Raw genomic sequence first — 144,179 nt, forward strand, 5'->3', positions numbered from 1 at the left:
AAATATTTTGTTGTTAAGCATGCTGTCATATTTTTTTGTATGCTATAGTAATTGTCATATTTCATATAGCTTGTTTATTTATGTAGGTGGGTGTTTTCGACATGGCTTGATGCTATTGGAGGGTCCCCTCCTACGACTATACTGACCGACCAAGATCCGGCAATGCGCAGAGCATTGAAAGCTGTGATGCCACAAACCCGACACAGATGGTGTCTCTGGCACATTACAGAAAAATTTAGTGTCAAGCTAGGGAAGTGTAAGGGGTACTTATATTTTAAGGAGGAATTGAAAAATATAATCTACGATAGTTTATCTATGGAGGAATTTGAATTGAGGTGGAAGGAATTTATTTAGAAGCATAAATTAGCCAGTAGCATGTGGCTTGCGGTTTTGTATGCTGAGGGGGAAATGTGGATTCCAGCTGCAATGAAGCATATGTTCTGGGCAGGAATGAAGACCACAGAGAGGTCAGAAAGCATTCATAATTTTTTATGAGTTTTTTGACCAAAACACTGGGCTTTGTGACTTTGCCGAGAAGTATGTGGCTGCTATGGAGCAGCATTGCAGTCAGAGAGGCTGGCAGATGGTAACTCTGATATGTTCCTACGTGGTCTAGTGACCGATTTCAAGTTTGAGGAAATATTTCGAAATGTATACACTGATGGAAAGTTTATGGGGGTGTAAAGAGAATGTAAGAGGATCATGTACTGCAATGGTAGCACCATGCATGAGATATCTCCAGGCTATTTTGAACATTTAATAAAAGATAGAGTATATGTGTGGCCTTAGTTTGAGAAGAAGGAGAAACCGATCAACAAGTGGTGGACTTACCGTGTGTTATACTACAGTGAAGACTAGTGAGTAGAATGTGAGTGCAAGTTGTTTCAATGCTCTGGGATTCTTTGCAGACATTGCCTAAACGCTCTTGAAACTCAGCAAGTGGCTGATGTGCCTAGTAGGTAAATATTGGATAGATGGCGCAAAGACATTTACCGGAAGCACACGAGGGTTAAAGGTGCCTTCCATGATCCAACAAAAACTCAAGAAGTTGTTCAATATGACAAAATGATGTTGGCATTTGAGCCTTTGTCATGCCTTGCTAGTGACATGGATGAAACTATGCAGATGGTTATTGAGGGGTTGAAAGAGTTGGAGATGAAGGTGAAGGAAAAAACCACACCAGCCATTTCGTTAAGTAGTGTTAGCGAGACTGGGAACAGGACTACTCCTCCTAGTGTCAACAAGAAGAAATGTGTTGGTCCATCAAGACAAACCCCATCTTCAGTTGCTAGAAGTGTAGTTTATGGAGCTGTTGGGCTGGAAAGTGATGAATGCAATCCACCTCTTATTGAACCTGCTCAAAACAAAATCCTGTGACTATCAAAGATCCTCAGAGCAAGAGGAATCTAGGTTGTGTGCGGTCCTGTCGGATCATGACGACAGTTGAGGAAGATAGAAGGCAGAAGGAAGAGCGGAGGAAAAAATATGCAGCTAAGAAGGCTCGAGATGAGCACGAAAGAAAGAAGGCTGCAGCAAAAGAAAACACAGATGAATATGTTGAAACTCCCCAGTCTCCACATACTTTTACAAATTCCATCCAGGTATTAGTGTGTTTTATACCTTTGTTATTATAAACACTACAGTAGGTCAAGTCAATAACATAATATGTTATTCTATGCAGGTTAGTGAAGACACGGTAGGCAATGATTTCATGGTAAACCTCGGTTACTACTAGTATTTTACACCGCTATACATTCAATTAATGTCAAGTTTAATTTTACTCTTACAGTACATATTTAGTTCTTAATTTATTAGTTCCGTAACATCTAATAATTGTATCATCTAATAATTCCTAGGTAGGAATAATGGTTACATTAGACATAATCATAGGCAATTATAGTTTTCCTTACTTGGTTTAGATTGGATCACTTATTTGTGTTACATATATTTGTTTCTGCAATAAAATAATTTCTTTATTTTCACATTTTACAGTCAAATTACTATTTTAGGATATGCCTCCCCCGTCCTACGCCCCGCCAATTCAGTTTGTTGGTGAAGATGTTGACAAGGAAGGATATGAAGATGATGTTAATGCAGATTCTATTTTGGCTCCAATTTTTGAAGATGATTTTATAAAAAGACATGATCTTGAATGGAGTTGATTAGATGCACTACATTTGGTAGCACTCTCGGTTTTTTGTCCATTTTGAAAGTTTAATCTCATGTCAACATAATGTGTAAGTATTACGATGTGGCTTTTTGAAGGCTTAATCATTACTTTATCATAATGCACAAGTAATACGTTGTTCAACTATGTTATCATAGTAAATGAATTGTGAAACCCATGTTGTTTTTGGTCATAGTGAACATATGTATTGTCATATTTTTCCAAATCATATTATTCTAAATTAATTTCAATTTGGCTTTTTTTACATTGAATAAATGTATTGTCATATTTTTCCATATTCTAATCGATTTTTCCAATTGTGCAACCCCCTTTTTTTTCTTTTCTTGTTCTTTTTTTTAAAAAAAGAAATGTTTACAATAAATAAAATTCTTAATAGCTGCGTTGTCATTTGTTTCTCTTCATCATTCATAGTCCTTTGAACATGTGGTGATGGTTGTACTATTATCTCTGATATTTTATCTTTGATTCTATCTCTGATCTTTTATATATCTGATCTTTTATCTTTGATTTTTTACTGTAAGGGAAGGTCTGTAAATTGTCATTTCAGTCAAATTCTTGTCATTTATTGTCCGGCATGCGTATTCGAAATTTGAATTCATTTCAACAATGGAAATTTTGCTATAAATTGCCGACGTACTCATTGACAATTCATATTCAAAATAAAAATATGTTACACCGTTATTCTATAAACAATCCTAAGTATCCTCATGGTTGCCGTGGTATAGATTCTCCAATGGAGATCTTGTACTTTGGACCAAATACTTCAAATACCACTGAAATAGACTTCAACAGTTACAAGTACGGGTTCATTAAGGTAAATGAAGAAGGGGTCATCCAGTTTACGGATGTGGATGATGCAGATGTGAGAGCACTGATTAGGAACCCGGACGCTGCGTGGCCCATGTCAATGTCCCGCCTGCAAATGATTTCGGAAACAGGTATCACAACACATGCTCATCTCCCAAATTATAATGACATATGTGGAGTTATTTACCCTTCGGAAGTAAGAAATATTTTGGATACTTTCAACTACGCGGCTATGAACACGACCTCTAAAATTGTTCCATTGCCCCTAACTTATGTAGCTGATCCAGTCCCCTTTTTAAATGTTGATTGTCCAATTTATCGTCTATGTTCAAAGCCTGTTCTAGTTAAAATTGGTTGTGTGAGTGATGCCCTATCAGTTTTCCACGTACATGGTAATATAAGTAGTCTTCAATTTGGTGTCATCCAAGATTACCTAAACAAGGATTTGCCTAATTCTCGTTACTATGTTGTTACACTTACCCCCTAAAACAATAACTTAATTATTTTACCATATGGAACTCCAATTGTGATATGGAATGTTAGAGATGTTGCACCACCGTCTTTTATAAGTAATTATAATGTCGTCACTCGTAAATATAAACCCGTTGTTTTAATTTTGGTTGAGACTCGTAGTCAATACACCAAATGGATACACATTCATAAGAAAATACTATGTTCTCAACTGGTTGAGCATGGCCACCATGGAGTGGGCCTCAGTGGTGGTGTCATTACTCTCTGGGATAAGAAATCAGTTACCTGTAAAACCATGTTCGTGGCGATGCAAGGCGGCATTGTTTAAGGAACAGGGACAATTGAGGTATGTCCTTACACATATGTATACAATCTTCTACACGTAAACTAATAGAAAAGGAAATTATATGTTATTGATTTTACTAGTATATATTATTGTAGGCCCTTGACAAAATTGAGCCCAACGTTAGACCATCAACTGCTACACCAACTTCCGCTAGGCCATCTCTCGGTGGGCCTTTATTTAGCCCGTGATTGAAGACTGTATTGTTATTCATTTGATGGTTTTTACTCAAGCCTCCACTTTATGGTCTTTTTCAATTGAGCCTTTTTCCTTTTATTGGCCTCTTCAATTTCTGGCCTATATGGAGCCTTTTTCGTTTTATTGGCCTCTTTAATTTCTGGACTTGTACTGGGTCACTAATGTAATATTGCCTCATATGTACAATGCTGGTTCACTATGCCATAGTTTATGGACCAATTTTATTATTTTCCATATTGTCGTATTAACTTTTTCGTATTGTCATAAATTTTTTAATAAAAATTTATAGACTAAACTCAGATCTTTTAAATATATAAGTATGTGTTTTGCATGCATTAATTGTAGTAGATGCAAAGTTACTGCCACACACAAGATGTTAGTTGGTATTAATAGCCTGATATTATAATAAAAAAATACCAATATGCATCATATTACAATGGCTTACACACTGAAATGATGTGAAACCTTACTTCAACATCTTCACATTACATAATCATCCATCATAACACTTAGTTACAACTTCATTCATATATCATATTATTAATAACATGACCCATTTTATAACATAATTACCATCCATAAAAACACTTATTTTTCTTATTAATCTTTTGTCATGTGTTATTTGGTATGGTTTATCATTCATTTTCATCTACATAAAAAGACAATTACCCAATTATTATGTACAATAGACTACTTTAAATGACAATATAGTTGTTGCAGGTCAATAAACTTAAAAAACAAACATTTACCCAATCACTATGTACAATAATCTAATAAAAATGACACTATAAAGCATATGACATTATATAATTAGATATTACAATCTAACTAGTACTAATGATACTTTCAACATAAAAAAAAGGCAACTTATCATAAAGCAGAACTGTGTCCTTTCATTACAAAAAGTTTATAATGGTTGATGTGCATTTACCACCATGGTGGGCCGTCAGAGTCCTCATCAGATTCCACCATCTCCTCTGAATCAGAAGATCCTTGGTATTGGAAAAGGTACCGCTCTCCATGGTTGATACAAGCATCTGCTAAATTTTCGTTGTAATTCTCTGGGAAGAGACTCTCTGTGTCTGCCACGGCGGGAAGGTGTTCAAGAATTCCAGCTACTACCTCGTCTTGTACTTCATTTAATCCACAAATCATTGACACAAAGCTCTTCAATTCGTTCTCATGTTCGTTAAACACCTCGTTAAAATCTTTGTTTGAGAACTTTACCCATTCCATTGTTGCTGTGGTTTTCTCTTGGTCAATTTGAGTTGAAAACTCACAGCGCAGAGTCACCATTGCCCACGCATTCTCTCCATGCGTGGCTTGAAATTCGGCTATAATTGCATCCCATTCCTCCAAAGGCATGTCTAACTTAAGGAACTTCTCGTAATACCTGTATGTCCTCTTAAGCAATTGGCATTTAAAGATATTGTTTCTTAACTCAGCCAAATTAAATGAAAATGCAACGGTGTATAAATCTAGCATATAGTAAAGCATAGCAACGGCTTCACGCCTAAAATAAAGAGGATACACAATCTTGAATGGCTTGAGATAAGGGTACTCCGGGTGGAATTGTATGTCGTATACGACGTTCCCACTCCGTTCAATCGCAGCAAGCTGATGACTGAACATCATCCTCCGATTTTGGTCCTTCAGGGTTATTTTGGCCAACCTCAAACGGAGATCATTGGGTCCCTTTTTGATGCACTCTTGTAATTCCTCAATGTTAATGTCAATTTTTGGGGGGCGTTGTGAGGGTGGGCTCACGAAATCGTAAGAACAATACTTTAGAGGGTTGTCCATGACAAAGTTGCTTTAGGATTCAATAATTCTGGTTAGGAGGAAGATGGAAAAGTAGAATTATCAATGAACGACGTTGTACTCTGTTTTATAGTGAACGAAGGCAAATACTTTGTTTGGGAGGGGAACAGTTAGTGTGACTCTGTTTTGGGAAGGGCAGAGAATTTCAAAAGTCTCAAGGTGTAAACTATTGAGAACTGTGCAATTAATCTGAACCACAATTTGGTTGAAGTGACTAAAATCTGACGAAATATTATTTACTTACATGCACGCATAATAAGTGCAAAGTTATCTCTACGGCCTAATGTAATGATGATTTTAATTGACACGATACTCAGTACTCCGTTTTTCAATACACCCTCAGTTTTTAAATACACGATAATCCCTATTTTTTACACGGACAAATGTTTGCGATTCATACGTAAGTGAATTCTAGTCTTGTGGGTACTTGTTGGAATCGTCTAAGTGAATAGATTATTAATTTTCAATTCTTGGAATTTATACGTACTGATAATTAATAATATTATTGATCAAAGATTAGCATTGGCTTTCGTGTATATGATAAATGAAGCAAGTATTTAAAAAACAGAGGGAGTATATTTTAACAACATATTTTATCATTTACAGATTTCAATTGTCAATTCCGATTCTATTTTAAACCCGTAACGGGTGAAAATAATTCCTAAGACTTTAACTGAATAATAAGCACAAGGTAAGTCAACCAAAAATATATTATTATTATTATTATTATTATTATAGACATTTTTAATGTTATTATTAACAAAATATAAAATGTAATCTTGGATTCATTTTTATTAAAATAAACATTCAAATATAGCGATTAATTAAAAAATAATTAATTAGTAATACCCACTTAATTAATTAAGAATACATGTTTGGCGAAAATTAAATAGTAAAGAGGATTACAGCATAGGGTATTCCATTGATCAATTGTTGACCATTGAAATTGGAATGGGTGCAAGGAATTTTCACCACGCATGGGAACACTAAACTGATGGATTTCCAAGCGTTAACAGTATTCATTTTCCATAATGTAACTGATTACCTTCTTCTTAATGTAAGTGTATTTGAAGCATTGTATTTTCCCCATTTTATTCACATTAAATATACAATTACAATAGACAATTATACAAACACGTACTACAAAAAATTTGGCTTTACTTTAGCTTCAAATGATGAATAACATACTTACCATACGTATTGTTTTATGAATACTACTTATTGTCATAATCAGAACCATATGGTCACTTACCCTCCATACGTATTGTCATATTTAGTACTGCTTATTGTCATAATTCGAACCATATGTCACATATTGAAATGCTATGTTACATATTGAAATGCTTAACATTATGGTAGTTGGTATTTAAAGCATAATCAACCAAATATTATAACACAGTTTAATTACTTTAATCAACAACCACCACTCAGCACCTTCACATAATGAATTACATACTTACCATACGAAAACAAGTTAGTGAAACCCAAGTTATCCATTGTACCATAATTACCATACTTGTTACATGTACATTCATTAGCGCTAATACAAATTACCATAATATATATATATATATATATATATATATATATATATATATATATATATATATATATATATATATATATATATATATATATATATATATATATAAACTAGTATTAACTACCACCATAATTGTTATTATAATATTCTTATAATTACCGTAATTTATATATGTAATGTTGTCATTTATCACCGTAATCTTTCGGTAATTTCTTATAATTACTATAATATATATATTTAAAATTTTCATATATTACTGTAATCTATCGGTAATAAGCTGGGTTAAACCTGATGTTACCATTCCTTCGGTAGCCTTATGGCTCGACATGTGCGATAACCAGAGCACCGTCGGAGAGATTTTCTTCTTCCAAAGTCTTTGCATCATTTAAGTCCTGACTATCTAGCCATAGACGGACTCTTTGCTCGTCAACCCTCATCATATTTGCCCAGAACTTGTACAACTCAATTACCTTGGAGTCTTTCTTCGCTCGATATTCGATGCTCTCTCGGCGTGTTTTCAGGTTTGTAATAGTTATACTCTTATAATTTCTCCTTGCCTCGGCTAAAGGACTAACTGGCAATGGATATCCATCCTACCAACACAGATTCGATTACTCTATAAATAATAAAATTAGTTACAAAAAATTGGTATGCCAAATAGTGTAAGAAATATACCTTATCATAGACGAGCACAACGTCATTGTTCCAAATTCCCATTTCATGCAGTGTGTCTCCCGAGGCTATCAGTTCCCCTCGGATGAACATTCTTATGTCTTTTGCGAGGACACCCGTCTTCCTTGACCACTCCCGAAACACTTTATTAAAAGAGTTATCCACACTCATGTGGACTTCATTTTCGAGATCGTCCACTTCGCCTCCTTTAATTATGAATGTTACCCTCGTTGATAAAGGCTTACCCACAATTACAACACAGTCTTTGGTTTCATCGGTGAGGTCCAAGGACTCTTCTGACTCCGCTTCAGACTCATCAGATGAGGCCATGGGTAAGGTGTTAAGTTGATGAGCTTGGTTTTGGGTGATGGTTTGATTTTCGGGTTTGGGTTTGGAATGGAGTAGGAGTGATGGTAAATGTATACTCCTTTAAATATAGTTTTATTAATAAAAAAGGTATTGAAAGTACAACTCCTCCTATTATTTATTACACTCCAACCGACCACACAAATGTACTCTAAAAGAATAAAGATATCAAATGAAAAACACAACAAACAATTTAATTTAACGTGATACCGTGCTACCGTTCAAAAACCAAAATAAAAATTTTACGGTTTACCTACACAAGGACGTTGTAGACCGTAAAACTTAATAACATGAAGTGACTTGTTGTGTTGCATTAGTGGAGTGACATTATGGAAGCCAACTACAATTACAGAGACTAGTAGAGCTAGTAGGGCACTATTTGGGGGTTATACATCTTGTTATGCTGACAACTGTAATTATTATCTCCATCTTTATGTTAATGTAAGTGTATCTGAAGCATTGGATTTTTCATATTAAAATAGACAATTACAATACACATTTGCACAAACACGTACTACTACACGAAACAATATTTCTATGGACATGTATATTTTAGTATGTTTTGGTTTATTATTAGTATTTTTTGACACCTTATTTGATTTGGAACATTTCATAATTTTTTGGATTATAAACAGACAATAACACCAAATTATGTACAATAGACTATTTGTCATGACTATATACGTTTATAAACATGACAGACAAGATTTACAAAAATAATTGTAGTTTATTTACCTTATAGCTTAATTTAACCTTTGCTTATGTGATATAATACCGGTTAATTGAATTACTAAGACCAAATATATTACAGACTTATAGAATTGCGTACTACAAATGACAATATTCGTTGACTAAATTACAACAAAAGCATAGCAAAGTTACTTAAAATAACACAGTATAAAATTAAAAAGTAGGATAACAATTAAAAGCTACAGAAATGACAATATTAAAGTTAATAATTACAATTTAACTTTAAAATGGATAATAGATAAGTTCATTAAACTAATAGTTAAGACTGTAATTATACAATAAACTAGTGGTAAACATAAAAAAAGAACAACACTTATAAAGCCGAACTCCACCAAAAAATTTATAATTCATATGCATTTGGTTTAAGAACTCCACCACTTACCACCACCCAGGACCGGGGTCCTCATCAGAGTCCACCATATCCTCGGAATCAGAAGATCCTCTGTAACGGAACAGGTACCTCTCGCCATGGTTGATGCAAGCATCTGCTAAGTTTTCGTTGTAATTGCTTGGGAAAGTACTCTGTTTCACCAGGGGGTTTTAAAGAATTCCTTCTACTACCTCGTCCTGTACTTCATTTAATCCACAAATCATTGACACAAAGCTCTTGTACTCGTTGTCATCTTCACTAAACAACTCATTGAACTCTTTGTTTCAGAACTTTACCCATTCCATTGTTGCTGTGGTTTTCTCTTGGTCAATTTGAGTTGAGAACTCACGGCGCAGAGTCACCATTTCCCACGCATTCTCTCCATGTGTGGCTTGAAATTCAGCTAAAACCTCATCCCATTTTTCTGGCGGCATGACTAACCTCAGGAGCTCCTCATAATACCTGTACTGCCTCCCAAACAATTGACATTTAAAGATATTGTTTCTTAACTCAGCTAAATTAAATGTAAGAGCAATGGTGTATAAGTCTAGCATATAATAAAGCATAGCAAAGGCTTCACGCCTAAAATAAAGAGGATAGTAATTTTGAAAGGCTTCAGAAAAGGGTACTCCGGGTGGAATCGTATGTCATATAAGACATTCCCACTCCGTTCAATCGCAGCGAGCTAATGACTAAACATCATCCTCCAATTACGGTCCTTCAGGGTTATTTCGGCCAACCTCAAACGGAGATCATCGGGTCCCTTTTTGATGCACTCTTGTAATTCCTCAATGTTAATGTTAACATCAATCTTTGGGATCCGGTGTGAAGGGGGGCACACAAAATCGTAAGAACAATTATCTAGTGGATTGTCCATTACAAAGTTACTGTTTAGGTTTGAATATGGTCGCTTGAAGAAGAAGAAGAGGGAAATGATCAGTTGCAATTGACCGACGTTCTCTCTGCTGTAAATATATACTGAACTTTGGGGGGGGGGGGGAATTGGCGCTGGAAAATTGGATTTTCAAATTTGTAAAGTTTGAAAATTTTCAAGTTCTTTTGGGAGGGGAACAAGTAATGTAACTAGTTTGGGGGGAAATTAGGTGGTGGTAATTGGGTTTTTTATGGGAGGGAAATTTTGAAACAATTCAACTTCCCCCATAAACTGTTCTGTATTGGAAGTCGTGAAACAAACCTCCACCACAATTTGGTTGAAGTGACTCAATTTTTGTCTTTACAGGTTATTACTGAAATTAATCTCCTCTGTATTTTTGTACAAACAAGTTAATACTTAATTTTTGTACTTAATTTCAGTACTTACAAGTTATTATTGAAATTAATTCACGTGCATTTACATATCTATTATCGCATCTACTAACGAGCCTACTCTGATTCAATTTTTTCCCCTTAAAATGGTGAAAATATCCCCCAAAAACTTAACCAAATTAAGTGCTAGTTTACTCGCGATTATTTTCAATTCAATTTTGGTCATAATTACCAGATCCTACAATTTAGTTACGTTTACTATTGAGTTTAAGATCAAAACTCAACACCTAGTTGATTCAATATTGTTTCCACTATTGAGGTTAACATCAAAAGTCAAATCCTATTTGATCAGTTGTATTCGATATTGAGCCTATGGTCAAAAGTCGACTCCTAGGTGTTTTATTGTTGGTCCACTATCGAGCCTAAAGGACAAAAGTCAACTCCTAGGTGTTTTATTGTGTCCACTATCGAGGCTTACATCAAAAGTCTAGGTGATCAATTATGTCCATTATCGAGGCTAATAACAAGAGTCAACTCCTAGATGATCAATTGTGTCCCCTATTGAGCCTATGGTCAAAAATCAAGTCCTAGGTGATCATCAAAAGTCAACTCCATTTTCATCAAATTTGTCCACTATTGAGCCTATGATCAAAAGTCAACTCCTAAGTGTTTTATTATGTCCACTATCAAGGCTTACATCAAAAGTCAACTCCTAGTCAGTCAACTCCTGGGTGATCAATTGTGTCCACTATCGAGGCTAACAACAAAACTCAACTCCTAGGTGATCGATTGTGTCCCCAATTGTGCCTATGGTCAAAAGTCAACTCCTAGGTGATCGATTGTGTCCTCAATTGAGCCTATGGTCAAAAGTCAACTCCTGGTGATCAATTGTGTCTATTATCGAGGCTAACAACAAAAGTCAACTCCTAGGCGATCGATTGTGTCCCCTATTGAGCCCAAGGTCAAAAGTCAACTCCAAGGTGTTCATTAAAAGTCAACTCCATTTTGATCAATTGTGTCCACTATTGAGCCTATGATCAAAAGTCAACTCTTGGGTGATCAATTGTGTCCACCATCGAGGCTAACAACAAAAGTCAACTCCTAGGTGATCAATTGTGTCCACTATCAAGGCTAACAACAAAAGTAAACTCCTAGCTAATTAGTTGTATTCAATGTTGAGCCTAAGGTCAAAAGTCAACTCATAGGTGATCATCAAAAGTCAACTCATTTGTGATCAACTGTGTCCCCTATTGAGCTTATGATCAAAATTCAACATTCTTGGTGATCAATTGTGTCCACTACCGAGGCTAACAACAAAAGACAACTCCTAGTTGATCAATTGTGTCCACTATCGAGGCTAACATCAAAAGTCAACTCCTAGTTGATCAGTTATATTCTATGTTGAGCCTAAGGTCAAAAGTCAACTTATAGGTGATCAATTGTGTCCACTATCGAGGTTAACATCAAAAGTTAACTCCTAGCTAATTAGTTGTATTCAATATTGAGCCTAACGACAAAGGTAACCTCCTATTTGAACAATTGTATTCAATATTGAGTCTAACATCAAAAGTCAACTCCCATTTGATCAATTGTGTCCACTATTTAGGTTAGCATCGAAAGTCAACTGAGTTGATATGAAGTAAGGGCCTGTTATCATTGATTGAATTCAGCTGAACTGAACTGAACTGCACTCAGCTGAACTGAACTGAAGTCAGCTAAACTAAACTGAACTGAAATGAATATTTTAAAAGAGAAGGAAATTCGGAGCTGAACTGAACTGAACTGAACTTAATTTCAACGTAAGAGAACAGGCCCTAAAATGTCATGTAAGAATACGTGAACAGAAATATGTTTTATCTTGTCTGATTTTATAATTTGATTCCATGATACTTAAATTTAATCAGTATATTAATTGAAGTGAATTAGTTATAGCTTAATTCGGTAAATTAAGCAATAACCAAGTTTAATGGTTAAAATTAAGACATAACCATTTTTAAAAAAGTATATGAATATAGATTCTTATTTTCAGAACTAAATACTAAACTTAGACATGATTAGCTTCACTAATCGAGGTCTGCCTTTCTCCACGTGACCAATGTCCTTTTGAGACGTATATGGCCATCGCGTGTGTCATGTGTATTCTTATGAATAGGATATACAAATATAGTCATGCTTACTAGTTATATTGTCAATTTTTAAAATATAATTATAATTGTAGTTAATAATACAACGATAAAGGTATTTAACACGACATGACTTTGATGTGATGCAACAATGAATATAAAATATATAATATTGGACGGGAACTATAAAAGGGAACATACCCCAAGTAAACTACTTCTTGCTTGGGCTTGATATGAACAACAATTTTTGGGATGATGTCCCCTAAGGTACCATGTTCAAAATTTATTTGTTTTCTTTTGTTTTTATTTTTTTTTTAAATGATGCGGTTTTTTTGTTTACCATACAGATTTGTAACATTAGTTGTACGGAGTCTTACCATGTTTTCCTATTCAACAAGTTCAAGATGCTCAAAAAACTCGATTGGTAAATAACCACAACTTTGATAAGTTCGATGTACCAATATCCTAAGTCGTGATTTTTTGATGTGTTGATTTATTCTATTTTAGGTTATTCCATCTAAGTATCGAGCGACCGTAAGTGACATAAACGGATATGGGCGTGTGTATCGTGGGCTAGATACAACTAGATATTGGACGGTTGTTGTACGTGATGTAGAGGAGGATCACAACTTTGAAATGATAATTGAAGATGGTTGGTCAACATTTATAAACGACAATGGTATCCTCGTTGGAGATTATTTGGAACTGTACTACAGGGGTTTAGGGAAATTTTACGTTCGTTTTTACCGCCTAGGTATTGAAATTACAACAAGGCTTTCTAACCTAGGTCATAGTGAAAGTAACAAACCTGGTTCAAGTTCCTCTACTAGGAAGGAAAAAGAAACATCAAAGCAACAAATAACGGCAATTGAAGGAAAAATGGAAGTCATGCAATCCCAAATCCAATGTAACGCTGTTGGGATAATTGTTTCAGACAATGATGTAAAATTCGGTGTACTGGTCAGTATGATTCAAAAGTCAATTTATTTAATTTGACAATATAAACAATGACTATTACAATATAATCATTACTGGGTATTTATATCACTACAAGAAAACTGGTTTTTGGTAACGGCAAAATTCGTTGCTAAATAAAGATTGTCGTTGCAAAACATATCTTTGGCAACGACAATTGTCGTTGCAAGGTCGTTGCGGGTGTTAGCGTCACAAAAAATCGGAACGATGACTTTTTATCGTTGCTAAATAGAGTTTTTCACAACGACCATTGTCGTTGCTATAGCTTTGTCGTTGCCATAAAATGTGTTATTACTCACATGGAATATATTTTTTGCAACATCTATTGTCGTTGTCAAAGCTTGGTTTGCAACAATATTTGTTGTTGCAAAAGAGAATTAGATTTAGCTACGTAAAAAGTCGTTGCAAAAGAAATTTAGATTTTTCAAAAAAAAAAAATTTGTTAAATATATACAAAGTATATGTAAACTTTAATATTTTAATTAACAATTATTGTAACATTACATTCAATTTCATTCCAAAGAAAGTATTTATGTTGTTCAATGCTTAGACTAGCATTAATTGAAACATTTAACAGCATCATCATTAGGCCCATCACCAACAACATTCACAATAGCAACAATGGATCCACTAGATTGAAAACAAGAGGGGTATGTATCTTCCTTATAACTTGTCAATAGTAAACACAAGAAAACCTGTTAAAAACCACAAAGAGACAAACACTTTTGAATCTTAGAGATAACAGATTATTTTTCTAGATTTAAGTAAAATAATTAAGCTACCGAAATAATTTCAAATACTTTAACATCAGCATACCTACCTTCTGCACAATTACTATTTGAGCTCTAAGGAATCTTCCCAATATCAAGTCATCTACTACCTGGAATGCACATCGGAAACTTCTGTCAGTTTGAAGAGCACATTATTTGTTATTGGAGAAAAAAGTCACAAATAGCAAATAATAGACAAAATTCAATCTCGGTTCTTGAGTAGCCCTAAGATTGCACTGTTTTGTAATCTTGATGAATAAAAATGTACAACCGATCAGATAGACAGAGCACTCTGATCCTAGGCTTACATAATAATTTAACTAGAAAAGAGATAAAAAAAATTTAAATAAGTAATATGTTATAATACTTTCGATCAAAAGAACTCAATATACTACGATTACAAAATGAGAGAAAAGATGGAATAGCATAAGTTCATTGTTCACATGTGTTATACATAAAAGCTCAATAAGCAATAAAAAAGATGGAGTAGCATAAGAGTGAAACAATAAATAAAGCAAAATTTGAAAAGAAAATTTTCAGAACTCTGATCCAAGGCTTACTTAATATTAGAGAATCCAATTGACATGGTATATCCACATCCATTAATGAAGTTATTGCTGGGAAATTAAAATTAATTTTTCAATGTGACAAACAACACATTCAAAAAATAAAACACAAAATAAATGTTCCATACCTCTGTCATTTATGCCAGAGCAATCAATGAGATCTAGCTATTATACAAAATCAGAGGGAGAGCCGAGTAATAAAAATCATACAAAGAGCCGAGCATTCTTTTCAATCACATATGCAACCTCATTCATCAGGGGTGGCTAACTCATGATGAATTTTGTTTGGCATTGTACCGAACATTACTTTGATAGAGCGTCAGTTTCAACCTCAATTTTTTCATATTCCATGTTCTTAGCTATAGTATGTGTTCGCTAACTTTCATCAACTCAGCAGCAAGTGGGGAAAAGGGGTAATATTTGCTAGAGAAGCTAAACATCCACTTACTGTCAAACTCCATCAGTAGTCACTTTCCCAAATCTAACCAGCCTAAGGAACTTTCAGAGTCAAGCCAATATTTTGCCTTTACCCTGAAGAATGTGATTAGTACATAGATAATTAATGATGAAGCAACTAAAACAGAGCGAGAATAAAGCATTTTGAGCTCGAAAATGGCTGTGTTTTCTTGATTTCCTTAAATGCCAAAGAGCAATGGTGAAGACCACCTGGCAATATGCACTTAAACAAAGTACAGCAAAGTAACATCAATAACAGTCAGAACAAACCAAATAGATTGGATACAACATGATCAATATATCATTTCTTAGCTATCAAACAACATTATATAATAAAAGGTTACAATTACAAGTAACACAAAAGAAAAATAATCATTTGACACACACATAGCACTAGCTTACCTAATAAAGTTAAGAATCTCAAGGTTTGATTAGCTAAATCTTCCGCTGATGGCACAAGTTTGTCTAGACATACAATAGTAAAACAATTACATGAAGAATAAAAAAAGATAAAAAAAAACAACCATATATAAAAATAGGCCTCATTATTAGAGTGATAAAGATTAAGATGAAACCCAGAATAAAACCATAATTTTATTTTAGTTTTGCAGCAGGTTATGCCCTGAGGCATGACAGAAAGTTATAAGTAAAACAAGCCTAGAGCTAAGGACTTACTACCAAGTGCAGCAAAACAAAAAGTAAGAAAACTCAATGTAAGTTTATGCCAATAGTATTGCTTTTGATCACACTAACTATTATACGATTAATTAATGCATAAATTAGTACCCATATTATATTGTCATAAAGTGTTAAGTTTAACAAAACTAAATTATCATTACAAAATCATCAAGTTATGGGAACAATGGGCACTTAGCCAAAAGAGTACCTTGAGCTTTATACTTTAACAGAAATTGGTCTACACTCAAAAGTTAATATAGATAGAGAAATTGTATGAAAACATACATAGAGAAATACAACTTTCACGCTTTGTTTGGATAGCAAAGAAGGAAGAAAAACAAGGGAAAATGGAGGAAGGGAAGGGAAAAGAAAGGGAGGGGGAGGTAAGCTCCATTTTCCTTCAAAATCTCTCCAATTTTGGAGAGGTAAACTCCATTTTCCTTCAAAATCTCTCCAATTTTGGAGAGATTATTCTATTAAAGAGAGAGGGAAAATGGATCCCTCCCTCTCCTTCCCCTTCCTTTTCCCACTCTTTTACCCAAACAAAAGAATTTGTCCCCCTTCATTTCTCTTCTCTTCTTTTCCTTCCATTTCTTCTTATTCAAACAAAATGTCATAACCATTCATCTTAATAACTACCATTATAAGCAATAAGATGGCAATCACAAAATATAGAATAACAAACAAGGTGAGATTGTAATAACTCAATACCCTTCGTATGATCATAATAAATATGAAGTTTATCTTAGAAAATTAATGTATTTGATTAAATTTAGCTTGTGAATAACACATGGAAATTGCAAAAGAAAAAAGTTTTGATACCAAATAAATTACCAATAAACCAACAAACGTGAAGATTTTTTCTATTAAGGATTCAACTATATAAATTGGCTGACAAAGCAATAATAGTACCTCATTTCACCGACTAATTCACTAAAATTTCATGGAGCTCTTGATAGACAATACAATTCACACATTGACACAGCAATGGAACCAAGATGTGGAAAAAAAATCTAGGAAGTGAAATCATAGACTTTTTTGAATTTTTTAGAGAGGACATGCCAAAACTAATTCTATCAATTTTATAGACTGCAGGCAGAAACTATATGGAAGAGTATCCCTCCTGCAAGCCATTTTATTAGAAAATTATTTAGCTAAATAGTTTGGTGAAACCAAATAACACATACAAGATGGCATTAACAAAAGGTTTAAAACACATAAAATACATGATAGATAAATTTCCTTAACAGATAATATTATTTCCAATACATTTGTAAATTCAAAATTCACAACATTTAAGTAACAAGCTACTTCAATAATCAATCCAACATAGAACCCTAAATTGGATAAAACTAACAGACTAACATTATTTTTTAAAACTAATTGACATTTGATGATTTGCAAAGGAGATCTTACTTCAGAAGCTGCTTCCATGGCGGAGAGAAGCTTAGAAATTGTTGAGGTTGATCGGTTAAGAAAGCCAAATCACCCCCCATTCACAAACCCTTAAATCCAAACAAAGGCCCCAAAACAGTATAATTATAATGAAATAAGAGAGCACGAAAGATGAAATTATAAATTAGGGAAGAAAACTCAAAGTTTTCCATTACATAAATAAAAAACCACAATAAATTGTTCCCACTTAACAATATCAATTTCCAGCAGTAGATTATGAAATTGATATTTGATAATCCATCTTAAAAGAACCATGAATTGATTAAACAAAACAATTTAATCGACAAACCCTAAAATGTGAAATTGATATTCGATTATTAAAATTAAAAACAATAGCGTACCTCAAGATTGCTTCAATGGACGAGAGAGAGCTTGGAAGCAGCTTTAATGGAGGATTCTAAGTACCCACTTCAATTGAGGAGAGAGAGGGGAAGCAAAAATAAAAGTGAAAAACATCAGAGGTAGGGTGAAGGGAAAAGAATGGGAAAAGGTACAATTAGAACAACGAGAGAACGAAATAGCAGGGTAACTTATTATTGGATGTTTGACTCAATAGTCATGTTTTGCAACGACAAATGTTGTTGTAATATAGATGTATATTTTTTGAAACGACAAGTGTCGTGGTGAAAATTATCTAATAACATGCGCAACAATTATTGTCATTGTAATAAATATAAAGATTTTTCACAACAAAAATTGTTGTTGCAAAAAACTGTTTTAAAATTTTCGGAGACCCGCGCTATGAATTTGGTGGAGGGAAATTTAATAGTATATTTAACAACGATATTGTCGTTGCAAAAATATTTTTTTGCAACAAAAAAAATTCGTTGCTAAATATTTGTTGCTATAAATGAGTTTTCTTGTAGTGGATATGTACTGTGTTACAAGAAATTCCTGTCGACTTTGCTTGGGATGTGTTCGTGGGCATGGGTGAGTATGCGCATACAAGTTCAGCTTGTGGTGGACAACAACAAGTGGAATGTAGAACTAGATATTGTTTACGCCGACGATGGAGGGGACTTACAGATAATTTTCGCCTCAATACGGAACGGCGTCAATAAAATGATGAAACAACAAAAGATCAAAGCCGGACACGGTATCGTGCTAATGTATGACGTTGAAACTCCTTACGTGTTTCAGTTAGCTGTTGTTAAGAAATAGGTTCAAATATGACACAACTTCTAAGGTTGTGCTTATCTGCTGATAGTTGTATTATGTTGTTGTATGAATGTTTTAGTATGCTGTATGGTTGTTTTACCAAGAAAATTTCCAATATGTTGTATTTTGCTATTGTCAAAATTCTTATATTATTGTCAAAAATTTTATATTACTGTCATTCATGTTTTTTTGACGAGCAAAGCTAATGACTCTTTTTTAATGAGTTCATTTTAAAGTTTATTTTAATGAGTAATGCGTAATGAAAATGAAATATTGTATTTTTAATAACAAAACCATTAAGTAGTGCAAAATATGATAAGTATTAACTATGGTACAACGCTAAGAGTAAGAACCTTTTGATAGGTATGTATGATACCAATTAATATTTATAATATCTGTTAATATTTTTATCCCAAATAATTATTTTTGAAAAAGGTATTGTAAAAGTAATAGTGTAGTATAGATGAAATAGCTATTTTCAACTTATTCATTATTAAGCTTACAAGTAAAATGATGACAATTTGACCAATCTATTGTATGTGGACTTGTCTATAATATGGGTTAATATTGTAATTGTGATTGAATTTGACAAATCTGTATTGGTTTTCTGCAATTGCTATTTTTAGATAAGAATATAATTTCAAGCATGCTCTTCTCAGAATCTTAAACATTTTACCATACCCTATGGCGCATGGTCTTGTCATTTCACCATTCCAATTTTCAGAAGTTAGTCTGTAATTGTTAGTCAACAAATTTAAATGGTAATTCCTAGCCTAGTCTACATACATAGGTTTGGTTGGGCCTGTACTATTTTTTTAAAATATCGCTATGCCTGCTCTTGTCATTTCACCTTTCTATTGTTGTCGGTATAACTTTCAAAATTGTATTTTATAATTCTAGCTTCGTGATATTTCTAGGTTTGGCATCTTTTGTTTGTTTTCACTATATATCAACATGACCCATTACACCTCTTTATATACATAACTCATTACACCTCTTTATAAACTTCTATTTGATATACACACTACATAAACTTGGTACTCACAAACAAGCCCAAACCCAAAAAAAACGTTATGGCAAACTGTTATCCTTGTAGTAGTCCTGTTTACCCTTGGATGCCATGGGGTTAATGCTCCAGGAGAGATTGTATTGTTTGAACCAAGCACAAACACAAAATCTAAGATGGACTTCAATAACTTTAAGTACGGTGTGGTCGATGTGGAATTCATAGACGATGATGACATTCGTGCTCTACTAAGGAATCCAGAAGCTGCGTGGCCTAAGAACCTAGAAAAGTTGCAAATGATTGACCATGAAGGTAACATTTACCCAGCTCATCTTCTAAATTATTATGATATGTGAAATCTAGTTAATTTCCCTAGTATTTTTAACTCCAAACTTGGAACATATGACTATAATGAGTTGAACACAGCTTCTAAGATTGTTCCCACATTCATAGTAGACCCAGTTCCCTCCATTTCCACCAAATACCCAATTTATCGATTGTATTCGAAACCCGTTTTTATGAGAATTGGATTTGTGACTAATTCAATGGTTGTCTTTCATGTTCATGGTGAAATGACAAGTGTTGAGTTTCTGGTTACGTCTTCTTATTTCATGAATGGGTATCCTGTTCAAGATATATGGTATCCGTTTAAGTGTTAGCGATGAACCCCACGTTCCACGACTACCTGTAGGAACTCCCATAGTAGTGTGGAATATTAGGGATGTTGCGCGCCCTTCGTTTAAGAGAAACCTTAAAATGATCACTAAGAAACACAAACTGGCTGTTTTATCCTGACTGAGACGCGTAGAAGCGAAGCCAACTGCATGACACTATACAACGACGGAATAGCTGCTAATATGCATGAGACCGGGAAAGAAGGCCTGGGTTTGTTTGGTGGAGTGAGCGTCCTGTGGGAAAGGGGGAGTGTTGACTGTGAGACTGGGTGGACTCTTGGCTGGACGGACAGCAAGATCCAAGGATTTGGTTCAATTAAGGTAAACACATTCATTGGTTACTTTATATTGTTATAATTCTTTGTTACTTTATATTGTTATAATTCTTTGTTACATTAACCCAATAATTACTACACAGGCAGCTGCGGCGGGCACATCTGAAGGGTCTGGATCTTAGTCTTGCGCCGGGGTAAAGGCTTCGTTTTGGTTTACTATATCATAGCTATTGGAAGGAAGGTTATCATTATGTAATATGGTATTGTCATATGTTGATGGAAGAACTTTGTTATAGTTTGTTAACGACAATTTTTATTTAGCATGAACTAATTTGAATTAACTTTAAGATTCCAAGTATGGTTATGGTAGTATTATTGGTTAAGAACAATTTGTCGGCATGTATTTGAACTATTTTCAGTGGATTGTGTTTTATTATTTTAGTATAAATATTATGTATATCTGTTTAAATATTTATATATAAAGTTTTTTAAAAATGAGATATTTATTTAAAGACAATGACAACATAGTAATGACAATATTAACTATGTGAATGATAAAATCAAATGTAAGTCATAAACAGGGATAAAATAAATTTAGTATGTTGCTATTATCGTCATTCACGGGTGCTATATTAAAATTTGTAGATGTTATTTTTTTTTTTTTAATTTTTAAAGATCAATAATAGGTATTAGAAGGACAATAAGATATTACACACACAAGAATAAGAAGACATTACATTTACTGTAGGACTAGTAATACGACTAACAAAAAGGCAAACTTATTGTAATAGTTGCTTGATTTACCAAATACAATTATCATGATATGTGAAAATATTTTCATCGCTGATGATGATCAAAGTAATACTAATAGTGCGCGTGTAATACAGTGATTCTAATAGTAATAAATGGACTCAAATACGTAAGATCTTTACCTGTTGAAGAATAACCAAAACAGAGCTTTACTCCAGAGTTCCATTTATAGTTATCAAAAGAAGCGAACTAGAGCACCATAAAAGGTTTTTCAACTCCATTTGCGTTAAATACAGTAATTCGTAGAGAACTATCACCTGGGCACACGATAAGCATTCTATCTCCATTCTCTAAATGTTGTACGAACTCTTCCCACCCAAAATCAATGTATATATCCCAACCACCTTCTTCAGATTCCGGTTCTTCAGATTCGGGTTCTTGGTGGACCAGTGTCGCGAGCCACGGCTCGTCAACATTCCCACGGTAGATCTCAATTCCGAAGAACCCATCGTCAAGAACGTCCTTAAAGTACTTCGGGAGACGCTGCAAATAACATTAAACAACTTTACTTCTAAAATTACAAAAGACTTTGTAACCGTAACTAAGTTGAATTTGAAAAGGAAAGGAACAAGTACATACCATTCTTTCACTGTGAAAACCTTGATTGAATTGCACAATAATACTTGGTACCATGTTAGCCATGGTTATTTTGATTGAAAGCTCGATTATATTAGAATCAACTACGACGATTTATGTTTCCTATACTGTCATTTTAATGCTATTAGGTGAAGAGGTTGTTTGTATTAACTCGGGCTATTTATGATGCTATTTATGAAAAGAGGGTATTGGTATTTATTAATGCGATTATGAGAAGGGTCGTCTAGGGAAACGGGCTTAAGCATATCCAAAAAATACGTGGGTTCAAATACTACTGAAACGGTCCAAATAACCTAATAATAATGTTCTAATATATTGTCATATTAAATTATAATACCGTAAGATATATTGTAATAGTCTAACAACTAATATGGGCCTAGCACAATTACATAACCCATTGTAGGAGTACAATTATGTTCAGTTTATTTCTTTATACGTAATTCTATGCGTCATTTGAATTGGTAATTGTATGCTCCTTTTGCTTAGATTATGGTTGCTCTATTGTATTGAGTTTTTGCATGTGTATCCTAATATTAAAAATCATTACACCTAATTCGCATTAAATAATTACCTTTAAATAACTTTCTTTCCCTACTTACCTTCCCCAAAGGAATCTTCCCAATATACATGTACTTCCTGTAATTAATTTTTCTTATTACCCGTGAACTCTCCATCCAAAAGGTTACCAATTTTATTATGTAATTTATATTTCTAATTTTACCACGCAATTGTTAGACGACAACATGATGTCATTATTCGATGTCCTTCATTCCCTTGCGTACTTTAGGTGTAAAGCTTTTTCCTTGTGCAAGGTTAATTTGTATTTGTTTAAGTGACAAAGTTATAAGCCAACGTAAAATTATATGTTTTAAAACATAGTATTATTATATTTAAAAAAAACATTTTATTAATATTAATATTAATATTAATATTCATTAAACTTAAAATAACATAAAACATGTACTTAGATAATTAATAAAAAAAGTATTACATAAACATAAAAATAGAAACAATTATAGAGAATAAAATAAACAAACACTCCTATGGGGCATTTGCAGGAGGGACCTTTTCCACGTTATCAGCAAAAAAAATACGAACATGGAACAACTCTCCTCCGGTGTAGTAGAGTTTCAAAATCTCCCCGGCCACAATGGCATTGTCCGTAACGAACGTATGCCATCCTTCAGAAAAGAACACAGTCACAGGCTCGGTTGCAAGAACGTTAGCCCCAAGGAGAGTGACATGCCATGCACGCCCCGTCTTCCCCCGTGTAACTCTGACTACGTTTGTATAACGACGCAGCAAATCTCTCCAGTCAGCAGGAAGGGGCTGCACAATTAGAATCGATCCTTGAACAATAGTACATGCAAGTAAATTAATTAGATAATAACATTCATTGAAGTACATCTTACCATGTGGTTCGTCATCGAGTCTTTGTATCTTATAGTGGTGCATATCATACCTTCATAGCCAGCCTCCATTTGTTTGGTTGATTGGTTGATTGATAAAGGAAGAAGGAGAACGCAAATTATAGAAATGAGATTGTCTTGATGTAAATGGTAATGCAAGGAACAGATAATCTATTCTTAAATAGTAAAGTGGATAAAAATAGGGAATTCCAATTACAACGGATGACCATACATATTACAATGGGTGAAAGGAAGTTTCGTCATACATGGGAAATGTGAACATGGGAACACTAAACATTAGATTGCCAAGCGTTGACAGTTTTCATTTACCAGGATGACAGTAAATGGTAATCCCTTTGACCGTTGCAAAATGCAATATATATTCACACTGAAATTATTTTTATTATTGTGGCTGTTATTATTATTAGTACTATTGTTACAGTCATTATAAATATGAAACTTTTTTTAAGGAAAACCTAAATATTGCTTAACATTTGTATTATTATCACTTTTAGACTATATATATATGTATATAAGGAATTTGCATGGATGACCAATTGGATTGATGTTTTTCAAATTCCAAAATGTCATTAAATACGTTTTTAAATAGATAAGCAAACCATTCAAATTATGCTCGTTATTCGTATGAATATTAGAATGAATTTTGTAGAAATAGTTTTTCTTAGTATAATTACTATTATTATTCTTATTATTATTAATATTATTTTATTATTATTGTTATTATTCTTAAAATTATTATTATTATCATTATTATTATTATTATTATTATCATTATTATTATTATTATTATTATTATTATTGTTGTTGTTGTTGTTTCTTCTATTATATTGTCCATCCATTATGTTGACTTTATATGTTCATTGTATAAGGGCCAACTTTCTCTGTATTAGGGCCACCTTTTAAAACCCCAACATTGTTTAAGGGCATGCATTCATTGTATAAGGGCCAAGCTTTGTTTCTATTGACTTGGGCCAACTTTCTTTGTATTAGGGCCAACTTTCTTTGTATTAGGGCCACCCATTATGGGCCAACATTCTTTATGGGCCAGCTTTGATTGTGTAAGGGCCAAGCTTTCTCTCTGTTGACTTGGGCCAACTTTCTTTGTATTAGGGCCACTAGTTAAGGTTGAACCTTTTTTTGGGCATGCTTTTATTGTATAAGAGCCAATTTTTCTTTCTTTATATTAGGGCCACCTTTTATGGGCCAACGTATAAGGGCCAAGCTTTCTTTCTGTTGACTTGGGCCAACTTTCTATGTATTACTACCACCTATTAAATATTGTTTTAGGCATGCTTTTGTTGTATAAGGGCCAATTTTTCGTTCTTTGTCTTAGGGCCACTTTTTAATTTATATCATTCATATAGCTAATATTGTCATTCGTATAGCTAATATTGTCGTTCGTGTATTGTTATTGTCTATAAATAAGTATTTATTTTTCAAACAAATGTATACATTATCAGTCTAAATTTATGAATAAATATTCAAATTTGAAACAACTTTGAGGTGAAGAACAACGTTGATATCAGTCTAAATTTATGAGGTCAACCCTGCTAAATTTATGTAGTTAAATTACTTACAAATTTGCCTTAAATTTGAAGTTTAGAAGTTAATAGCATACAAAATCAAAAAACAACCAGGTTCGCTCCTAAATATACTTGGTGTCCTGCAAAAAATAATACACCAAACTACAAATGCTTAGCAAATAAACCCCCCAATGAAAGTCATGTGGCAGGATGTTGAAGAGCTTCAGAACATCTTCTCTCGACTCGTTGAACTCTGACAAGAGGTCTTCACATACAACCCAGGACCTCTCAAACGTCATATCGGGAAGCTGGAAGACAAGGGATGCGATTAGAAGATACAATAACAATATTACAAATTGAAAATTAATTAAAAAAGCAAACGAAACTGAAACTCACTTCTGCCATCTCTAATTAAAACTTGTTAGTGTTGCGCTTAATTGCAATTAACATATGGATTCCACAGCTATTTTTGGGGTAATAAAAGAACATGTATATTATGATTATTAAGATAGAAGTTGTACATCTGTAATCAATTGCAAAATAACATGTAATAGAAGCTTACAAGTCTCCCTGACTTTTCATATTGAGGGATGTCCTTGCCCAACTAACAATAGTTCCTATTTGCCAATCTTTGTCCATATTCTGAAATGCTAGATCCATTGTTGCTGCCTGAAATAGTAAATTATTGGCTAACTTAATTCCAAAAATATTAAATGTAGAAAAGAAGCCACAAGTTTACTTTGCATTCAATTCCCACTAGGTGTTCTATTTCAATTTTCCAGCGGTGAGCCGCGGTCGTAGTAAAAATGGAATCAATGACAAGGACCTCCTGTCTGTTAATTGAGAACGCAGCGCACCACCAGTGGTGCTGTCGAAGAACTAGGACAAAAATCTATGACCCAAAAGGACTTGTCAGACACACAGAGAGGTAGACTTTTGAAATGAGTAGATCCAAATTAAAAGTTGCAAACTCATACCACATTGATTCTGGTTAGACCAGTTGGGTACATGTAGTGAGTGTAACTTTTTACACTCTTAATGACATCAAGGTTCACCGATTCTTTGGCCTTTTTGGTATGGGCCTGCAAAATCATCATCTAAACATAACAATATGTCAGCATTGGCCATACAAAACCAACTTCTAACAATCAACAATAACAATGGAAAACTAACTTCTAACAATTAAAAGAATCAATAGTAGGTAAAAAAGGAATAAGGTAGTAACTGCAAATGCAGGATCAGTCATAAATCGCTTGCTACGACCAGGGAACTGCCTCTTCCACACCCTATCATACACGCGTGCCGCAACCCTGACATACTATACAAGGAACACTTGTCACTACTTCTAACGAAGAGTACATTTTCAGTTACTAAAAAATCATTTAAACTGAAAACAATTGAATTTAGGATCATACCTGATCACTAACCTCCCCAAAATTATGTATCAAGGCGCCACATAGCGTAAGTTTGACATAGTCACCATCGTAGCTAAAGAACGTCGACTCATTACTACATCGAAATCACAGAAATATAAAATTATACGCAATGATAGTCCACGTTAAAGATATTCAAGGCCGTACATACTCATCATTTCTAATCTCTCGTGTGATGTAGGACATGTGTGAATCCAAATACTCACGCAAAGGTAACCTGAAATGACGAATATCCTTTGGCCGCCATTGATTGATATACGAAACAGGTAGGGTTAGAGGCTCTGATATCTTCCGTTGTTTCCTACTCAATTGGTGCATGTTCTTCTGCATATCTGTTGCTTGTGCCACTGGAGTGCTAGGTTCATCTTCAGAATCATAGGTGCACTGGGTTCGAACTGCTCAGGGCTCTCCACACTACCACCCCCCTTTGATGTCTCATCTGTAGTTGCCTCAGCTGCAGCTGTGGCTGCAACTTCACTAGCCTTTGCCTCTGAGACATTGGCTAAGTTCTCTGCCTCTTCACATTTTTTTGTTGGTTCTGCACCTGCTGTAGTTGATTGTCCTGCAATTGCTGTTGGTTTATCCTTGTCATCGTTTTCAAGCTCATGCTCACTAGCCTTTGCCTCTGACATATTTGCTAACTTCTCACCAGCTAAATCTATTTTTGGGGCTAAAGTTGATTGTTCTGCAATTGCTGTTGATTTATCCTTGTCATCTTTGTCAACATCAAGGTTACCTTCCCCCTTTGGAACATCATCACTCTTTGGAACATCATCAAATGCTGAAGCACCTTCCCTCTTTGGAACATTAGATGTTGAAGCACCTAGAACATCAATAGCTGCATGAGTTCCAACAAGGTAATTGCTGTCGCTAAACTGCGAGCCCGTAATACTTAAAGGACTCAAAGTTTCATCCTCTAGAACCAAAGAGTCAACAATCACTTGAATGACTGACTAATGTAGGTCTAATTTATGATCCGTTGTGGACTCAATGTTCATGACCTGACCTGGTTGGTTAGTTGATGGCTGCTCTATTGATGGTTGCTCAGTTGATGGTTGCTCAGTTGATTCCGTCTCAGGCTGATCAGGTTCCTTCTCAAGCACCTTCTCAGATTCCTTCCCAAGCACCTTTTCTGGTTCCTTCTCAAGCACCTTCTCAGGTTCCTTGTCAAGCAACTTCTCAGGTTCCTTCTCTATCTCCTTCTGAAGCTGCATCTCTATCTCCTTCTCAAGCTCCATCTTATCCTGATTTTCAGGACCTATCTCCTTCTGAAGCTCCATCTCTATCTTCTTCTCAAGCTCCATCTTATCCTGATTTTCAGGACCTATCTCCTTTGGGAATTCCATCTCTATCTCCTTTTCAAGCTCAGACTCATTCTCGTTCACTTCCTTCCTGTTGCTGCTCTCCTCCTCTTTAGTCAGCTCATTTTCTTGTGCTGAAATAAAATAAAATTATAATGACAATGTAAATTTTAAAATTGACAATAGATTGTTGCAATACTATAATAATAACAATAATATATTATTAATCACCGTCACACTTATTGTTGTCCTTATTCTTCTTCCTCTTGTTGTTCTTCTTGTTCTTCTTTTTCTTGTTCAATTTGACTGTCACCTCACTCTGTTTCTCTTTCTTGCTCTCCTCATCCTCGACTTTTTCTAATTTTTCGTAAAATTAAACCGGCAATTAATGAGACACAAGAAATCAGCAATTAAAAAAGCTTTTTAAGGTCACAAGAACATGACATTACCTTTTGACTTTTTCTTACTCTCCTCATCGACCTCGTTTTCTTCAGCTTTCTTATTCTTCTTCTTCTTTCTACTCACCTTATCTTGTTCAGGCTTTTTGTTATCCTTCCTTTTATTCTTCCCTTCCTCTTCCTCTTCAGGGTCTTCAGGGGCACACCTCATTCAGTACTTCTATACAGCCAAAAATGTGAAGAATAATATAAATAACTATGAACCGTTTTATAACGAATAAATTATGTATTTACCTCCTAACTTCTTTTTCTTCCTTTGAAAGGCATACTCTTCTTTAACTAGAGTTCTCCTGTTTTTAACATTTATCGTAAGCCATGCCAAATCCTCATCATTAATATCAGCTATTCCTTCATCAAGCTCCTCTCTTTTCCTTTTAGCTGGAAAACAGTCCTTTGCCTTCAACGGGTGACCAATATCACCGCCATACGCCACGTCCAGACACTATCCAAAGAAAAAAAAAGAGAAAAAAACAAGTATAAGAATGTATAAACAAAAATAACAAGCTACTTAACAAAATGATAAACTCCAATTACCCCTTTTTTTCCAAAGTCACCCGTTGGGAACCGATCTTCTTTACAAGCTTTGCTCATCTCCTTCGTAGTCCAAACTTTTAACCTCGGAAACTCATTCCACTCAAGTGGAATTCTGTTCAGTCTATCAAGATACAACAACTGCATTTTACATAAACAGAACATCATCATCAGGTTTCTGACTTCTCCGTGAAATTAACACTTGTTTACATTCGAGGAGTCAACTTACCGACAAAAATAAAGTACACCCACCGCTTCCATGGGCAAACCCGTTGTTGTAAAACCTTTTAGCAAAGCTTCCTATTGCATGTAATAACTCATCCAGAATGAGAGAGCACCAGTTATACAGTTTAGCACTGCTTGCAACTGCAGCTGCATGCAGATGTTTCTTCTTCAGCCGATGACAAGTTGTTGAACAGAGTGTATTCAACATCAGCAACACAAAAAGCTGTCGAAACTCGTCCTCATCATCACATGGACCCTTCAAAGCTTCAATCAGAGTCTTCCTTGTTATCCCTTCTGTACCAGAGTTGTAAATGGTGCGGTACTTTATCCACAAACTGTCCTCGATCAACTACCTTTTTTGGTACCGGTCTCCGTCTGTGAGGTAGGCCCAGAACCCAGTGCACCTAAACAGTAGAAAAAGGGAAAACCATCACATCTACGGTGCGTAGGCACTTCTTATCAACATCTACCCGAGTACACAGCTAGTAAGCCGACTGTCGAGGTGAGTGCCGAGATGAAGGTTCCTCTTCTAAATTAGGATTAAAAGGTGCATCATTACCACCTCTTCTCTCATCTCTCACACCCCTTCTCCCAGCACCACCCCGGCCTCTACCAACACTCCCAACAACACCACCTCTCAAAACAATACCACCTCTCCAACCTCCTTTCACAACACCACCACCTCTCACAACACTACCACCTCTCTCACCTCTCCAACCTCTCCCACCTGAAAGAAGAAACAACAAGAAGTAACATGCTCGTACCATTTCAAAATTCACAACCATTTCACAACAATTAGAATTTTTTTAATCATAATTTATTTGGACTAAAAAAACCAATAACTAAAGCTGCCATTACTTTGATCTCAGTCATTGCTGAAAGCCTAACACAATGATAACACAATGATAATCACTACAGCCTAAGTTATTAACTACAGGGAGGACCAAACATAACCTCATTGACTACTTCAAGGCATGCATAAACATCACAAACAACAATATCGGGGCCATAATCTCGATGATGAACCAAAAAATGCCTAAAACCTATTTCCTATTAGAATTCTTGTCATTTATATTATTAATACAGTCATATTACAACCAATATTAAAATCTATATTGCATGCTATTAGAATTCTTGTCATTTATATTTTTATAAAAGTCGTATTAAAATCTATATTACTTCTTACTAATGTAGGACCTAATATAGGAGTAAAAACCCTAATTCACAAAGTTTCACAAACCTAATCACAAATTATCAGAAAACCCTAAATTCTGCTAAGTTTTCATTGTAATTTCAACTTAAAAAAACAACTCAATTGTTGTAAAAAGCCAAAATTTAGTACAAACTTAGGTCACACAACTGCAAATTTATCAACAAGAAGACCTAAGAACATACAACAACCTAAATTTCAAAATTAAAAATTTCAAAATTTCGAAATTTATAAAACGTATTAGCTTGGAATTTGATAAGTAAGTAAGCCACATGCAATTGTAACAGTAATTACATATTGAATAAGAGACTCACCTTGACACCTCATTTTCGTCGATCAATTGCGCACAAAATTCTCTGAAATTATCTTTCCTCAAACAACTTTTGATCGATAATCACTTCCCCCAACAATCTATAGGGTCTTCTTGTAATCCCCCATATTTTCAAAATAAATTATTATATTTCTTTACTATTTAAATAAATATTTTACTTTGCTTTCATTAATTAAATTATTATATGCAAAATTTATTTTAACTTTATTAGATTTTTAAGCACCAATATAATTGAAATTCTTATTATAAATGGTGTTGGTAGCCCAAATATGAATAAAGAGAGCCTAAACTTTTATTCAAGCCCAAATACAATTCCCACTCCCACTTGATTTTGAAGATCAAGCCCACAAAATATATAAAACCCCAAAACCCTTATTTCCCCTCACTTTTCTTTCCTCCTCTTCACGTACTCACAAAAAAAAAAAAAAAAAAAAAAAAAAAAAAAACATAAAACATCAATCTTTGAAGCTGCTGCCCCGAAGCCACCCCCCTCACCGGCCGCGCCTGCACGTCCGGCCACCCTGCTGACCGCCGCAACACCACCGCCCAGCCGCCCTGCTGCTGTCGTTTGCCCCTCTTCTTCCTCTCTTCCTTTATTTCTTTTTATTGTTTTATTATCTTATTAAATTGTTTAAAGTTTCAAGCTTTAAGTAAAATTTTTGTTCTAAATTATATTATTATGGTTTGATAGTATGTTTAGATTATAAATTTATGGGTTTTATATATCTAAATTATTAAATAAAATTTCAGATTATGTATTTTGTATATTTTAGGGTTTAAAGCATTGATTTTTTATGTTTTAGGGCTTGATAACGTGTTAATCAAACTATCTAACCATACTATGTTTAAATTACATTAAAGTATAATTATTTTAATCATATATAAAATTTCAAATTTATTAAAGTTTCATTTTTTATGAACAAGTAGTGTTAATTTCATGTTTTTATGCTTCTAAACCTATAAAATAATTATTGTGAGTATTTTGTGATTGAAAAAGCTTTGAACTTTATATTCTAACTTTAAAAATAATTTTCAGGTTTCATACCTTTTTATTTTGAAGCCTCTAATTGCATTGAATTGATATATTCTTGGGTTTTTAACACACTAACTTGCTATATAATGACTATTTCAAGTAATTATGCTTATGGGGTTATTTTATATTCTTAAAACAAATTTCCAGATTTATTTACCCACCTTAAAGTTGCTGTAATTTGATATAAAACACTATATTTTCATAATTTTAACACATAAACTTGTAGTTGGGATGTTGTACTACTAATTTTGACTAATGGGAACAATTTAAAGGCTTTATTTTAATGGTTTGAGAGGTTTTAAAATGCTTTAGTATTGCTGTAATTTTAATTGCTTTGGTATTGATTTATTTCTAATTGTTTGGTTTAGGAGAGGACTTTGTAGAAAGCGACTTCTAGTTTCTAAAGTGGCCAATCGAATTGTTTACTCAAGGTACGTACAAGTTACAAAACCTTGCTTTTAGGTGCATGTTTAAGGACGGATCGAGAACTTAGTATCATGTCTAGGGATGACTGGGTTAAATTGTTTGGTTATACATTGTGAATTTCATTTGATGTGCACTATTCCTTATTGTAATTATTGGTTATGCTCTAATTATGCAAGGTGCGCTTAGAGGCAAAGGTATGTGATTGTGAAATGAGTTATTTATTACTCATTCATGATTAATGAAATAGGATGAGTAAAGGAAAGATTCAAGTCTTAAAAGACAAGGTTAAGAGTTTGAGGTGCCTTAAGCACTCAAGGTGTTTATACACCGAGGTAGTAAAGAAATAAGTAATAAATGTTGTTTTGTCACTAATAAATCAAGAATTGAAATCGGAAACTTGCCTTGCTTGATTTAATTGTGTTTGGAATGTTTGTATTGTTATGCATATGAGTCATCACCAAGTTTAAACCTATAAATCACGTAAAGTGCAAGATGGATGAGCAATAAAACTCTGGATTTGTCCACATCTGGAGTAATGACAATCAGGGGTTGGGGTACATGGGGTATTAGCCGTGTACTTTTCTCGAGGCCGTCTGATCTACGAGTCTCTTATTTCAAATATTTTTCTTAAAACTAGGAGTTAGGTGAGATCTCATACTAACTACGGTCACGGAGTCGCGCCCGTGGTCGTTGGATGTTTATTGATGTTTCCGAAAGGAGGCATGGGGTTTTTCTCTATTGATGTTCCAAATGGGACATGGGTTGGACAACCTTGTATATTGCTAAATCCAATGAGTAAATTGAAATGAGTTAGCTACTATTAACTAGAGAAGTCTTAATAAATTGGATGGTTGAGTCATGTGTTGAGTTTATTATTTGATGATGCATATGTTTGATTATTAGTGGCATGTTAGTTATTTCTTAATTATTTCGCAGTTTGTATGTACTCAGCTTTGTTGATCATGTACTTTTGTGTGTGTCCTTCTTTGGTCATGGCCTTCGCCTTTCAATGACCCTACTGCAGTTTATGTCTTTCGCAAGTTGAATTTATTTTATTTGACACTATTTCTTTTGGTTTGATTTTGTTCGAACACTGGATTTATTTACTTACTACTTTTTATTGGGTTTCGAATAAGGGCCTTAATGGTTCCAACTTGTAATACTTATTTTGGTTTAATTCCTTTGTTTTGAGGTTTATTTATAACTGTTTTGGTTTTCCGCTGCTAATTTCTGAGATAGCCTTAACGTTTGAACACGTGGCGGTAGCACACCAGTAATTCTCTTGAAATTGTTCAGGTTATATACAGGTTTCTTACATGGTTTTAAGAGAGAATTATTGGGGTGTTACACTTCTTGGGACTTCAAGAACTTCAATTGCTCAACGTTCTTCAGATTTTCATAGAAGAGAAGAGATGAGAATGTGAAGAGTTTCACTGGAGCTCGCTTCAGAGAAGAGAGAGAGTAGGAGAAAGGAAAAAAAAGGAAAAGCGGGAATTTAATGCTGGAACGGGAAACGGGGAGGCATATTACATATCAGTATTATTATACATGTAGAACAGTAGCAATACATACAACTTAAGTTAAAGGCCACGCGAAAATACCAAAATACCCCCGTGCCGGGAAATATTACCCCAGCAATTTGTTGGGCTGAGACCGACGAAGATAGTGTTGATGATGTCAACTTGGAAGATGATTTTATTAAGTGATTACTTAATTGTTGTTTAAATTATCCATACATTAGTGATTTCTGTGATTCAGTTAAATATATAGCAAGTAATAGAACTGTTCTTGTACTCAGTAAGTGATGAGTTTATAATTATACTATAGTAAGCTATTTTTGTTTATTTGAATTTCAATTAGCAATGTACAGTGTTGTTTAATTATATAATTGTTATTTAATGCATTGATTGATGAGTTAAATGTGTGACTAAATTGATAGTAATCTTCTTGTCAACCAAAAAAAAAATAAAATAAAATAAAATAAAATAATATAAAATGAGAGCAATCTTGTTAATTTGAATTTCAATTAAACATGTTATTCGACTGCTCGTACTTACCATGTTGTCGACGTTAACGGTGTTAACTTGCCATGTTGCCGACGTTATAATGTCGCTTGCCTAGGTGTTCAATTTCGCATGCCTACATGTCCACTTACTAATCTGACTCATCAGTGTGTAAGCTCAGTTGCTGAGATGGCAAAATAGATTGACAAACTTTTTCAATCAAAGAGATAAACTGGGCAGCCCTCGTTGAAGTTGTCTATAGGCTACAAATTTTATTTTTAATCTGTGACTTGGGACCACTTGTCGGAAAGTCGAATTTGACCCACCAAGTACAACGTTGATGTAACACCCCCGATGTACTAGCTTATAATAAACAAGAATTAAAGGAAAAATAATCAACATTTGAATAAAATTGCGGAAGCATACACTTAAATCGGAGGTATTACCGCCACACTCGACATCCTGTCATGTGCTAAGGCTTACAAAATCCCAATAACACAACCCAATAAATCTAAGTGAGCTATTTATACAGCTTTACAAACTCATTATAGCATAATAATCGAAACACTTAAGCTCCTTTAGCTACAATCACTTGCTTAACCTGCTTAGAAAATCTTGACTGCTCACCATTATGGACAAATTCCAAAATAGATCGTCGCAGGGCCATCATAAGAAAAAGACTTGGCCGCAAACATAATTAACAGAACAAACAAACCCACACACGTCAGCAAAAAGCTAAGTAATCACCACATATCAGAATACAGAGTATAATAGAATAATTAACATTACTAGCTCAATTAAACAATGTAGTTCAAAACTACATTAAACATTGTACTCTAGAAGTAACCTTTGTCAATGTAACCTTTGTCAATCCAACCTCGAATAATAATACAAACCTTTACTCAATCAACTCATATAACTTATAAGTGTGCCATGCTAGTTGTTCTATACCTAGCCTTGGACATGAGTAATTCGAATAACAAACCAACAAGTATAAAAACTTGAATACTCTCAATAACCAGAAAACACCTTGACTAGACCACATACGGGTCAATTCCCACTGTAGGGGGCCATAGAAAAATAAATAATAAAGATTGTACCTCATTTTTAACTCATGATTATCATCCTCTTACCAACATGCCAAGGACTAAGGTCTATAACGCTGAGCCTCAAACCAATAACAATATAATAATCTCAACCTTTTGATCTTATACTTGATCAAATAATCATTCACAAACTAATAATTTATATCTTAACAATGGCACATGTTCCCAAATAACATAACAAATTCGATTTAGAAATATCTCAACTCTTAGGGAAACAATACTAATAGCCCAAATGTAATCAAATCTCAATCCAAAAATAATAATTTATATGAGTAACCCTAAAACCTTAATAATAATACTCCCTAGAGAAATAACATTAAAAACCCTAAAATTAACACAATTAATATAATCAATAATAAAACAATTAAATCATATATCACGACATATTAACAATATATACAATGATTGATCATACAAATAACAAATCATAAAATTTATACACAATAATATGAAATACAATCAATAATCTATAATCAAACAACTCCAAGAATTAAGGTTCATGTGATTACATATCCCTACCTTATAAAAAGTAGAAGATTGCTCTTATGAATAGTGCATGGACCATTATACCCCTTAAAATGTTTGTTTACCTTCTTACCTCCATGTGTAATTTTGTAATTTTACTTATGACCCATTAATCAATTACAATAAATGGAGGATGGAAAAATAAAGTTTGAGGTTATGGTTTAATTTCATGACAACATTAGTTAATAGACAACGAAAAGTTATTGCTTTATGTGGGCGTTATTTTAAAGTAGTTTAAATAAAGTTTAGAATGTTGCACAACTATACAACATTCGATCATCACATTAGTTTGAGGTTATGGTTTAATTTCATGGCAGCATTAGTTAATGGACAATGAAAAGTTGTTGCTTTATGTGTGCGTTATTTTAAAGTAGTTTAACTAAAGTTTAGAATGTTTCACACCTATACAACATTCATCACATTTATCTATATATTTTCAAGTGTTACATTTCCGTACCTACCCAAGGATATAATTGTCAATAATTTATTTCTTAGTATATGCATTTAAAAGCATAGCCAATAGATTTTGGGTGTCATGACAAGTTATTACAACTCGACCATAAACATCTATTATGTCGCGCGCAACGCGCGCGTAGGCTCCCCTAGTAATAATAAAAATACAAACATCTCCAAATTGACATAATGTGATTACCTTTTGAGAGTATTAACCCACGGACTCAACTGATCTCACAAAATCCACGGACAGAATTATACCAAAACTTGGCTTATGGAATGCAAAATTCATCACATTGGAAGAAGGTTACAAAACAATAAAGGGTTGACTTTGGTTTTAGAAAATCCAATTGATCACGAAAGTTTTTTTTTTTTTTTTTTGAAAATTGGATTAGCAACATAGGATTAAACTGGAGTACATGGAGGCAAAGATCATAAGTATTAGGGTATAAAGAAAATTTATAGTTTCGTAAATAAAGAGTCCTTTTAGATAATAGTAGGGTTTATAACTTTCCAAACTCTAAAATAAAAATATATAAAATTAGGATAGTTAATTAATAAAAAAAACTATTTTTTTATACAACATAACATTTAAAATCATAAAATATTCGGGTATTACAGTTGACCACTCTAGCCCAACCCCTCCCCTTTCATGAAAGACCTCCCATTAGCCCCCTCTCTCCCCCTCCACTGTCTAAGCGACACCCAAGCCGCCTCTCTTTCCGCAACCCCGATCCTTTTTCTCGCCTGATTACCCACCCCCTCCGTTTTCAACTTAATCTTCGGTAAGGGTTTTTAATCTCAAAGATCTCAACTTTCCCCAAATTCGTCACAAATTAATTCAATTTCATACCCTAATTTCATTAAACTCACTTAGAAATTTGATTTCATCTTCTCTCTTTGGCATCTTTGCTCCATTCTCTCATCCCTAAATTATAAGGTTTGGGTGGAGGAAATTGCTTGAAGATATTTACAGAAACCACGATGGAGGAAAGGGAGTGGAGGTGGGGAAAGGGGAAAAGTGGGTTGCAGCCGTGAAAGGGATGGGACCGGGGTTTCGGGATTAGTATCGGCAACGTAGGAAAAAAGGGGTGGCTGGGGCTGTCGACTTTTCATGAATGGGGAGGGGAAGAAGGAGGCGATGGGATGGAGGATAATGGTGGCCGCAAGTGCCGGTTATCGCCAGAGTTGAAAAGTCAACTTTGGCTTCCGGCAAGTGGTCCCAAGTCACAAATTAAAAACAAAATTTATACCCCCTAGACAACTTTGGTTTTAAAAGGTCCTTTTAAACAAAGAAATGCACCCCAGAAACTACTTCAATGGAGAAGAGAAAGCTCGGTAGGTTCTTCAATGGAGAACTAATAGTTTGCTTCAATTGAGGATAGAGGTAGAGGGGAAAGAGAAAATGGCCCAATTATGAGTTATGAGGAAGACAGAGGAAAAGCGAGCAATATTGAATCACATTAGGGAAAATGAATAGAGAGACAAACTGATAAAATATTAATAGGGGTATAAAAATAATAAACATTTTCATGTTTATATATGTCCTAACACTGTTCATAAGAGTATTCTCCCACTTTTTATAAGGTTGGGATACGAAGAGAGTTTATGAGGACAATGCAACATGCATCACCCAGCTTAAGTAAGGGTATATCAAGGTGACAAAACAAAGCATATTTTACCAAAATTCCTCTACACTCATGATCACTAGAAGAATGGCGATATAAAAGTCCTTAAGATTCACTCGAATGAAAACTTGGGAGAGTTGTTAACTAAGGAGCTCCCAATAGGCACATTTAAAAAGTTAACTTACGATATAATATTGCGTCATCTTAAAGATCTCAAGTGATCTAGTCATGAGGGGGAGGCAATGCGTGTTGCATTCTTTTTTCCTTAACCATGGTAGCATCATCTTATATGCGCATTATAATGTATTCTTTTTGTACGAGTAATCTAGTAAATTTTTAGTTATGGTTATAGTCATCCAAGGGATCGGAGAGTGTTAAAAAATAATAAGTGGATGACTATTATCCCATATACTATCTTGAATATTGATCTAGAGTTAGGAATTTGATCTTATCCGATAATGGAACTTTAGATAATATACATGTATATATATCCCGTATTAGATGGAATAATATACACAACGTAACAAAATCTAATATATATATTTAAATGGGAGTTTTTCTCGAGTTTTTAGAGAGCCACGTAGGATCTAATTTTCTCAGCGCTCCAAACAGGATAATAAATCTTAGTAGTAGCCAATTAAATAAGAGATTATTAATTTCTTTTAGAATTAAATAATCAAATGCCACATAAGCAAAATTGGCGAATGAGAGTTTTAAGTTTAAATTAATTAAATATTGAATATTATCTTTTAATATTAGGAATTTTTCCCCTAAAAAAAATATTAGGAATTTTATCTAAATATATAACAAATTTTAGTTCATAAATACAAAAAAAAAAAAAAAACAAATCGTACAGCTTCATTTAATTTACTTCATATCTCTCTATATTTTTCTTCCATAAAAAATCTGATTCGAATTAATAATCCGGCCTGAATCGAGTTTCGGTTTTTATACCCCTATAAATAAAGCCATAAAATAAAAAGCCAAATAAAAAAAAAAAGTTAAAAATAAAAAATACAACGCGGGGAAGTTTCTTATAAACAATGACTTTGTTTTTATACTTAACAAAAAAGATTTGATGAAATAATATTATAGTACGTGACCGTTAAGATTCGAAACTCAACACGGAACTTGAAAACTCAAAAGCCGCCCTCCCTCTTTCGACTTCTACCTAACATTCAAGAGTTTGAATTACATCAACTAACAGAAAATAAGGGTTTTGCTTTTTAACAAAAAAAACAAAAAAAAAAAAAACCTATATCTTTTTCAAGTCAAAAACACACAAATAGAAAAATCATAGTGGATTTTATACAACAGGTTTGAATTGAGAGTGGTAATATTGATATGATCAGAAAAAGCTCTACATCAGAAAAATCAGGTAAATTTTTTTAATTTCTTTTTCTCTTTCATATATCTTTATCTGTAATTTATCTTGTTTTTGTTTTGAATTTCCAGTTTCATACGATTGTCTGCGTAGTATGAGGTTTACTTCGACCAATAATCTATTAACTTTTATTTTCTGTAAGGATTAATTAGGTTCAGTTTGTAGTTTGTTCTCACTCAAATTTCTTAATCAACCAATAATATTGGTCTTGTTGGATTTGGGCCATTTGGCCGATTACAGAATTGTTGTTTTTTAATTCTTCTGATAAAATAAAGTTTGATATTGATACAGGAAAAACTAAAAACCCAATGGGACATTAAAAAAAAAATTTAAAAAAAAAAATAGGGGCAATTTTAGTGAAACGAAAGGCAGAATATAAACGTAAGAAAGTCGATTTAATTAATAGTGATATCTTCATGATTCCCAAATTCTATTTTTTTTTTAAGCGGGTTTGTCGGCATAACAAAAGGGCAAAAAAAGTAAGAGAGTTTATTCTTTATCATCGATCTTTTAGATTCTCACGAAGTAGCTATTTGATATGCCCTTGCCACTTGTTTTATTCCCCCTTTTAGAACAAATACACCATTAGAAGTCTTACTGAAAATTTTGTTGTATACCTTAGATTGTCAAATTTAAACCATAATCCTAAGGCTTTTTTTGTTCTATTCCAATAGTGAAACTAGATTAAAGCATCAAACGAGTCGAAAGGTTACAATAGTTATTCCAGGTTGTAAGACTAGTTTCTTTTTGTGAATGCCTCCGGTTGTATAGCCGACCGGAGGTCCAGACTCAAACCCTGACCCAGACCCGGGCCCTGAACCTAGCACAACCAACACCTCCCTATTTTGGTTTGTACTTGTGTGAACGCTACACCAACCCTATTGTTAGTAGGTTAAACATATGATGAAATTATTAGTTGTTTCAACATATTATGATATTATCTATGTACAAACTTTTTTATATGTTATCTTCTTAAGTTAGGTCATAGTTCACGTCCAGGTCGTCTTCACTATTTCTTAAAAAATATTTTATACTTTTTTATTTTGGATTATCCAATCTAATAAACCCCTTTTTAATCATTGTTATTAAAGTCACAACTAATCCAATAACTACGTACTATTGAAAAAGATTACTTATTTTAATCTTTTTTTTAAAAAATGATTTTAATTACATGTTTATACCTTTTCATGAAGCTATGGATATACATATAAAAGAGATTCCATTAAAAGGACATTGACGTTTTATCTAAACTTTAAAATCATAACTTAATCACAATTATATGTTTGTTATATGAAGTATAACATTAATGTCTATGATTTTATCACAACTTTTTTGTTTTTTAGAAAAAAACTGATAAAATGTTCCAGTCTTTGCTTAACTTTATCTAATACTATGAGTATAATCATATACTTCGTATTAGATTTTTGTTATAACTCATTGAGGTGGAGATTACTTTTAAGGTGCAAAGATCGAACAAGGTGTACAAGACTACACATTTTTTTTTTCCTTCTTTGTTGTTTTTTTTTTTTTTTTTATAAAAATATATATATATATATATATATATATATATATATATATATAATAAAATAAAAAATTATATTTTTAAAGTTGATTATATTTTTAAAGTTGATTAAGATTTCTTCTTTTCACCGACATTAATACAAGTTATTAATTGTACGAAGTAGATGCAACCAAATTTACCTTTATAAGTAAAAAAGTCAATGTGCATTATATGATCAGGCTATAAAAGATAAAAGAGAGCAGGTGGAATATAGATGTTCTTGGTGCTGCAAAATTAATAAGCGTTGGAAAAACTCTTCAACTTATCAAATGCATGGAAAAAGGGAACACATCAAGCAAATTTTCAGAAAACACAAAGTAAGTGACCTTATAAAAGATATGTTGTTTTTGTGTTTTTTTATTTTTGTTCTCTACATTGTTTCGTACTCTCTTTGCTCTCAAATGATTGTCCGATCTTCTTCTGCTTGAATGAATTCCATAAGTGGGGTTTGCTAATCGCTACAAAAACCAACATGGTGACATCTTAGAAGGTCACCCATCCTAGTACTACTCTCAATCATTGAGGCTCATGTCAATTTATGTTTTACACTGGCTATCCCTGAATTACCATAACCCTTATTTCTAGTGGCGGACCTAGAAATTTGACAACGGGGGACAATTTCGATAATTCAACTAACATCAACTTATTTTTTAAAAAAACGGGTACAATATAAATAATTCGGGTACATACTTGCTTAATACTAAAAAGTTACAATCCCAAAATCCATTAAATAATACAATTCGGTTGTACTTCTAAAATATCCTCCGAGTCATCATCAACAACTACTTCATCAACATTATCAACATCAATTGGTTCATCAACGTCAATTGGAACATCACTAGTGATTTCATTTGCCATATTATCTTGTGATTTCAATTTCTTAGCGAACATTTGCCAAAGATCGGATTGTTTTTCATTGTTTTAGCCTTTTTTGAAGAGCTTGCCATATCCTACTAATATTTTTTAAAAATATGCATCAATGTTCAATAACCTAATTGAATAACAATTCAATGTTCAATAACCTAATTTAGAAATTTACCCTAATAATTCAATTTACAAATCAATTCACTAACAATTCATTTAAAAATTTAAATGGAAAATTTAAATTTACACAAATATTGTTGCAAATTGGAGGGAATTTTGGTAAAAAATTAATATTAATGGTTGTTGGAAAAAGCAAATGGGGTAAACATTTTGGTACTAAAATTTGCCCATAAAAGACTATTATTTGGGGACGGAGGGAATATTACGTAGTAGTATTAGGAATCTAGGAAAATTACAAGTCAAAGTCAATATATCTAAATGCAATACCTAATATATATACTCCCTCCGTTTTTAAATACTTGCTCTATTTCTTCATGCGCGGAGTTTTAGAAGAAATTGAAGAAAACAATAAAATATAGAGGTAGTGGGGTAGTTGAGAGAATAAAAAAATTATAAAAAGCAAAAGTAGTGGAAGAATAGGAGGAGAGAGAGAATTATATTGGGTCCACTAGGTGTGAGATTTGAATTAATTACTGTTAAAGATTTCCAAAAAAGGAAATGAAGCAAGTATTAAAAAATGGCCTGAAATGAAAAGTGGAACAAGTATTTAAAAACGGAAAGAGTATTAGGTAGTAGTATTAGGAATCTAGAAATATTATAAGTCAAAGTCAATATATCTAGGTGAAGACTGAAGAGTTATGGGGAGGCAAAAAAAAATGAATTGCTAGAATTGCTTCAACTATATGTACTTCGATAAAAAGGCTGGATTGGGACTGGAAAATGGAAAATTAAGATAAAGGAAACCAAACAAATCGATTACACCTCTAAACCCTTCATGTTTGATTAATTGATTAGGTTACACAAAGGGATCTAAACTTCGAGCTCCTACTATAAGCTACTCTTCTACTTCCAACCTCGACTATCAATCTATCATTGTTGCTCCCCCATGAAAAGCTCTATCTCTATGTGTTCAATCCCTCACTGAAACCGGCTATGAGCTTTAGAAGTACGATGGCTATTTATAAAGAATTAAATATAGTCATGTATAGTAGATTCTTGTTACAAGCGTCCCAAGATATATTTTGATTACTTTGTCTACCTTTAATAATATGATAAAATATAGTCATATGGAATCAGAGGGGACCTTCTACTTGGGTCATTCGGGTCCCGACCCCCTGTAAATTATCATAATTAATTAGTTAATAAATTTAAATAATCTATATAAATTTATACTCCCTCTGTTTCATTATTAATTTCCATATTCTCTATATTATGTGAGTAATAAATGATAGAAAGTGGACATTAATAAAGAGATTGAGGGAGTATTGTAAAATATTGGGGCATATTAATTATTTTTAAGCAAGAGATTATATATTTAAATCCGGGTCCCTCTAATATTTTCGGCCAATATCCGCCACTGTATGGAATCTTGATATAAGTGTCCTGGGATATATTTCATAATTGCCTCACCGTTCAATACTCCATTTTAAATGAGTGCAAAGGAGCATTATTCCCTGTGATTGACTGGCCACCTAAGATAACTAGGCTATAAGAGTGAAGAGTCAGTGTGTGACTGTATGGTGTAAACTGTAGTGGAGATCGAGAAAAGTGGATAACAAATTTTTGTGTTAGAGAGAGCACCATCATAACGATAGTGATGTAGACAATTTAGGGCCTATTCACATTTACTGAGTTGAATTGAACTGAATTGAACTAAACTGATTAGAGCTGAACTGAACTGAGTTGAGCTGAAATGAATATTTTATGAGAGGAAAATTAGGAGCTGAACTGAACTGATTGGAGTTTAACTGAACTGAACTTAAGTAAATGTGAACAAACCCTTAACCAACATAATTACTCTGTTTAACTATATGGATATCCACACGTTTGTACATGTTATTTTTTTTTATCGTTACTCTCACTTTTTCTTCCATACTTTTCCTTACTTTTTCTCATTAATGATAAATTATCAAATACATAGTACGGAGTACAATTTTATGAGTATTAATGTTTGAGCTGCGAGCAATGTTTTTTCTTAACTCCTTATTTTCTGAATACAGACATTTAAAAAATATCCGGTATGCAATAAATATCATTCATCTTTTATCTCGGTTTGAATAAAAGTAGTCTATGTTTTATCAATATAATTATTCAAATCTCAATGAGTGAAAGTACTGAAAGATGTATATCATCACCTTTGTAATTTTTTTTAAACGTCACCTTTGTAAGTTTTATTCCATTGTCTATCTAGTTTTTTTTTTTTTTTTTTTTTTTTTTTTTTTTTTTTGAACGGGTCTTTCTAGTTTAATTTACAATTATAACAAGTTTTTAATTACCCAAAAAATTTTGAAATATGCTCCAAATCGACTAAAATTACCCTAAAGTTATCTGGTAAATTAATATTATTACTAGATGAAGCCGTGCGATGCACAGTTTGTTTGATTTTTTTAAAATAATTTTTTTTTTGTATTTATGTGCTAAAATTTGTTACATATTTAGATAGATTCCTAATATCAAAAAATAATATTTTATATTAATTTCAACTTAAAAATATCATTTGTCAATTTTTTGCCTTTCTATAATCTCGGGAACAATTTCCCATATATATATATATATTAGATTGGATATCGGGTGTAATGAACAGTTTTTGTTCCCGATTATTCTTACTTTTAACTTGAACACGGTTAAAAAACGATCCTACATGATTTTTGTTCTTCTGATTAAGGAAATTTCCTTGCACTTTCCTTGTATCCTCGTTTTAATTTGGCATTATTGTCGTGTATGATAACAACCTATGCTCAAGTTAGTGATTCTATACATGCTTCAAGCATATGTGTTGTTACTAAGCTGCGCACAATTATGTGTGCTTTATGTGCGCTATTTTAAGTTTTAGAGGGATAACAAAGGTAAATAACCTAGGTGATGTTAATCTAAATTTTATTATTACTTATATACCAATATATTGAAAGGCGTTTTAAGAACGTCTATATGTCACGAACACTTTTTACAATATAAAAATATATATATATTATATAAGTGCAAAGCACAAAGTTCAATTTTTTTTAGAAAGTATAAGATACTCAAAGAATAAACTCATTATCACAATATGTATACACTTTAACTATATCCGGTACCTCATCAGGACAAAAGGCATGTCAAAGTAAGGCATGGGCTGAACTTTTGGGAATATTATGATATTTCATTATGCACTTTCAATTATCAGCATAAGGATAATACATGAAAACCATAATACAATAATATATAACGTATGATCTGGGATATCGTTCAGACTAAACACTAGTTTATTTATTATTATTAAAAGTGTTGCTAATGCAAAATATGTGTGCCACGTTTCACATCTTTAAACACTATTAAAAATGTGTCATGTCACCTCCACGATATGTATTACATTTGACAACCAAAAAAGAATTGTTACAAAGACTTGAACTTGAGACCTGCAAGTTACAAAACTTACCAGTTACCACCTTAGCTCTCTATTTATTGTGCTTTTTACCTGAACAAATTATATTCACTTGTATTAGATGATTATTGTTTAATTGTACTTTGTGTTCACTATGTAATTATCATAACACGATTTAACAACTTTAATTTTGAAGTTCGAAAAACTTCGTATGAGTATTGTTTTTCGATTTGGTGAGAAATAACAATTTGAGGGCACCATGAAGGGTACTATAAAAAAAAATTCAACTTGTCCACTAGTTTGAGGATGATATGGGAGACCAAAACGTTGATTAACTCCATGCTTTCTCAACATCCTTTGAAAGGCATTATGCACGAAATCGGAACCATTATTGCTAATCACCGCTTTAGGGACACCAAATCTTGGAAAAATAACCTTTTAGAACATCTTTATTACCGCCTTGTGATCGTATGTTGGGGAGGCGATAACTTCAACCCACAAGTTAAGAGAATGCCCCGCAGGTGACTAAGTGTTGATCACGAGGAGAGAGAAGTGATGATATACATTAATATATTGAAAAGAAATAAAAAATAGGGATTAGGTGGTGATGACCAAGGCTTGGCCATGACCAAAACCAAGCTGTTGGACAAAGTTTTGTAGAGCACCACGTGAATGTTAAATGGCTTGCATCTCCAAGTTGCCAAGGGATTTTGTTTCTAAAGATTAAATAACGGTAAAATGCATGGGGGAAGAAGTCATTATATGCATTTTACATGACCAAATTTTTTTGGACATCCATTAGGGGCATTAAAATGACAGTGATCATAAACCTTGATTGGTTATTGATGAGGTGGAATAGTAAATAATAATAAACAATTTCACAACCAATTGCTTATAGAAAATAATGCCTACTCTAGAAAATACTAATGTAGAAATATGAGGTCTACAAGGCACGATCAATTCGTGGCACATTATTATTAGGAAATTTTGTTTTTTTTACCACCTCACAAAAACACGAAAATCTCTTTTACCACCTCCAAAAAAAAAAAAGTATTACTTTACCACCTCATAAAAAACACGAATATAGGTTTTACCACCACTTAACTGATTCCGTTTAAGAATCCGTTAAGTGGGCCCATAAAGCCACGTGTCGTGTTATTATTGGCCAAAAAAAGAAAAAAATAAAAAAAAACTCTAAAACTACCCAGCCACCACCCAACCCACAACTACCCCCTCAAACCTACCACCGGCGGCGCGGCTCCACCCCCTCCCTCTCCCAACCCACCTGAACGCCCCCTTCCCTCTCCCGCAATCGACCCAAAAACCACCAACCCACAACCCTCAATGACCACGAATCCCCCCAAAATAGCCACGATTCCGGCCACAGATGGCCGAAATCGGCCGGTTAAGGCCACTCAGCCTTAAAATCGGCCGATTTCGGCCATTTGTGGCCGAAATCGTGACCGTATTAGGGAAGGAGGGTTTTGGGTTTGGTGGTTTTTGGGGGTGTTACGGTTGCGGGAAAGGGAGGGGGAGGGTTTAGGTGGGTTGGGGCTGGTGGTGCGACGCGGGTGGTGGTTTCGGGGAGTGCTGTGGTGAGTTGGGGGGGAAGGCGGCGGTGGCGCGGGGGTGGTGCTGTGGTGGTGGCCGGAGTAGTTTTAGGTTTTTTTTTTTAATTTCTCTTTTTTTTTGAACAAATAAAATGTTGACACGTGTTACCATGGGCCACACTTAACGGAATTTTTGGATGGAAACCGTTAAGTGGTGGTAAAACCTATATTCGTGTTTTTTATGAGGTGGTAAAGTAATACTTTTTTTTTGGGAGGTGGTAAAACAGATTTTCGTGTTTTTGTGAGGTGGTAAAAAACAAAATTTCCTTATTATTAAGACAACCCTATTCGACAATTGATATGAACAACTACATTAATATATAATTATGCTTTATGAAGTGTAATCCCTACATCAGCTCCATGTTACAATTAAAGAACTCAAGCAAAGTTATAGTGTGAACTCAATAATTTAATAGTGATTAACTATGTATGGCATATGCTAATCATAATTAGTAAAGTCCAAAGTCAAGACTCAAGACAAAAAAAAGTCAACGGCAACGAACAACAACCGTGGAGGCTCATGTAGTCATATTCATTCATTCCACTTTCCTTGAACATCTCCATTCTCCATTACTCATTTTCATGTTCCCCTTTTCTCTCTCCTCCCCTGTAATTTCTAAATTGCTAACCTTATAAATATTTACGTCTCTGCCTTTCTTTGATCACTTTTTCTCTCTTCTTCAGATACCTCGCTTCTTAGGTAATTCTCTCTCTAACTACCATTTTTATGTCGTAATTTAGATCTTTTCTAGCTTTTTTTTTGTCGCCGGAAAATTCATTTTTTCCTTAAATTTATTTTTATGTTTCATTTAATTATGCGTCGAAAATTTAAAATACGTAAATCATTCAAGTTTTTCTTCTGTGGTGAGCATTCGGTAACATTCTCCGCATTTTTTTTTAATTTTAGAATTTTATTTTTATATGAAATTTCTGCGAAAGTAGGTGATGAATGTGATTGATGATGATTTTTGCGTGTTTTTTGTTTTGTACTGTTGAAAATGATATGCAATTGTGTAATTATGTCACAATTATGATATTATTATAAAATTTATTGATGTCTATTTTTTGTTAGAATGTGTGATCTTACTGCATTGATTCTTTCTAAGTTTGCTGCATTTTTAGCATTAATTTGTTGCAATTTTAGCATTAACTAGCCTTTTGGCCCGTACAATGTACGGGTTGTTACTTGGGTTAATCATATTCATAGTAGGTATGCTTTTATACAAAGTAATTGTTTCATTTCTAAAACTTAAAAGAAAAAATAGTGAGAACATGAAGGAATTTAGTTAGATATATATACATGAAAGAATGTGGGATATGAAATGACATATTAATTTAAATTATATTTAAAGTCTAGGATATGAAATGACATATTAATTTAAATTATATTTAAAGTCTAGGATATGAAAAGACAATTTTTATAAAAATTCATATGTTTATGTAATGTATACTAATTAATTGAACATTATTTTATTATGGTGAAAATGAAACACTTTATTTTCTTACTTGAATTAGCAAGTTGCATTAAGATTTAAATATACATATTAAGAGAGGTGTCATGTGGCATATAGGGTGATGAGTGACTTGTGAATTGTGATGCCATGTGTCATATGAAAAATTTGTGGTTTGTGTTTTTAAATACTAAGTATAGATTAGTGTATATAACTCTATAAGTAGCTATAAAATGTAGAAACGTAGACGAGATTCAATTTGAGGTAGTATTATTGAGATTTTAATTAACTAAACTAGTTGACGGTGATTGATGGTGTTGTACATTATTTCGGTTAAAATAATGCCTAGTAATCTGGTATTGTAATAATATGTGCTCGGGTTTTTAATTTTGATTATAGTTTCTTTTATCATGGTTGCGAAATTCTGCAGTATAATTTCAATCATAGCATGGGGGATCCGGTATCCGAATCAGAGAGACAATTAAAGGAGTTTTGGATTCCTGATTATATACTAAATCAAGATTTTAAGCCTGAAGGCTGCTCATCTGACATTCCTGAGTGTCCTGTAATTGTGTTTGTCAACTCGAAAAGTGGTGGTCAGCTTGGTGGAAATCTTCTTGAAACATATCGTTCATTACTAAATACTAATCAGGTGACCGATTAAACTGGAATTTGTGCTCGAAATTTGGATTCCAAATGCAAATTTAGAGCAGCCACATCTGGATTTACTTGCCTGAGTTTACTATGTTGTCTAAATGTAGGTGGTTGATTTGTTGGAACAAGCTCCTGATAAGTTTCTAAGCACACTCTATCTTAATCTTGAAAACCTAAAGAAGAAGGAAGATGATTTGGCTATAAAGATCCAGGAGAAACTCAGACTAGTTGTAAGTCTATGCTACGATAATTGATTTGTGTACGTTGCTTGTTACCTCTTTAGAGATTGTTGCCCAACATTACTGTTCATTAACGTATGCTTGCTCATTAGGTTGCCGGTGGTGATGGTACCGCTGGATGGATTCTTGGAGTTGTTTGCGACTTGAAGTTGTCTCATCCTCCCCCTATTGCTACCATGCCTCTTGGAACAGGAAACAACCTTCCTTTTGCATTTGGTTGGGTAAATTACTTTTACCTTGACGTATTGCCCTTTGGTACTAATTGCTTTTGTACTATGCACGAAAAAGCCTCCTTTGTTTAACAGCATGAGCTCTTCTTTGCTTTTTTTTTTTTTTTTTTTTTTTTTTTTTCCTTTTATTTTTCCCTGTTCCTATTATCAGCTGTAGGATTTTATCCTTAGTCTAATGTACTGTCATCACTTGCAGGGAAAGAAAAACCCAGGTACTGATCAACCATCGGTAAAGGCGTTCTTGACTCAAGTCATGAAGGCAAAAGAAATGAAAATTGACAAGTAAACTTTCTTATCCTTGCTGTATATTTAATTTTACTGTTCTCTCAGTCTGTAAATAATGGGAAAATATGTATAGAAGTATTTAATATGTACTCTCTCCATTCTTTATTTTATTCATAATTTCCTTTTTGCTTCATCCAAAAACATTGCACATTTCTATCTCACCGAATTTGTTATTTGCATGTCAGTATCTCAACCCATGTTTAATCTCTATCCTAATATACCACTCTGTTCTCTTCCCCGGTCTGTTCTACTGATGGGATTAACGGTGGTCATCTCAAAGTTTATAAATTAAATTTTTCATCAATTATGTGTAGTATTGTATAATATGTATATAGATGCTTTTCTAATTTGATGTTACTTATAGCTGGCATATCCTCATGAGGATGAAGATCCCAACTGAAGGAAATTGTGAACCGATTGCCCCTCTTGAGTTGCCACATTCACTACATGCATTTCATCGTGTTTCCCCAACAGATTCTTCCAACATGGTACCTTTATTTATCCTTCCCCCCTCCCCCCCTCCATCTTAATTTAACCGTAAATAACAAAACAAAAATTGTGATTTTACTACATTTCGTGCTGAATGTGCTTGTGTATTACTACCTCTTTTTTCTTTAGTTGACACGTATTCCTTTTTAGGAAGTATTTTGTAGTTTACAGGTTTCCATTTTGTGTTAGTTTTATATTTTGCATTTTTACCCTACTTGCTTTATCATTCTCTCTCCTCTCCTTAATATGCGTACCTTAAGTAAACACATCAACTAAATAGAAACGGAGGAAGTGTTTCTTATCGGGCAGTTTTTATTTGTTTTCTGGTTCACTAATTTCTTTTGCTGTGCTGGATATATATATTTTTAAAATTTGTAGTCAGGGAGATATGAAATGGAGTGAAAAACCTACAGATGTCGAAACAGAAGCTTTCATACTTCTGAGATACGAGAGAGGTGGGAGGAATGCACTTTGCTGTGTAAATGAGAATTATGTTTGTGTTGCTCATGTTGCTTTGCATTATAATGCCCCAATGATCCTGTAAATACGTTAAAAATTTGGTATATGTTTCTGCTCTACATAAACACAAGTACCCTTGATAATCTCGAGAGGCCAGACTTTTGCTTTATTGATTTCCTTTTTAATGAGTTCTACCAAGTCTTGGCAGGACAAAAAAGTAGGACCATTAGTTTCAAGGTCATGCTTTGCACGTGTACTCTGTAGAATATCGGTCGTCTTAGAATTATATTAGTTGTTACTTGTCACTATGCGAATTTTTTTATTATCAACAATTTTACCCATGGAATATTGCCACTTCAGCGCTTAATTTAATTTACTTCCTGCTTATTACTTGTAAAGACCATGCACTGTAAGTTTACAAAAAGAAGATATGACAACTTTACTGCATGCCCTTCCTTGTTTTAAGCTTAAGATCTTATAATTTATGTTCTTTGTTAGTGACTCTTTGATTCTTCTACCTCATTGGTCTGATACACAACTATGGTTCCTGTTAAACTAAATTATGAAGCATTAAAAATGTTCAGTTCTCATGAGCTCTTTCTATTTGATGCTTTCTAGGAAGGTCACCTTACATTCCGTGGTGGATTCTGGAACTACTTCAGCATGGGTATGATGGTGATTTTTGTTTCTCTCTTTCTCTTATTTGATTTGATTGTAAAGTATTCCATGTGAGAATTCCCCTTCTTTTCCAATATGCATGTAAAGTTTTTGTCACCTGGCATTTCATTTAAAGAACCTCTTTTTGGTGCAATTGTGGTTATTCTGGCACTGAATTATATGTTTCATATGGCGATTGCTGAATTTTTTTTACACTTGATCATTGTTAAGGTACACCAATGTTTTTAATTACCATGATTATTTGCCCTGATGAACAAGTGATCCTAGCTGCATTAGAAATATATATATGTTTATTTACTTATTCTACATGATTCTCAATGAGTGTAAAATGGAAGAAGCCATGACCACTTATTCTTTTTTCTCTTAACTTTTGTTGGCTCCTTTTTTGCATATGATTTCTTTGACCTTCCTATATAGTATTCTAGGGAATGGTGATGCACTTATTCACTATTTTATCATCAACCTGTTAAATAAATTTTTAGGCCAATTTTATTTTTTTCCTTATGGTTTCTACGAAAAGGTTGAAATGGGATGATGTCTTACTTCATTGATATAGCTTTTATAGGTCAAAAGATTAGATACCCAATTGCTGAATTATGTTACCCTGCCCCCTTCCTCCATATGATGTTACATTGGAAAAACTTTATGTATATTTGCAATGTTGTTACTCTGGCGTGTAGGTTGTTTTTCTCACTTTAACCCGTTGCTGATCAATTAAGAGAACAACCTAATTTTCTCCATTGCTTTACTGTATTTATTCTTCTGTTACTGCATTGTTTACTCACCATCCTCAGTTCTAGCAGTGTGTTTGAAATTTTAGAAGTGAACTTTCTCTTCTTTGATATATATGCAGTATTCATCTTGATTTGCAGCTATTTAACCTACCATTTTTCTTGTTTTCTGATATTGTGTTCTTTCTTGTATCAAATTTACAGGAATGGATGCCCAAGTGTCATACGCATTTCATTCTGAGAGGAAGTTGAATCCTGAAAAGTTTAAAAATCAGTTAGTCAATCAGGTTTGTTGTCTTCTATTTTTATGTTTGCATAATGTACTTGTTACTGAATATATCAGCTGAGGGATGTGGCTTCCCTAATATTTTGAGGCTATGTTGATGGTAGATAATTGACCATAGATGCTAATAGGCATAAAAGGAAAAAAAAAACAAAATATTGGGCCTCTTGGAGTTGAATCTGCATGCATCAGTCCATGATTATAATATATACCACTCTTATAAAGTAACAATAAGCATGATATTCAAGCAGCAGCTTTGAGCTCCCCTTATATTTCATTGCAGATTACATGCTAAAGTTGATAAAGGTTTACTAGATGATTCTGTTAGATTTAGGAAAATAAGCACTCATGTCTCTTTGTATTTTAAAGCTAATAATCTACTTTTATTTTAGCGTTCAGTTTTTTTTTTTTTTTCTTATTTTTTTTTTCTTTTGGCATATATTGAGCAACATTGAGTTGACCTTTGTCATTTGCAGAGTACATATGCGAAACTTGGGTGCACACAAGGCTGGTTTTTTGCTTCCCTGTTCCATCCTGCTGATAAGTGAGTATACTCTGGCTGCTCTTTTAATAAGTTACTAATATCTGTTCTTTGAAATTTAATCAGAGGTTTTTTTTTTTCTTTTCCTTAGGAATATTGCACAGCTGGCGAAGGTGAAGATCATGAAGAAGCCTGGTGGTGAATGGGAAGAAATCCATATTCCTCACAGGTAAAACGGAATTCTATTTTAGCAAAGTTGAGATAATCACTGCTGGCGTATCTCATCCCTCTGCATTGTTATCTGTAGTTTTTTCCTCAGCAAAAATGGTATGAACATCAGAAATGGATGGAAAGAAAACTAAAAAGAGAGAGGGGGAAGGGTGTTATAGTTTGGAAAGTAATCACATAAACTTGTGTGTTTGAGGGTTATAGTAATTGGTACCATAGGTTATAATGGAAACCAATACCCTCAAGTAAAGGTAAATGTTACCTAGACCCTCTAACCAAACACTTAATAACAGTAATGAATTTATTTAATGGTTTATTGAGAATCTGTTTCTGGAGTAGAAAATACCCTTACCAAACATGCTATTAAAGTATATGGAGTTATACTTAAAAGAAACTTTGTAAAAAATTACAATTTAAACCTTAATGTGATAGTTTTATTTTGGCTCTTAACTTTTTGATGCTCAGCCGAAGGCTGCTGGTGGTAAATTTAGCTGCACATTAAAGTCCTAGACTCTTAGTATTACATTTAAGCTGAAATTTTAATATTCCAAAAATACGGCTTAAGATTGAGTCTTCAGCAGTGCTAGTGAAGCTTTGAAGAATAGAAAAGATGCTAACATTCACGGTATGTTGTTGATCAGAGTCTTTGTTGGTAAGACTAAAGATCTTCTCCTCTTTCCAAGTGATAACTCTCCTATATTGATGTTGTTGTCCCTAGATATGCAAAATGACATTTGGTTACAGTTTTAGTTGCATTCTTCTGTTGTATACTAGAGCCATACCAGTGTTGCATATATTCAAAACAGGTGCTTTTACAAGGCTTCCATTAATAAAAATATTTGTATTCAAATATATGCAGCCAATCCCAATAAAAGTGAGGCTTTAGTTTACATGTGGTTGAAAACACATCAAAAAATCAAATGTCCTTTATTTTACTGAAAATGATTTTATTTTATATTAAAATGATTTTATTTTATTTTATTTTTTTTGGGTTCATGATCTAATTATCTAAAAAAGTTGTCTCGGTTAACTGTGTCTCCATTGTCTTTAATGATTGAAATATACTTAAGAACCCGTATTCTTGAGTTATGCCTTTTTCTCTAGTCAATTTGTACTGCTGTTAACTCAATTTATGACTTTATGAGATACGAGTACCTTGGTGCTTTTGTTACCGCATGGTGAATTTGTTTGCAGTAGGCAATTGGTTTTGAGAGTATTCTGTAAAATGATATAGATAACTGACTATTGGCTTTGATTGTCCAGCAGCTATTGAGCAATCTAACTTTAGTTTCTTACACTATTGTATAGTAACCATAAGTTATTGAGATCAATGCATATGACATCACACAATTTGTGTGTTTGCATCATAATTACTCCGTATCATGCTGTATATAAAACAGCTACACTCTGAAAAAATGTGTAACAATTCATTTTATCCTAAATATTGGCTAGCCAACTAACCATTATTTTTTTTAACCTACAGCATCAGGTCAATTGTATGCCTTAACTTGCCAAGTTTCTCAGGCGGACTAAATCCTTGGGGGACACCAAACAAGAACAAATTACGAGATGTTAGTCCAAACATACTTCTTGAGATATTATCTTGATTTTTTAACATTTTCGCTTAGTTTTTGAATGTTCCTACACTTATCATATTAGTTTGTTTCTAATATGTTAAGTGTAGGAACATTCAGAAACATGCTGGAAGGTTCAGAGCAAAAAAATAAATAAATAAATAAAAATCCCTTCTCTCACTTATTTTTTGGACAATTCTCATGTAAGCCCTTTGTTTAAAACTGGTGTGCAGAGAGAGTTGACTCCTCCGTATGTTGATGATGGCCTTATAGAAGTTGTTGGTTTTAGAGATGCTTGGCATGGGCTTGTTCTACTAGCTCCGAATGGCCATGGGACTCGTCTTGCACAGGTAAATTATATGTCCTGACACCAGAAAGAGAACAACATATTGTTTGCATTCTGATTCCATTGGCAGATTTGAGGATTTTGTGTTCAGCACAGTTTTATCCTTTTTTACATTTAACTCTTCTATACTAATTTTGGGTAAAATGTACACTTTCAGGCAAAGCGAATCCGTTTTGAGTTTCACAAAGGTGCTACTAACCATACCTTTATGAGAATTGATGGTGAACCTTGGAAACAGCCTCTACCTGTTGATGATGATGCTGTTGTGGTAGAAATCTCGCATCATGGTCAGGTAAACATGCTTGCAACCCATGAGTGCCGTGCAAAAAGCATACGTGATCCATCTTCATTACATTATAGTGCGACTGAGGACGACGATAACGAAGATGATTCTCCAGCTGCAGCTGGTGAAGAGTGGAGCAAATTTGGTGCTGCTAGCACTTTCAGAATTCCAGATGAAGTTGACTTATCACATTTAAGCTAGGTCCATTGCCCACCTCATTGTGAATATCACCAGGCAGTTGTGAGCAAACTCTCAGGGTGAATTTAATTCTTTAGTTGCCATTTATACTGGTAATTGATTGCATGTAATTTTTTCCAAATTCATTATTATTCAGTTATATAGATGTAATTGTTGTTTTCCTCTAGCAAAGACGTAAATCATGGTATGGTATTGGTTTCCATTTTTTATTCTCCAATGGTTGAAAAAATCAACTGGAGAGCACAATCAAACTTCATCTTTAATTGACTGTGATTCTGATTTTGTACAAAGTATGAATTAGAACATCAATTAGCAACCCTCTTGATGAAGAATGAGACAAACAACTCTATTATGATGTTATAGTAATCCAAGTCTGTCTTTTCGAGTTTTTGCTGGCAGTGCTAAAAGGGATAACCGAGTGTTCTAGGGAAACAAGTAACAAACAAGACAAGTAGAATGTACCGCGGGAAACTCGATAATCGGTAGAAAAACCCACCAATCCTCTATAGAGTAATCTTTGATAAAAAAAACAATGTACTTTACAAGCTTTTAAAGCACCATGAAAACTTCCACCTTAAATACACTCCTTCCCAGTTCCCACACATAAACCAAGTGTGTTATGGCTTTTATATTTGAGGCTCTCTCTAGACATTTCTCTGAATCTTTTTTTTTTTTTTTTCTAGCAGGTATACAACTCTTCATAAAAAGCCATAACTTTTCTATTTCTTGTCCAAATCAAGCTTATAACTTGAGTCATCTCAATATCATGTCTAGTTTTTGTGAAATGCTCATTCAAAGTTAGCTCTTAGCCATTAATCATTGCTTAGTGCTAAGCACTAAGCAATCAACCCATAGCTTAACTCTCAAGCTATGCATCCTTATGCCTTGAACCGTTGTTCACATACACCTTCAAAACCAGCTAGCAGGTGCATGAGTAAACCTTGATCATATTGGGCTTTACTTTCTTTACCTTACAACAATGATATTTATAGTAAAAATAATGAATTATAACTTAAAGTAAATATAAATTAAGTTTAGTAAAAATAATTTTAGTTCAATAAATAACCTTTTAGCAATAATAGTTAGAAAAAATAATGAAGTGTAACTTCAAGTAAATAGTATAAAGTTAAGTAAAAATAATTTAAGTTCAATAATAATATTTTAGTTTAGCAAAAATAATTTCCATTTGGAGTAAATATGTTTTAATTCAGTAAAAAAAAAAAAAAGTAAACTCAAACAACAAATATAATGAGATATCATTAGAACTACGTATAATGATAAGTAAGTTAAATTAAGTTCGGTAAAATAATTTAATTTCAACAAAATTAAATTAAATATTAATGAATATAATTCAAATTAAGAAAAATACTATAAGTTTAATAAATTTCAGGTGGCATATAATAAACAGAGTTTTGTTGGACAGTGACAAACGATCCCCGCATGTAATTAATTATTTACCAACATTCGCATTAGGTCGTTTATATATATATATATATATATATATATATATATATATGTATGTATGTATATATATATATATATATATATATATATATATATATATATATATGTATGTATGTATATATATATATATATATATATATATATATATATATATACATACATATATATGTATGTATGTATATATATACATATATATGTATATATATATACATATATACATACATATATATATACATATATATATACATATATATATATACATATATACATATATATATATATGAAATACATTAACTCTGATAATTTTTTTCCCCCTTAAATGTGTTATATTTTTTCTCTTCCATTCTACTCTCTTGGGTCGAAATCACATGAACACTTTTGAGCTTTCATACATCAACTAAGCACGCATTGTGTGCATATTTTCAGTAATACTAACCTAGTGTCAGAATAAGTGCATCACTTCATTTAAATAGTCGTATCTTAACAAGTGCATCAGCATCACATCATCTATTGTCTTCCTACTTTAAGTATCAAAGTACCTTAGTGGATGGAGTTGAATATTTTTCTTGCTATTATAACTAGTTCCTCTATGTGGTTATAGAATCATTAGACATGCAATGACTGACTATTCATGATCAAACAAATGATTGGAGAAGCTAGAATCCTAAGTTGAACACATAGGACATTGGATAGGTCAATTGAATGGATTCCTTTGTAGAGAGTCTAGAGCACATCATACCAGTGGTGGATCCAGGAATCTTCGGGTGTTGGGTCACTACCGTATACTAATCAATAATTAATGCAAGAATTTTAAAAAAACTAATAACAAAAACAAATACATTCCAAAAGTATTAAATATCCATATTAGAACCACATAAAAAAATAAATAAATAAAAAAACTACAGTTGCTCTCTACGAGTTTTCCTGTTTTGATATGGATCTTTAATATCATTTATGTCAACATTCAAAAACATATCTCTCTCTATATAAGTAACCAAGCAATCATTTAATACTTGATCTCCCATGCTATTACTCAATTTATCTATCTTTCACTTGCGTCATTCCATAAAATACTCTTTCATGAATTTCATGCTTTCACATCTCAACAAGTTTCATGGAAAGCTCACTAAGACTTTTCAAATTCCAAAACCTCTCATCATTTCTCATAGCAACGATGAAATTATCAAGAGAATAACCAAAAAAATTCAATTCATTACTAGGAAATTCATCAGGATAGAATTGGCAAGTTGGATCAAATTTATTTTTTGTCAAATGAAGCAAAATGATTAGTTGGATAAAAGTAAGACATACATACAACTAGTTCCTTAGCTTACTTACCTCCGAGAATCTATTTAAAAAAAAAAAAATGCAATTATCCAAACTAATCAATTCCAAAAAAAAAACTAATCAATTCTTAAAAAAAAAAAAAAAAAAAAAAAAAAAAAAAAAAAATCAGAAAGCCTAAGTTCTTAACTTCATATATTAAATATGAAATCACATATTTTACTAGCCAATTGTCAATTTATAATATCAAATTCAAAGAAAAAAAATCAAAAATTTAATATTATCAATTCCTAAAAAAAAAATCAGAAACCCTAACTCCTTACCTTGATAAATTTAATAACAAATCAACAATTTCAAAGAACAAACACACTAATTGATCAGATTAAATAACATAAACTACTCAATTAAGCACAAAATTCAACCCTACAAGTCAACAATTAGTGCATAATACGAAATTAAAAACTAGAAACTCAACTGGGTAATTAAGTTACCTACAAGGTTGTAGGAGTGGAGATGTGGAGGCACTGAGTGGCTGGAGACGTTGTATGGTGGGCGGTGGCTGGAAGGTGCGGCGGCAACGGTGTGGAAGAAAGAGAGAAGAGAAATGTTACCGTTCAGTTTTTTTTTTCATTCAATTGTTTCGTTCAGCCTTTCAGCGTAGTTTTGTTTTGTTTTTTTAATTTTTTGTTGGGTCACGTGACGCACCGTGATCAAGGGTGGGTCCGCCACTACCATCATACTAAATGGCTTAGAGCACATTCTTTTAGACTTATTTTTAAGAATTTCAGTAGTTCAATTTAATTCAAATTAAGCTCCGATCCATTCAGTATAGTTAGGTTTCCTTTAGTTCAATTTATTTTATATCAATTTAGTTCAATCAGTTTATTTCAAATCAAACCAATTAAATTCATTTTATCATAATAATCATTCCAATCAGACCAATTTACACCAATTTTATCATAGTAACAACAACAACAACAACAACAATAATAATCCATATTATTTTACCATAGTAGAGAACCCCAAAATGTGTCTAGACATATTCACCAATACTTATGCACGCTTGCAAAGCCCCCTTGCAAAGCCCCCGGGCCGGATGGTATGCACGCTATTTTTTACTAAAAATTCTAGCACATTGTTGGTGATGACGTTTTTAATTTTGTTAGCAATATTCTTCATGGTAACTCTTCCCTAGAGTATGTGAATAAAACTAATATTGTGTTTATCCCGAAAATTAAATCCCCAATTAATGTGTCGGATTTTAGGCCAATAAGCTTATGCAATGTTCTGTATAAATTAGTTTCAAAAGTGATTGTGCTCAGACTAAAGTCAATTTTGCCGGAGGTAGTTACGGAGAACCAGAGTGCTTTTGTGCCGGGTAGACTTATAACTGATAATGCTCTCATAGCTCTGGAACTCTTTCATATGACGAAAAAGAGGAGTAGAGGAAGAAAAGGTACAATTGCTTTGAAACTTGACATGAGTAAAGCTTATGACAGAGTAGAGTGGGGCTTTTTGAGGAAATTGCTTCTGGCGATGGGTTTTGATGGTAGATGGGTGAACTTGATAATGCATTGTGTGATTCTGAATCATACTATTTCATTATCAATGGCAGAGTGTGTGGTGTTGTTTCCCCAAACCGGGGCTTGAGACAAAGAGATCCCCTTTCTCCTTATTTGTTTATTCTGGTGGCTGATGCTTTTTCTCACATGTTGCATAATAAAGTGCAGAGTAGAGAGCTTCACGGGGAAAAAGCAAGTAGAAACGGGCCTGCTATATCTCACCTTTTGTTTGCAGATGACAGTTTGCTTTTTGCTAGAGCGACTCGACAGGAATGCGAAGTGATAGTTGATATTCTCAACCGCTATGAAGTAGCATCCGGGCAAAAAATTAATTATGAAAAGTCGGAGGTGTCCTTTAGTAGAGGGGTAAGCATTGAGCAACAAGGTGAGTTAGTTGGAGTTCTTAATACGAGGCTAGTCGACAGGCATGACAAATATTTAGGAATTCCCACCATAGTAGGGAGATCAAAGAAGGTTATTTTTGGGGCTATTCTAGACAGAATTTGGAAGAAATTGCAGGGATGGAAGGAGAAATTACTTTCGAGGGCCGGGAAGAAAGTGTTATTGAAAGCAGTCATTCAAGCTATCCCGACATACTTGATGGGCGTGTATAAATTCCCTTGCTCAGTAATCCAAGAGATCTGTTCGGCTATGGCAAAATTTTTTTGGGGTCAAAAGGGTTCTCAACGGAAAATCCATTGGAAATCATGGGACACAATGTGTACTTCGAAGTGCCTAGGAGGTATGGGCTTTAAGGATTTGGAGGTCTTCAATATTGCTCTTCTTGGAAAGCAAGCGTGGAGACTAGTTCGCAATGAGGGCTTTCTTCTTGGGAAAGTCATGAAACTATGAAAGCCAAGTACTATCCGAATAGTACTTTCCTTGAGTCCTACTTAGGCCAATCGGGGAGCTACTCATGGAGTAGCATATGGAGTGCGAAGGCTCTTTTTAAAGAAGGAGTCATTTGGAGGATACGAAATGGAACCAATGTGAATATTTGGAGAGACACGTGGGTTGCCGATGAGGAAGGACATTTCATCACAAGTGCGGAGGTTGAGGGGTTGAACCAAGTGAGTGATCTTGTGGATTTTTCGAAGATGGAATGGAATGAGGAACTCTTAGCTGCAACTTTTAATTAGAGGGATAGGAAGTGCATTCTCTCTATTCCCTTGAGCATGAGAGCACCGAATGATGAGCTTACTTGGGCATTCTCAAATGATGGGGCCTATTCGACCAAAACTGCTTATATGCTAGGTAAAGGATGCAATTTTGATGATTTCCACCAAGCTTGGGTGGTGCTATGGGGTTTGGAGGCTTCAACAAAAGTTCGACATTTCCTGTGGCATGCTTGTAATAATACTTTACCTACAAAGCAGATTATCTTCTCACGCCATACTATAGAGTCCCCTGCTTGTCCTTGGTGCAGCATCGAAGCAGAGTCATCAGCTCATGCTATCTTCTTCTGCAAGAGAGTCCAAGACCTTTGGGAAGCTACTGGATGTTTGGAGGCTTTACCTCAGCCTGGGGAGAGTATGTGCGATCTGGTGGTCCGTTGGAAACACCTCGGGGTGAAAGTGAAGCAAAAAGCTGCTTTCCTTGCGTGGATTGTGTGGTCTGAGCGAAATAATAAGGTTTTCTCGGGTGTGTGTACTCCAAATGACATTCTCACTGCTAGAGCTCATAGACTCGTAGAGGAATTTGGAAAATTTAGCAAGCAGGTGTATGGCACGCCTACCCGAGAGACAAAGCCCAGCAATAACAAATGGCTGGCACCTCCTGCTAGTCTTGTGAAGCTGAACTCAGACGCATCCTTATGTGACGAAGGGTGGGTGGGGCTTGGAGTTGTTGCCCGTGATGAGGAAGGTAGAGTTCTTTTCTCAGCAACAAGAAGAGTTAAGGCACATTGGTCCCCGGAGATTGCAGAAGGTAAAGCTTTGCTAATGGCAATGAGGCTAGCTCGAAAGTTTGGCTATAACGAAGTAGTACTAGAATCAGATTGTCAGGTTCTAGTTAACAGGCTCTCGAAGGGAGTGGTTTTTAAATCTGATTTTGATAGTGTTATTGAAGATGTTTTGTCTATTAGTTGCGAATTTAAGTCCTTTTCATGGTCTAATGTTAAAAGGGATGGTAATTATGTAGCCCATCACCTTGCTAAGCTAATGCCGTTTGGAGTCAAACAAGTCTAGGTTAATCATTGCCCTGAAATGTTTGCCCCCTATGTACTCTCGGACACTTTGTCCCTTAATTAATAAATGCATGTATATATATATATATATATATATATATATATATATATATATTTATATATGAAATACATTAACTCTGATATTTTTTTCCCCCTTAAATGTGTTATATTTTTTCTCTTCCATTCTACTCTCTTGGGTCAAAATCATATGAACACTTTTGAGCTTTCATACATCAACTAAGCACGCATTGTGTGCATATTTTCAGTAATACTAACCTTGTGTCAGAATAAGTGCATCACTTCATTTAAATAGTCGTATCTTAACAAGTGCATCAGCATCACATCATCTACTGTCTTCCTACTTTAAGGATCAAAGTACCTTAGTGGATGGAGTTGAATATTATTCTTGCTATTATAACTAGTTCCTCTATTTGGTTTTAGAATCATTAGACATGCAATGACTGACTATTCATGATCAAACAAATGATTGGAGAAGCTAGAATCCTAAGTTGAACACATAGGATATTGGATTGGTCAATTGGATGGATTCCTTTGTAGAGAGTCTAGAGACACATCATACTAGTGGCGGATCCAAGAATCTTCGGGTGCTGAGTCACTACCGTATACTAATCAATAATTAATGAAAGAATATTAAAAAAAACTAATAATTAAAACAAATACATTCCAAAAGTATTAAATATCCATATTACAACCAAATAAAAAAATAAAAATAAAAAAAAACTACAATTTCTCTCTACGAGTTTTCATATTTTGATATCGATCTTTAATATTATTTATGTCAACATTCAAAAACATATCTCTCTCTATATAAGTAACCAAGCATTCATTTAATATTTGATCTCCCATGCTATTACTCAATTTATTAATCTTTCACTTGCGTCATTCCATAAAATACTCTTTCTACACTTGTCGTTGCAACGGGAAGAGTTAGAACCAACATCAAAAGCAAGTACACTCGTTCATGAATTTCATGCTTTCACATCTCAACAAGTTTCATGGAAAGCTCACTAAGACTCTTCAAATTCCAAAACCTTTCATCATTTCTCATAGCAATGATGAAATTATCAAGAGAATAACCAAAATAATTCAATTCATTACTAGGAAATTCATCAGGATAGAATTGGCAAGTTGGATCAATTTATTTTTTGTCAAATGAAGCAAAACGATTAGTTGGATAAAAGTAAGACATACATACAACTAGTTCCTTACTTACCTCCGAGAATCTATTTCAAAAAAAAATAAAAAATGCAATTATCCAAACTAATCAATTCCAAAAAAAAAAAAAAAAAAAAAAAAAAAAAAAAAAAAAAAAAATCAGAAAGCCTAAGTTCTTAACTTCATATATTAAATATGAAATCACATATTTTATTAGCCCATTATCAATTTATAATATCAAATTCAAAGAAAAAAAATCAGAAATTTAATATTATCAATTCCTAAAAAAAAAATCAGAAACCCTAACTCCCTACCTTGATAAATTTAATAACAAATCAACAATTTCAAAGAACAAACACACTAATTGATCAGATTAAATAACATAAACTACTCAATTAAGCACAAAATCAACCCTACAAGTCAACAATTAGTGCATAATACGAAATTAAAAACTAGAAACTCAACTAAGTAATTAAGTTACCTAGAAGGTTGTAGGGTTGGAGTCGTGGAGGCACTGAGTGGCTGGAGACGCTGTATGGTGGGCGGTGGCTGGAAGGTGCGGCGGCAACGGTGTGGAAGAAAGAGAGAAGAGAAATGTTACTATTCTGTTTTTTTTCATTCAATTTTTTCGTTCAGCCTTTCAGCGTAGTTTTGTTTTGTTTTTTTAATTATTTTTTTTTTAATTATTTGCTAGGTCACGTGACGCACCGTGATCAAGGGTGGGTCTGCCACTACCATCTTACTAAATGGCTTAGAGCACATTCTTTTAGACTTATTTTTAAGAATTTCAGTAGTTCAATTTAATTCAAATTAAGCTCCGATCAATTCAGTATAGTTAAGTTTACTTTAGTTCAATTTATTTTATATCAATTTAGTTCAATCAGTTTATTTCAAATTAAACCAATTAAATTCATTTTATCATAATAATCATTCCAATCAGACCAATTTACACCAATTTTATCATAGTAACAACAACAACAACAACAACAACAACAACAACAATAATAATCCATATTTTTTTACCATAGTAGAGAACCCTAAAATGTGTCTAGACACATTCACCAATACTTATACTTCATATTATATAGACGTGACAACGAAAGCAACAAAAACTTTGTACGGTGTACAACGCGGTTAAGCTTCGTAATATACTAAACACATAAAACAATTGTTTTTGTTTGTACTAATTTTAAACAATTGCTTATCTTGGTACTAACACTTAAAACATTTGTACTCGTGCTTCTAATAAGTAAATAAATTATACTTCCATCCAACAAATAAACTAACTAATACAACAAGTACATACTTGATCAGTTGATCCATAAGATTCGAAACGCAAAAGGAAACATAGAAACGCATTTACTTGATAATTAGGTTTCGAAATGTAATACAAAACCAAAGTCACCCCAGTACGATTATATTCTTCTATGTTCTAATAACACTAAATATTTACACAAGAGTTGAAATTTTATGTGGGTATATAATACATCCAAACCCTTTCTATAATTATGATAAATAAGCTACTGTAGCGTAGGAACAGTAACTTTGGTGCTACTGTAGCTTAGTAACAGTAACTTTGGTTACTGTTGAAAATGAATAGTGGTGTTACATTTTTGCCCTTGCAATCACGTACTGCTTTCTTCTTTTCTCTTCTGTTGCTGCTTTCTTTCTCTCTCTTCTATTCCCTCTTCATATCATTTTTCTCTTCTGTTCTCTGCTATTCTTTCAGTTTCTTCTATTTTAGCTCTTTGTTTTCATAAAATTAAATTTTTTTTCCATTTCGGATCATCTTTTTTTTGTGTTGTTTTTTTCCCCTTTTTGTTGCTATTATTGATTTCTTCTACCATTTATTTATGGGAGTAATTGATTTTGTTTAATTATTTATGGGAGTAATTAATCTTGTTTCATACTCCGTTTAATTGCGTTTCTTTAATTATGGGAGTAATTAATTATGGGTGTAGTTAATTTCGTGTTTTTTTTTTGCTGTTTTTCAATCTTTGGATTAGCAGGAGTTATCAAAATTTTTTTTTTTTGGTTTCTTTCTGTTAATTAGAGAGTGATTAATGATTAGTTTCATTTAATTTCTGTAATGACTAACGATTAATTTCTGTAATTTCTTTTAATGTCGTTTCATTAGTTTTGGGACTAATTAATTTTGGTTTAATTAATTTTATTTTGCACTTATTTTTTTTTTTTTTTTTGACAAGAAGAGAAAGGATTTCATTAATGAAAGATAGCCAAACGGCACTTACAAACAATTCCGAGGAAATCTAAAATTTCAATACAAATACAATTCACCTTAGAACTAGTTACATCGCAGATTTGATCAACGATCGCCTTTATAAAAATCTTCATCTGAAGCAATACAATCTGTGAGTTAGCACTAATTCGGCTTGAGATCCACATATGAATAGTTGTTTGGGTGAAAAAACTCATATGGCCTTCTAGACACTTTTGGAGATTGTGAAACCCTAAATCTTCAAACTTTGACAGACGAACAAACAAATAAATTAAACCTAATAGTAGATCAAACTTCATCATAAAGATGTGATCTTTTATTGAAAGCAATTAGAAAGTTTTTTTGGGGCTTACCACCGGTAAAAATACCGATGGAAGCCCCCTACAAAAATTTACAATTGAGATCAGAAGAAAAGAGATGGAAGAGAAAGAGAGAGAAGGAGAAGATTGAAGGAAAACCTTCAAAAAAAGAAGAAAAATCCAGCAATGGAGGCTAGAAAAACCCTCCCAAGGGAAAAACCCTAGAGGGAACAAAAAAAACCCTCCCAAGGAGAAAATCTAGAGGGAACTTGTTTATTTTGCACTTATTTTGGATTAGTATGAGTTATCAATTTTATTTTATTCTATAATTATTTTTTTGTTTTTGTTTTACTTTTTTTTCCCCTTTTGTTAATGAGTGAATGACTAATGATTAAATATTACACGTATGATATAGATACAAGTGATGATCAATGTTAATTTTGCATGTATATGGTTTTGCTTTTTAATTTGTGATTGACAATACTCTAATATTGAGTGCTTGATTGTATATGTTTGTAAGATTTAGTATAGGAGCAAATATAGTAGTATTAAAATACTCCTTAGAGTTGACAAATTAGGAATCCTTGAAAAAGTAGCTTTAGTCAGTTGTACTTTATGTTGCTTGTGGTTTTGGGTTAAATTAAAGTACATGCATGACTCTTCTTATATACTACACTCAAAACAATCCAACAACTTATATTTTGATAGAGCTCTTTCTTTGCATAAACTCTAAAGAGGTAGCATTTATTTATTTATTTATTTATTTTTCTGATTTCCCTCTATTTCAAGTGAATTCTCCAGTCCTTCTGTATTTTTTCTAATTTTCCTTCCTTTGCTTTTTGGTGTTACTAGGTTCGCTCATCTTTTGGAAGTTATTGTAATTATTGCTATGGTTGAAGTGCTTCTTCTGGTAAGTTTTCGTGCTATGTATATTATGATTGTTTCTTTGTTGTGCTACAAAATTCATTGCGGTTTTCTATTTGTTTCTTGGTTCCTGTTACAAGATTGTTGTCTTCATTAAGGTGTACTTAAATTTCAAGCTTCATCACTTATTGCACTACGACAAATACGTCCCTTTAACCAAAATTTAGACAAAAGAGGTTTCAATAAGTCAATCTCCACACTACACCTGGTAAACTGACCTCTCTCTGCTTGAGCAGTAGTCTTGTCTACAAGCAATACCTTCCCTATTTTTGAACCAATTTGGTTCAAGAAAACTGATTTCAAAATAATCAACTAGGAGTTTAGGGATACGAACCCATGTCGTCAAGTATTTCATTGGAGCTTCGTCTGGTACAAAATTAGGCACCCACTTACAAATTGTCAAGTAATGATCATCAAGGAGCCAGGGACCTTGAGTGAGAACATGAGTGTAATTTGCTTGATTAGTGAATCTAGCAATATAGTAGCTACATCCTATGTCAGTTAGGGCTAGCTCTCCTCTAATGTTCCACTTTTTCTTCAGCCTTCGCATAAGTTCTATATACCCTAATTTGCCACTGAAAAGTTTGATGATTGATGTAGACACCAATTTGTGTCTCCCCAAAACCAAACCCAATGATGAATACCTTTTGCGTCAAACCATAATCGAATGAAGTGAAAGTGTGAAAGGTCAAGTGTTGCGGTTAGTTTTTAATAAAAAAATCTTTCTTTCTGTTTTAGGAAACAACTCTATTTTATGAAAATAGCCAATCCAGTTTAGTTTGGTCCACGACAAGGGTCCAATAATATTGTTGTTAGATGGGGCTCGAAAAGACCTTTCCAACGATATATTATAAGCTCAATTGCGATGAATAATGAGGAAGTTATGGTCAAAACACTAAACTGGGCCCAAATCGGAGTTTACCTACGACCTAATGATCATAAGGAGGGTCCAAAGGTTTAATCCTATTCCTAAGCTAATTAGGATTGATTAGAATCTTCATTAAAATTCTAAAAGATCTTAATTATCCTTTTTGGAAAAGATAAGATCATAGAGTTTGAATTTGAAAAAAACTTTCCTTTTTTAGAGTCCTAATTTTATTCGGATTTAATCATGTTAGACAAAATGGCAATATGGTTGCCTACAGATTACTTCCTGCTAATGGTGTAGAACAATCATTTGTAAATTCTTTCCTCAGGGCATTTTAGCTTTTGTGGATTAATTTAATAATATTGCTTTCATTTTTTTCCCAAAAGAAAGCTTTATGGGCATGATAAGTGATTAAGTGACAATAGTGTTTATTGGGTTGGTTTACTCCATTAAATATCTACTTAATTAGTTTGATTTGTCGTAGTTTTTGCTTTAATGTTTATGCTTGTATGAGTTTTATTTAAAGCCTATTAGCTCAATTGGTAGAGCATTGTACAAGTGTACAATGATGTAGGTTCGAATCCTGCATAGACTATGAAAAGCTGATTATTGTTATAGGGTGGCTTTATTTAAATAAAGATTACTATACGAAAAAAAAGGTAATCATAACAATAGTGACTATATAAATTGGGGTCACAACATATGTAAATATGGGTTATTATTTTTAAATAAGATTCACTATATGTAAAACTAGGGTAGCTATTACTATTTATTTAAATAAAGGTCAATATATGTGTAGGAGTCACCTTGTGTAAAAATAGCATAACTACAAAAGGTCCATGTATTCAAATATGGGTTATTACATGAAAAAACAAAAGGTCACTACATTCAAAACAGGGTTACTACATGCAAAAAAAAAAAAAAAAAAAAAAAAAAAAAAAAAAAAAAAATTATATTCAAATACTAAATGTAAATAAAAAAAAAAAAAAAAAGTTCACTATATTCAAGTACTATATGTACAAAAAAGTCACTATATTCAAATACTCCACTATATGTTAAAAAAAAAAAAAGGTCACTATATTAAAAAAAAAAGGTTACTACATGTAAAAAAAAAGTAGCTATATTTATATAAGGGTCATAACATCTGGGGAGAGAATTAAGTGAAAAAGTAACCTATTTGTTAAAAAGGGTCAATGTAGTCTTTATCTAAATCTTATAGCCTATGTAGGACTTGAACCTACATCCTCTGTGCCAATAAAAATATACACAGTGCTCGACCAATTGAGCTAATAGGCTTATAAAGTTTTCAACTATATGATCTTCCAGATCCTACGAAAGTCTATTATAAAGGCATACATGTCTTTAAGAACAACGCTCATGTCCCCTTCTTATCACCAAACATAGCATTAGCTATCTGACCATTCACTAACTACTGGGTTAAAGAAAAACGTTTGCACATACTTTGTTTTTCTTTCAAGTTGCAAGACAAATAATACCACAGTACCGCACTCCTCACAATTGAAAATAATGACAAGAATTTATCAGCTTGAAGCTCATTACTCGCATTTATAACATTATTGATTAACTTTCACAATATCAATTGTTACAAAACATAGCTAATAGCGGAACTCAATTAACTAGCTATATATAGTGACCCTTAAAATAATATAGCAACCTTTCTCATAAACTAATGTCACAATAGACATAGTGACCTTTATTAGCTTAGAGTCACCTTTACTAAGTACATAGTACATTGTTGTTAGCTAGCCTCCTCCCAAAGTCCCAATACCTCCATTTCACAGACTCCTCATTTGTCTTGACTCTTGACATAGTTCTAAAGCTGTCACATTCAATAATTTAATTGATTTGAAATGCTTACCTGCACATATATTAGAATTCGATTACTCTGCGATTTCAAGTTATTTTCCCCTAATTTGAAGTTTCTTTTGCATCATGCTTCATATTTATTCCCCTAAGTTAGGAATCAATTCAATCAACCACAATTAATGAATTAGAAAAACAACACAAATCAAATACTACTCACAATGTAATTTATGTAATTTTCAAGCCTTAAATTACCAGATTTCTCACCATGATCATAGTTTTAATACTTTAAACCTCATTTATCAAAAAAAAAAAAAAAAATAACGAACTTTAAACCTTAAATCATACATAAGCGAAACAAAAATTGATGAAGAAACTTCCAATTGATTAACATTTTAGAATAACTAAAAGCCCTAAGTAGAGAAAACATAATGATTTGGAAAAACTAAATCAAATTAAAAACATAATCAATTGTTATTCATGATAGTTAATCGAATATTTGACGGAAAATTAAACAAAAAAAAATGATACCTACATATTTGTGTTTGATTCTGATTCAAAAACTGATTTGTTGAGATCAATCGCAGTAGAATTTTGTACTTCAATCGATGAATTTGCATCGTGATTTCGTCGATGATGTTGTTCGCAGAGGGGAGAGAAACTAGTTGGGGATTTTTTTTTTTAATCAATAAAGGAATGCGGGGTTAATGGGTTATAGAAGGGATTTTGTTGAATTGGGCCGGGCAAGTACGCGTGGGCTATTTTCTTCAGACAGCAACACGTGAGTAATAGTTTATCCCTGGACCCAGGACTAGGAAAATCTACCTAAACCCCTCATTCCCACTCAGCTCTTCCGCATCTCGCACCAAAGTGACCCACAAACTGCTACCAACCCAACTCCCCAACCCACATAAAATACTCCCATTTTCTTTCTTGTTCTTTCCTTCCAAACTAAATTCATATTAGGATATAAACTCTTCAATTTCAATCATTTTTTTAATGAATTTTTCGATCTGTTGAAGATGTAACAATGGGAGGCAATTGCAGCAAATTAAATGAGCCCTTTTTTTTTTTTCTCAATCTTATACTTCATTGTAAACTACTTTGGGATAGAAATATGTGATTGAATTTGCTGTTTTTATTTTCTTGGGATATAGTTTTGTGATTTAGTTTTTTATGTTTTATTTTTGTTGTTTCGTGATTAATTTTTAGATCAAATTAGCAGCTACTCATATAATGCTTCCAATAAATCATATGTGCTCACATTGAAAAATCGTTATGTAATTATGTTCATCAGTGATGATATAATTTCCAGATTAACTAAAATGATTAGAAACCTTTATTCTATCTAAATATTAGTATATTTTCATAATTTCTAAATTCAAAATATTAATAGTATTAATTCGATGCTTATTTTGAGATAATTTGATGTTCATTTTGAGATAAGTTGATGTTCATTTTGAGATAAGTTAATGTTCTTTTTGAGATAATTTGATGTTAACTTATTATTTTTTCATGACCATGTCCAAACTAAGATATGTTTATTTATATATTAATAGATAATTTGATGTTAACTTATTATTTTTTCATGATCATGTCCAGACTGATATGTTCATTTATACATTAATAAATGTTCATCTCTAATTCTTATAAAATTATTTTTGATCGTGTCAATTGTCTCACTCATGTTCATTTTCATATAAAATTGGTTCATTTCAACACTGATTCTTGCTCAAATCCAATAATTTATATATCTTGATTCTTGTCTATCACGTAAATAAACAGTCGTGGATATATTGAGTTAGACCACACACTAGCAATAAAAAAAAGGAAGACGGCAAAAAGAAGGAAACCAAGAAGGCATGGAAGCAACATGAACCAATAAGAAGAGCTTGAAGTTTTTTTAATTTGGATTGAGAAATTTTTTGTGTTTGATACATGCGTGGAATTGTATTGTATATTTTAATATCCAATACTTCATTTTTTGTTGTATACAATTTTTCTTTGATTGATTTCAAAAAAAAAAAAAAAAAAAAAAAAAAAAAAAAAAAAAAAAAAACTTTGATTTTGTTAAGAAGGAAATAACCTTTTTTTTTTGTTTCCTTGAATACTACTATAAATCACATCCTTCAGAAGTAGACATCTAGCTAATACATATAAAATGTTCACATTAGGAAAGCAACATGTTAATAAACAAAAAACTAAATGATCATAATAACTTGATACGATGATTGAGCATTAATAGTGGTCAATGTTGATGAATCTTCATGGACTATATTATAATAGTACTCCCTCCGTCCCTAAATTACATTCCTCTTTCTCTCTATTATGTGAGGAATAAATGCAAGAAAGAGGAATGTAATTTAGGGACGGAGGGAGTAGATATTATTGTAAATTTATTTTTAACAAAAAATTAAAGGTTTTCTGTGCATAGAATGTGTATGTTCATTAAGCTCACACAGTCACACATAATCATTTCTTTTACTATCTCTTTTACTACTATATTCAATATCATATCATTAAATGTTCATAATCATATCATTAAATGATCAACAATAATATTAAGGAAGCACCTTTATGAAACATTCACCTTAATAATTTTTATTAATAAAATATATCGTGAATCATAAACCCCAAGAATGTTGTACCAAATCTTACGGAAAAGATGTTCAAAACCCAATTCGTGGCAATTCTAAAATTTATTCTCACTTTAATCTATTTACATATATATATTGAAAATTGTTCATTTTCATTCTAATACATGATCATTTAAATATATCAACATGCTCATTTTCTTAAATAGTCAAATGTTCATCTCTATAAAATCATATGAACATTTATAAATTATAATATTCATATCTTTTTATCCTTTTTTTTTATACATATAAGTGGTTACACAATATGACCAGCCGCACAAAAAACACGCTATTATAAAGAGTAGTGTTTTAATATGAAGCACAATGACCACCTAGTTAGTTTCTTTGAAGTAACAAGGCCAAATCTTTCATTATATATATATCCAAAAACACAATAAGATATATCATTCTTTTTTTTTTTTTTTTTTTTGATCAAATAGTTTATATGCATTGTAATAAATATACTTACCTTGTATAAGAAGTACTTATAGATTTATAATGAACGTGCTCATTTTAAGAGACCTATATTATTTGTACATTTACAAAGCTACATATGTTCATTTTCCAGGACACAAGCTGAACATAAATATATGGTGGTTGGAGCTATATTCATCTCCTTTTCTCCTCCTCATCAATCCTTTAATACGTAGATGTTTTGTCTATCGCAACTTCAACTTCAGCCACAATAATTGTAGTCGTCGTCGCCACCACAGTGCAACATTAGGAATTAAAAATCATCATGGTGACTAATCTTCATCCCAATCAAAACTAGGGAATTTCGGCTTAAATTCTCTAAACTATTCATGTGCTATTTGCTTGTTAGTGCTTCGATTAGGCTTGAAGTTTGCTTGTTAAATTAATTGAATATAAGTTAGGATCATCAATTGAAAATCATTACAGTGAAAACTATGAAATCAAATAATGATAATCAAACAATTACAATAGAAAAATAGAGTATTATCAAAAAGAAAAAACGATTGATTAAATTGTCATTAAATATACTAGTATGAATTACTCACAATCATAATTAAAAAAAAAAAAACAATTAAGCTAGAAATCTCCATGGAAGAAGAGAGAGAATATTGAAAAACAATAAATTAAAAGAAAAAAAAGAGGTGAGAGAAAATCAATACTATATACTAAAGTAATTACCAGGAATATTTTCTAGAATTACACGTGTCAAATTTACATTAAAAAATTTCCCTCCAAAAACTTTTAATTTTTTAAAATTATTTTCCTTAGAAATAAAAAGATAATTGATGAAAAAATAAAATAAACAATCTTTTTCAAAAAAGGAATAAAAAATATATAGCCTAAATAATAGAACAATAACAACAAATTAAAATAAATGAAATATTTAAAATATACACAATCTATAAACATATACAAACTTATAATAATATATAAATGTAATTTTTTTCCTGTGAATATCCGAGCGTTGCTCGGGCAAAGAACTAGTGAAATCACTAAAAAAGAGGAGAAAGAAAATAAAGCAAATTAGCTATGTAAAAATATTTATACAGCTCTGCAAATTAAAAGTTGTAAATAAGGAAAGAAAAAACAAAAACCAAAAAAAAAAAAAACCTTGCAAAACATAACGAATGAAAGATGCTGTAGTTTAGAAGGGGGTGTAGGGAGGATTGCATAAACTACAGTCTAGGGAAAAATTTGTCAGACCATAATATTGTGGACCAGGTCCCCCAAAGAATTTTTGAGCTAAACAGGCCATTAATAATTTAATGTAATAGGGATCACAATTAATAAAGTCAACGCCAAATCGCCAATAGGCAACAGCAATTAAATTTGTAAAGGCTTATGAGTTATCACATAATCTTACCAGTTTTATTCTCCAACATCCGCTTTCTCTTTCCTACAACTGCAATTTGCCCATTACTCATACAGTCACACTAATTAGTACTCGTATATGCTTTTAAATATCTACGGTTTTGCCATTCTCTCACCTTTGAGGGCTTCACTACCAATTTCCCTATTTTTTATTTTTGCTTCTGGTTACCTGGTGTGCTGATCTGGTCTGGATATGCTCTTTTAAGACTATTCGGTAACATTCTCTGCTATTTTTTTTTTTTTTTTTTACTCTGTTCTTCATATTGGTTTTGACAATTTTCAATATTTATGATATTTGTTTTTTTTTTTTTTTTTTTTTTTTTTTTTTTTGTGGAAATTTCTTGAATTTTGATGTTCAATATGATAATCGATTTTCAAATAATCGCCCCATTTCTTTACACTTTTCATTAAGTCTCTTTTGCCCGTTACTAATACAGGCACCGACCCGTTACAAAAAACCGGGTATTTGTAACACCTGTATAAGTAACGGACAGTGCCCATTCCAAAATAAATCTGGTTTGTCCGATATAATTAGCTTTTTTTTTTCATTAGTATTTGTTGATTTATATATATCAAATTTATATATTCATGTAATCACGTGAGATCATGTTAATCATGTCATACAAAGTATATGCGATGATATGTACTTTTAAAATATCCATTTTATTTTTACTTGTAATGATTAATATAATAATATATATCAATGGTCAAAATTGTACAATCAAAAGCCGTTGTTTTGAGAACGGAGGTAGTATTATAAGTTATAACCATCTATTGATATTAAATGGTTTTTTTTTTTTTTTTTTTTTTTTAAGCTTTAATTTTTTTCAAAATTTTCCTGCACTAGCTATTTTGTATTTTATGGAATAAAAATGTGATTAAAGGTAACAATATGAATGAGATGCAGTTTGATTGATCACCTGAGACTTTAACCATCTACCATAATACCATATTTGATATGCCTTAGTTTGTCAGTAGTGTTTTGGATCAAAGGGCCATTCTAAAATTAAGAATGTTTGGTAAGGTAATAGTTACATACTGGTAGTATATCTTAAACACTACAAATATTAGCTGCGTTGACATGTAACTTTACTAGCTACTAGATGACATTCCATGACAACAGGCTGACAGCTACTCGCTTCTCCAATGTTACCAGTCACCCAAAAGCTGAAAGCTATCAGCTGCTGCTAGTTTTGTCGAATAGGGGATCACTGGTGCATGTTTTAGAGGATGTTATTGTGAAAAATACGATAAGAGTAGGGTGTTCTGTTACATGAATATTAATGGTTTATGATCTGTAAAATTATTATGTGCTGCTGTCTGCATGCTTATGTTTGTCATTTTGATTATAGCATAATTAGTTTTCTTCTGTAATGGTTGCGAAATTATGCAGCTGAGTCTGAATCATAGCATGGAGGGTTCATTATCCGAGTCAAATAGACAGTTAAAGGAATTTTGGATTCCTGATTATATAATTAATCAAGATTCCGAGCCTGAGGACTGCTCATATGAAATTCCTGAGTGTCCTGTAATTGTGTTTGTCAACTCGAAAAGTGGAGGTCAGCTTGGTGGGAGTATTCTTGAAACGTATCGGTCACTTCTTAATAATTATCAGGTGATTGATGAAGCTGGAATATATACCCAGAAATCAGATATAAAATACCAATTTGAAGCAGCCAGCTTTGAATTTAGTTCCATGAGTGAGTAGATTGTGTAAATGCAGGTAGTTGATTTGTTGGAACAAGCTCCTGACGAGTTTCTAAGTAATCTCTATCTTAATTTGGAAAACCTAAAGCAGAAGGAAGATGATTTGGCTATTCAGATCCAGGAGAAACTCAGACTAGTTGTAAGTCTATGCTACTACAGTTGGTTTGTGTATGTTGCTCATTACATCTATAATGGTTGTTGCCCTACAATATTCCAGTTTATTAACATTTGCTTTCTCATTAGGTTGCCGGTGGTGATGGTACTGCTGGATGGCTTCTTGGAGTTGTTTGTGACTTGAAATTGTCGCATCCTCCTCCTATTGCTACTATGCCCCTTGGAACAGGAAACAACCTCCCCTTTGCATTTGGTTGGGTAAAAGACTTCTTTGTTAATGTTGTGCCCTTTTATACCATTGGATTTGTGTGCTATGTTCAAAAAGGCCTACCTTGTTTCTACTTAAACTGCATAGTGCATACACTTTTTTTTTTGCTCTCTTTATGTTTATCCATGTTCAATTTATACATTATCAACTGCAGATCTTGTATGGAGTGTTTTTTTTACCATCTATGTGGCCCTTTTATGTATTGTCCACGTCGATGGATAATCCTAGATGGTATATTCTAATATACTGTTTCAACTTGTAGGGAAAGAAAAACCCAGGAACAGACCAACAATCTGTAAAGTCATTCTTGTATCGAGTCATGCAAGCAAAAGAAATGAAAATTGACAAGTAATGTTTCTCTTTGACTCTATTCTTGTTGTGCATTTTATCATAATGTTCTAATTGGTGTATAACTATTGGGAAAAGACTTACTACGTAATATTTGTTCGTTCCATCCTTTAATATTCTTCATAGTTTCCATCTTGTGGTGTCCCAAACATATTGCATGACCTTATATGTTTCCTCCTTCACCTACTACAAACTTGTTGGTTACTATCTTAATATGTTTATATACTTTTACTGCTTTATATTTGTAACAAATTTTGTACTAGCATATTATAACTATTTGTAATATATTTATGCCAAAATGTTAAGTAGACGAGTAACACTTTTTTGTATATGTTTTTAACTTCTTCCATTCAGGTCATATTTGCTTTATTCTAACCTATTCTATTTTGTCTTCAAAACCAAACAAAAATAAAACAACTTATTCTATTTCTGATCGACATTTCCCCAAGAATCCTAACTATCCATTTTCCATTAGCCCCTCTAAATGATTTAACTTTAATATATGAGGTCATATTCTGGTTTCCATTCGCTACTAATGGGTACTGTCGGAGACCACCACAAAGTACATGATTTAGCATTTTCATTAATTATGTTTAGTATTATCTAATACTTTTGTAAAATTTTCTGTCATTTCTAGCTGGCATATCCTCATGAGGATGAAGATCCCAACTGAAGGAAACTGTGATCCAATTGCACCTCTTGAGTTGCCACATTCACTGCATGCATTTCATCGTGTTTCCTCAACAGATTCTTCCAACTTGGTACCTTTATAACTCTCCTGCCTTGTTACTTTTACATATCTACTCTTAATAACAACACAAAACTTGTGATTCTACATTTCATGCAGTATGTGCATTCACAAGTCATTGCCTGTAGTTAGGAAGAGTTGAAAATGAGTGAAAAGTTTGCTGATGTAGAAATAGACATTCAGAATTTTGGGATAAGAGAGGTTGGACGAATGCACTGTGATGCTGTGATGTGTAATTGAAAGTTCTGAAATGTAAACTTGCGTTGTGGAGTCTCTTAAATGACGTATTGTTATTAACTTATTATTGCTCATGTTGTTGTGCATTTAAATTTACAAACTTCACTGTAATAAGTATGGTGACAAAGGGATACCCGTCTGCTCTTCAAGTATCTTTAATACTTATATCAAATTTCCTACAATGCATCTTTAATAATGATACAGTAGGATATATTAATTATATAACAGTCCTAGTATATGATAAACATTGATTTTATATAATGACTAACAACCTAAATACAAAGAATGGTTTAAGAGATTACGATAAATAGTTTATGATTGTTGGTTAAGACATACTTCGTATGTCTTTAGAATATAATTGAAAGGTATGTACCTTGGTAGTTACTCTTTGATACTTCTACCCTAGTATAGCGTTGAAATGGCTTGGGTTTCAAAGATGGAAATGTTTAAGACCCAAGAAAACCTCAATTTCCAGACAATTCTAAGCCTCATTGCTGTAGAAATGATGGGATTTCGAAATGGGGAAACCTCGAAAATTTCATGCTCCCTAGTTTCTTCTTCATTGTTCTCATGCACAATTTTGATTTTACTGAAACTATATTCTCATGAGACCTTCTGTTTGATGCTTTTCAGGAAGGCCACCTTACATTTCGTGGTGGATTTTGGAATTACTTCAGCATGGGTATGGCGGTGGTTTTTGTTTCTCTCCCTCTGTCTCTCTTAACAGAATTTGATTAAAAAGTAATCAATTTGGAAAAATCCCTTCTTTTCCAATGTGCATGTTAGCCTGTTAGGATATATCAACTGGCATTTCACTTGGAGAACCCTCATTTTTGGTGGGACAAAGATTGTTGTGGGACTGAAATTTATGTTTCATTATACAATGTTTTTCATTTTATAATTTACAATATATATTTACCTTCATGAATAAGCGGTGATAATAATCCTATGCTTTGGAATTTTTTTTTTTTTTTTTTTTTTTTTTTTTTTTTGTTTGTTTTTTTTTGCATGATTTTAATTTATCTCAATGAGTGTAAGATAAGTGAAGTCATAAGCCTCAGTTTTGTGATCCTCTCTTCTTTTAATGTTTGCTGACCTTTTACATTTTCATACTTATTATGTTTGATCTTGGATAGTATTCGACTGAATGATGTTGCACTGTATATTCACCTTTTTCCCATCCAGGTCTTCCCTAGGTTTTTCCTATACTATGAGAATTTTAAAGTGGGATGATGTCTTACTTCATTAATGTAGCTTGTGTAAGCTAAAAGATTTGACCAAACTATCATTTTATTCGTTATATTTGCTGTTCCCCTCCCCTATATGACTGCAATAGATAAACCTTGTAGGTTGGTCTTTTATGCTTAACCTGGTTTTGATCAATTCAGAAAATAACTGGCTTTTAAGAGTTGTTTTACTGATATTCTTTCGCCACTTGTCTTGGCTTTTTTTCCCATCCTATGTTCTAGCAGTGTTTTCAGAATTAAAAATTTGAACATTGTCTTCTTTGATAGATATGAACAGCTGAACATGATTACCAACCATTTTACTCATCCAATTTTCCTTACAATATGCATTTTTTTTCCTTCTATCAAATTTGCAGGAATGGATGCCCAAGTATCATACGCATTCCATTCTGAGAGGAAGTTGAATCCTGAAAAGTTTAAAAACCAATTAGTCAATCAGGTTTGCAGTCTTCGATTGTTTTCATTGCATCATGCACTTATTATTGGGTAATTAATTGTTGTGTTACGCCTCCTTTTTCAACTTTCCCTTGAGGATGTAACTGCTATAATTGGGTGGGTATAGAGGGTGGGTATCTCATTTTTGTTAGCTATATAGCATTGAGCTCTCGTTCTATTGCATTTCAGAGTACTCATGATAGAGTTGATAATGATTTTTATAGTTGTGGAAGATACATAATCATGTCCCTTGATTTTTGAAAGAGAAATGTACTTTTATGTTATTATTTAGTTTAGTTATAGCAGCATTGAGTTGACCTTCCATGGGCGATGCAGAGTGCATATGCTAAACTTGGGTGTACACAAGGCTGGTTTTTTGCTTCCCTGTTCCATCCTGCTGATAAGTGAGTATACTCTGGCTGCTCTCTCAATATTCACTGTTACCTTTTTTTAGTCATTGTTAACTTTTTACATCAGAGATTTTATTTTTCGTAAGCAGAAGTTTTGTTTTCTTTCTCATAGGAATATTGCACAGCTGGCAAAGGTACAAATTATGAAGAAACACGGTGATCAATGGGAAGAACTCCATATTCCTCCTAGGTATGAACTCTATTATAAGTCTATATAATCACTGCTGGTAACACTCAGCTTTACATTGTACCTGTAGAACCTGTAGTATTTCCCGTTTGTGGAATGGTTATTCCTGACTTTTAAACTCTGGAGCTATGCAAAATTCCAGAAACTAGTAATTGTTCAAAGTTTAAAACTTAATGTGATGGCTTCTATTTTGGTTCCGAATTGCTGGTCTATTTTGATTTATATGATTATTATTGCAAGTTAATTACTTTGCGGAATGCCCTTAAGTGAGTAGTACTTTAAGCTGCACAGGAGATAGTGGTAGTACTGGTCATGATATTAAGCTGGTGAGCATTTGATTTAATTAGTAGTGGAAGCATACACTTTATGCTATTAATTAACCTCTTGAAATTGTATCCTCTGGTAAGAGTTAGTTTAACCGCCAATCTCCAATACATTCCAGCATGTTTAACACTAGTAGATTGATGTTATTGTCCCAAGGTTTTCAAAGTGACATTGGCTATTTTACCTGCGTTTTTCTATTTCTTTATCAATGTTGTGTGTTTTCTGCTTCCTTCCATACCATGTTCTATGGTCCAACTATATGCAGCCTTTCCTAACAGAAGAGAGTCTATAGTGCCATGTGTCTAAATGTCTAATTGAAAAAGCATCAAATATCCTTTATTTTTCAAAATTGAGGTGTTTAATTTGGTTCATATTCTAAATTTCTAATGATCTAAAATAGACAAATAGTTATGCTAAAAGCTATATCACTATTGTGTTAGATGATTGAGAAATACGTAAGCACGCAAATTAGACTATATACCTTTTACAGGGTGGTTAAAATACCATAGGCAATGATTTTGAAGAATGTAGTAGATAAAAGGAAATATTGACATTTGCTACCGGCAAGCAAAAGAACTATGTGTTACATTTGCTACCTGTTAAATTTTTTTTTTTTTTTTTTTTGCTACCACCCAAATCTCTAAAATATTTATTCCACTACCATCTACTGTCGCCGTTACTATTTCCGTTAGTTGGGTTTAGCAACCGTTCAATCACCTTGCAGCCACCCCTCCACCACCCTCCCCGCAACTGCCACCCCACCCCTCCACCTCACTGCCACCCCCTGCCAGCGTCGGCGCCGGCACGAACTCACCCCTCCCTTTCCCCCACCCCTACGCGCCTACGAACCCTTTCCCTTTCCCCGTTCTCGCTGCCCCGACCCCCACCCCGAACCAAAACCACCCCTTTCCCCATCCCCCCACCAAAATCCGCCCCAGGCCCGTTCCCCCCACCGAAATCGACCCCCCTCCCCTTCCCCTACCGTTGTCGGCCTTCCCTAACCCTAAACCACCACCCCAAAACCACCCAAAACGAATTTAGGGTTTCGCTTAAGTGGTTTTGGGGTGGTGGTTTAGGGTTAGGGAAGGCCGGAAACAGTAGGGGAAGGAGAGGGGGGTTGATTTCGATGGGGGGAACGGGCTGGGGGGAGGCGGATTCCGGTGGGAGGAAGGGGAAAGGGGTGGTTTTGGTTTGAGGTGGGGGTCGAGGCAGCGAGAACGGGGAAAGGGAAGGGGGGTTCGTTGGCTGCGTAGGGGTGGGGGAAATGGAGAGGGGTGGATTCGTGCCGGCAGGGGGTGGAGGGAAGGGGTGGCAGTTGAGGGGAGGGGTGGCTGGGTTACTCTTTTTTTTTTTTTTTTTTTGAATAAACTTACGAAACCGTTACGGATTCCGTTAAGTGTAGTGTAATTTTAATTATTTGATTTTAGGTGGTAACAAAATAAAATAAAAAATTAAACGGGTAGCAAATGTAACACAAGGTAATTTTGCTGGTAGTAAATGTCAATTTTTCCTAGATAAAACGACTTTGACATAAATTATTTATTTGGCTTTTATTGCCTGCAGCTATCGCGGAATGCAATGTTGCAATTAGTATTAAACAATTTGTGTGTTTGTATTATCATTTTTATAAATTTGCATAGTAAATATCAAGTTTTTTTTTTTTACCATAACAATTGGTTAGTCAACTAATTTTTTTTTTTTTAAATCTACGTACAGTATCAGGTCAATTATATGCCTTAACTTGCCAAGTTTCTCTGGTGGACTAAATCCTTGGGGCAAACCAAACAAGAACAGATCACGAGATGTTAGTCATAACATGCTGCTTGAATGTCTTGATTTCTTTATTTTTTTTTTTCACCCCATCCCCTGCAAAGCCTCTTCCCCCTTACAATTTTTGGGTGATTCTCATGGGTTGAAACCTGGTGTGCAGAGAGGTTTTACTCATCCGTATGTTGATGATGGCCTTATAGAAGTTGTTGGCTTTAGAGATGCTTTGCAAGGGCTTGTTCTTCTAGCTCCAAATGGCCATGGGACTCGTCTTGCACAGGTAACTTACATACCAGAATGCGAATTCCTTGTTTGCATTATGATCGTAGTGGCCAATTTGAGGATTATGTGCTTCAACAAAATACAATGCTTCTCTTTTGTGAGTTCTAGTTCTATGTAGAAATCTTACTCCACTAATTGGGGGTAAATTGTGCACTTTCAGGCAAGACGAATCCGTTTTGAATTTCACAAAGGTGCTGCTGACCATACCTATATGAGGATCGATGGTGAACCTTGGAAACAGCCTCTACCGGATGATGATGATGCTGTTGTGGTGGAGATCTCTCATCATGGACAGGTGAACATGCTTGCCACCCATGATTGCCGTGCAAAAAGTATACATGATCCCTCTTCAGTGCATTATAGTGGGACTGAGGAAGACGATAATGAAGATGATTCACCAGCCACTGAAGGTGAAGAGTGGAGCAAATTCGGTGCTGCAAGCACTTTCAAGATCCCAGATGAAGTTAACATATCACAGTTGAGTTAAGCTGATTGTCCACCCTACTGAGTGAGTATCTTCAGCTCTTTGTGTGCAAGCTCTCGACGGAACTACGTTTTCAGTTTGTTGCTTTTATGTATTTTCATTTCAAGTTTCATTATTATATACTTACAGATGCAACGATTGTTTTCCTCGAGCAAAGAATGATATGTGTGCACACATTATTCAATTTTCTTGTATGGAATTTACTTGATTATTGAGCTACAAAGGTGACAGATTTGGTTTTCTTTTGCACCAGGCTAAGGAAAATTTCCAGATCTTAATTAAGTTTTAATTCAAGTAGGATTCTACACATCAACCCTAGTTCGTATAATTTGTTTGATTAGAGTTGTTTTACGTGTTATTACCCATCTTACTTGGATTATGTTTTTCATCTTATAAGCATATTAGCAGAGGTGGACCGTTGGAGTTTGTATCTTTATTAATCAATGGACAATTTGTCCACAAGAATATACGGGCAAAACATGAATATTTTTTTAGAAAGATTAATTAGCAAGCTCCCAATTTACATCTTCATTAGCCCATTCCCACAAGCCATCCACATTTCAATGTACCTCCAAATCATGCCAAACACGATCACGCAAGTCTCATAGGCAAATCTATGCCTACCAACATTGTGTTAACCTTGAATCATCAATTCTACTACAGATAGCTATCTGCTTGAGTCCAAATCAAATCGAGTGACATTCATTTTCTTAGGTCAATTAAATTTAACTCTAATTAATTATTCCTTCGATTAAAAAATTTTTAATCTCTCAAAATGATACGGAGTACAACACAAATTCAAGTTGTACATAGTTACGAGACATATAGTGTCTGGATATGAAATCAGCAAATCTGAAATGAATTTTTTTCGGTGTAGTTGAAATAATATACATGTATTTTTTTCCTCTGTAGTTGAAATAAAAATACATGTATGTAATTACACTTACAAGCAACCTCATATAACTGAATCTAAACAAGAGCAGCCGAGCAGGGGATTATATAGACATGTATAACTCTCGAGCTCTCTACTAAGTTACTTGGAAACAAAAATATGGCCACTAAAGGTGCAAATAATAATATTAGTACAAATTGACAGCAATGTTGTACAACGCTTTTAGTATGCTCCCAATCACTTTGTCATCGCCTCATTAGCTTGCTGTACTTCAGCTCTCTCTCCTCTCTTCTTTTTCTCTCTGCAAAAATTACAAGAAACATAAACATTCAAATCAATCCGAATGATTTTCTCTTGATTCTGTAAGAAATATCTGGCTTGCAGAAAAGAATGCCATTGGTTTTGAGACTCTTACCTTTCCACATATTCCTTTAACAGCTCTTTCGCTTGTACAAGTTTTGATAGGAGGTTGCGATATACATCAAGATCCCGATCCACATTTTTCTTATTTACATTCAAGGCTGAGCAGAGCTGTTGTGCAATGAGTCAATTAAAACTATGAATGATTGGAATTTGGCATTTGGTTTGCATAAGCTTCTCAAGTAACCATGCAAAGAATATAATTGAGAGAAAAGAAGAATAAAAACATATTCTAAGAGTTTTTGCGAATATCAACAAGATAACATCACCAGCGCCTATTATAGAAGTAACAGCCTGAACCAATATGCTTGCTCATGAATCATGATGATTAACATGTGTTCCTTCAAGAAGGTTCATCAGCCAGTAATTCTTTGAAAAACTTCAATAGATTATGTAACATCACCAAATGAGAGTAATAGATTTCAGGATCTACATTGATTTATATTAAGAATTTCAGTGGCAACTAGAAAATGGAGATAAAGATTTTCAGGCAAATCACAGTAGGCCAAAACAAACTCAGTAGTATGATATGGTTAGAACCATAATTTATTCAGCGAGCCAATGAAATACAGCAAGAATAACATTAAAAGAAGTTTGTAAACTGACCTTTTCTAAGACGGTGGGTTCAGACGCATTAGCTAATTCAAGGAGACGAAACAAGCCAACTGCAAAGAATCGACTGTAACTAAAACTCCCATTTCCACCAGCTCTTGCAGCAATATCCTTTAAGATGTCCTCTATTTCACCTTCTCTTGATGAGAAATCAACCAGTGAAGCAGATGTTTGGGTACGACCCCACTCCTCCAATTTCTGTGCATCTTTTCTAATGGATAGAAGGTTGAACTGTCACTATTTGAATAACAATTCAAATGTTTGAAATTGGACCATTACTATCTGAATTACAGCTAAACGTATGTACAACATTCATAAGTCATGACACAGGCAAAATTTCCGGACCTTGAATTCAACACAGGAAATACTTATATATACTCATGCAATAGTTCAGCCCTTATGGAAAGGGATACTGACAATAACACAGTTTGACACAGAGGCTTTAATGTACTGAACCTTATGTCAAGCCATTTTACAATAATTTACCCCTCTAATTGTAGCTCCACATACAAAGGCAAAGAAGAAAGCAGGGTAAATGGGTACCTTTTATACACGTGAAAGTATACTTAAATAAAAGTGAGGGAAGTGTGTCCCAGAGGATGGGCAAACTAAAGCTAAAATGGTAACTTTTTCTGCACAAATAGAAATAAAGCACAGGAAGAAAGAATTCAATGGAAGGAAAGAGCAAAGAACTTTGGGGAATGGGAATAAAGAATAAAAAGCCCTATTAATATTAAGGGTGAGTATACTACCTTAACTGCCCCATGAAAACATAAAGAAAGATGTAACTTCCAAAGATACCTAGACATTTGAATGGATAAGCACGAAATAAACTACTTGAGTGACTTGAAAAATGAACATAAAAGGATGATATGGGAAATCTAGAAATACATGAATTTGCGGCAGAACACTTAGATCATTAAATGCAAAACATGTAGGAAAGCTACACTGAGGTCATAGACATAATTATGAAAAGGAATTACCTGAAACAAAAGATAGAAAATAAATGTAAAAAAATTCGAAGGTAAATGTTCTATAATCTACCATTAACACGTAAACAGTGGCATGTGTTGAAAATACATCTCCTTAACTCGTTCAAATTATGTGCTTATGCAAGTGAGCAGCATAGAAATTTTAATTCTTATCACCTAAACCGATAGTAGGGGGACATGCTTTTTGCTAGTGGGAATCAACTTCACTTCCAAATTTTCAATTTTCACTTTATAATCCAAGAACATGACAAGTAATTGCAACCAACACAAACCTGTACTGCTCGGGATCCTCATTTAGTGCCCTTATGTAAGCTTCAAAGATGGCACTTCGATCTTCATCACTGGGATACCCCTCCATCAGCTGATCATAGACAGTAACAAAACCAAGGGCAAACACAGGATCATATCTGTATGTCCTTTTGTATCTCATCAAATGTTGCTGAACAATCAACTCTTGTAGCACATTGTTGTAGATACTAGGAATTGGCCGTTTGTAGGCCTTTAGAAAATTTAACTTTGTCTCGGATACTGGGGGGATTTCTGAAAGTATATACAATTAAAAATATTATTAAACTGCATTAATAATAATAAAAAAAAAAAAGAAAAAAAGAAAAAAAAAAAAAGGTCATTTTCTCATTCTCCCTTGACAAGCGTGTAAAAGGAAGGAAAATGAGTTAAAACTTATTTACCTTTACAGTAACTAAACGAACTACCAATATGATACTAACCAAATAGAGTAAAGTGACCATAAAATAGCAATGCAGACTAAAAAAAAGCACTTATTCTATCTCTTACCGGTCCCATAAAAGCATACATGGCATACTTTCTACTTGTTATGAAGTGAGGAAAGAAAGTTCATGCTAGGACTGTCTAAACACTGATTGTGCAATGCATGCTTGCCTATTTGTCAGCAAGGGTGCATGCTTTGTGTGTAAAGGGGCTCGTGTGCACCTAGTGACCCAAGTGTTTGATTATAGAGGGGCATTCATTCCTTTTGAGAACAAGGGTTGATGATAAAAGGATTTTTTTGTCAGAATCTACCTATTATAAGCCATTTTTTTATGAGAAACTACCTAATAGAAATAATGTTTAAGACTCTAGTGATGATGATACGACATCTATATTGGACTAAAACACAACACAAGTGCCAAAGAAAGGCAGCACAAGGTAACCATCTTTGATTTCACATCCATTGATAATTACATAATTCACTACCTAACGAGATTTATCTTGGAAATACACACTAGATTGACAGAAACATCGAATATAAAGCATTGAAAATCTAAAGAAAAGTCCTAAAAAGCATTTATGGAAAATACAAGTCATTGAAGGTTGGTCCTAACACTATGGCTAAGCTACATCAAACTTCAAACAAGGAGTAGTCTATTAGCTCTTTCCATTCGTATAGATGCTAATACTTATACAGTTATACTTTTAATATACGTTCTCTCTATATGAACAAACTCAGTAAATAAATTCAGTACACATTGTCAACTAAGAAGCCACTCTGGAATGGAATTTGTCTTTCCGCAAATATTAGGATTGACTGTTCATCAATTATATTAACACTTTGTTTGAATTGAAGGAAATGAAGGGAAAGGAAGGAAAGGGAATTAGAAGGATGGATTATCTTTCATTTGGAAGATAAATTTGGAAGGAAGGGAATTGGAGGGGAGAGAAATGGAGGGATTTAAGAAATTGATCTCTCCAACGATGGAGAGATTTGGAAGGAAAACTCATCCTTTTCCCTCCCCTCCCCTTCACCTCCCTCCCCTTCTTTTATTTCCCATTTCCTTATCCAAACACACCGTAATTTATCAAATATTCTTCTTTTTTTTTCCTCTTATCTCATAATTACTCATTGACAATGTGACAAGACACAAGAGTTAATAGACATAAAATTTAGGAATTAGTGACTTCAAAAATTGAACATTATACTTAAAAAAGACGTGAAATAGAATTTGACACAAAGATGAGGGCCATGAGGCAGAGGAAGGAAACTTAGACAACACAGGCATAATTCATCCAGAACTCACTACTGCTAACAAAAACAAGATAGTGATTCATCCAAACTTCCAACTCTAGTAAAGTTCAAAAATTGTTCACATATAATCTTTTCCTAGTTTTAACCAAAAGACTCAAGTCATACTTGCCAGGGACTGCCATTTGGTTCATTTACTCTTTAAACTAAAAACCAGAAATTCATAATTCACATTATCCTACCTAAAACCTAACCACAATATATAACTTTACCAGCCAACATTATTTGGTCTTCATTTACCCATTATTCTTCTAATAATACGTAGTATGTAAATTGGACATTCAACTTCTACCGAGTGCAATTCTTACCAGCACTTCTCATCTTCACCATAGATAAGCAACAAACAATTGGGTTAAAATCTTAGTTTATGCTTGGATTAAGGCCAATATAAATGATTGGGTTAAAGTTGTAGTTTTAACCAAGAAAAGAAAAGGTAAGTAAAAAAGATGCGGTGGTGTTTAAGGAAAGATGTTAGAGGTAGTTAGTTAGTTACCCACCACAATAATAGGATAACAATTACCCTCAAAATGAGGTTAATAGTTTCCTCTCCCCCTTATCATCACAGCATCACTATCTCTATTTCCTTGCAATCACACTATCACTACTTCGTATTTCCTCACAACTACCTAAATTCATCTTCATTTTCATTAGTTTGAATTTTATTACTTGCTAACACACTACGCACTATCCAAGAATGCCCTTAAGAGTGATAATCAGTCTACCTTGCATAGTTGCATCAAAGCCCCTAGCAAAAGTGGCTCACTATATACTATAAAAACTTCTTGCTCCATTGTTTTAATAATCGCAACAATTGAAGTTTTGTTCATGCCAATGCACAAGTTTAAATTATGAAATGCTATTGTTTGGAAAATACAAAATGAGACTAATTCAACCACATTTCATCACTTATTAATTTATAAACTATAATATTAATAAAAATAAATAAATAGATAAATTTTGTGGTCAAACATATTTTTGCAAAAGTCTAATAGTTATGATTATTAAAAGACTTAGGAAGTTTATACAAAACCCCCCCAACAAAATAGCCTTACCTTGACTAATGTCAGCACAAATTATGACAAAACATTCATCAAAGTCAACAACACTAGAATACAACTTAACCATCAATTCACACTTCACTACACTAAAACCACCATTCAATTGAACTTCAATTAAGAAAAAGCATTGCATAATTCAATACCAGTAATAGCAGAGGTAGATGACATGCACTGAATAGCAAAACCAGAAGAAGAATTTGAAGCTCTGACAGCAACAGAAAGATCAGAAGATGAATTAGAGCGAAGACGAATTGATTCGAAAGTTGATGCAAAAGTTCGAGTCGAAGAAACGCTCAATTTTCTCTCAAATGACTGAGATAATGCGGAGAAAGACAACGATGTTACAGCCGCCATTGGAGAAGAAATCCAAGCTCAATTATCACAGAATATTGAGTTGAAGATGAGAGAGATTGGGAATTTTTTATGGGGTTGAATTTAAGCAGAGGTTTTCGCCATTGATGAAGAGGTAGTGAAAGGTTTTGTTTGTATATTTTGTGCTGTGTTAGATGTAAAAGACGAGAGAAGAGAGGCTGAAAATTGAACAAGTTGATTTTATCCGACTTTATCAAATCAAATATTTGTCATCCTTCTAATAAGCCATTAGGAACTTGCCACGTGGTTTATGTTTGTTGATGATATTGAGCTTTCAATAATGAAAAAAAGTTTTTTTTTTTTTCATTTTTTTTTCTCAATTGGATTAGGGTTTTGAGATATTTTCATGTCGATTATGGTGGTGTTCACTATTTCATCACCTCTTTTAAAGTTTAGTTTCACTGTTTCGTTTTAGGAAAATTTGCCAAAAATAGCACTATATTTCACCGGTATTCCAAAAATAGAACAACCTTTGCATTATTTCAAAATAAAACGACCTTTGAACACATCTGTCAAAAATAAAACGTAACCAGTTGGTAACATGTTCAATACTTCGTAGGTTACTAGTGACACGTGTCACAATGTCATTTTTGGTAGATGTGTAATAAAGGTCATTTTATTTTGAAGTAATCTAAAGGTCGTTCGATTCTTGGAAAACCAATGAAAGGTGGTGTTTTTTTGGCAAATTTTTCCACATTTTATTCGTAACAATTTGATATTCAGCACGTCTTGTGTGTGGCTGGTCACACCATGTGACTACTTGTAAAGAATAAAGTAACCATCTATAAACTGATCAAGTAACCCTATAACATTGATTGAGTAATTCATGTAACATTGACCGATCAACCCTCATAATAGTAACGAAGTAAACCATGATTAGTTAAGCTAGTGTGTTTAAGAGGTGTATATTTTTGTATATATTTAATAGGTAATGCTTTCTACTTTACATGTAAAAATTTAGTTTAAATTATGGTATTTAATTGAACGTATTAATATTACCATAATTAAATAAAAAGAAAATTTTAAATTATTACATTTTCTAATATGACTTAATTAAATAAAAAAAAAATCAGGGTTGTTGAAGGAAAAAAAAAACAAAGCAAAACAGTGTTAGATAGAAGTATGTAAACAATCAAGAACCTTAGACGATATAAAGTAATTGCTTGGTTTCGGGAAGTGCTTTTAGTGATTGAGCGCCTTTACTTTATAATGATCCCTAAATCTTGATATATGTTTATTATTATTTTTTAATTAATAAGTTTATAATAATTATAAGTTATATTCGCTTTTCCTCAAAGAAAAAAAAAAGAAGAAGAAGAAGAAGAAGAAGTTATATTCGCTTAAAATTTATCTTTAAAGTTGTTTCTAAATAGCATAAATAAGTTGATCTTGTTTTGTTTTAGGAAAGAGCTCTTAGGGCTTTGAACAATTTAGTAAGTTGAATTCTAATTTGGTTAGTTGGTTGATTAAATATGTATTTTTAAGAGTGCTAATTTGTACATGGAAATATGGAATGTATAGTAATGTGTCTTCTTTCTCATACAACAACTTATTTATCTTCTATAGTTTTGAAAATTTTAAATAGCCTTATAAAATTTGTCCCCCTTCCTTCCCTTCACTTTCATTCTTACTCGCTCTTTATAGCTTTGCATGTTTCAAAAATTCTAATTTTTGTTCCACACACGCAATGCGCGCGCACCATTTTGTTAATCGAAATTAAGATGCTAATAGTGAAGCACTAAATAAATATATTTGAATTAGACATTAATATTTTGTGCTTGAATTCGTGGGATAAGTATGTAGGATATAGTCATTTTATATTGAAATATGTTTCAAATTGCTTTCTATTGTATGCATAGTTTTTAATTACATCTTATTATATGTCCAATTAAGTCAACAATGTAGATAACTATCAACTAATTACATGTTTTTCAATATGTATTATTGACTTAGTTGTATTATGGAAGTTTGTATTATTGTAACAAATTTTAAGTATTGCATATTATTTATGTCTTGACTTGATTTACTTATTATGATCATTCTCATTGAATATAGAGAAAGATTATGTAAGTAAATATCTATTTTATTGTCTAAGAAGGAATATTGTATATATATCTTATACTATTCCCTTACTATCTAATAGTAAATAGTATGCTTGTAAGTCTTAGGTTTATTTCTATCTTAATAGAAATTTATAGAATTCAATCCAAGCCTTTGGTGAATTCTATACCTATACGGGGTAATTACATCAAACACTGAGTTTTAAGGTGCTTTCAAAGCCCTTTGATTATGTTGATCTTACTCCAACATTTCTAATGTTTTATTAGTAATGAATTCTCTTTTAAGGCATTTGTAAGTACTTTTGAGTATTCTTGATTAAGTATTCTCACGAAGTCCTTTTAAGGTCTTCCAAGATTCTCAGGTCTAGTTTGTTGATCAGCTCGATTGTCATCGAGTTCATTTTCCTCTCACTTGCATTTTGAAAATGTGTTACTTTCCAGAAAGGCACCACTTAGAGCAACAAACATTGTGTTCTCAATTAGGTTGTGGATGCAATGGCCGTAGTCTCACTTGAATGCTTACAAGAAGACATGTATATTTTCTTTGGGTAAAAGTGAGTTGTGAACCAAACAGTAAGCTCCCAATTGAGCTATCTTAGCCTTTAATGAGCCATTAAGCTCCCACTGAGCCACCTAGCTTCCACTAAGCCGGTGAACTCCTACTGAGACTAAGAGCCTTGGACATATACTTGAAAAGACGTTTAGAAGTTATTTCTATCCATAATTGAATATGGCGTCCTTTCTTAGCTTCGACATTTTGTTTAGTGTAACATTAGTCATTTGTGCAAATCTTTAAGAATTTTCCTCTCATCGTTCGAGTCATTTTCAAATGACATCGAGGTCTCCGGGAAGACATACTATGTTCTTTGTGGAGTAGTTTATGAAATTTACATTCATAACTTTGAGATGGTCACTTTTGGCTCAAGCAAAACATCGCTCGATCTAATCTAGACGTTTTGATATCTTGCCAAGTCGATTCTGTACTTCACTAAACTCTTGAGCTTGTCAAGTCAAGTTTGTTCACATTTGATGAATTTAGCCTTATTCTTTCAAATTTTTTTGTGAAACATTGAAGTAACCGAATCCTCTTTAGCCTTCAAAGTCAATTGTCTATACCAAGAATAATAGCTCTTTGGTTTGTCGGTTTCAACAAGTAAAACTTGCTTGTCTTAGAACGATTCCGAATCGATCAACTATCAAGAGCCTATCTATAGAGCCTTGAGTACGTTCTTGTCGATATGGCATTGATAATGATGTTCGGAACGCAAATCATGCCCTTCACTTGAGCTTTTGTGAGTTTATCATGTGAGGGATATGTTTGTTTATAATAAAGCATTCTTGATTCATGGCTTAGATAAACATGCCATCCAAATAAATTTGCAACTATTTCTTTGAATGTGAGTCTTTCCGTGTTTAAATGGATCATTTGCTGATTATAAAACATAATAATAACTATTATCTGTTCCAACCTTAGCTCAAAAGGTCTTTAAACAAAGCATGAGACCTTACAACTGATGTAGCTCTCCTCGCTTCATTCTAAGCTTGTAAGTCAATAACTTAGCTTATCTTCAATGGTTTGAGGTCACTTTCAAAGTGGAACACTCAAGCAGTATCTGATACTTTGTGAAGATAACGAGTTGCTAAGTTAACTTCAATAACATGAACTTTTTAGTAGAAATGAAATCTTATTCCTATTCTTAGTTTCTCGTTTCCTATATTTCTTATCATACAATATCTCATGACCTTAATTTAAGAACCATTTCTTTAAGTCCCTTGACTTTTATACTTTGTTAGGCATAATTAAGCACCTAGTGCGCCGTAAAACAAAGTTCCATCTTTTTCTTTAATTCATGCTTGAATTACTACATTAATGATTCCTACTCATCTATGTATTAAGCGAAAAGATGTTGGTTGTCAAAATTGACAATTTGAGTTTACAATTCAATACTTCATGTTTTATCAAAAGTACCTAGTATTTTGAATACATGATGTCCAACCGTCCTTTCGGACTTAATTGGTTATAAAAGTCATTTACGAGAATTGTATTTTAGAAATGCTTTTCCTTTCTTTGAGAACCACCCTCAAAGATTTCCTTTACCAATATGAAAACAATATAATTTGATTTAGAATACTACAAATATAAGCACAAAGTATAACCATTTATCAAGATAATGACATAATAAGTTCGAAATTTAAAGCATTCATGCAAATTACAAGCTTATTCAACGTCTTATTCACGCATTAAAATTGTCCCTATTTGGTGAGAATAAGGCGTTTCCAAGATCTAAAGAATCAATAAGTAGTTAGGCATGCTTTGGCTTGTCCTAACACTTATTACCCTAAGGTAAGCAACTTTTTGCTAATGGCTCCAAGCCATTCTTGGTTAGATAATCGTCACATCTAATGCTCTCCTCTTTTGCCTCGACATGTTAGGACTCCATCACTCATATCGTTGAGTACAACCTAAACCAACATGCACTCCCGGTGTGCCTTACTTTCCTTGGAGGTGGTGATGCCTCGCTTTGGCGTAGCCCATCACTACCCTCGTTCGATTGGTAAGTGTTGTTTTGGAAAGGCATGTTTTACTCAATATTCTTAGGGGGAGGGTTTTTATGTTAGTTGTTTTAAGTGGACTTAATTAATCATCGCAAAATAATAAAATCCTAAACATGCATCTAACATATCATTCATATATATAAGCAAAAGCGTGAATATAAAAAACATGAGTAAAAAATGCATTTGGCAACTAGCATGACCCATTGAGTCTTCAAGGGTCTTCTTTTGCAACTTCACGGCTTTGTCTTCCAAGAACCTCTGCCTTCAAGACTTGACCAAAATTATGCAACTACTAGTATCTACAATTAGGACTAATCTAAATATTAAGGTACAAAAGTACTCAACAGTTCGTAGACCGTATTTAGATTTACAAAAATACATTACGGAACGTAGTTTGTATTGTCTATCCTTAACGGGTCCCGCTAGTTGTCATTTCATAAAACCTGTGAGAGAATATACATTCCATTCATCCATTCACTATTTGTGAATGGCCCATGCATTTTACAACGATAAACAAGTAACAATGCGTAAAACATGCGTAAACTAGTAACTAATCTAGGCGGTTAATCTGATTAACGCACCTAATTAAAACAAGTCAAAGTTGTTTAACCAATTATGTAATTTAGCGCAATTAATAATTGAAGCTCCCACTAAATTCCGCATCCATCTTAATTAATCCAATTCATTAATCCGGTAAACCCAAAATTTTGCCCAAAAAAAAAAATTTTGCCAATGCCGCTTAAAACCGAGGCCTAGCCTCCAAAATTTAAATAATTAAAACCAAAAAAATGAATTAAAATAATTAAAATGGCAAAACAACACAAAATTGAGTAGTCTAAAATGTCTAAGTGCCTAGCACCAAGACTTGGAGTGCTCACCACTCGCACAACAAATCGTGGCCCATGATGGCCATGTCGCGCGAGATCATTGCACCACATTGCTCCGCAAGCAATGTCTACGCACACTAACCCCTATCAATCACCAACATGCATACGTACATATATAGCATGCCCCGCACCACAAGGCTCGAGCTCGCGCAACCAAGCCACGGGTAGCCGAGCCACGCACAACAGCCGCATGGTTGGCGCTGATGTCGCGCCATACTACTGCTGCTTTGCTGGCTGGCCTTGCTGCTGACCGCGAGCAGCAGCCACGTAAAGGACCACACCACCTCGAGGCAGCCCTTTGGCAGCCACATGCGGGCTGCTATGAGCCCGGCTCGCCAAGGGATGCTTCTCCCTCGATTTTCGTGCAATAATCACCGGGTGTTGATCCAAATTTTTGTGTGACTAAATAATAAATCCCAAATTAATTTTAGAATTAATAAAATGAGCCAAAAACGAAAAAATTAGTACAAGTCCAACTTAAATAAAATTCATCAAGGTGCACTTAACCAAAATTATTTCCAAGAACCATCTTTAATAAAATTGGTGCAATGAAATGAACAAGGGTAATAACTCACTATTAATTTAATTGATTTAAATTAATCATTAGATTTTGACAAAATAAAGGGGAGTTGGAATTATGAATACAAATATTCAAATAAAGATTCCAACTTTTTAACTTGTGAAGCCTTGAAAAATCATCTTCCAACATGAAGATTAATGAAATTTCTATCACATACAAGATTGAAACTTCATGATTTCAATCCACTTAATAAATGATTAAATCAACAAAGTTCAACAAAAGAACTCATGGAATTTAGTAACTCAAAGTTTCAATTACTTAAAATAATTAAAGATTGAATCTTTAGTACTTAGAAGCCTCAAATATCGAATTTGATAGCAAAAGCACAACCTCAGCCCTCTTTTTCTCTCTCTAAAATTGGGAGCATCTTTCACTAAAAAGTGAGACTTACTAGCTTAAGCTAGGGTTCTTCATTCCTCCTTCAAAGAGCTGCTGCTGGTTTGATTTTCATCCAGCATATCTTATTACCATTCTTTCTTCTAGGTGGGAAGGTTTTCAATCCATTCCTTGTGTCTAAGTACGGCCCTGATCTGTGCACTCGTATCTCACCCCTCATTATCCAACGAGTGTTCACTATATGTTGCACATAGTGTTCCGAAGGGGGGTGAGGACCAACAAAGAGCCCTATTACGCTTAGATTGAAATTGATAGCCACATTATTTAGGCTAAAATCTGCTGGAGTGGGTATCAAAGGTCCCCCCCCCCCCCACAAATCTTGCAGATTATGATCTTCCTGAACATTTTGGTGTCTTCCTTCATTACTCATAATGAAGGCAGTAAGAATAAGAATTAAATGAAGAAAAAAAGACAGAAGAGAGAGTTAAGAATTGGCAGAAGCGGAAAATTGAAGAGGAAAGGACAAGAAAAAGGAATAAGAGAGAAGAGAGGATGGTGAACTACAGATCTGAAATGCTTAGCATTTATAGATGAACTTTTGTTCTTGGAATATTAAACAAAATGCGCATGTGAAGCCAACACTGGAGAAATTAACTCTAAATTGTAGCCGCCTCTATCTAGTAAAAGCTGCACCAGTGGGAGGAAATAGCAATAACTGCTCGAATGCAATTGGTTGCGGGAACCGAAGAGCCTCACAGCAGTTTTTGGTAAAATAAAATGGCTGATAAAAGGTTGAGTCCTTTTATGAATAACGAGGTTGGATTTTAATGCAGCAAAATAATCTTCTTGAGAAAAGGAAAAGATGATTATGAAAACCACTTCTTGTTTGAATGTAGGAGCAGCCGTGACCAGGAGAGTCTTGTGAGGGCTAGCACAACCATCTTTGATGGAAGGATCATCAATTTTAGAAGATATCAAGTTGATTATGTACTGCAACAAATGAATTTCACACTTACAAGGGTTTGGGTTCGAGTTCATGGGCTTCCATTAGCCTATCTCACAGAAAGTTGGGCTAGGAAAATCTTTAGGCATGTAGGTTACATAGAGGAGATAGATCACGAAGGAGATGATCTCCCTGCCCATGCCGAGTTGAGAGCTTGTGTGCTCATCGATCTCTCAATTCCACTCATACCGGGGTGTTTTATTCCATTGGAGGGGAATAGAGTAATTTGGGTATATTTGAGGTATGAAGGAATTTTTAAGTTTTGTAAGTCTTGTGGTAAAGCAGGGCATTCCACCTATCGATGTAGGTTGCACGCTACGGTTGCAAGGAGAAGGGTGAGAAGGAGGTTGGACGAGGTGGAGGCGGATGGAATACGGGTTCTTTATGGTCCAGCGGAGTATCCTTTTTACTCAAACTATATTCGAGGGCTGCCGGATTGGTATCGGTTCCGCAACACCGGCATTGACTTGCGACGGTATAAAATCCAAGATAACTCTCCTTTGAATAGGAGAGTTACAAGAGAAGACATGGGCTTCGAGGAAGGGCACCCATTCGATGATCCTGTTTCTTCAGAAGAAAGTGAAGGAAGTGAGCACTACCATACGGGGGAAGAGAATCTGTCGAACGGAGATTCGGAGGTGGTGGAAATGGAGCTTGAACCGGTTACACCGGACTTAGAGCTTTCACCAGGAAGGCGTTTGGGGTTAGGTGGAGATCCCTACGCGGAATTTGTTAGGGAAAGGATGCCAAACCCTATCTCTCCTAACCCTAATATGGGGGTTTCTCGTACTGTTGCTGATGAAAGGGGGCATGCTAATGATCTTGAAGATGGGGTCATTCGAGGTGGGTGGCTAAGCCCGATTAGGCCCACGGCTGCTAGGGTTTATGGTGAGCAAATGCCTCCTCTTGCTCGAGCTTTGTTCCCGGGCTCCACTTTTGAGGTGGGTGAATCTTCACCGGCGCAAAGGGGTATTCGGCAAGGAGGAGGGCCGGGTACATTGTTTCATACTTTAGGCATTTCGGAATGGGCTACTTCACCCGTGGAGTTTGAAAGAAATAGGGAGGGTTTTTTAGGGAATGTAGGAACTCATAATAGGGGTATTGAGCTACCTATTGGAGGATACACACAACATTGGTTGGAGAGTTCCTCAATCATGGCAACAAATAAAGAAGGGGTTGAAGAACATCATGAGGATGATGATTTTTCTTGCATTATGGAAGCAAGTACGATCTTGACTTTGGGTATACGGGATGCTAGGAGGGATGAGATCCAAGCCATTCATCGCACGGTTAGAGGCACGACTTCACCTTTCCTCCGGCTTTCTCCTTCCGACTTGGGGGGGCTACCAAACCTCCCTCTCATGGAGTTCGATCCACCTAACACTCCGGTATCTCATTTGAGTTCATTTAATTTCACTGACTTGTTTAATTTTGATGATAGTGCTAATGATAAGAAACGTATAAGGGAGGCGATTGGGCACTATCCTCATTCTTGTGATGGGAACTCAATTAGGTACAGTGAGTCGGATTTTGAGTGGGTTGAAAGGAAAAGGCTCAAGAGGCTTCATAGGTGGTCCGAGAAGGGTGGTTTCTCTATTTGGGTCAAGGATGATAACGGGGAACACAAGTTTGCTTCTAAGGCTATCTCGGATCCAGATATGGCAAGGGAATTTGGGGTGGATATTGACGGTGATATCCGAATGAGGGGCAAGAACAAGCGACCCCAAGACATTTCTTCTTCTTCTTCGGAGTCCTACAAGAGGCAAAAAAGTGAGCAGGTAACTTCGGCATTTAGAGAGGTTAGAGATGACATGGATTTTGATCTCCAAGGGTTTATTTTCGAATCGGTCAAAGAGGCTTCGAGAGGTGAGGTGGCTGTACCAGATCAGCCCCCGATGGATTTATGAAGGTTGTGGCGTGGAATTGTAGGGGTTTAAATGACCCACACTCTCTTACAATTCCCTACCTAGTGTGGCTCTACCGATCTAAGTTACCTTTATTTATGTTTATTTCAGAAAATAAAATGGCTTTTGTTGAAGCGGCTTCAGTTTTAGATGTTTTAGCTCCTACTTCCGCTTTTGGTTGGGATTCGAATGGAAGTAGTGGGGGGTTATTAGTTTTATGTTGGGCTAATGATGTAGTAGATTGTTTGTACTCTTCCAAAAACTTCATATTTTGTAAGATCCTTGAATCTAATGGAAGCTTTAAGTATGTCCTTTTTCTTTATGGCGAGCCTCAAGTAGAAAATAGGAAGTTAGTTTGGGAACAATTACAATGGTTCTTGAATGAGTACAAAGATGTTTTAGTCATAGGGGATTTCAATCAGGTGGAAAGTGGTAGTGATAAGCTAGGGGGTTCGGTTACAATAAAGGGGATCGATGCTTTTCTTGATTGGAGGTTTAGTAGCAATGTTTCGGAAGTGCCCTTCTCCAGGCCAAGGTTTACTTGGAGCAACAAAAGGGAGGGTAATAGCCTTATCCTTGAGAGGTTAGATCGAGCTTACATTACAGAGGAATGGTTCCTTCACTCCCCGGATGGGAGAATTGTCCATGAGCCTATCATCTGCTCTGATCATGCGGCTATTACTTATCACTCACAAGCTAAAGAAGCCATCTCTAATAGGCCCTATCAGCTCGAGAATTGGTGTCTCAATTTTCCAGAGGTCAAGGAGATTGTGGTAACGGAATGGAAGGAAAGAATTCAAGGTTCTTCCATGTTCCAACTAGCTAGGAAGCTCAGTAATTTAAGGAGTAAATTACAATATTGGTGCCTGGAAAACAAAAAGACTTGGGGGATTAATTGGAGGAAATTATCCAAGGATTTACATGTTACGGCAACAAATATTAACTCTATTCAGGATGGGGACAACTACATTCGACAAGTTAACCTGGTTGTGCCAGAAAGTCAGCTTTGCTTTAGCTTTTGGAAGCAGCGAATGAAGGATAACTGGGTTAGAATGGGGGATCTTCCTACTCCCATGATGTATAGGAAGGTCAAGCAGCGTCAAGCCCACAATGAAATTCTAACCTTGAGAAATGACAGTGGTGACTGGGTAGAGAGTCAAAAGGAAGTAGAGGATGTGGTGTTAACAGCAGTAAAGGAGGTGTTTAATCCGTCCTACACTGACAACCATGGGGAGGAGATTGACCTTCTTCTACGACAGCTTTATATCCCCCAGATCTCTAGGGAGGAGAGGATGATGTTAGACAGGCCGTTTACCAAGGAAGAGATTAAAAAGGCTATGTTTAATATGCATTGTTCGAAGTCACCGGGGCCAGATGGGTTCACTGCAAACTTCTTTCGGAAATATCGGGAAGAAGTGGGTGAGTTAGTGGTGGAGAGTGTGCAACAGTTTCTGAGAACAGGGAATATGCTCAAGGAGTGGAACCAGTCCCTTTTGGTTATGATCCCTAAGGTAAAGGTTCCCGAGCTTGCAAGTCAGTTTAGGCCAATCAGTCTTTGCAACACGGTCTACAAGTGTATTTCCAAGTGTCTGGTTAACAGGCTAAAGAATATCCTTCCAGGTCTCATCACTGAATAGCAGCATGCTTTTATTCTAGGTAGGTATATGAAGGATAATATTCTGCTGAGTCATGAACTTATGCATTTGATCAATTCGAGAAATGGGTCAAACTTCACAGCAGTTAAGGTTGATATGTCAAAGGCCTATGATAGAGTGGATTGGCTCTTTCTTCTTAAGGTTCTAAAGGCTTACGGTTTCTGATCACTAGGTTAAGATGATCTCGCAATGTGTTTCGACTACGTCTTTCAAAGCAGTCATCAACAGGAAAACTTCTGAGCATTTCGCTCCTAGATGTGGGTTGAGGCAAGGGGATCCCTTCTCTCCATATCTCTTTATCTTCTGTATGGACATCCTTTCAAGAATGCTTTTGTTAGCAGAGGATATTAACCAATTCAAGGGGCTAAAGGTTTAGAGGAGATCCCCCTCTATTTCTCATTTGTTCTTCGCAGATGATGCTATGTTGTTCTTCAAGGCAGACGAGGAGGCGTGTCATCGTATAAATGATATTCTCATAAGGTTTGGCAAGGCTTCGGGGCAGCAGTTAAACCTGCAAAAATCTTTTGTGAAATTCTCTCAGGGGCTTTGACAACAACAAGAGGTTAGTGTTAAAGAGCATTCTTTCAATGCCAGAAACGGATAATATGAAGACACATCTGGGAGACCCTATTGATATTCAGGGGAAGAAAAGGTTGGCTTTTCAGTTTTTGGTGGATAAAGTCTCTAATAGAGTGGTCTCCTGGGCTTCTCTTAATCTCACACAGGCGGCAAAATTGATCCTCATCAATACGGTGCTGGTAAGTATTTCAGCAAATGTTATGAAAAGTATTGCCAATAGGATCGATTCCCTCATCACGAGGTTCTGGTGGTCAAACAAAGGTTGCAAAGGTATGCATTGGGTAAGTAGGGATATCATTCAAACCCCGAAGAGTATGGGGGGCCTCCGAATTAGAGGAACCTCTGTCCTCAACAATGCTCTCCTGTTTAAGCAAGCTAATAGGATGCATCTTAATCCTCAACTTTTGCTTGCTAAGGTACATAGAGGGTTACAGGCTTGTGGGGTTTGCAGTATGGCTAGGCCTTATGAAAGAAAGGGGATCCCTTCATTGGGAAGATCAAGTCTTCAGAAGGTCTCTCGGGTTTTTAAAGATGGCTTCGCTTGGAAAATTGGTAATGGAAAAGGAGTGAAGGCCATCAGTATGCCTTGGGTGAATGGAGAGGTTCCAAGAGTTAACTCCACCCAAACTCTAAGAGTTTCCCTAGGGTGGAAGGTAGAGGATTTTATCGACAGGAGTTCGGGAACATGGGATGCAGGGAAGGTCAGGAATAGCTTTGAGTGGGATAGTGCAAGAGCTATCTTAGCCATGGAACTCCCGCATAATGGGGATGATGATTTCACCTACTGGAAATTTCACCCGTCTGGGAGGTATACAGTGAAAACAGGCTACTATTACTTTTTAAAGGATGCAGGGCTTAACAGTTATAACTTCTCTAGCGAAGATCAGAAGTTTGTTAAACAAATTTGGAGAATGGACATCCAACCAAAATGGAAACTTTTTCTGTGGAGGCTTTTTCATGATGGTATTGCTGCTAAAGCAAACTTAGAAAGGAGAGGTGTTCAGGTAGATGGGGTTTGTGATTTTTGTGGTTCTGCTCAAGAAGATAGTCTGCACATCTTCTGTTATTGCTCTCTGGCAAGGGAAGTTTGGGGCAACTCCCTTCTTCCTATTAGCCATGACCCGACTGGCTCCAGCTCTTTGAGGGAGTGGATCCAGCGCTATATCCTGCTCTTTCATAGCGAGGATGGTAAGTATGGTACCCGTAATGCTTTATACATAGCATCACTATGGGGCTTGTGGAAAGCTAGAAATGCTAGATGCCTTAAGAATGCAAATGGGAATGCAAGTTTGGTGGCGGAATTTATAAACCAAGCGATGCATGACCATGAGGTCTTCACTAACAAAGGTAGACCAAAGTACTCTGACAGGGTAATGGGGATTGAAGACCTGGTCATTCCCCCTGGTTTTAATCATGTGCAGTTGGGGAGGGACCTCTCTGGATATGATAGCTTCATCATGGAAGTGGATGGCTCGTGGGATAAGAAGACTTCTAGGGCAGGGATTGGATGGGCGGTCGTCGGAAGTGGTTCTACAACTGCGACAGAAGAAAGGGGAAAGTGTGGAGCGACATCGTCAGTTTTACAGTGTGAAGCCTAGGGTTGCCTGGAAGCAATGAAATGGGCCAAGGCACAGGGTAAGTATGGTGTCCTTCTTCTTTCGGATTCAATTTCCCTCCTTAACAACCTGCAGGATAATATTGGAAAGGACGTCTCGATTACTTGGTTGGTGAAGGAAATAAGGGAAGTGGGGGCCACTTTCCAAAGGTGCACAGTTCTAAAAGTGCCAAGGGAACAGGTAAACCGGGCTAACGACATCACAAGGAAATGTCGTCTAACGTTATCTTCCATGTCTTAAGTTTGTTTTTCCTTCGTTATTGTCAAAAAAAAAAAAGAAGCCTCAAATAATAAACTTTTCACACTTAATGCAATGAATTTGCAATTATGTGAAAATTAACCATAATCTTTCAAGCACTAATTACTACCAAGTAACCATGCTTAAAGAGGTTCAAAAAAGCAGAAACATTAAGGAAAGAACCAAATACATAATCACCATAAATATGCCATTAATATTCAAGGTAAGAAAGACTTAAAATTTTTCGTCATAAATCCCTCGGAAAAGGCATTTTTGGTCAGATTTTGGCCTAAATCACAGACCTTATAGGGTGAAACCATTTCCAGAACGCCTTTCCCACCCAAAATTCACTATTTTTGGGCAAAACTATTGGTTTGGGAGCCTAAATTGCATTAAAAACAAGATTAAAACTAATAAAAGTGAGCTACTAATCTAATTAGCAACATAAAACTAGAAAAATTAAGCCATTAAAACACCTTGAAAATTAGGATTATAAAAAAAATGAGCGAGGCTCTGATACCGCTGTTGGGTTTTGAAGAGTCCGACGACTCATCGCGGAATAAAACCCAAGCCAAGATCAAACTCACAATTAATTAATTAACATATTTAACAAGAGAGATTAAGTAAAGACGTAATTACCCTTGTAGCGTGCTTCGTTCGTACCCCGAGCTCTTACTTGGGAAAGCTTGAGTTTCGCGTTGAGCGAAAACCTCCTACAGTATCCACCCGCAACACTCCCCAACAAGGTCTATTGCTTAGAGGTTAGCTAAGCCCGACCAAACTACTCAAGTAATTATATGTGTTTAAAGGTTTAATCAATGGAGATGCATTTTCTAATACTTTACACAAGTGATTTTTCCCATACCCCAACTTGGGTATTTATAGGGAAACCAAGAGTGAAATCCTCTCTCCTACATTCCCACCAATGTGGGAGAGTTGGTAAAATCAAAATTCTTTGTTTATATTTAAAACAAAAAAAAAAAAAGCTAACAACTAATTAATCAACAAGTGGCACATTTAGGAGAAGAGTTAGGTGAGGACCACAAGGAGGGAAGGGGACCAAACTTGATCCCTAAGCACCTCCCTAAGAGCCGACCACCTACATATATAAACCACCAAAAGGGTGCCTGCTACGTGTCACCCCCAATTGGGCCACGACCCAGCTGTTGTTGGCCTTGGCTTGCGGCTTGCGACTGCAGCCTCGGCCCAGCTAGCTGCTGGCCTTGGCTTGCGGCTACTGCCTTGGCCCGGCTGCCGCAGCTAGCACCATGCTAGCCATGGTGCGCTAGCACGCACTAGACAGCCTAAGCTCGCCTTGGTGCGTTTTGCAAGCCACCTCAGCTATAACAAATGCCCCTAGGCTTCGGTTTGCCCAGGGGATTCCGATCCTAGGGGTATTTCGGTAACTTGTTGATTATTTAGTGATTTTATTGCTCGTCTTTTATTATTTTGACTCGACTTCTGACGCCCAGTTTCGACGGTCCAAGCCACGTCTAAATATTAATTACTCAAGCGACTAATTAATTCCTTCCGAATTAATTCGTCGTGTCGATTCATTTGTTGCTTGGGTGTGACCCGAAGGGTTCAGTCAAGAATAAGCTGTAATATTAATTATACATTACTATTATTGATTGGAAGCGACCTCCACCTAGGCATTCCGATCACTTGACCTCACTGAATAATTGGCTTTCTAATAATTCCGAACCCTCTATCAGAATAATACACTTGTTCGAAGGACACCATTCCTTTCAATGAGTTGCATTGAGATCGAGAGTGATAATCTATCTAGTGGTGATTGAGGCAATGAGGAAGCGTATGTATGGCCCTAGTTCCAGTGGTGGAGCCAGTACTCTCAAACGGGGGGACAAATGAACATTATATTGTTTTACAAAAATGTTCGGGAAAAAATTCAATACTTGAAAACACTTAAAGTTCAATAGCTAAATACAAATCTAAAATATGGAGTACTTGGTAAAAAATTCAACATCATGTACCAATATTTTCTCTAATAAAAAAAATCAAAAATATGGAGTTCTTGGTAAAAAATCCAACATCATATACCAATTTTTTCTCTTGAAATCTTTGCTTATGGGTTGGGAATTTTCGAAAATTTCAAACATGGGATAATTTAGCAAATTAAATGCAATATTGCACACTATTATTTATTAAACTTGACTATTTTACCAAATATAATTTAAATAAGTATATGTAGCAATTGTCAATAAAAAATGGAAGGAATACTACATTTAATAATTAAAAAAAAAAAAACAAGATTGTAAAACATCACATCTAGGTTCGATACTTGCATCTTTAGTAAATAAGCCCACCCCTCTAACCACTACACTATCTCATTTGGCTAACACAATATTGCACACTATTATTTATTTAACCTGCCCTTTTTTTGGGGAAGTGGGGGGATAGTTGTTCCCCTTTGTCCAATGCTGGCTCGGCCAGTGCCTAGTTCCTTTCATCTAATTATGAAGGATATTTTAGATTTTTTTTCTTCTAATTTTACTAGTGTTTCATGGTCTATGGTAAAGCGAGGGGGTAATAATGTAGTACACAAATTGACACACTTTCAACCATGGGAGTTTGGCCAACGGGTGTGGAGTGTCTCCTCGTATTTTGGAAATTTTTTCGGTTGATCTAGATGGGCTTTTTTTTTTAAAAAAAAAAAAGTTTGAAGCTGTCACTTCCAAAGTTATTCACTAACAATTTCCACTTTACACAGAACACTAACCAACTCATACAATTAATTAAGTGAATTCTACACTTACTAGTTTGCAACTGCATTTATAATAAAATGTAGGTGACCGTCAGCTGATGTTAAAACCGCAAAGGTAACACTACCTATAGAATTGCATATTTCACACTCCACATGACACTATTAGTTTGCCATAATGGCCATGACAAAAGAGTCATCCTAACCACATTTTTTTTTGAGGAAAACTCATCCTAAACACATGATAAATTGTGATTGACTTATGTTATCATACTATCCTTTCGTTTGTTGTAAACTCAGTTTAGTTAATGTAATTTCAGTCGTTTTCAAAATTAAAAAAAAAAAAAACAATTTATTCTAGGTTTTTTTTTTTTTTTCCACTCTCTCTCTTTAACGAGACAAATTATACAAGCTTTGGTATGTAAAGATAATATTTGGGAAAAGAAAGTGTAAATCTAATATATAATTTAAGAGTTGTTTTTACAACTTCTCACCACAACACTCTAAGGCCCTGTTCTTTTGAGCTTCTGGGCAGAGCAGAGCAGGGGTCAGCAGAGCAGAGCCGAGCCGAGTAGAGCAAATTTCAACATTATTATTAATACTATTATTGATGTTATTATTATTATTATTATAAAAATATCAAAAAACTTACAAAGTCAATCAATTTACAAGAAATTGGTGGGGAGCCGAGATATAATCTAGGCCCTCACCCTTCTAGCTATAGCGAACCTGATCCTGCTGAAGATGTGAGTAGCTGCACGAGCAGCAATATCCTGAGCCTTAGCGAACGCCTAAACCCACTTCAGCAACGCAACAACATCCTTCTTGTAGGCGTCGTTTGAAGTGCGCCTACGTAAAAGCATGTGGTGAATATGCTTGGCACTCATAGGAAGTGGGAATTGACATTACGATTAAGGACAACGATTAGGGACAAGGAAAGTAGGGAGTCGCCAACAAGTTTTTAAGGAACTTGTAAACCGTTCACGGATCATTATAAGGCAACCACGAAAAAGGGACAACGATAGGCAACAACGATTGACCCATGAAGGTTACACCCCATTCATAATCCATGAGATTACTAACTCCATATGGTTCGGAACCACGAAAGGAGGATCGGGGATGATGGTACAAAGTGAGTCATGGAGTCACATTCGCCTGTATTGGCCTCTACTTGACTCTTATTGTGAAAAGTATTCCTGTGACCTCAAAGGCATCCAAACAAAGATTCAATTTGCTCCAAACTATTATTATGCTAAATTGGTTGAATATTAATGCAACATATAATTCTATTCATTAGTGATCACTTGATTAAACAACAAGATTAAAAAGGAACCTAAACCGATCGTCCAAATTATCTTATTAGGCGTGATTTTCAATTACATATTCCCTTTAACATGCAATATGGTGATCATAATAACAATAGAATAAACATTAATATTGGAAGCAATTCAACAATAATAGCGTTAGTCCAATCAAATAATAATAACCCTAATCATGATATTAGCAATATAAAATAAAATAAGTAATTAAATTAATTACTCACATTCCGCGCGTTCCTTTAAATTGCTACATCATGAATAAATTGTTAGTAACTTCAATAAAAATAAATCAAATTGAAATTAAATTAAATAAAAGGAGAGTTGATTTGGTCAAAACCCTCAGTTATTTGTACCTTCCATGCCTTGGTTTAAGTATAGAATTTCGGGTTAAGTATGGACTCCTTGGAGTGCTTATGGGAAGAATGGTGTAATTAGAAATATAGGTTAAAGAGGGGAGAAAGAATGATTTTTGGTATAGGGAGAGAGAGAATGATTTTTGGTGTTGAAGAGAGGAAGAGAGAATGATTTGATGATCAAGCTTGTTGATGATTGAAAAAGGGGTGATATGACCTCTATTTATAAGGAAAAAAGAGGGGTCGAATCAAGAAAAGATAAGAATTCGAATCGGATAAAACTCTTGCGATAGACATCAATTTTTGCGGTTTTTGTTTTTATCATATCTTTTGATCCAGAAATTGGAATAAGATGAATAAGATATCGTTGCAAAGCTCTTGAAGTCTACTTTCTAACCCAATTAGAATCAGATTAAAATATTTTGCAGAATAAAAGATATAATCGAAATAGTGGGACGGGGTTTTGGATAGAGTTTCGTATATCGCTCATATCTTTTTCGTTATAGCTCGGAATTAATATTATAATATATCAGTGGAAAGATAATTTCAAGGGCTATCCGACCATTTAAGATTTAGATAAAAAAATATGAATCACGAAGATAATATCTGACCATCTTTGAATGTCTTTCAATTCGAATAGAATTAGGACTTTCAAAAAGAAAAGTTTTATTCAATTTCAAATGCTTTAATCTTATCTTTTCAAAAAGGATAATTAAGATATTTTAGAAACTCATAGAAGCTTCCAATTAATCTTAATGGTTTTAGAAATAGGATTAAATCCTTTGGACCCTCCACATGATCATTGGGTCGTAGGTAAGATGGGCTTAGATTCGGTTTAGACTCAGTTTAGTATTTTGGCCATAACTTATTCGTTATAACTCGGATTTAGGCTTATAATATATCGTTTGAAAGATCTTTTCAAGACCCATCCAAATATTTAATAAATGGACCCATATTATGGACCAAAATAAACTGGTATAAACATTTTATAAAAAGGACATGAAATGAATGATTTTAATGGACACGAAATAGATTATTTTGGGTTTAAAGGCACGAAAACAGGAAAATAAGTTATGGTTTGGGAAAATGGGCTATGAATTGGATTGGTTTATGAAATGTATTGAGATTGAACATGAAGCACTCCTAAGATTACATACTCAACCAGACCAATAATGACGGTGAAAGGTTGTTCATCATCGGGTTTGGTTTTGGGGAGACATTTTTAGGTGTCTACAGAAGCCCCCACTTTGATTGAGTTTGTAGAAACGTCAGTTTCAAAAACGATAGTCAAAATAGTCGATTGGGACGGAGAATGATTTAAGATGTTCTGCGATCCTAAATCACTTTGTATACGCCAATACCTGCAGAAGAATGTTAGTTCCACAAATAAAAGAGTAAAGGGATAGAATGCATAACTGACACCAGTGTATCGGTGACAAATGAGTTTGGTGGCTTCCTATGCTTGAAGGAATCCACCGGATGATACTTTCCATGCTCGAGGAAAGTCGACAGATGATATTGGCAGTTTTCTATGCTGAACATCGCCCACTGAATAGACACCCAAACCACCATAAGCAAAACGTAAGGTGGCAAGTTGCCATTGCCAATCACCAAAACCAGGCCCTGAAGCTGTTACAATGTGCTCCAAAGAAGCCCGAAGGGCCATGTCAAAAGAAACCTGTGTTGTTTCATAAAGACGAGGAAGACAAGTGCGCATAGAAAAGTAGAGTTTCGAAACCCTTATACACGCACGTAGAAGCAACAACTCGCGTTGGGGATCATCGAGCTTAGCAACAACACCCATTAGCACAACGGTCTTCGACACTCTCTGCGAAACAAGCTCACCACAGAAAGAGGAATCAACACTGACAGGATCACCCATCAACTTAACACTATGCACAGGGCGACCAATATTCGGAGGAAAGACACTATCATCATCATCATTATTAAGTGCATATACCATTGATTTAGGTGAGTGAAAACATAAATATATGTGTACCATATTTAACATATGTTAATAGAAGAAAGAAAAAAGGCAATGGTTTACTAATATTTATTTCACAAAATTTTAAAATAAAATGATTAATGAGTAATAATGATTTTACTTATAAATTTGTCTTGATCATATATTTTTAACACTAAAAATAATAATGATATACAAAGTATTACTTGAAAACAACCTGTTTTTTTTAATTCCTAAATTGTATGGAAAGATTTGAAAAAGAATTCAACTCAATGAACTAACAATCAATACCCACATAAAATGTTTCTACACATTGTGATTCTAAAATCAAATATTTATAAAACAAAATTGTTACTAACTGTTATTATTATTATTCATTTATTTTGAAAGAATTGTTATAATTATTAGAAATTATTAATAATCTTATTAAATATTAATTCTTAATAGTTTGAATTATTAAATATTATTATTGATAATTATTATGATTAATTGGTGAACTGTTGAAGATAAAAAAAATAAATTATTATGATTAATTATTATTATGATTAATAAATATTATTAAAATTATTTTTAATATTAATAATTATTATAATTATTCAAAATAATAAATTATTATCATCAATACAATATTAATTATTAATATTGTTATTATTAATTATTATTTGAAAATAGAGCAGAGTAGATTTGATTTGAGTAAGAAGAGTAGGGCTCAGCAGAGCAGAGCAGCTCTAGAGAACGGGGCCTATTCTATGCATTCTATTTTTTTTTTTTGGATAACATCCTCTCCAACTCCCACTACTTTAACCATATCACTAATCACTTCCACTTCTCTTATCTATTTATTTTTTTTAACATTATAACTTCCACATAATTTCTTTTCTTTTACATATACATACGACATACGTATATTCCGTGCGTTAGCACGAGTATATAGTTCCTTTATCAACAATTCACTTAAGCACTCATAATTCCCCCATTTCACTCTTTTTTTTTTTTTTAAACACTACGTACTAACATTTCACTTTGTTTTAGGAGTATTATTTTTTGATACGTAGTATAATATATGTCATGCATTAGCACGAGTATACAGTTCCTTTATCAACAATTCACTATAGTACTCTAAATCCCCAAGCCTTCAACTATATGCATTTTTTAGGGATTACCCTCCAAACACTTTTCACTTCTCTAATCATAAAAAAAAAAAGGTACAACACGTTTTTGCGCAAGTGGCCTCACCGAATAACAAGTCTAAGGGCCTGTTCTCTTACGTTGAAATTCAGTTCAGTTCAGTTCAGTTCAGTTAAGCTCAATTCAGTTCAGTTTAGTTTAGTTAAGCTCCTAATTTCCTTCTCTTATAAAATATTCAGTTCAGTTTAGTTCAGTTCAGCTGAGTTTAGTCAATTAGAACAGGCATTAAGTTACAACATCAAATCAACTTTCCATATTATAAAATTTTTTTTCTTATATATCTCATGCATTTTGCACGGGTACGCTCTAGTTTAAACTAATACTACTCCCTCCTTGTTTTTTTTAAGTGTTACACTTCCCATTTCCGACCGTGTTTTTTTGAGTGTTACACTTCCGTTTTTGGTAAAAAGCTACATTAAAATATTATATCTCTCTCTTCTCATGGGCTCACCCAAACCCACTACTACTTTTTTTATTATATTTTTCCTCTTACATTCATTAATTTTCAATAAACTATTAACCTCACTATCTTTCTTTTACAATTTTTTAATACTCCAAATACCCCACTTACATCTTATTTTATTTAAGTCAATTAAGTTGCCTAAAAATATGTGCCGGTCAAACTGTAATACTTAAGAAAATACGGAGCGGGTACATACTATTTTAAAATAAAAAAAACTAATATTCTGTACTTTTTTAAAAAGTTATACTCTAAACCCTTATAAGTCTGCGGTGCCATAGAATTGCTCTATCTCAGAATAGTCAGATATCCATTGAAGCGCACTCAACGTTCTCCATTGAAGCGCAGTTGGCGTTTTCCGTTGAATCTAGTTCTTGTATCCCCCATTGAAGCAACTTCTGAGGTAATTTGTTTGTATTTGTTATCATCATATCAAATATCCCTAAAATTATGAGATCGATAATTGAATCAAATATCCCTATAATTATGAATCAAATTTGGTATTGCACAACACTTTAATGTTAGGATTTAACAATGAAATCAGAGCTCTTTTCCCTCCTGCCCTGCCTAGGGACGGGCCTGTATATGATTTGATTTCATTATTTGATATCTTTCTTCTTCTGCAGTTCTCTTTGATTTTCAGATCGAGCTAATTAAATTAAAATTAAAATTAAAATTAAAATTTTAAAGTAAGGAAAAGCTCCGACTGACTAATGGAGAAAAAGACTCCATTATCACGAAGACTCGCGGCCAACAATAATTCTCGGTTTTTCCTTAAATCTTGCAAGCGCAACAAGGTAGTGTGTAATGATTGATTCTTTCTTTTCGTTTCTAATTAGGATGGTTTTTGCTCATGTCTTGAATGATAGAATTCACTTGAATTAAGTATCATTGCGAGGATACTCTGGACGGTACTCCAGGTTTATAAAATTTTATGTTATTTTAATATGAACTTCTTGTTATTTTAATTTATATATATATATATATATATATATATATATATATATATATATATATATATATATATATATATATATATATATATATATGTTATTTTAAAATAAGTATATGTTATTTTGTATTTGCATGTTTTTTTTTTTTCAACATTGATCCTTTCGCTATACTTTAGATTTATAAAATTCAAGTTATTTTGATGTGAACCTCTTATTATTTCAATATTTATATATGTTATTTTTAAAATAAGTATATGTTATTTTAATAAATGCATGTTTTTTTTTTAATTTTTTTATACATGATGTTAAAGTAAATAAGTGAATAACATATTATTTTAGCAAAATAACACAAGGTTTTAAGCAAAATAACATAAGGTTTAGGCAAAATAACTCAAGTATATTGGGTATGGAGCAGTGGAGTACCGTGATCCAGGAGTATATAATACTAATTGATATTTAGGAGGAATTATATAATGGCTAACTTGGCTTGTTGTTTTTGCTGTCATCTCGCATGTGGATATCAAATCACTCAAGAGTAAGAAAGCTTATGTTGATGTGTGGAAAGATCTTTTAAGTCAGTTGCCCAATGAAATAGCTTTAGAAATATTGTCACATCTCCCGGTGAAGGAAGTTGCAAGACTTAGTCTTGTTTCCCAAAAATGGAGAAAGGTTTGGCAATGTTATCCTATATTGAACTTTGAAAATTCAAGACCAACGGAACGAGTTGGTAAGAAAGAAAGGCATGCTTTTGTAAGTCGAGTCAATCGCATTCTAGACCAACATCTTGGTCACTCTATAGATGAATTCAAGGTTATTTATAACTTAGACAGTCGATCCGCTTCTGATATCGATAAATGGGTTGCTTTTGCGTGTGCAAAACAAGTCAAAAGGCTTGAGCTAGACTTCACCGACACCTACATCGGCAGTAGTGGTAGATACGAGAAATATACTTGGCCAATCCAATATCAAATGCCCCATAACTACCACACATGGGGGCATGCCCTTACATCCCTGTCCGTTAAATGTGTTAATGTTACAGATGAAACTGTTGAATGCTTTCTCAATTCTTTTCCCTCCCTTGAGATGTTGTGCATTTCTAAAACGAACGTTTTGACTACCATAAGAGCTTGTTCATCATTATCCTTGAAACACTTGGAGGTGACTCTATGTTTTGGTTTAAACACCATTGTTCTTGATGCCCCAAAGCTTTTGTCGTTTCGTTACGAGGGGTCTACTATAAAGCTGCATCTTAATAATGTCTCCTCACTTTCAGTGGTATCACTTGGTACCCTAGCACGAGATAATTCTATAGCTTATGCTTTTGATCCTTGTTTAAATTATTTTGCGCAGTTGGAGTATTTAGAATTGAAGATGGATCTGTGTGATAAGGTTAGTATATTCAAGTCATGTCCAGCATCTATCTACATTATATTTGGTTTATCACTTGATACAATTGTATCTTTTGTATGAATGTTATATGCAGTTAAATCAGCAAATTGATCACTGCCCAGTGTTGACAAATCTCAAGCATCTCACACTATTTTGTTTTATTATTAATGAGCGAAGTCTTCTTGGATGGACTTCTTTAATTAACGCATCTCCTGTCCTGCAGAAACTGACTTTAAAGGTTAGATGTTTTATTTATATGCTAATTATGGCTAATCTTCTTTATTAATTATAGTTTTTTTTTTCCCTTCTTATGTTGTCTTGAAAGTTTTCCCTCTTGCTACTTATGGCTGTGTATACTATAAAGTAAAGCCATAAACTTTAGATTAGTGCCAACTGCCAAGACTGCTGATTTCACTTTCATGACCAAATTTAATTCTAAAAATCTATTGAAACTTTCGAAAATTCGCTTCTTGGATATGAAAATGGAGGTTGAAATTTTGATTGGATGCTGATCTTAAAAGACAATCTTGTTGGTAACAAATTTATTGTTTATCTTTTTTTTTTTTCAATAACCAATTTCCATGTTAACTTTGACCAATATAGGTTAGCTCCTAGGACACCTTGTTCTTTGAGCTTTTTTTTAGTGCAATGCAGTTTGCTCTATTCAGTTTAATTTTACTCCACTGCCTCTACATCTTAATTCAGTTGAGCACAATTCAACTCAAAAGAACCCGGCTGTCCACCGTGAGTTGTATCTCTTCCTTTCGAGGCATTGTCTATGCTGAGGGATCAGTGATGCGTGAACTGGTTTAGTTTGTGTTAGTCGAGACACCATAATGTGTAGATCGTGGCTCACAACCACCGCCATACTGCACGACGACCACATCCACCGTGGACCATCTCCTCACAAGACCCAACACTTAGATTGTTCAGATGCTGAATGCTGAAACTGGAAGTTTAACCATTAGTCTGTCATCATCTGACGAAAAATTGATTCTTAAGTTACACTCAAATGTGTCAAATTTATAACCTTTTTGCTGTTGTAATTTGAAATTTTGGCATGTCTGATCAGGTCTCAGTGTCTTTTTTTTTTCCCCTGAAAAAAAGTCTGGTATATATAGTGTTGTTAATAGTACATATAGTTTATTGTGAATTGTCACAATTACTTTCAATTTTTCAATCAAGTCTAGTTTGAATTCTAGGTGGGTATAGTTGCTGAAAGAACTATGAAAGGAATGCTGGAAACCTGGATTTGTTAAGCACGTGCAAATTGAAAACTGGGATAAATAAGGTTCTGCTGGGAAAGAAAGTTGGTCAATGTAACAAGCAGCAGACTTTAATTGAGGATTAAGGATGTGAATCGAAGGACACATTGACATGTACTGCAGGGAGTCTAGACTGGTACTGTGGAGGCTGAAGGTGGCATATGATGAGATCCTTTTAAGAGATGTGCAATCAATGATCATGGAAGTGATGGATGTTATTTTTATGGGTTCCTTTTAATTTTAGAAGTGACAGAGCTTTCTGTCGAGAATAGTGACTTATTGTGTTAGTTGTAACAACCTCTTTCACTGAAGGAATCATGTGGTAAGGTTTTCGTTGAATACGAATTTTTTGTGTAATAAGGTGAAGAGTATGCCGTATGAACATCACTATAGTATTCCTTACCTTAGAAAAGAATCTATTCTTCACGTAGGTCCTTTCCGTTGTGTTGTTTCTTAGAGCATGCTTGGATTGAGGGAAATGTATTACTAGGGTAATAAAAGTCAAACTAAGTAAAATGAAAGTAAATATGGAAGGAGGAGATAGCGATGGTGTGCTTGTAAGAAAAAAAATGTAGTGATGGTGAGGTATGAAGTGAAGAAAGAGGCTCATTTGGGGGGTAACACTTACACTAGGGGGAGGGTGTGTAACTATGACCCTCATTTTGAGGGTAATAATTCTTCCATCTCTCTCATTTCCTCATGGAACAACTACCTTATGTCATTTGTTAATACTATACCTCAGTGGCGGGCGGATCCAGAAATAATATTTAACGGGGTCAAAATGCATTTCATTAATTTTTATGGGGTCATTCGGTTAAAAATACAAGTAATTTTAATATATAAAAAAATTATTTAATAAGATTTTTTTTTTTTTTTTTTTAATATTCAAGTGGGGTCAAGGGACTCCACTAAATACCCCTTAATCCGCCACTACTATACCTCCTACAACACCACCTCTAATTACTTATGTTTTTTCAAGTTTGACTTTTATTACCCCACAATATATTACCCCCATTCTAAGCATGCCCTTAATATAAGTGAAAATAATTAGGAAAATTTGATTCTAATAATCCAACCTTTGACCGGTCTTAGTTTATTACTCCAACCTTTCAATTATAGCTGATTACTCCCACCTTTACACTCATTCTATTTTATCCAACCCAACAGGTCATCTCACCTTCTACAACAAGTTGCCTGTCCACATGTCGCGTTATGATTAATCTAAAAATATTAATCTTTATTTAATATTTCTATTTCCTCTTTTCTCTTTCCTTTCCCCCTACCCTTCACCTCCATGAAACCCGACACTCCCAGCCAACTTTTACACCCTTCCCCAACCACCATGGCCAACCTGCTGCCCTTCCCTTGCCACCCCAATCACCAACCCTTATAATTCACCTTCGGGCCCACTTCCCGAGGGTTGCCGGACGAAGATTTCAAGGAATACCCCAATCTACGAAAACCAATAGTTCACCACTAACCAAAACCCACCCACGAAACAGGCAACCCATGAAAACCAACCCATCAAGTCTTTTAAGCAAGAAATTAAGGTGGATTTTTGCGGAATTTCTGAATTGGATGATGGGTTTTGGAGCTTGAGTTCCATAGAAATGGAGGTTGTGAGGAATTGGGGGAAATGAGGACGACATTGTCGGGTAATGGAGGGAGTGAGAATGAAGATGATGATGATGAAGAAATTAATCGAGCTTTCATGGTGGTTGTTAATTGTTAATCGTTAGGATTGGAAGCTGAAATTCTGGGTTTTGAGTGAGTGATTTGTTAAACTCACATTCGCAATTTTTTTTTTTTTTTTTTTTTTTTTTTTTTTTTTGGGTTGTTGTTGGAGTTTTTGTTGATTGATTTTAATGGAAGGAGAAGGAGGTGGATTTGCAAGGAGTAAGAGTGAGAGAGAGATATTGAGGTGGATTTGTGGGAGGTGGATGAGGTGGTGGTCGGCGGAAAATGGATGGGGCGGCTGGGAGGTGGGGTGGTTGGGGAAGGGGAAAGTGGGTGGCGGGGAAGATTTTCTTTTTTTTTTTTTAAATGAAAATGGAAAAACAAAAAAATTACCTGATGAGTAGGTAGCCAGTCAACTTGGCCTAATAAAATAGAATGGGGTGTAAAGGTTGGAGTAATCAGCTATAATTGAAAGGTGGGATTAATAAACTAAGACCGGTTAAAGGTTGGATTATTAAAATCAAATTTTCCAAATAATTATTGTGCTCAAGTGATCCTGTTCTTCAACCCAAAATTGACTTTCTATGGTCACACTTGTAGACAAACATGGTTTGTTGAGGAAAGTAGAAAAAAGTCTCTTGAATGTATTTTAGACATGATGATGCGTATGGTGAAAGCTTGCTCTTGAATGCTATCTGTATTTTGTGAATATGGGAGTCATTTTAGCTGAAATGCAAAATTTTACTAATTAGCATTGAGGCCAACTAGTAAGTAGATTTTCCATCTCTATTATATAAGCCAAAATATAAAAGGTATGGTGTCCTATAGTTACCTAAATGACTTTTATTAATGTTTATATTTCCATTTTAGTGTCCATTAGATTTTTGCCGCATAGTTCTTTCTGGTTGCTGTCTACTTGCTGTCTACTTGCTGATAATTATAGAACACTGCATTTAGGATTTAATTTGTCCTTAATACCCCTTATCCATTATAAAGAAGTGGACATTTACTATTTGGGGAAGAATCTGATACTGCGAGAGTATTAGAGGTGGGGGCATTTTGAATGCAAATGTTATATCTGCGTGTGTGTGTGTGTGTGTAAATGGGGAAAAGTAAAGGAAAGTGGTGAGCACACCTTATGGTAAAATATTAAAAGCACGTCTCAAAATGGAATAAAGTACAATGTACGAAAATTTTATGACCGCCTATTTGGAGAAATTGTCCAAATCTTTGAGGAACGAATGGATTATAAATTATATGATGTTGCTCTTGGTTACTATGAATCAAATAAATCTGCTTATTTTATTTTTGTCTATATGTTTCTAATCAATGGGGTTTGAGCTTTGAGTTGTTTATGAGCTGTTGAGGCTTTTCCTTTTGCTACTTCATTAAAATTCCTAAATCTGTTCATATGCAGTTGATTATCTCAAGCTTTTCTAGAAGTTATATTAGAAGAGAAATACAGAAGTGTGATGGACACCCTCTGAAGTGCTTGAAGACCTTGGAAATTGTTGGCTTGAAGGGCTATTGTGTTGACCTGGAGTTTGCCATGTATGTGCTCGAGAATGCTATCATGCTGGAAGAGGTGGTTATAGATACGCGGTCGCCGTTTTCGGTGAAAGATTCAAAGCCAAACTTGATGGCACAAAAACGTGCGATGAAGCTTTCATCAAAACTTCCTCAAGGTGCGAAGCTCATATTCAAGTAACTCGACTAGTTTCAGGAAAAAGATTGAAGAACACACTACTAAGTCTAAGTCCTAAGAATAGTAGTTGCTCAGTTGGTGTGACTCTTCTAGTGATCTTGGTCAAGTACTCAATTGAATAAATTATCTTGTACTTTCAGTCTACAAGAGAATGTTGTTGGTCTAAGAAACATCCTGGTTGCCAAAGAGAACAAGTTGTCAATTTATAATAAATTTAGTCAAATGAATTTTTTATATCTACACTCTTTAAAAAGAGAGAAGACCACGGCACTGTTCCTTATGAACAGTAGGCCAGTGCACGGTCACTATTACCCTCTTACTAATATGTTTATTACAAAATTGCCATTTGTTCATACTTTTCCTGCTTTTCCTCGCTATCAGTCATTTTGAGGGGGCTTTCACTGTCACTCATCCTCATTTGCTTTTGCTATCACTCATTTCTGCCTTGCCTTTTGATCTTGTTTGGTTTTGGTTTTTCTCTTTTTATCCATGGTCGTTTTCAAATTTAGAATAGAATCGGTTATTGGTGTTGTTGGATTTGCCGTTCGTTTGATCGGATTGTGTGCTGCAGTGATCGTTTGAATCGGATTTTTTGAAGTCTATTAATATTCATCGATATGCTCAATCTTGGTATCATGTTGGGTTTCAGAGATTGCTTAAGGAACCCTTCTCTTCTCAATGAACGTAATTATGTGGTATGTTCTTAATCTCTTTTGTAATATGTGAAATGGGGTTTTGTGTTTGATGAATTTGAAAAGGGGGTTTTGATTTTTGTTGAATTTGGGAAAAGGGGGTTTTGAATCTTGTTAAAATTGGGAAATTGAGTGTTATTTTTTTGTTGTTTTCTTTGATAATATGAGTTGTACTTGCGAGCTCTCCATTGAAGCGGTAAACAACTTTTCTGAGGTAAAGATGTTTTCTTGTGTAATAGTCGAATATCAATTTCACAATCTAGGGTTTAATTGTTAATATAATACCAAGGCAGAGAGAGGTATTGACGACCGTTTTGCCCCTCTCTTAAGGTGACCACCGTTAACAGCGGTCGTTCTTTTGCTGGTGGTTTCTCCGACCAGCAATCTTCAATTTTCCGGAAAACTTTAATGTTTTTATTTATTTATTTATTTATTTTTTATTTTATAAAGTGTGAAGCAGCCTTTAATTTCTATATATTCAACATGAAGGTTTTGATCTTTTTAATTTAATTAATTTGTGTAATTTTGTTAGTTTCTCAAATTTAATTGATTTAGGGTTTTGATGAGGTTTTTTTTTTTTTTTTTTTTTTTTTTTTTTTTTTTTTTTTCTGTCTGCAGCTTATTAGGAGCAATTCAACTCTGTTTGTCTGCGCAGCTACTGAGTAAATAGATGCAATGGTGGTGGCTACCAAAAGGGGAGGGAGATAGAGAGTGTGTGTGTGTGGTAACAGGGGTGAAGGGTTGTGTAGTACTAATCATAATCGAACAAGTGTAACTGAGAAGATTCAAGAGGAGGAGAAAGCTCGTGTTACTTTGCGTAGGAGTATCTTAGTTAGGTCTAATGGATTCTTGAAGATGAGTTAGATTGCGACTACTTCAACTCCGAACAATTCCACTCCAACTCAGTCGTTCACTCAGCTTCCGCCCGGTAGACTTCTAAACTTGATAATTACGGAGTTTTTTTTTTAAGTTCTAGATTATCCATTACTTTGATTATAATTTTATTTGTTAAGTATTTTTAAATGATTAATGCTCATGATTGATTGTTTGAAGCTAATCAATGGTTGTTTGGTGCATGAATAAGGGGTTTTGTTTTGTGGGTCTGCTGATTTGATATGTTTAAGAGTAAAGGGTAATAATTTATGGTAGTACTCGGGTATTTATTGACAGACAAAGATAAAGTTCTTTTTTTAAAACCGAAACACTCTTTTTTTTTTCTTTTTTTTTTTTTCACTTTGAATCTATTTTATAATATATTTTTGGGTTAAATTTTGAGTGGATTAGCTTATTTTATGTCATATACCCAATAGACTGACGCTTCGATTGTGCATGTTTCAAGAGAGATGATGGAGCAGAGAATATCCCTATTTTTCTCTAAATTTGAAGAATGTTAAGTGCAAGGTTGCTCTAAGGTATAATGTTGTTACCACAATCTCTATTACAGTGATCGTTAAATCTTCTATAAAATTGGTTTCTAATCAGTCATTCATCTATTTTTTCTCTTTCTTCCTACTTTCTTTCTCTTTCCATTCCTATTATTCTCCTGTCATTTTCTCACTGTTGCTCTCTTTCACACTCTTTCATTGAAGGTCGCGTTGGGTTCTCCATTGAAGCGTGTTCTGAGCTTCCTTTGTTCCCATTTAGCTGAGGTAATTATTGTTATTATTTACTTATGAAATGTGAATTTCTGGATTTCCTGATTGTGCAATTTATAAATTTCTATTCAAACTCTTGGGTTTTGTTCTTTCTTTTTACCTGCTTCACTTTTTTTTTTTGGGCTAATTTTGGTTGTTTTTTGCATTCAATTCCTTAGTGGGTGTTGCTTAATTTTGTTGATTGTTCTGTAAATTTTTCTTGTGTCGGTTGGCTTTTCTAGGATTGTTGGAATTTTGATAATTGATCTGTGTTCAAACTGTGAAAACGGCTGGTTTTGTGGTGTTATAATTTGTTTGGAATACCCAGATCTGATATTTGTGTAATGTTTTGTTGGTTAATTGGGTTAATGATTTCTTAATTTGTGTGATTATGTCTTTCTTGATTTTTGCTGGATCATGATAAAACTTACACCGTTTTGTGAAAATTTTGATAATTTTTTTTTCTTGTCGTTTCACATTAGATTGTTGGATTTGGAGTTAAGATTGATGATGAATCTCATAACAATTTTCTGATTGATTTGTGTTACCCCATTTCACTTTACTTCAATAGTAAGAATTTACCCTTGTTGCTCTCACACCGTGTGTAGAAAAAGTTTAGTAGTTATGAACTTTTGTAGTTAAAAGCAAAAGAAATAAAGATTAATGTTGGCTATGTTGGGTGTTTAAACGTGCCCTTTGATATTGTAAATTCTTGGCAAATTCTTAAATGTATAAAAGTTGAGTAAGAAAGGAAGGCGGTGTACAAGTAAGAATTGAATATAAAATTTGCAATTTTATAAAAGAGAGAGAAGGGGATCAATTTAAAGATTCAAAGCTTTCTATATGGAAAATTCTTGTAACAAATGCGAGCTTGAAGTGAGTAAAATGCCTTACATTGAGCTGGAGTACTAAAAAGAGTTGAGCTTTACGGTCTTTGTCTTCTTTCCTATAATTTTATATTGAGCTGGGTTGAAAATTGTGATCAGGCTGCTGCTTCTTCCTATACAGAATGTTAAGATGTAGTCTGGGACATGGGGGTTTACAAAGGTGGAGTTAGTAATTCATTACAAAATTTCTTAATTTGAATCTTTATGCTGAGTGAGGCAATCTAAATCATTGTGTATATATTTTTAGTCCGATACGAATGGAAATATACTTGGATTATACTATGTACATAGAAATAACACATAACTCAGACAATCAAACGCTTTACTGTCTTTTGAAGTACTTGAACATGAGATTGTAGTTGCATCTATAATCCTTATATTTTTGGATTTGTGCTGTTATAGTTTAAAGTTGTGTTTGATGTTGATGTTAGAGCACCTGGAGGTATGTATTATTGGCAAAAATTCTATTAATTAGTAAACTTTCTTAGCTTTGTCCTCCTTGAGCAATAGTGATGTGATCACCCACAAGCTTATCACTATGAAAGATGTCACTAAATTGATACGACTTTATGTGATTAATATGAGTTTCTTGTGGGAGAAATGGTAGTTATAAGAAGTATTTTAAGATGATTTAGTACTCTCTGCAATAAATTTTGTGTTTAATTCCAATGTGGGTACATGTGGGCTTCAAACAATATCTGTGGATTATGAGCTACTGCTTTCTTTGTTTATGCTTTTCTAATTTTTTTTAGAATTTTTGCTACTTTGTATATGATAGAACACAATCAATGCTCACGGGGCATTAAAAGAAGTATTCTGTTCAGAATATGGGTTTTTTCCTTTTTAGAATTATGTATGGAATTGGAAGGATGAGTTTGGCTACATTTTAGCTGACATTTTGAAGCGAAGCAGAGTATAATAATTCAGGCATGAGATTTGATCTCGAGGCTAGGACAGCTAGGTATAGCTGATTATGAGAATGATCATACTTTATATTTTTGGTCTGCTGACTTCTTTGTTAAATTTCAGAGCAAAAGAGGATGAGATCGAGTAGAAGGAACAAGTTCAAGCTATTCACCCTCTTATGGAGTGTGCTGCAGAACGTCAACCTCAGAATCCTCACCGTTCAAATGGGTAAGTTCTATCTTTAAGAGTTCATATTTTGAAGATAATCTTGAAATTAAGGTTTCATTTTCTCTACACAAGGTGCCATTTGAAAACTCCAGGATATATGTTCTGATTGTGTCATTATAGCTCATTTTAGTTATTTTGCAATATATTGAAGCACACCTCATGTTTATAGGTCTCAAAATCTCTTTACGTTCTTCTAAGCTTCTACTTTGTTCACATTTGTGACCATGGGATCGCCATCAACTTGACAGTTGGAATCCTACCTCATGTTGACAATTTTGCCCAAATTGGAGGCTATATATCAGGATTTCTATTTGGGTTCACGTTACTTTTATGCCCTCGATTTGGGTGGTTGGAGCGTCACAAAATGCCGGAACATCCGAACATGCATGTGTGAAATTCAAATACTTGTCGTATGTATTGGTGTTACTACTTCCTGCTGCGTAAGTCTTTTCGTTATGATAAAAGTCATGATGCATTATTTTTTCAAAAACTTTAATGATGGGTGTCAATTTTTCCTCAGAGATCATACATCATGTAGTTATATACACATGCCTATACATACATGCCCTGTTTATGTCTTCTGTAAACTTTTAATGTTAGTTACATGTACTTTATGCTTTCCTCCTGATGACACTTAATAATAAATGACCTTTTAGGTGCATCCTTTTTAATTGGCATTAGCAAAGGAGTTAAATTTGCTAATAGATTACTGATCATTCGCTTGACAACATTATATCACAAAGCTTTAAAATAAATACTCAACACAGCCAACTTGATTATCTACTATGAAATTTTCAATGTTCCATAAAGGAGTGCCTTTTATGAGATGTTGTGACGTCTCTTTTTAGTATGAAATTTACTTATTATATATTGCCATTTTGCTTTACCATTCTAATTAATATCCGTTGTTTTATTTATCCTGTCTGTGTAGTGTACCACCCTTTCTTTAATTATATTATCATTTTTTTATTGGGTTAAAATATCTAGAATATTTATTTCTGCCCATAAAAATTATGGTGGTGGATAGATTGAAAGATTTAGAAGTATCGTAGGAGCTGATATGATGAAGAGTGAAGAGAGAAAAGAAAAAGTATACTTGAAATAGAAACATGTTATGAAGTGTATATACCAGGTTATGTAAAGGAGCTGATAATATTTGAGGGATGAAAAGAGGGGTGAAATGAACAAAGGTCATGGAACATATAATATTGGGTTAATCAACTCAATTTTTTGATTATATTGATTATAATATTGTATTTGATTATACAAAGGTCACTTGTATAATATTGTTTTAGCCCTAAAATGAACAAAGGTCACTCATCATGTAATCGCAAAATAAACTTGAGACCTAGATTAACCTAATATTTGAGGTATGAAAAGAGGGGTGAAATTAAGAATGGAATTGGTAATTTGTTGTTTCTTTTTGTCAAAACTGCAAGTGTTTGGGAATCACTCTAAGGATTCTGTTTATGGGTGTCTAAAGTGTCAAAGATCTATGATTTTTGTTTGAACTTAAAGAATATTATGCCCCAAAGGAAACTGGTATCTAAGAGTTTAATATTCTACTATATTTGTTGGTTTATCCAGGCAAATTTTTTGGTATTTTTGCTGCTCTATATAATTCTCAGCAGATAAAGGATAATACATACCTTTAGCTGTTGTGTAATACTTTCTCTACAGTTAAAATCTAAAATCTAATAATGCCTTCTGTTGTGTATTGCTTTATCTGTTGTTAGAATGTAATACATACCATCTTCTGTTGTGTAATGCTTGCTTTAAATACTACCTCTTACCTGGATTATTTTGAAATTATGTACGAGAACTATACTTTGTTCAAGTTATGATGACTTACATTTGATTTTAAATTTCCAGAACAATCATGAGCACATATTTAGTATTCTTCGAATTTTAAAGGTGGAGCCATGGGGAAATTGGGCATGGTACTCTTCTATTCCTTTTCTTTTCTATATTTGGAAGATTGTTATATGAAAGATAGAAACTGTTTGTTCATTAGTTTAGAAAAGTAGCAATATTAGTGAAAGTTAAACTTATTTATTTATTTTGTATACTTTTAAGGTTGGATTATGAACTTCTGGAACTAGGTGAGCTAGGTATATATATATATATATATATGCACTAGGAGTTGACTATAACTTTGCAATTTTATAAAAGAATGGAGAAAGAAAGAGTAAGTTCATTTTTAAGAGGCCATTTCTAGAGTGAAATAAAGGAGGTAATATGTTAAATATAATTACTACAGAAGGTAAAATGGGGTAGGAGGCAATTAGGATTAACCTAACTAAAGTGTTCAAGCTGTAAAATAGGAGCTAGATGGAGGAAAAGGTAACAAAAAGCTTTGAGGAAGAATGATAGGAAGGAGAAAAAAAGATAGTAAAGATGGAGAAATATGCAAGAGAAGATACCAGACAATGAAAGGGAAGGAAAAATTGAAGAGAACTACAAGAAGAGTGATAAAAAGAGAAGATGGGAGTAGGATCAAGTAGGAATTGACTTTATAAGCCAAACCTAAAACAGAGAGAAAAAGCAATAAAAAGAAAAGCATTGTTAAAGCCATTTTTAAAGTATATTTGAGGAATAGATAATGAGCATTTTTACTTTGTAATTTAATTTTCTTTTCTTTAAATTTCATCGTCGTTTGGTAATTATTTTGTTGTTTTTGCTTCTTTTGTTGCAAGGCTTACCAAAATGATGGCCACATAAGCGTTATTTTTTTTTTTTTTAAAAAAAAAAAAAAAAAAAAGAGAAATGCCTACATAAGCTAGTTACATTTTCTTAAACTAATTTGTTGAGAGAGAGAGAGAGAAACTTAAGAAGAAAGATCACCTGAAAAAGATTAATTAAGAAGAAAGATCAATTTAGAAGAAAGGTAACTTTAGAAAAGAAAGACCCCCTAAGAAAATCAAGAGACCACTTAAGATAGGTCACTTAAGAATAACATATAAATTAAAGATTAAAAAAAAAAAGAAGTGAATTTCTAAATGCAAATATTTGTTTTTAACCACTTAAGAATAACATTATGTTTTGATTGTTTTTGAGAGGCAGTAAATACATTTTAAAACATTTATTTAAGGATAACCTATGCAATTTAACTTCAAATAATGCTTCTCATTCAAAGATAAGCTATTGTAATACTTTATTCTTGAATAACTTTTCTTTAATAGACCTCTGATTGAAAAAAGACATTGAGACTTTGTTTGTAACTTTTAATGAAGGACTAGGTGTGAACCTTATTTTCTATGATGCAGTTTTCTACTGTTTTATATCATTATTTTCAATCATCTGTGATTAGTCTTCTCTAATTGTCACCTTAATTTGAGGTGATGAGAGTATAATTCTAACCAAGAAAATATGAATTGTATGCTAGTTAACAAGATGGTGCTCCAAGCCTAGCTCGTGCAATATTCTAAGTAATCTTGTATGCACCAGCATTATGTAATAAAAGGTTTAGGGACAGTTAAATTTTATTCATTAATTTCTAATTGTTACTAATATGAAAAATGCTCTTTTGCAGTTTGCTTTTTTATTTGCCAATTTTCAAGTTATGGTGATGGATTGATGAAGTGAGAGTTCGATGCGCGTGCTTTCAACATATTTTAGTTTGACGAATCAATGATTCATAAATTTGTATATTTACAAATAAACTATGTTAAGGTATTATTTATATAGCTTAGCTTTTTATATTGAGTATCCTATTATGGTGCTAATATTATAATTTGTATACATTGCCTCTATTGAGGTGATGCTGTAAAGACAAGATTTGAAATGGATGGATTTGATTGATGTGAAATTATTTATTTTAGGATTGTAATTTAGATTTAGGGTTTAAATTTTGAAGGTTGGTTTCTAATACGTGGTGTGTAATAGTCTATATAAATCTTTATTTTCTTCATATTGTTTTGCTCAAATCCTAGAGTTGATTTCTTATTATTAAACAACTATAATTATCACACCATTCGATTAATGTCACCTCAACGAAATACGTTGAATATTTTTGTTGGTTAGCACTTACGATGTCGTTATTATGTTGATATATTGAATGATACACATGTCACACATTTGCAATATTTTAAAGAATTAGAGATGGAAAGAGAGATCATTTAAGAAAACCAAGACAATTATATTGGGGGATAGAGAGATGACTTAAGAAAAATAACTTAAGAAAATATGAACAATTAGGTTAGGAAAATAATAATTAAAATGCTTAGACGGAGAGAGAGAACACTTAATAAAATTAGGCAATTAGCTTAGGAAGTGCAACGGCTTAAAAACAATAGTTACTAAATGTGTCAATGTGTGTGTGAGGGAGACCATTTAAGAAAATTAGGGCAATTATATTAGGAAAATGCTACAAAGAGAGACTACTTAATAAAGATTACTTAAGAAATAAGGGTAATTAACTTAAGAAACTTAAGAAACTCAGGGCAATTAGCTTAGCAGAAAGCCATAGAGAGAAGAAATACAGTTAAGAAAATTAGGATAGATTGCTTAGGGGAGAGAGAGAGAGAGAGAGAGAGAGAGAGAGAGAGAGAGAGAGAAAGAGAAAGAGCAATTAAGAGATATCACTAAAATAAGTTAGGGTAATTAGCTTAAGAAAACTCTTTTTACCTAAGAAAATGGCTGATTAAGAGAGAGAGAGAGAGAGAGACAGAGAGAGAGAGAAAACCACACAACAAATATCACTAAAGAAAAATATGGCAAATAGCTTAAGAGACAAAAAAATAAATAAATAAAAAATAAAGAGCCCACTTTATAAAATCGGGTCAATTGGGTTGAGAGGGAGAGAGAGAGAGAGAGAGACTAATTAAGAAAGATATCATTAGAAAAATCAAGGCAATTAAGCTTAGAAAAGAAAAGGAAAGACCACTTAAGAAAAATAACTTAAAAATTCAGGGCAATTAGCTTACAAAAACACAATTAGCTTAAGAAAATGCTTACTAAAATGCGATAGATAGAGAAGGACAGGGAGAGAAGGGGAGAGTCACTTAAGAAATTCAAAGTAATTATCTTTGGAAAAGACTTACTAAAATGCTGGAGCATTTAGGCTAATTATGTTTTCTAAAGCTAATCTATGAAGAAAAATCACTTCAAAGAGAGAGAGAGAGAGAGAAGGAGAGAGATCTCACATACAAAAGATCTCTTAAGAGAGAGGGAGAGTGACCACTTAAGAAAGATCATTTGAGAGAGACAACTTAATGATCACTTAACAAAAAGAGAGAACCCACGTAAAAAATATCACTTAAGAAAAAAAGAGAAATTAATTTTGGAAAAAAGAGTTACTAAAATGATATAAAGAAAGAGATACCACTTAAAAAGATCACATAAGAATAAAAATCACTCAAGAGAAAGAAGATCACTCAAGAAGAAAAGTCACTTAAGAAGAAATACCACTTAAGAAAATCAAGGCAATTAGCTTAGGAGATTAGGAAAATTAGATTAGGAAAGGGAGGGAAATAAAGAGTGAGTGAGAGAGACCACTTAAGAAATATCACATAAGAAATTTAGGGAAATTAGCTTAGGAAAAAGGCTTACAATAATGCGAGAGAGAAAATGAGACAACACAAGAAAGATCACTTGAGAAAATCATGGCTAATCTTAAGAGAGAAGAAGAGTGAGAGGTCACTCATGAAAAATCAATTATGGAAATGAGATCAATTAGCTTTGTAGGGACAAGAGAACAATTAAGACACATTAAAAAAAAAAACCAATTAACTTAAAATAGAATGAGAAGGAACACTTAAAAAAATTAGGACAATTAGCAGGAAAATACTATTAGCTTAGGAAAAAGCTTACTAGAGAGAGAGAGAGAGAGAGAGAGAGAGAGAGAGAAGAAAGATGGCGGGTAATTAGAAATAGGGAGAGAAAGACCACTTAAGAAAAATAGCTTAATTGACATAGGAAATTAAAATAAAGGGTACACAACAATAACGAGGGAAGAAGAGATAGGAATTTTTTTAAGACAAGTGATAAAAGAATAAGGGGAGCTAACATGAATTGATTTTATCATTAACATTAGTTTATTTGACAAAAGAGTGAATTGTGTTAAAGTGAATTTTATTTTGTATTAGCAAAAAAATCAAACTTAGCATGCTTTAGGTTACTTCTTTCTAATATAATGATATAGGTTATTTGTTTTTTATATGATGATTTTTATCAAATCACTGAGTGTTATCAGACCTAAAATTTGAAAGAATTGTTATTTTATCAAATTATTGAAAATCTAGCAAAAAAAAATAAAAAAATGTAAATTTAAGTTACTTTTAATCATAATAATTTAAATGCATACATAGTTTAATCACTTTCCAAACAATAATGGGAGAAGCTCCTTTTTTTCAAGGTTTCAATGTTTCTTTATTTCAATGGCCGTAATAATTAAAATGCATATAAAATTTAGACATTTCACAAACATAATAAACATGTAATAATACCACTGTATAAATAATTTACGGAAAATTATCACCACCATTGGGGGACCGTGCGCAATATAGAAAATTGATTTTCTATAACTTAATTGCTATAGAAAGAGAAGGATCACTTAAGAAAATTAGGCAATTAACTTATAAAAATACAGTTATCTTAGGAAAAGGCTTACTAGCAATATATAGAGAGAAAAAAAAGCAATAGAGAGATAAAGACCATTTAAGGAAATAGCGCAATTAACATAGGAAATTAAAATAGAGGGTACAAAACAACAATGAGGGAAGAAAGGGCAGGGAAGAAGAGATATGATTTTTTTTTTATTTTTTATTTTTAAGACAAGTGATAAAGGATAAATGAGAAGCTAACATGATTTGACTTTACTATTAACGTTAGTTTATTTAACAAAAAAGTGAATTGTGTTAAGGAAAATCTTATGTTGTATTATCTTATTTTTTTTTTATTAGCAAAAAATCAAACTTAGCATGCTTTAGGTTACTTCTTTCTATTGTGATGATATAAGTTACTTGTTTTTTATATGATGATTTTTATGAAATCGGTGAGTGTTATCAGACCTAAAATTTTAAAAGAATTGTAATTTTAAACAACACATCAAATTACTGAAAATCTAGCAAAAATTATAAATTGTAAATTACTTTTAATCATAATAATTTAAATCCTCATAGTTTAAACACTTCGCAAACAATAATTGGAGAAGCCTTTTTGCTTTGCTAGGTTTCAATGATTCCCTATAACATCGGCGGTAATAATTTAAATGCACACAAAATTTAGACACTTCACAAACATAATAAAACATGTAACAATACCACCGTGTACAAAACTTACGAGCAATTATCACCAACATTGGGAAAACCGCGCGCGAAGCGAGCGGTGCCACAACTAGTCTCATAAAAAATAATTATTTGTTGCATCTTTGTAACAGAATGAAGTATTATTTTGACTGAGAGTATTGACCTTGAACAGATTTTGCTCATTTGCACATTACTCTACATTTTTGCTCATTTGTAGTTTTTATTTGGGCTTCGGTTGGAGAATAGCTTTTAGAAAAACACTAGCTTTTGGCTCGGGCAATGCTCTAGGTCATTATATGTATCCTTGACTCTTAAAAAAGAGGGAAGTTGTCCAACATGAAAGTAATAGTGATATGAGTGTGTAGTCAATGAAATTCAGTGTTCAAAAGGTTGGCAATAGTTTGAGAGTTTGACAACTTTGCATTTGGGGTGCAATTTCATTTAATTTGTTGAGTCACCAAATTATACTTTCTCTCATTTTTCCTCTCTTCCATTTATTTTCCACTCTTTCTTTGCTCTTCCATTTATTCATGGATGATAAAAAAAAAACTTTGCTATCTCTCTCATCTTGCTCTCTCTATTTCTACATCTCCAAGCAATTTTGTTTTTTCAGATTCCTCAATTTTTTTTTTTTTGGGTTTTTTCTATTCTCAAGATTCTCATTTTTTTTCCGTTGGGTGTTCTTGAGTTATGTTACTTCTATAGAGGTTGAGGATTTCGGTTGGTATTGAAGATTAATATCAGCTTCCCTTCATTGCATCATCATCTTCTTTCAGGTAGCGTTAAATCTTTATGATCCTTGAGTATTAATTTGACAATTTAGGGTTTAAATTCATATAGTGTTTAATTTCCTGCATGATTTAATTTATAATCTTTATATGAAGCTTTACTCTGAGTTAACCGTCTCCACCAAGAAATCGAAACCTGTTATTCGATCTTAACACGGACGTCGATAAGTGGAGACTTGGCAGTATGATAAGAATAGTAGTTGCTCAGTTGGTGTGACTCTTATAGTGATCTTGGTCAAGTACAAAATTGAATAAATCTATACTAATATATTAAAAGGCGTTCCTAAGAACGTCTACGTGTCACGTAAACCCTCCACACTACGCCACGTCACCTATTCAACCATTCATTACGCCACGTGGCTTTCCTTCCATTTGTTTTTCATTCCATGTTTTGCCCTCATCAAAATAAAAAAATGTTCTCCACAAGAATTGAACCGACAACCTCTAATTTTAGAACTTGGTATCTTACCACCAAGCTAAGTGATTTTTTATGTAATGTATTGAATACAAAATATTAATATGTAACAAATGACAATATGAACAACAAATTAAGTTACAAGAAAACTAAATCATACATTACAACGTATATTAATGTTCAATTCCATGTAATAATCCGGGGCATCGCCCGGGACCAAAAACTAGTACTATATATTAAAAGGCGTTCCTAAGAACGTTGATGTGCCACACAATCCCTTTTTTGTTGCGCCACGTCATCTTCCCAATGTCTCATGATGCCACATCATTCCTCAAACAATGCCACATCACCCAAGCAACCAACATTATTAAATGTAAAAACATGAGGATAAAGGGGATCGAACCTCAATCTCTTACAACAAGAATAACCATTTCACCATCTAAGCCAATTATCAACTATATTATCAATATGTAAAAAAAATTATATAAGTGCAAACCACAAGATTCAACTAAAATGAAATATACTAAAAAAAAGCTCTATTTTAGTTTGACAATTATACAATTTTAAAAAGTCTTTAAAAAATTTATCGATTGCACGTTTACAACAGTAGCAACCCGGGGCAACGCCGGGGCTACTCACTAGTTATCTTGTACTTTAATTCCACAAGAGAATGTTGTTGGTCTAAGAAACAGCCTGGTTGCCAAAGAGAACAAGTTGTCAATTTAGAATAATTTTAGTCAAATGAATTTTTTATATCTCATAAAAAAATAATTATTTGTTGCATCTTTGTAACAGCATGAAGTATTATTTTGACTGAGAGTATTGACCTTGAACAGATTTTGCTCATTTGCACATTACTCTACATTTTTGCTCATTTGTAGTTTTATTTGGGCTCCGGTTGGAAAATAGCTTTTAGAAAAACACTAGCTTTTGGCTCGGGCAATGCTCTAGGTCATAATATGTATCCTTGACTCTTTAAAAAGATAGAATTTGTCCAACATGAAAGTAATACTGATATGAGTGTATAGTCAATGAAATTCACTGTTCAAAAGGTTGGCAAAAGTTTGAGAGTTTGGCAACTTTGCATTTGGGGTGCAATTTCATTTAATTTGTTGAGTCACCAAATTATACTTTCTCCCATTTTTTCTCTCTTCCATTCATTTTCCACTCTTTCTTTGCTCTTCCATTTATTCATAGATGATAAAAAAAAAACTTTGCTATCTCTCTCATCTTGCTCTCTCTATTTCTCCATCTCCAAGCAATTTTGTTTTTTCAGATTCCTCAATATTTTTGTTTTTTCTATTCTCAAGATTCTCATTTTTTTTGTCCTTTGGGTGTTCTTGAGTTATGTTACTTCTATGGAGGCTGAGGATTTCGGTCGGTATTGAAGATTAATATCAGCTTCCCTCCATTGCATCATCATCTTCTTTCAGGTAGCGTTACTTCTTTATGATCCTTGAGTATTAATTTGACAATTTAGGGTTTAAATTCATATAGTGTTTAATTTCCTGCATGATTTAATTTATAGTGTTTATATGAAGCTTTACTCTGAGTTAATCGTAAGTATGCCGCCGTCCTACCTCCATCTTGTTTACAGAATGAAACAAATGGAGCGCTTAATTGGGAGCATTTCTTGGGGAAGTCACAAGACTTATCAAATCTCTCCTTGCATGAACAATGGCATCAAGCTCAACTCATGGAACATCTTGAAATGGAGGCACACTCAAAGCCTTTAGAAGAAAGTTGGTTCATGAGTCCTACGACTAATCCAAACGAGATAGATCATTTAACTCGTTCTGGGCGAGTTTACCAAGCACCACCACCAAATGGATCTTCGACCACGCAAAATCAAGGTCAAATGCAAAATACAATACCACCTCCACTTGAGGTGGATGATCCGTTGGTCAAACAACTTCGCCAATCTAAGGCGAATGTTAACATTTGGGAACTCCTAAGTACTTCTAAAGAACATAGGAATTCTCTTATGAATGCTCTAACGGCTTTGTCTGTAAGCACAGACACAACCCCTCAAGATCTCGTTAGCTTGCTTACTAGCGAGAAATCTGACAAGCCAATCATATTCACTAATGATGATTTGCCTTCAAAGGATACTAACCACAACAATGCATTATACTTACTGTGGGATGCAAGGGATACGACATCCCTCTAACTTTGGTAGACAATGGGTCAGCTGTAAATGTATTCCTATTGCAAACTGCAAAATATTTAGGCCTTAATCCAGAAAAAGCTTTTCAATCAACAACACAAAGCATTAGGGCCTATGACAATTCGAGAAGATCAGTTTGTGGAACTGTTAAGCTACCAATTACCACAGGCCCAATACAAAAGATGGTTGAATTCCACGTTATGGACATAAAACCTACATTCAACCTTCTACTTGGACGTCCTTGGATACATGAGCTTGGTGCAATACCATCCTCACTTCATCAAATGATTAGGTTAAACTATCAAGGGCTTCCTATGACTATACATGCTTCTCCACTTAAAATAGCAATAAACGATCAATCACTCCTAGAAATAAACCACGATAATGATGAAAAGGACATGTGGGGATTTGCCGCGGAGCCAATCTGCGCAATCAAAATGGAGGAAGACTTGGAAGAACCTTTCAAGCTTGATCCATATTCCACCCGGATAGTAAACAACATCTTACTGAAGAGTAGTTACTTACTTTCCTAGGATGCCTTTAGGAATAGGAATGAAGAAATCCATCTTACTTCCTATCCCAAAGAAAATCCTCTCCTTTGGATTGGGATATAAACCAACCAAAGAAGAATTAAAGTCTCACGATGCAAAAAACAAAGCACGTAAAGACAATAACAAGAAAGGGATAGTCACTTTACTCCCATCCTATCAACAAACCCTTAATGGACGATTCATTAGGGAGGGAGAACACTACCCATGCTATGACTTTCCAGAACCATTAGTTTTGGAAGGAATCAAGAAGCCTAGATTTGAAATATTTCACGATTGCTACTTCTTGGATGACGATTTTAGTATCGTTAAATCAAAGTACCCAACTCCAGGGTGCTATGATAGGCAAGCATTCGAATTGCTATTTGGACTAGAGCAAACTCATGTCGCTACAATGACCAATCAAAATGCCATCCAAGATGAAGCTTTTGACCCAACTTCATTAATCACTTCTCTTATGAAACCTTGGAGCATAGATGGAAAAAGTCTTTCAAATGGACCAATCACAAAGGCGATAAGCTGGAGATCGTCACAGGCGAAGGGAGGATGTTTGAAGAATCGGACAACCAATATATTATAGACTCTAGGGAAGCTGAAAATTTAGGCCTTGTGGCCATTACCGAGTCTTCATTTTCTAGTTCTAAGGATGAAATCTCAAAAAGGATTCTTCTCTTAATGTACTTTCTTTTGATTCTAATAATATGAGCTCTATTTTAGAGTATATGCCTTCTATTGAATCTTTCGAATGCTATAATAATCAATCTAATGAAGATGATAATATTAATAAGCTGGTTGAACTAATGAATGAAGGAGAACAAAAGAACCTTATAATTGAAGAAACTGAAACAATCAATATAGGAACTAATGAAAACAAAAGAGAAGTCAAAATTGGCTTAACTCTAAATCTGGAAGAGCGATCGATCCTCTTATCGACGCTCAAAGAATTTGAAGACGTGTTTGCTTGGTCATACAAGGACATGCCTGGAATAGATAGGGAAATTGCAGAACATACCATTTCCTTGAACCCTACCTCTAAACCAGTAAAACAAAAAACTTCGACGAATGAAACCTGACGTCGCGTTAAAAATAAAAGAAGAAGTACAAAAATAATTGGACGAAGGTTTCATTCGCGTATGTAATTACCCAGAATGGGTAGCGAACATCGTTTCAGTCCCTAAAAAGGATGGACGAGTTTGCATGTGTGTCGACTTTAGGGACCTTAATAAGGCTAGCCCTAAAGACGATTTTCCTCTACTACATTTTGATATATTGGTAGATAACACAGCTGAACATGCGATGTTATACTTTATGGATGGATATGCAGGTTACAACCAAATTTTAATGGCAAAAGAAGACGAAGAAAAGACATGCTTTATCATCCCTTGGGGTACGTATTGGTATACAGTCATGCCATTTGGTTTAAAAAATGCAGGAGCTATGTACCAAAGAACGGCTACGATTCTCTTGCATGATATGATGCATAAAGAAAAAGAAGTGTATGTGGATGATATGATTGTAAAGTCCAAAGATAGAATGGGACATATAAAAGCTTTACGCAAAATTTTCACTTGCATAAAAGATTACAACATGCGATTAAATCCACAAAAATGCGCCATCGGGGTATCTTCTGGCAAGTTACTCGGATACGTAGTAAGCACTCGCGGTATTGAGATCGATCCCTCTAAAATAAAGGCAATTGTTGACATGCCTCCCCCTCAAACAGAAAAAGAAATTAGGGGGTTCTTTGGCAAATTGCAATACAGTAGTCGATTTATTAACAAATTGACTATGAATTGTGACCTAATATTTAAAAAAATTTTAAAAAGAAGAAAATCATGAATGGACGATCAATGCCAAAAGGCCTTTGAGAAAAACAAAGATTATCTCAAAACTCCACCAATTTTAGCACCACCAGTACCCAAACTACCTCTTAGGCTATACATCACGGTTACAGACACGGCCACAGGCGCCATATTAGCACAAGAGGTAGACAAAGTCGAGCGTGCAATATATTACATAAGTAAGAAATTCATCCAATATGAAACAAAATATAGCATTCTAGAAAAGACAAGTTTAGCCTTAGTGTGGGCAACTAAAAAATTACGACATTATATGCTACCACACACCACTCATGTGATTTCCCAACAAAATCCGATAAAGTATTTATTTGAACAACCACCTATACAAGGAAGAATATCCAAATGGTTGGTGATGTTGGCCGAATTTGAGTTAAAATATATTTCAGAAAAATCAATGAATGAAAAAGTAGTTTCCGACTTTCTGGCCCAACATCCAATTCAAACAAGTCATGCAGAAACTACTCATCTTCCGGATGAAGAGATTCTCATGACACAAGATGACAAGTGGGTAATGTACTTCGACGGTGCATCCAACCAAAAAGGATATGGTGTAGGAGTGTTACTCATAAGTCCAGAGGGAGCACATACTCCAATCTTTGTCAAACTAGACTTTGAGGTTACTAATAATGCCGCATAATGTGAAGCGTGCATTATTGGATTAGAAGCAGCAGCTAGCATAGGTGTGCAAAAATTAGAGGTACATGCAGATTCCAGTTTGATTATAAATCATATACTGAAAATATGGAAAATAAAGAACTCCACAATGATATTATACCAAGCACACCCAGAGCAACTCATCGAGCATTTTTGAACATATTGACTTCAAATCTCTCCCAAGGGATGATAATCAATTTGCCGATGCGCTAGCAAAATTAGCCTCAATGATCAACATTCCAGATAACTTGAATATGATGCCATTATGCGTTGATAGAAGAGAAGAACCATCATAATGCAACGCAATAGAGGAAATAAATGACATAGAATGAAACAATCCTTGGTATGATCATATCCTCTAATATATTACTCATGGCACATATCCCGAAAATACTTCATCGAAAGACCAATGAGCCTTACGAACACTTGCGGCTCAATACGGTCTATTAAACGGTCATTATGCAAAAAAGGACCTAATGGTCAAAGTTTGTTGTGTATAGACCAACCCGAAACCACACGCCTTATGGAGAATACTCACAAAGGTGTTTGTGGACCTCACATGAATGGTAAAATGCTCGCAAAAATAATTTCACGACAAGGGTACTATTGGTCCACTATGGAACATGATTGCATAAAATATGTCAAAAAATGTCCAGAGTGCCAAATGTTTGCTAATTTACAACACCTTCCACCATCCGAACTATATAATCTCACTTCCCCTTGGCCCTTTTCAACTTGGGGAATCGACATAATTGGAAAAGTCTCTCCAACAGCAGCAAGAGGGCACGAGTATGTATTAGTAGCCATCGATTACTTCACCAAGTGGATTGAGGCTGTTTCCTACGTTAATATCACTTCTAAACATGTTGCAAAGTTTCTCGAACGAAACATATTTTGTAGATATGGAGTTCTACATGAACTAATTAGTGATCAGGGATCTCAATTCAAAGCTGAAGTTGAGACCCTCTTAACTTGTTATAAAGTAAAACATCATCACTCATCCCCATACAGACCTCAAATGAATGGAGCTGCAGAATCGACAAATAAAAATATTTCAGTCATCATTAAGAAAATGGCAGAAAATTATAAAGACTGGCCGAATAAAATACACTTCGCACTATGGGGTTATAGAACGTCTATACGAACATCAATAGGAGTTACTCCATACTCCTTAGTTTTTCGGAATGGACGCAGTTCAACCAGTTAAACTGGAAATACCATCCCTACGCATCGTACTCGAATGTAAGCTGCCGGAAGCTGAATGGGTAAGAGCGAGGTATGAAGAGCTTTTATTGCTCGATGAACGACGATTAAGAACTTTGCATCATGTACAAGTCTACCAAAGGCGCATTGCGCGTCATTTCAATAAAAGGCTAAAACCTAGAAACATAAAAGAAGGTGACTTTGTACTAAAAAAGGTTAGGGGTCCACCTACTGATCCAAGAGGTAAATTCAAACCTAATTGGATCGGTCCCTACCGCGTAATTGAAATCCTATCAGGAGGAGCCATCAGATTAATGGACATTGGAGGAGATGAAATTTGCCAATTAATAAACATTGATCGACTTAAAAAATACTACATATGAAATCCGGATTACTCGTTCATTCATACAACCAGCTTTAAAATTAGCATTCAACTAAAAGATTATAAGTGTTATACATTTTAGCGAACAACACGATAAAATACATAACATTTGGGGGGGTATTTCATACCATTCTAAGTGTTCAAATTTTTTCTCAAACTTCACGAAAAAAATCTTCATACTTGGGGGGGGGTAATAGCACAAAAATAAAATAAATTTTCCGTAACACTCGTAGTACAGGTGTCGTGCGCAACTCATTAAGTTGTACACTACAGGCCCGCACAACCTTAGATGTTGCGCGCGCCACCTGTTCGTCAACTGCGAACCCGGACTCTTTTTTTTTGTTTGATGAAGTTGTAACTTCTACTTACGATAAAAAGAGGGAGTTTCGTGAAAGTGAACATATACTCAGAAAATAAAAAATTAAACTTTGATTTAATTCTCGTTAAACAAAGTTTGATTAATTTTTTCATTTAATTTCTACCTAAGGAATTAAAGAAAAAAATAAAAAAATACATAATAAAAGAAATAAAACTACTTAATGACCTGATTTCGTGATACGAATACGTAGGCAATCTTTAAGATTCGGTCATATCAAAATATCAAAATATAAAGATCATTTTATTTCATTCAAATTAAAAAAAAAAGACATTGTTGAACTAGATTATAAAACGAAAAAAAGAGGCATAGTAGTGATTACACTTTATTAAAAAAAAAAACACAACATAACAAAATTGTGTATCACTCTAAGGCTTTACTATATCCTCGATTGTCACGGATGATGGAGGAGTAGTTTCCATCACGAAATTTTTCAGAAACCTTATAACTTTCTCCTACATCCTTCTTCTTGACCCATACATTGTTTTTCAATTTAGGAATAGGAGTCTATTCAACCATTTTTCCTTTTTCCGAAGCTTTTGTTAGAATCCTCTTTCGACTTTGTTGCGAAGTTTCCTTGATTATCACACCTTTTTGTGCGAGTTTGGAGGGAGATTTCCTTTTGGATTCCTTCGAACGCGCCTTAGGAGATGAGAAGTCCAATTTTCTTCTCACTCCTTTGTTTTGGCCACTAGGAGGGGTAGTGGTGGCCGAATTCATTAAAGGCTTAGGTGGATTGCGAGCTGTGGCAATTTGATATTGAGAATGGGATTTGTTTAACTCGCCCTTGTCTGCCGCATTCATCCAAGCCTTATAAAAGGAAGATAATACAATACTCGTAGTAGGATTTTGTACTACCCACCTCGGAAGATTTGACCAATACTCTATCCAACGAATAATTCGCTTGGGTCTAAAAGACACATCCTTTGGTGCATCAGAATCTTGCGGGGGTATAATCTGTTTCAACCCGTATTGTCTCATTACCCTGTAAGGAAAATTGAAAGTAGAACTAGATAGGCCTAAGAGCCTAATGTAAGGGTAATTGTGACTACTCCCAACCATACTATTTATGTTCCACCAAGGAATCACAAAACGTATGTTAGGAACCCCGTGAAAGAAAAACGACGTCCATTCCTCCTCATTATTGTACTTGTAAAGGATTCGACGTCCATTGAATGTCCGCACTTCATTAGCCTCAATATTTTGTGGCTGATCAACTATTCGCAAACGCTCCATGAGCCAAATCTAAAAAAAAAAATAAAATAAATCAGTTTGCGATTCTACACGAGCAGGTAGCGAGCGCATCATAAGAAGTTGCGCGCGCCATCCGCGCGCAGCATAGAAGCTTGCGCTGGTCATACCAGCGCAACTTCATGACTTGGGCTCAAAATACGACGAAAAACAAAACTTACGTGTAATAGGAGCGGACTTCCCGTGAAACCATTTTCGTTAGGATCTCCTCTAAGGCGATTCAAGCATAGAATGATTTCCGCCAAAACCAACGGAGCGGGTGAATGACATCTCTCTATTTGCTCAAATACGGACACTATGGAATAGTCTCCATATTTTTACCTGTCCTAAGTAAATAATTGACAACAAGACAATAGCATAAAGCACGAATTTTAAAGCGTTGTTTAGTCATGTTGTCACGAGGGGCGACGAAATGTTCAATAAATTGAATTAAATTCACGCCTTCTTCAGTTTCAATATTAGTCATATCATTGTCAGACAAGCCAAAAAATCTTTGGAATATAGGTTTGGGATCTGACAATGGAGGCGAATAAGTCACATGGAGAGTATTTGTAGGGAAGCCTAGCAAGGCCTCAAACTCACCAGGAAGGGGGGATAATTTCGTCCCCTTTAAATAAGAAAATATGGTGGTTGGAATCCCAATGGTTAACTGCGGCATGAAGGAAGTCAAAATTAATAACTAGTTGCATATAGTTCAATAAAGGGTCTAGATGATAAAATTTGAAAGCTAGTTTGTCCTCTTTTGAAAGAGAGGTGACCCATTGCTTTAAACGTTGTTCAAAGGTCTTCACCATTGTTAAAAAAAAAACAAAAAGAATAAGAATTTAGAGAGATTATTCTTTTTAATTCTTATGATATTACTAAGCGAATGAATGCGAGATGATCAAAAGCCTACACGAAACCATGCTTAAATAGACCCAAAAGGGGCAAATTTTCGGCAATTTTTGCCCGAAGGAAAGTTCACAAACAAGTGGCGCACACAACTCATGAAGTTGCGCGCGACATCCGCGCGCAACTAATTCACATGCGCGCGATATCAGCGCGTAACTCATCCAGTTGCGCGCGTCTTCTCTGTCGCGACATACGGTTTAGGATTATTTCCGTATTTTGGCTTACATAATGACAGAATCTCAACGAAATCTTAAGACTAATCATATGCTTGCCTTTTGCTAACTCTTATGTCCTAATCTATTTCCTTTTTATTTGTTTCCTTTTCTTATTTTTATTATCTATTATTTTCTTTTTCTTGATTTCCTTTTTTCTTTTTTCTTTTTCCTCTTTTCCTTTTTTCTCTCGTTCTCCTTTTTCTTTCTTTCTTTTGTTATTTTTTCGAGGGGGGTAAGTCGGGAACCCTTTCCCTCCCTCGGAAAATTTTTGTTTTTTTAGGTACACATGGAAACACAAGAAAAATTTATATATATGATAATGACATATACAAAAAAAAAAGTGTCATATGTACAACAAAAAAAATAAAATAAAAAATATATGTACATTATTTTCTAAAAAAATAATAAGCTGTGTATAAAAGGGCTCAGGGTGCTCTGTGGCTGCTAGGCAGCTGCTGTACATCATGCAAAATCCTAAGCCGAAGATTAATACATGAAATTTATTAACTACGTCAAAAAAAATAATAAATAAAACTTACCGCAATCATCCGATGATCATGGCATGACAAAGTCAAGAGGGCTCTCCGATAAGCAGCTCGGAAAGCACGTATGGTCCTCACCATGCCGTTCACGGTCTCCCGCGGAACCTGTTCCAAAAAATACAAGGATAGTTAGTAAATAAATGTATATGAATCAAAATAGAAATATTTTAAGTACATATACAAAAGGACATACCGACTCAACCGTCTCAGGAACGAACAGTATCCCCTCATCATCCTCCGCTGCTGGAAGGATCTCACGAATAACCGACCCAACATCATCGGTATACGTGATCTCCGCTGAAGGAGGCACCCAACCACCTAGCTCGACCCGCTAAAAAATAAAAAATAAAATACTAATGAAAAAGAGGGTCAAAGTTCTAAAAAAATAAATAGAAAAAAAGAGAATCGAGATACTAACTGGAACAAAAGCTGGGAAAGCAGTCAGCCTGGATGCAATGAAAGCCGGATAAGAAGCATTCGGCAGCACCAGTTGATCCGCTGGATAACCAAGGATCGCCTGAGCTCGATCCTCGGTCGACAGCAAATCCGGACGTAGCAACCGGATCGGAGGATCCACAGGGACCACATGCTCCTCTAACGAAGGCTGCCAGAGAACGCGCTCGCCTAAAAATCAAGCGTCCGTCCTCTGCAGCACCGGAAGTCCCGAGAAGAGAGCCCGAAACTGGCAACGAACCATGCCAGACCGAATATCCTCAGGGACCCCGACAATCAAACTCCAAGGACGGAGATCGATCTAATACAATCACATGAAAATCATCAAAACAAAATAAAAACGTGTAAAGAAAGAAACACATGTGTTGTCAAAATATTCACCGACGCACGAGTCGCCGAAAGAATCCTCTGGCCGGAAGTAGGTCGCCTCTTCTAAATCGTAGCTAGTCGATGGCCGATAGGAAGCAAGCAACCCCGAGCTTTCTAGGGGCTAAGAAAGGCAGGTACGAGTATCCCCAAGCCTTAACAAAAGAAAAAACGGCTTAATAAGAGAAAATTAAAAAGGTAAAAGTGAGAAGAAAGTTTTAACTACGTACCTCAAGGATACGACCATGCCATGTGAGAGAGATCCGAGGCACCTTAGTAGCTGCCGCAGGATCCACTACCCGGGTCGCCTTGCCCATATCTCTAAGCATATGGGCATATGACACCTCTGCCCAATTCAGGTTACTTACCTCCCCCAAGTCGGTAAGGCAAGTAAGTAACCCGATAGGGAAACGCTCTTCCCGATCACTCAAGAGACTAACGGAAAGAATGTGGGCAATGTATATCCGAGCCAGCTGCTCAGGTGTACACTGCCGATCGACCTCACCAGCCGACAACTCGTTGGCAAGAATCGAGTACAGACAAGTCTGAGGGTACACATGAAGGATCGCCGCCAGACGATCCCCCACGAGATCCCTCAGCCTCAAGTCCGACCCCGTTACGTCCTTTATAACTATGGGCTCACCTACAAAAGGAAAACCCGTAATCATAGAGAAGTTGAATAAGGTGACCGTCATCCCTCCCCACGAAAAGTGAAAAGTGTTGGTGGAATCCCACCAAAACTCTAACAATCCGCGAAGGAAAGCTGACGAAGGAGACTGACTCGACAAATCCCGAAGAGCCGCCAGCGCGTGTAGACACCCATTTGTGTCTCCCCAAAACCAAACCAAGTGATGAATAACCTTTCACGTCGAATCATAATAGAATGAGGTGAAAGTGTGAAACGTCAAGTGTTGCGGTTTAGTTTTTATTAAAATTCTTTTCTCTCTGTTTTTGAAAACAACTTTATTTTATTAAAAAAAGCCAATTCAGTTTAGTTTGATCCGTGATAAGGGTCTAATAATAGTGTAGTTGGATGGGGCTCGCAAAGACCTTTCCAACGATATATTATAAGCCCAATTCCGATGAATATTTGGAAGTTGTGGCTAAAATACTAAACTGGGCCCGGTTTATTCTTTACATGCGGCCCAGTGATCTAGAGGAGGGCCCAATGTTAATCATTATTCCTAAAGTTATTAGGATTAATTATAATTTTCTAAAAGTCTCTAGAAGGTTCTTTTAAATTCTAACAAAGTTAGGATTAATAATTATATTTTGATGGATATTTATTTGGAATAGAATATTATTATTATTATTATTATTATTATTATTATTATTATTATTATTATTATTATTATTATTATTATTATTATTATTATTATTATTATTATTATTATTATTATTATTATTATTATTATTATTATTATTATTATTATACGATTTTAGCTTTTGTACGGATTCCGTGGATCAAATTTGGTTAAAGATCGGATTCCGCGTGTAAAGCGCGTGAAAGCCAGGCTGTCGCCAAGCGACAAGTCTGTCGCCACGCGACAGACCTTGTCGTCTCGCGACAGAGTGAATTTCTGGCGACAACGTGTAGTTTTATTCCTTATCAAATTCCATGTTTTTCCGGACTATTTTTCTTATAAATAGGGTCCTCGACCTTCGTTTTTAATCATCAACTCTCATCAAGGCTTACTTGATATTTCTCTCTCTCATACTAAACCAAATCTTTTGCTAAATACAATACCGCATACACAAGACTTGGAAGCATCTAGCTAACTTCGAAGTTGCCTTCACTCTAGACGTGCAAGGTTGATACTATCTGAGGGTTTGGTCCTAAATCCAGTTTAAACTTTATAACTCTTTCTTTAAATTATTTAATTTAATCCTTTGATTTATTATTTTCATTGAAGTTTACTAACGCGTGTATTTTGTTATTAACAAGAGGTACGAGGCATCAAAGTATGTAATCTATTGCTCATGCTTATATTATTTTAATATTTTTAGTATCATGTTAGGATGTTTTTATGCTTTCTAGTATCATCTTTAGGGTTCCTCTTATTATTTCTAATATCATGTTAGCTTGTTAGTACCATGTTAGGTTTAAAGCTTTGATCTTTGATGCTTAGTGACATGCTAGGATTTGTTATTAATCTTGTTAGTATCATGCCTAGGATCTTGCTATCGTATTTTTGCTTTATTATTAACATGATTTTGATTATTATTATGATGATTGTAATTATTGTTATGATTATGATTATTATTATTATTATTATTATTATTATTATTATTATTATTATTATTATTATTATTACTATTATTATTATTATTATTATTATCATCTTGCTTGATATTGTTATTGCTTGAGCGCGCCTTTTATGCATGTTTAAAGGGAATTAGTATTTGAAATCACGCTTAATAAGATAATTAATTATTCGGTTTAGGCTAATGTGATTTTAATTCAAGTGATCGCCAATAATAGGTTTATTTGTGCATTAATATTCAACCAACATAGATTAAACAGGTTTAGGGTTAACCTAATGTTTGCATGTTAGTCAGAAAGCACACATGAATAAGAGTAGAATAAAGTAGAGGCCTATTTTATAGGGCGGGTCCTATCTTTTGTAGATTGGATTCGTACCCTCATCCCCGAACCCTATTTGGTTCAAGACCTGTTGGAGTTGACGATCTCATGGATTGTTAAGGGGTGTAACCTTCACCTCGTGATTGGTTTACAAGTTCCTGAAACTTGTTGGCAACTGATCTTTTGCTCTCTTTTCCTTCCCTTTGGACGCCGCCATAGTTAAGTGTATGATCACAGTGGATTTCAAGCTTGGGTTATAGTGCTTGAAATATTTCCTACAGTTTTTTGGCGACTCCACTGGGGAAAATTTCTATTTTAATTCCTGAAATTTAATTTGGCAATGACTTAGAGTGAGCGGATGAGATTCGAATAGTTCTAAGTATTTCATGTGCGTAAATTTGATTAACATTATTGTCATATGCATAAAAGGTCCTCATTGGATAGACCATCCGAAATGAGCAAAAACATAGGATTTTTACACGTAGAAAATTTGAGAAATATCTTTCACAACTAGAGTCGAAATAATACTGCGAAATCTGGAAAATTTTAAGAACATAGATACCTACTAAGGCATGTAGGAACTAGCGTCTAAAAGATAGGGCTTGTCTCCTGTAAAGAGCTTCTGTCACCTGGCGACAGTTCTGTCACTTGGCGACAGGGGTTCTTTTGCGGCGACAATCCCTGTAGTCTGGCGCCAAGTTCTTCCAAAA

At 34.2% G+C, this 144,179-nt stretch overlaps 5 protein-coding genes across 8 annotated transcripts in view; 4 read left to right on the top strand and 1 right to left on the bottom strand.

The window, feature by feature from the left end:
- LOC145619647 (protein FAR-RED IMPAIRED RESPONSE 1-like) overlaps window positions 1-1,377 on the top strand; it is a 2,055-nt gene extending 678 nt beyond the window's left edge. Inside the window, exons 2-3 of the mRNA XM_081674351.1 lie at window positions 87-263; window positions 975-1,377. Of these exons, the coding sequence (XP_081530477.1) occupies window positions 87-263; window positions 975-1,377 (580 nt within the window). The remainder of the gene's footprint in view (window positions 1-86; window positions 264-974) is intronic.
- A 37,779-nt stretch (window positions 1,378-39,156) lies between these two features.
- On the top strand, window positions 39,157-55,732 carry LOC145621592 (diacylglycerol kinase 5-like). 2 transcript variants are annotated; one of them, XM_081676314.1, is made up of 14 exons: window positions 39,157-39,332; window positions 41,079-41,216; window positions 48,796-49,017; window positions 49,127-49,249; window positions 49,351-49,479; window positions 49,685-49,770; window positions 50,138-50,261; window positions 51,340-51,388; window positions 52,335-52,417; window positions 52,890-52,957; window positions 53,046-53,123; window positions 54,606-54,693; window positions 54,930-55,046; window positions 55,200-55,732. In XM_081676314.1, the coding sequence occupies exons 2-14, from the start codon at window positions 41,169-41,171 to the stop codon at window positions 55,524-55,526; spliced, it is 1,542 nt and encodes a 513-aa protein (XP_081532440.1). In that variant the 5' UTR covers window positions 39,157-39,332; window positions 41,079-41,168; the 3' UTR covers window positions 55,527-55,732. The 2 variants fall into 2 exon arrangements, with proteins under 2 accessions (XP_081532440.1, XP_081532441.1); XM_081676315.1 differs by lacking the exons at window positions 39,157-39,332; window positions 41,079-41,216 and adding an exon at window positions 47,477-47,614.
- An 18,117-nt stretch (window positions 55,733-73,849) lies between these two features.
- On the top strand, window positions 73,850-82,639 carry LOC145619217 (diacylglycerol kinase 5-like). The gene is made up of 13 exons (XM_081673862.1): window positions 73,850-74,043; window positions 75,223-75,444; window positions 75,553-75,675; window positions 75,780-75,908; window positions 76,181-76,266; window positions 76,904-77,027; window positions 77,885-77,933; window positions 78,855-78,937; window positions 79,270-79,337; window positions 79,456-79,533; window positions 81,571-81,658; window positions 81,785-81,901; window positions 82,064-82,639. Exons 2-13 carry the CDS (start codon window positions 75,241-75,243, stop codon window positions 82,388-82,390), a joined length of 1,476 nt encoding a protein of 491 aa, XP_081529988.1. The 5' UTR covers window positions 73,850-74,043; window positions 75,223-75,240; the 3' UTR covers window positions 82,391-82,639.
- Window positions 82,640-83,219: 580 nt separating this feature from the next.
- LOC145619323 (protein THYLAKOID FORMATION1, chloroplastic-like) lies at window positions 83,220-88,928 on the bottom strand. The gene is made up of 5 exons (XM_081673993.1): window positions 88,546-88,928; window positions 85,576-85,843; window positions 84,306-84,522; window positions 83,695-83,810; window positions 83,220-83,580 (listed from the first exon to the last, which is right to left on the bottom strand). Exons 1-5 carry the CDS (start codon window positions 88,754-88,756, stop codon window positions 83,517-83,519), a joined length of 876 nt encoding a protein of 291 aa, XP_081530119.1. The 5' UTR covers window positions 88,757-88,928; the 3' UTR covers window positions 83,220-83,516.
- Window positions 88,929-110,459: 21,531 nt separating this feature from the next.
- LOC145620455 (F-box protein At5g03100-like) lies at window positions 110,460-125,336 on the top strand. 3 transcript variants are annotated; one of them, XM_081675132.1, is made up of 12 exons: window positions 110,460-110,595; window positions 110,819-110,989; window positions 111,680-112,534; window positions 112,629-112,772; window positions 116,894-117,161; window positions 118,492-118,801; window positions 119,213-119,285; window positions 119,463-119,522; window positions 121,424-121,528; window positions 121,698-121,968; window positions 123,401-123,468; window positions 125,061-125,336. In XM_081675132.1, the coding sequence occupies exons 2-6, from the start codon at window positions 110,906-110,908 to the stop codon at window positions 118,497-118,499; spliced, it is 1,359 nt and encodes a 452-aa protein (XP_081531258.1). In that variant the 5' UTR covers window positions 110,460-110,595; window positions 110,819-110,905; the 3' UTR covers window positions 118,500-118,801; window positions 119,213-119,285; window positions 119,463-119,522; window positions 121,424-121,528; window positions 121,698-121,968; window positions 123,401-123,468; window positions 125,061-125,336. The 3 variants fall into 3 exon arrangements, with proteins under 3 accessions (XP_081531258.1, XP_081531259.1, XP_081531257.1); XM_081675133.1 differs by having other exon boundaries at window positions 121,777-121,968; XM_081675131.1 differs by lacking the exons at window positions 118,492-118,801; window positions 119,213-119,285; window positions 119,463-119,522; ... (2 more) ...; window positions 123,401-123,468; window positions 125,061-125,336 and having other exon boundaries at window positions 116,894-117,417.
- Window positions 125,337-144,179: the final 18,843 nt, after the last annotated feature.

This window comes from Chenopodium album, chromosome 27 (assembly GCF_948465745.1).
Source record: "Chenopodium album chromosome 27, dcCheAlbu1.1, whole genome shotgun sequence".
In the NCBI taxonomy this organism is placed as follows: domain Eukaryota; kingdom Viridiplantae; phylum Streptophyta; class Magnoliopsida; order Caryophyllales; family Amaranthaceae; genus Chenopodium; species Chenopodium album.

Excerpts from the sequence above, each read along its gene's own strand:
- LOC145621592 (XM_081676314.1), top strand. The coding sequence starts at position 41,169 with ATGCATGGAAAAAGGGAACACATCAAGCAAATTTTCAGAAAACACAAA. Across the intron at positions 41,217-48,795 it reads AAATTTTCAGAAAACACAAA|TATAATTTCAATCATAGCAT; the intron begins GTAAGTGACCTT and ends GAAATTCTGCAG. Across the intron at positions 49,771-50,137 it reads AAAGAAATGAAAATTGACAA|CTGGCATATCCTCATGAGGA; the intron begins GTAAACTTTCTT and ends TGTTACTTATAG.
- LOC145619217 (XM_081673862.1), top strand. The coding sequence starts at position 75,241 with ATGGAGGGTTCATTATCCGAGTCAAATAGACAGTTAAAGGAATTTTGG. Across the intron at positions 79,534-81,570 it reads GAACTCCATATTCCTCCTAG|TATCAGGTCAATTATATGCC; the intron begins GTATGAACTCTA and ends ATCTACGTACAG. Across the intron at positions 81,659-81,784 it reads ACAAGAACAGATCACGAGAT|AGAGGTTTTACTCATCCGTA; the intron begins GTTAGTCATAAC and ends CCTGGTGTGCAG.
- LOC145619323 (XM_081673993.1), bottom strand. The coding sequence starts at position 88,756 with ATGGCGGCTGTAACATCGTTGTCTTTCTCCGCATTATCTCAGTCATTT. Across the intron at positions 84,523-85,575 it reads GAGGATCCCGAGCAGTACAG|AAAAGATGCACAGAAATTGG; the intron begins GTTTGTGTTGGT and ends TCTATCCATTAG. Across the intron at positions 83,581-83,694 it reads TTAAAGGAATATGTGGAAAG|AGAGAAAAAGAAGAGAGGAG; the intron begins GTAAGAGTCTCA and ends TAATTTTTGCAG.
- LOC145620455 (XM_081675131.1), top strand. The coding sequence starts at position 110,906 with ATGGAGAAAAAGACTCCATTATCACGAAGACTCGCGGCCAACAATAAT. Across the intron at positions 110,990-111,679 it reads AATCTTGCAAGCGCAACAAG|AGTAAGAAAGCTTATGTTGA; the intron begins GTAGTGTGTAAT and ends AAATCACTCAAG. Across the intron at positions 112,535-112,628 it reads AGATGGATCTGTGTGATAAG|TTAAATCAGCAAATTGATCA; the intron begins GTTAGTATATTC and ends TGTTATATGCAG.